At 47.5% G+C, this 142,313-nt stretch overlaps 6 protein-coding genes across 9 annotated transcripts; 2 read left to right on the top strand and 4 right to left on the bottom strand.

Annotated features, from left to right (window-relative positions):
* Positions 1-3,246: 3,246 nt before the first annotated feature.
* Positions 3,247-9,599, top strand: SYTL1 (synaptotagmin like 1). The gene is given in 15 exon segments (XM_004377062.3): positions 3,247-3,282; positions 3,285-3,442; positions 4,395-4,543; positions 4,788-4,860; positions 4,948-4,993; positions 5,454-5,526; positions 5,783-5,877; positions 6,032-6,145; positions 6,374-6,540; positions 6,828-6,924; positions 7,265-7,423; positions 7,751-7,829; positions 7,947-8,046; positions 8,850-9,055; positions 9,268-9,599. Coding segments are annotated over 15 exon segments (1,692 nt in total). The 3' UTR covers positions 9,408-9,599.
* Positions 9,600-9,821: 222 nt separating this feature from the next.
* On the bottom strand, positions 9,822-21,389 carry MAP3K6 (mitogen-activated protein kinase kinase kinase 6). 2 transcript variants are annotated; one of them, XM_004377246.2, is made up of 29 exons: positions 21,047-21,389; positions 19,325-19,464; positions 19,208-19,231; positions 18,743-18,933; positions 18,458-18,626; positions 17,961-18,067; positions 17,371-17,541; positions 17,151-17,263; positions 16,601-16,760; positions 16,228-16,390; positions 16,048-16,155; positions 15,871-15,920; positions 15,683-15,778; positions 15,439-15,526; positions 15,224-15,357; positions 14,790-14,917; positions 14,421-14,557; positions 13,865-13,970; positions 13,191-13,348; positions 12,907-13,099; positions 12,657-12,795; positions 12,191-12,350; positions 11,884-12,060; positions 11,324-11,429; positions 10,872-11,043; positions 10,679-10,791; positions 10,516-10,589; positions 10,162-10,238; positions 9,822-9,958 (listed from the first exon to the last, which is right to left on the bottom strand). In XM_004377246.2, the coding sequence occupies exons 1-29, from the start codon at positions 21,387-21,389 to the stop codon at positions 9,868-9,870; spliced, it is 3,888 nt and encodes a 1,295-aa protein (XP_004377303.1). In that variant the 3' UTR covers positions 9,822-9,867. The 2 variants fall into 2 exon arrangements, with proteins under 2 accessions (XP_004377303.1, XP_023587845.1); XM_023732077.1 differs by lacking the exon at positions 19,208-19,231.
* A 3,183-nt stretch (positions 21,390-24,572) lies between these two features.
* FCN3 (ficolin 3) lies at positions 24,573-28,807 on the bottom strand (the record flags this gene model as incomplete). Its single annotated transcript, XM_004377245.1, is given in 9 exon segments — positions 24,573-24,748; positions 24,751-24,813; positions 25,632-25,763; positions 25,865-25,994; positions 27,352-27,479; positions 27,703-27,734; positions 27,944-27,992; positions 28,341-28,436; positions 28,732-28,807. Coding segments are annotated over 9 exon segments (882 nt in total), but the record flags the coding sequence as incomplete, so codon positions are not given.
* A 5,835-nt stretch (positions 28,808-34,642) lies between these two features.
* CD164L2 (CD164 molecule like 2) lies at positions 34,643-37,828 on the bottom strand. The gene is made up of 5 exons (XM_004377061.1): positions 37,741-37,828; positions 37,056-37,223; positions 36,879-36,950; positions 36,277-36,325; positions 34,643-34,787 (listed from the first exon to the last, which is right to left on the bottom strand). The coding sequence occupies exons 1-5, from the start codon at positions 37,826-37,828 to the stop codon at positions 34,643-34,645; spliced, it is 522 nt and encodes a 173-aa protein (XP_004377118.1).
* Positions 37,829-49,608: 11,780 nt separating this feature from the next.
* On the top strand, positions 49,609-51,659 carry GPR3 (G protein-coupled receptor 3). The gene has a single exon (XM_004377060.1). It carries the CDS (start codon positions 49,669-49,671, stop codon positions 50,659-50,661), a length of 993 nt encoding a protein of 330 aa, XP_004377117.1. The 5' UTR covers positions 49,609-49,668; the 3' UTR covers positions 50,662-51,659.
* Positions 51,660-59,922: 8,263 nt separating this feature from the next.
* Positions 59,923-131,408, bottom strand: WASF2 (WASP family member 2). Of its 3 annotated transcripts, XM_023732076.1 has the most exons (10): positions 95,705-95,956; positions 92,993-93,495; positions 79,858-80,030; positions 73,240-73,374; positions 72,571-72,724; positions 70,069-70,186; positions 68,920-69,050; positions 66,087-66,245; positions 63,692-64,203; positions 59,924-62,666 (listed from the first exon to the last, which is right to left on the bottom strand). In XM_023732076.1, exons 3-10 carry the CDS (start codon positions 79,985-79,987, stop codon positions 62,509-62,511), a joined length of 1,497 nt encoding a protein of 498 aa, XP_023587844.1. In that variant the 5' UTR covers positions 79,988-80,030; positions 92,993-93,495; positions 95,705-95,956; the 3' UTR covers positions 59,924-62,508. The 3 variants fall into 3 exon arrangements, with proteins under 3 accessions (XP_004377115.1, XP_023587844.1, XP_023587843.1); XM_004377058.3 differs by lacking the exons at positions 92,993-93,495; positions 95,705-95,956 and adding an exon at positions 131,210-131,408 and having other exon boundaries at positions 59,923-62,666; XM_023732075.1 differs by lacking the exons at positions 92,993-93,495; positions 95,705-95,956 and having other exon boundaries at positions 79,858-84,521.
* Positions 131,409-142,313: the final 10,905 nt, after the last annotated feature.

Raw genomic sequence — 142,313 nt, 5'->3', positions numbered from 1 at the left:
GTCCACCCCTTGCCCACCTCCTTTCCCAGGAGTCTGTGAGGTACCGTCTATAATCCATACCTCAGGTGTCAGGCCCTGGGGCGGGGCAGGGCAGGGTAGGCAGCATATAATGAAATAGACTTGGGGAATGAGGAAGCTTTGGCGTGACCTCTGTTCTCAAGACCAGAATGAAGACAGCCCCCCAGTTCATGGTCCCGAAGCAAACGTATTCTAGAACCCAAACCTGCTTTTCTGAGGGTGGGGAGAATCTGGGAGCAGAATGGGGAGTTCAGGGAGTCTCCCTATGGACAGAGGAAGAGTGTGTGGGAGCTTCAGGTGGGGCGCCAGGAGCGTCCAGGCCTCCACAAACCAATGGGGCACAGGGCAGCAGAGGGACAGAGAATGCTGCTCTGCTGTTGCCAGTGCTTCCCGGGACAGGTGTGTGGACACGGAGGGGCAGTGATTGTTGAAATGGCCGTGGGCACTGGACTATGTTGGAGAGGGGTCACCTGGCACCTACTGTATGCCAGCTTGTGCCAGCACTTTCATTTCCCTGGTAGTAGGCTCTTCGGCACTCTGCTACCCCTGATTTGAATAGGAGGAAATTGCAGCTCAGAGAGGTTAAGAGACCTGCTCCAGGTCACACAGGGATGTTACTCAGGGTGGTCTGACTGCAAAGTCTGCAATGCTTCCATTACCCTGGCTCTTAGAAAGTGTTTCTGACTTTGCTTTAGAAACAAGTACCTATCAGCAACTCAGTGGGCAGGGAGGGCTGCTACCCATTCTACAGATGGGGCTGTCAAGACTCTGAGGGGTTGGGGCTACAGAGTGAGTCTACAGTGGAGCTAGGGCCAAAACCCAGGCCTCTACTGCCCATTGAATCCTCTGTGCATTCTCTGAAAGCCTGGGGTGGTGTGTGCCCCCAGGGAGCCATGAGTCCAGGCCTGGTTTTGCATCAGGCCCTGCTGAGAAGGTGTTTCCTCCTTGTTGGTGGGGCAGCTGCTCCACTCTGCTGGGCAGCCTGTTGAGTCAGCCTTAGTCCCTCCAGGTTCTTCTCCCAGTCCCTGAAACTCAGCTGCCAGGGGAGCCGGGGTCATCTACGAAGGTGTCCCCCCATACTGGACCCCTACAGGTAAAACACTTTGGGGCTGGGGTCCCCTGCCAGTGTCCCAAGGGGTGGGTACTGCTGCCTGGTGTCCTGAGCACCTCTGGGACCTTAGGACTTTGGGGTGGGGGAGGTGGGAGTGTCTGGGACTGGAACAGCCGGACAGATGGACAGACCTTAATATTGACCGATGGGTCTGTCCTGTAGGATTGATCCAGAGGAGAGAGGACCAGTCACTTGATTCTGCCCCTGGAGGGAGAGGGAACTGTGGGAAGGGGGTGCTGCTGGGGCCCCTGACCCCAGATGCCCACAGCCCAGCCCAAGCAGACCTGGGCAGAAGAAGAATACCCCCTCCCCCCTCACCTTCACACTCATACACACACACCTGATGGCCCCAGTGGGCCCAGGAACACCAGGGAACACAACACAACACACAGCGCAGTCTCATACAGCACAGGAAGAAATACACACCCACATGGTGCTGTCCCCTAGAGTGTCACAGACACACCACACAATGTAGTCACCCATGCAGCATCGCCCTGTAACATGACACACGGACACACACATACAATATTCATACAAAAAATATATAGGCTTATACAGCCCACAGTACACAGACATGCCTACGATACCCAGACTCACACAAAAGCACAACATAGCACAGATATGAACACGGACTCACACCACAGAAGGAGCCCCAAACTGTGTATTTGTAACACCAGCACTGTGCCTTGAATATAGTAGCTGTTCAGAAAATAGTGGGCATGTTGAACACAGGCAGAGACACACAATATAGACGTGCCTCAATGAGGGTGGGGTGGCCAGGCCAAGGGCTCGGCGGGACACTGACTCAGCCTGGGAGGGTACAGAACACAGGAGCGGTGGCAGCAGGCACAAGCCAGGACCTGCCTGCTGAGCCACTCTCGCCATCTCTGCCGTGCCTGGTGTCCTGGCATGGAGGGCGTGAGAGGAATGAGGAGCAGCAGAGAGACCACCCCATAGGCTCAGGCTACGGCTCTGCTCTGCTCTTGGCCAAGCCATGGGCCCCTTGCCACGTCCACACGCCCCTTGGGGCTGGGCAGATGTTTTCCTTCCGGAGTCACCGTGGTACCTGAGCAGCCGGAGCTGCTTTGCCAGCCCTGGGCCTCCGCTGCCGGGACCACAGCCAAGTCTTGAGCCGGGTGTGGGGGGACCCATTCGACCAGAGCAGAGGGGCCCAGGGGCTCCGGGCAGGAGGACAGGGCAGGCAATAGGGGAATCCCTGAGCTGGAGGACTCAGTGGAAGTGGGAGTGGGTGTAGCGGTTACCTCGGGGCGGGGGGTGGAGGGGGAGGAAGTTGGGGGTGTATGCTGGGGAGGAGGTTGCCTCAGACAGGAAGGCCAAATGGGCCAGGGCAGGGTGGCGGTGAAGGGTGGAGGGAGGGGACCCAGGTTGGGAGGTTCCCTGGGCAGAGGGGTGAGCAGATACATGTGTGTGCAAGTGTGTCTACATGGGTGTCGGTGTGTGTGCATTCCCTATCAGTGTACAAGATTCTCCAGGTGGATTTCTGCATTTAATTAATCAAACTTTTACCAACCACCTGTTATGTGCAAAGTACTGGCTTTGGGGGTGATACCCTGCCCCTACCTTCAAGGAGTTCACAGCCCAAGGTGGGAGTGTGTGCGTGCAGCATGTGCATGTAATAGTCTATGTGATTTGTGTACATCTGGGGACACATATTTGTCCCGGGACTTATTCTTGTGTATGAGAACATATCTTAGGTTCTTGTCTCCATGTGCACGTCCCTGTGTGCAGAGTTAAGAATATGTGCGTGCACATCTCTTGATCTGAGCCTGTGTCTGTGTCTGCATAGCTCTCTCCATGTGGAATGGGCCTGGGTGTGCGCATCCATCTCACAGTTGGTATTTGTGCCTCCAAGTATCAGTGTGTGTGTGGCTGAGTGCTCCACCTCTGTGTCCCACCTCAGGATATATGCATGCGTGTCTCTGTGTGTTCTGTGTTCATGGGCCAGTGGGTGCATGTGTCCATGGGTGCTTCTCCCTTCACCTGACCTCAGCCTTCCGGGGGCGGTGCCCTACTCACCATGTAGGCTCAGTATTGACCTTACTCCTGGTCTACCCCAGGGAGCCACGTGTGCCCAGCTGGGGCACAGCCCCCAGCTGATGCCCCAGAGAGGCCACCCATCTCAAGAGGGGCTCTGCTCTGGGCCGTGCCCTCCCTACCCATGGCGCATGGGCCAGAGCCTGACATCGACAGTCTGCTGGACCTCAGCTTCCTGACAGAGGAGGAGCAGGAGGCCATTGCCGAAGTCCTGAAGCGAGATGCCCACCTGTGCCAGCTGGAGGAGGGGCGGATCAGGTGAGGGAGGACAGACCCTAGCCAGGGGAGCCAGGCAGAAGGGGCTTCAGGCACTGGTAGGCTTGGGTGGCCCCATCCTGCTCCCTTCCACCATGCTGCCTGTCAAATGGCAGAGCAGTTCTCACCTTTGCCCCTTGGTCCCCTCTGCCCTTGGTCAGTTCAGAGCTCACTGTGTCCCCAGAGTGGCTGCAGCAGTTCCCTCACCTGCCTGTCTCCAGGCTTGTACCCTCCAGTCCACTTGCCACACTGCCCTTGACATCCCCTGCTGAAACCTCCTCACCTCCTCCAGCATCGAGGACAAGCTCCTCAGTGTGTCTACAGGGCTTCTCTAATTGGTCCCTGTCAGCCTCCCCCACCTCATCTTTCACCAGTAACCCCCACTCCCAGTATACAGGTACTTGTGTGTATATAAAGTACACATGACAGCCGCTCTGTGCTCCACAATCCCTGAACTTCCAAGCCTTTGCTGTTCCTCCTGGAAGAGCACGGTGGCTGAGGAGCATGGGAGTTGTAAGTAGGGTTTAGGGATTTTATCCAACCTCCACAAGCACAATCTCTTCATCTGTAAAATGTAGTTAAGAAGTCCTACCTCATAGAATTAAGAGGGATTATGCAAGTGTAGCCCATGAACAGTAATTATTATCCTTCTCTACCTGAAGAACTCCAATTTGTCCTTCAAGAAGCAATTAAAGCACTGCCTCTTCTGGGAAGCCCTCTGGATTCCCACAGGCAGAGCTGCCCCCTCTCACGTACATCACAGCACCTGCCACGCAATAGTTTACTTTTCTATTCTGGACTCAGTCTCCTCACAAGCCCGAGCACCTCCAAAGCAGGGATCAAGTCTAATTGCTATTGTGTCCCTGGTATAGGGACTGGCGCAGAGTGGGTGGCAGAAATGTTGGCGAGTGAATGGTGATAACCATGCCCTGCCTTCCCCCTACCCATCCTCCAGCAAGCTTCGGGCCTCACTGGCAGATCCTGGGCAGCTGAAGACCCTGACAGGTGACTGGTTCCAGGAAGCACGGTCCCAACGGCACCACCATGCCCACTTCGGCTCTGACCTTGTCCGAGCCTCTATCCGCTGGAAGAAGAGCTCCAGGGGTGAGAGGAGACCCCCAGGGCAGGGTAAGGCACAGCAGGCCTCCTGTTTCATGCATGTGGACAGGGAGAGGGTACCCCTGGGTTCTGGTTGTGGCATCCCCCTGGTACTGTGTGTCTTGGCGTGGGGGGGCATTGCCCCTCCGTGGGCTGCAGGAAGTGAGTGGGCACCTCCAAGGACCTCTCCCGAGAGTCACAGCCAGACTGCCTGAGAAAGGGGCTTCACAGATTTGTTACCTTGGCCCAGGTGAGCAGGCTCTGGGCAGTGATGGCAAAGCTGAGGTTTCTGGAAAAGAGAAAGAAGAGGAGCTGGAGCCCAGGTGAGGAGGCACTGTGGGGAGCGCATGGAAGGTGCCTACCAGTCATCTGGGTTCCTTCCCCTGACAACTACCTCCTCCCGCTTCTAGGCTCCCCATAGACGAGGTCCCTCAAGAGAGGCTGAGCGAGGCTGAGGTGAGTAATGAATGACTGCATGAGTTAATGAATGAATACAGTGCCACTGGAGTGGAGCTAAGATGTGCTGGGGAAATAGCTCCAGCCTAGGAATCAGGAGACTTTGGACACACACTTTCAGGGTTCTGGGTCTCAGCTTTTGTGAAATGGTGGTATGGACCTGGCCTCTAAGGGAAACTATGAATCTGGCTCTCAAGGGTGAGGTCAGAACAGAGCTGGACAAGGTCCAGGATCAGATACTACGGCCGCCTCAGTGGAACCCTGGGAGTTAGGCAAGACAGGCCCTAAAATGTGAAGGGGTGTGAGTACAGGCCCAGCTGGTCCCACAGCTGGCTTCCAGCCATGCCTAAAGGGCTGAGCTAAATCCAAAGATGGAGCCTCTGACCCCTGGCCTCATGGTGACCCTTGATCTCTTCCTCACTAGCCCCCACTGGTAACCTCTACCCCTTGCTTCCTACAGGGACCTGATTTCCCCCCACCATCTGCCCCCCTAAAGGCTTCTGATTATGAGGAGGAGCCTAAGGCCCAGGAAGGTGAGTGACAGGGTATGTGGTGGTGGGGGGGCGGGGGACATAAAGAGGTTGCCGGGGATCAGAGGCAGTTCTATGTGACCTCAACCGCATGTGTTCACCTTTCTTCTCCCGCGTCGGGGAAGCCCCGTGTGGTCTCGACCTCAGGGCAGCACTAGGGCCCGAATTTGCAGGTCACCAGGGTTGTAAACCAGTCCCTCCAAATGTGCTCAGGGCTGGCAGGTACGGTGCCCGCTCAGCAGCCTATGCTCCGCCCCAGCCCCCAGCTCAGGGGGCGTGCAGGTCTACGCAGAAGAGGCGGACCCGGAGCAGTCTTCGCCGGGAGAGAAGGAGCCGCGGCTGCCGCCAGCCCAGGTAGGCGGGAGCGGCCAGCGGCTGCTCTCAAGACCCGGAGCGGATATCTGGCCCGGGAGTGTCCCTGCCCAGGGCTCTGAGCCGTCCGGCCCGAGCGCGGTCCCGGGAGGGGCGGGAAAGAGGGGGCGCCCTGGTCACTTTCTCCCCTTTCCAGGCGGAGGCAGCGTCCGAGACCCTGGAGAACGGGGAGGAGGCCCTGGGGCCCGACCCCTCACTCGACCGCATGCTCAGCAGCAGCTCCTCGGTGTCCAGCCTCAACTCCTCCACGGTGAGGGTGTGAGGTGGCAGGCCTGGGGGGAAGTGGGCGCCTCCTCCCCACATCCCGACGCGTAGCCCCTGCCTGACTCTGCCCTCGCCCCTCGGACCTGACGCTCCCGCATCTAACACAAGTCACCTGGCGGTGCCCTTCACCTCGCTTTACACCACCACCCCCGCCCTGGTCTGAATCCTCCGCGCTCCCCTCGGGCCCGATGTGACCCCCACCCTCCGCCTGCAGCTGAGCGGCAGCCAGCTGAGCCTGTCCCGGGAGGCAGAGGCGGGAGCGGTGCAGGTGCGTGGCTCCGTGCACTTTGCGCTGCGCTATGAGCCGGGAACCTCGGAGCTGCGCGTGCACGTGATCCAGTGTCAGGGCCTGGCCACGGCCCGGCGCCGCCGCTCCGACCCGTGAGTCCCGGTCCGGGGAAGGGGGTCGAGGGAGCCGCATTCACAGCCAACCCCAGCCACTTACCCTTCCCTGGCTTCAGTTTTCCCATCTTCAAAATGGGAATAACAATGGTACCTACGTTGTTGGGAGGCGTAGGGATTAAGTGAGAACTCACGTAAAGCGTTTATCGCTTGGTCTGGCACACAGAAAGCTGTGTTCCGGTGGTGGCTGGGGAAGCCCCCAGGGCAGGGGAGTAGGAGCTGGAAGGGCCCCTTCTTATCTCCGGACCTCACGTCCCCCGCCCCAGCTACGTCAAAAGCTATCTCCTCCCGGATAAGCAAAGCAAGCGCAAGACGGCGGTGAAGAAACGGAATCTGAATCCAGTCTTCAATGAGACTCTCCGGGTGAGGCTGCGGCAACGGGCAGCCCTCCATTAATGAACAGGATAACTCTTCCTGAGTGGGGCTGGGTGGCAGGGATGGCCACATAATATCATTGCCCGTCGCTCCACTGCTCCCTTCTACCCCAGGAATGGCAAGGAGGCCCTCCCATTAGCGCGTGCTCCCAGTACGTTAGTCTTGTGGTGGGCGTGGTGATAGTCGCGACCCCCTATAACGCCCTTCGGGGCTCCTCAGGACTCCATCCTGCAAGGAGGATGGTAGGACAAACCCCAGTCAACACTCCCGCAGCACGGAAGCTGGGGTAGTCAGCTGTGCTCCATTAACGCGCACCTTCTGTTCCCAGTACTCCGTCCCGCAAGCCGAGCTCCGGGGCCGCGTACTGAGTCTGTCCGTGTGGCACCACGAAAGCCTAGGTCGCAACATCTTTCTGGGCGAAGTCGAAGTGCCCCTGGACACGTGGGACTGGGACTCTGAGCCCACCTGGCTCCCCCTGCAGCCCCGGGTGAGGCAGCCCGGCCCGGGTGAGGGGATCTGTGGCACAGGTCTTACCCTACTGGGCTTTCCCCCAGACCCTCTCAAACTCCGCCTTCGACAGAGCCTCCCCTTGGCCTCTCAACCTTATGGCCTATCCGAAGGCCTGATCCCAGATAGCCCCTTGCTTGGGGCGCTCAGATCCTTCCCGAACTGCAGACTACTCTCTAGCGGCTCTCTGGAGGCCCGGCCCTACTGGCTCCGCCCTCCCTGCTAACTACACCCGTTGGTTCTCTGGAGACTCCACCCTCTTTTATAGGCCTTGTCCCGCCCCCCCTGACGAGTCCACCTCCCGCAGGTTCCGCCCTCCCCCGACGAGCTTCCCAGCCGTGGGCTGCTCTCTCTGTCCCTCAAGTATGTCCCCGCGGGCTCCGAGGGTGAGTGACCGCCCCGCGAGACCCCAAGCTGGACGGACGCCAGGAGGCGCAGGGCTCCTATCACGCGGGGGAGAGGGGTCTGTCAGTGGGGCGGGGCTGAGCGGAGCATCTCCGCAGGCGCAGGACTGCCCCCGAGCGGGGAGCTACACTTTTGGGTGAAGAATGCTCAGGACCTCGTGCCACTGCGCTCAGGATCCCTGGATACTTACGTACAATGGTGAGGGGCACTGGGACCTCGCCGCTGCCTTTCCCTTCGCTTGCAATGGAGCTCCCAGCCTCCTACTAACCCCTTCAAATCATCCTATTCCCCAGTCTGGGCTTTAACCACCGAGCAGAGGTGAAGGGAACGGCTTGGGCAAGGGCCTGGAGTCAGGAAAGTTTAGGACACCTTTGGGGAGCTGTGTTCCGGTGTGACTGGCAGCTATATGACTGGTCACAAGGCTGAGATTGAGACTGGGGGAGGGTTGCAGGGGCACCTCCATGGAGAGCCTGGAAGGCTAGGCTGTGGGGCTTGGCCCTGAACTTATAGTTCAGTGGTTTTCAAAGTAAGCTCTGGAGAACTCTAAGGGTACCTCCAGGTGCTGCCCTACTCTCAGAAAGTGAAATCGAGTTAGGCTGATCAGGTTCTGGGTTCCCATTCCTAATTCAACCAGAAACACTCTGCTTATGAACAATATTTGATTTTACAGAAGCGGATCCAAGGCTTCAGAAAGTTCGGAAACTACTTCTGGGGGGCAACAGAGAGCCAGTGAAGGTCATTGAGCCAGGGAGTAGCTGATTTGCATTTCAGAAACATTACTCAGATATCCCGTGAATAAGAGTTGAGACTAAAGGCAAGACACCCAAAAGGAGTCTGGTGCAAAGTTCCTGGGTCAGTGACGGTTCAAGGCCAGATCTCAGACAGGAGCCAGGGGACATGGACATATGTGAGGGAGAATGGGTAGGACTCAGTGACTGGGTGGCTCTGGGGGGTGTGAGGGAGTGGCCACCTGATGCCAGTTCTCCCCCCCACCCCAACAGCTCCGTGCTGCCAGATGACAGCTGGGCCAGCCGCCAGCGGACAAGGGTGGTGCGCCGCAGCCTTAGCCCGGTGTTCAACCACACCATGGTTTATGATGGCTTCGGGCCCTCAGACCTGCGCCAGGCCTGTGCTGAGCTCTCCCTGTGGGACCATGGGGCCCTGGCCAGCCGCCAACTGGGAGGCACACGCCTCAGCCTAGGCACTGGTGAGTGAGGCAGGGCCTTGGAGGGAGCCAGTGCTGGAAAGCAGGGGCTCAATGTGTGGCCTTGGACACTTTCTGCCCTTTCTGGAGCTTTGGTGTCCACTGGGAACTGGGAGTGACTGGGCACAGCACATAATCTAAGACCAGGCAGGTGTTTCTTGGGACCTGGGGTATCTAATGTGATGTGCTTTCCACCCTGGCCTGCCCACATCCAGGCAGCAGCTACGGACTCCAGGTGCCCTGGATGGATTCCACACCTGAGGAGAAGCGGCTATGGCAGATACTTCTGGAGCGGCCATGTGAGTGGGTAGATGGCCTTCTGCCCCTCAGGACGAACCTGGCTCCCAGGACGTAGCTGCTCCAGAAGTCCCACCATACCCCTCTCTCTGTACCCCCATCTCAGGTTCTACCCTTGGCTAGAGTCAATAAAGTCTGTTCTACGGGCAACAAGGGGCTGATGTCTGCTGGAGGAGAGGGTGACAGCAGGAGACAGGGAAGTGAAGGGGGCTTGGGACAGATGAAGGAACTTCAGACTCAGACACAAACACCTCAGGGGGCTAGTCCCAGCATACCCATACCCATACACCTCAAACGTCACCAAGACAAGGGTACAAAAACGTTTTGTTTAATAGTCTGCCTGGCAGTGCTCAGTGTGCTTAGGGTGCCTCTGTAGTTGGTTCCCTCCATAGGAGATGGGCCTAGGCCCCACCAGGCCTCCTCCACTTGCCCCTAGGTCATGGTGTGGGTGTGTCAGAAGCTGCTTGTGTCTTCTGCATTCATCCATCCTTGCGTCTGGCCTTCCGCCTCTGATGGCCTCATTCAGTCTCCCGGAGGCCAGGGGTGCCTGGCGCAGCTCCTGCTCGCTGCTCCAAGATGGCTCTCCAGATGCGGCACACCATCCCTCCCCTGGGGGTAGCAGGCTCAATGCGGCTCCACCAGAAGAAAGCCCTGGGCTCTTTCTGGTACCCACTGTCTGCCTGATGCCCCTTCTGCCCCAAGGGACCCTGTGGTTCCCAGGGAGGAACCTGGGCAGACCTGCAGCTAGGGGCCAGGTTCTGGCCAGCATTAGGCCATATGCCTGAGTCAGCCCTGGAGGGCCCAGGACATACCTGATGCGGGTGTAGATGAGGTCGTCTCGAGTGACAGAGGTGAGCAGGGCACGGAGGGTGAAGGTATGGTTCAGCAGCTGGTTGTGGACAAAGAGCGGAAGAGAACAGGGTGAGATAAAACTAGAGAAAGATGTGTGCAGAGACACAGGTACTTGCTCCCTTCTACTGTTGGGGCAGAGGGGCAGAGCTCCCCTTTCTGGGCCTCAGGTGTCTCATCTGTACAATGAGAGGGTTAAATGCTCTTCTAGTATTGAGATCCTCTGCTTAAGAGGGAGGAAGTGAGAAGAAAGATGACACAGATAGGGGTCCTTGGTTGGTGGGGTTGTCAGAGATAGCCAGCATCCTGCCCCTCACCGTCTGGATGGTGCCAGAATCCACACTCAGTTCCTCCAGCCACTGCACCAGGCCCTGGTCCGCCGGGAAAGCAGCTGCCGAGAAGTCAGGTGGTGAGCCTATGGCTCGCCTGCCAGAAGCTGCCTCTCCCAACATTCCTGTTCTCCAGCCAGGCCCTACTCACCTAGGCGCTCAGAGGCCAGGGGCCGGGTCCTGGCCTCCCCATCCACCTGCTGTAGAGCCCGTTGCATCAGGGCCTGACACTCTCGTTCCTTCTCGGCCAGGACAGCTCGAAGCCTAGTGGAGGGCAGAAGGCGAGTAGAATGCAGTGGGGGTGAAGCCGGCACAGAGGCTAAGGGTGTTCCGAGGCGCTTTACCTATTAGTCTCTGCCCGCAAGAGGCCCAGCTGCACCATCAGAGGCGGGGGTCCCTGCTCAGGATCCTTCGGGAGTGGGTTACAATGAACAGGGGTCTCCTGTTGCTTCGTCTGGGACCCCTTTTCTTTACTTGGCTCCTCTGACAGCGGGGAGACTACGTCCTTCTCCATCTCTGCTAATCCGAGTACGATGAGCTCAGACAGGCGAGAACACCCATTTGGGGCCCCTAGACACTGGCGGGGGACTGCTGGTGCAGGGCTGCTCTGCGCGGTTCAGGACTCCGAGAAGCCCTTTGGCCACGCCCCCACCGGCTTCCGCTTGTTGGCCACGCCCCTTCTGTAGCCGGCCCCACCGACCACGCCCCCTACCAGCTCCACTCCATATTTGCCACGCCCCCAAGAGTCACGCCACGCCCTCGCCGGCAGGCAGGTAGGCGCTGCTCTCCCTCCTACCCGGGCCTAGCACTGCCAAGGCTGCCCGTACAGCGCGACTAAGCAGCGAGTCCAGCACGAACATCCAGTGTGGGCAGATCTGGCGCCTGCGGAGGATCTGCTTCACCTGGAGAGGGAGGAAGGGCGCTGCTGAGTGGGCTGGGCCTCAAATAGGAGTGGGGCTTGAGTTGAAAAGGCCTAGGAGGTCTCCTGAGAGAAATGGGGTGGGCAGGCTAAGGAAGGAGCTGGGAAGCTAGGAGTAGGTAGATGTTCCTTTCCATCTTCACGGAGGAGACACGGAGTCTTGGAACCTAAATCCTTGCACATTCCTAGGCACTGGGAGCTCACTACCTCTTATTGAACTGCCCTGTGTGAAAAACTGTCAGCGAAAAAGAGGAAGACCCTTAAGGAGACGGATTTACACAGAGACTGCAACAACGGGCTCAAACATGGCAACGACTGTGAGGATGGCCCAGGAGCCGGCGGTGTTTCCTTCTGTTGTACACAGGGTCGCTATGAGTCGGAACCACTTGGACGGCACTTAACAACAACCTGACAAACTGTGTGAAAGCTCTCCTCACCGCATCCGAGAAGGCAAAGAGTGGTCCTTGAAGAAGCACAGGCCCAAGGCCCTGGGCCCGCAGCTGCCTTTGTAGTGCCCGCAGGTCCTGGGCCAACTGCCGGCGGTTGGGAGTGTGGATATGTGCCCCGAGGCAGCGCAGTAGCTGTTCCACCTGACTCCTGCCAAGCTGAGGACCCTGAGAACGAAGAAAGGGGTCACAGGCGAGTTGTCCCCACCGAGAGCGAAAAGAGACGCTGTGGAGAAGGCTTCAGCGGGAGGCCTGCCCCTGCTCGACCACCAGGGGGCGCCGGGGCGGGCCGCCGCACCTGTTCCTGCTCCAGGCGCAAACTGTCAGCCAGCACAGACAGCTCCTGCTCCAGCACACTGGCCAGCATGGCCCGGCGCTTGCTCTCTTGGTGAAGCAGGCTCAGCCCCGAACTCTCCTCAGGGGATGGGGGCTCCTCGGCTCCGGACTCCTCGGGCACCCTGAGTGCATTGGGATGTAGCTGACGGAGGGCGGGGCAGCAACACCTTTCCGCCACCTCCGCCACAGGGTTTGAATCCTGGCTCTTTTACTTTAAGGCCTACCTCACAGGGATAAAAGAGATAAACCAGGCACTGAGGGGGCATAATAAATACAAGTTAGAGCATCTGATGGAAGGCACAGGTGGGCACCAAATGCCATCCTTGCAAGTGGTCAAGGTGCCCAGATCCCCAAGGAGAGATTTTTCTGGAGGGGATACAACGGCAAAACCAGGCTATAGGAACCCACCCAGGACCCTGTGCTCTCACCGGAGCTGGCTGGTGCCCCCGTAACTGAAGCAACGCTTTGGGGGGCTGGGCAGGTGCTGCGAGGGTGCCTGAGGGCACGGGAATGTCTGGGACTGGGTGGTTGAGTCAGCTGAGGGAGTGGGGCAGGCTGAAGGGATATCTGAGGGAGGACAAGGCTGTCAGCCTAGGCCACCCCCCCATCCCTGTCACCTCCATAGCTCCCCTGCCCTCGCTCCAGTGTGCTCACTCCCTCCACCCTTGTATGTAGCACCTGAGGGCCGTGGAGCATAGCGAGGGGAGCTGGGGCTGCGGCTCTTCTTCCCAGGCTGCAGGAAAGGGTCCCCCAACAGAGCTTGGGCACTGGCTCGGAGGAGGGGGTCTGGCTCAAAAGTTCGGAGGAGGAAGTCTTGGGCCTCAGCCGACAGAGAACTGGGCATTGGCGGATGCACCTTGTACATGCCCACCTGGGGGAGTCAGGGAGGGCAAAAAAGATAAAGCTAAGAGATATTCAGGGCCCACTCTGGCCCCACCCTACCTTTGAGGGCTAGGTCTCACCTGAAACATGGCAGCCTGTGGGCTCCCTAGCTCATAGAAGGGTGGGCGACCTGTGGCCATCTCAATTACAGTGCAGCCCAATGACCAGATGTCGGCTGCCTTCCCATACCCTCGTGGGCCTTGGTCAATGATTTCTGGGGCCATATACTGCAGGGTTCCTAGGACAGGACCAGGAGCAACAATGTCCATCTAAGCTTTATCACTGCAGGGGGCTCCAGGGCACCCACTCTGAACTCCATCATCCCAAATAGATTCCATCACCTACCCTGGTTGTCAAACATCTATCCTGAGTTTCATCACCCACCCTAGGCTCCATCACCTGCCAAAGCTTCCGTTACTCATCGTAGGTTCCATCACATTCATAGACTCTGTCACCCACAGTAGGGTCCCATCATATACCCTGAGATCTATCACCCATTTTGGCCTCCAACACCCACCTTGGCCTGTATCAACACCCCTGGGCTCCATTTCAGGCACTGAACTCAACTTCATCACCTATCCAAGCTCCAAGTCTAGATTCCATCACCCCACTCCTGATTCAATCATCTGCCCTGGGTTCCATCCCCCATGAGGACTCTAACTCAATGCCCAGGAAAAACCTCATTCCCTGGAAGACCCCAAGAGTTCTTTCGCCCCAGTCAGCATCCCCACTCACCACCCCCACACCTTGTTACCTGTAAAGGTCTCAGTGCAGGGTGTGATGCCTGCCAGCCTCTTGGAGGTGCCAAAGTCAGAAATCTTGAGCAGCCCACTGAAGGTGTTGATCAGCACATTGTCCCCCTGAGCAGAGATGTCCCTTCAGCCAGGCCCTCTCTCAGCTGACTAAACCACCCAGTCCCAGACATTCCCATGCCCTCAGGCACTCTCTCAGCACCTGCTCAGCCCCCCAAAGTGCTGCCTCAGTGAACAATAGGCTGGGCCCCTGACACCAGAACTGGACCCCACCCTAGGATACTATCTCCTGGGGATCCTAGCCTGGCCCTGCCTCTATCATCCTCCTCCTCCTGCCATCCCACCTACATGCCCCTCTGGGAGCTGATACCTGGCCTGGCTTCAAATATGAGCATGTCTTCTACTTCTCTAAGTAACCTCCCTGATGAATTACCCACGCTTTGCAAAGGGTCTGCCTGGTTACTCTCAACTGCCAGCATCTGTCTAGGGCTGTCTCTCCCCACCCCTACCCTAGTCCCCACCACCAGCAGGCCAGGGTGGGCCAGCCATAGGGTTTACCTTGATATCCCGGTGCACGATGCGGTTGTCATGCAGGTAGCTGAGTCCCTGCAGTATCTGGCGGGTATAGAAACTGATGGTGCTCTCGTTGTCCTTCAGGGGTCCCCACACTGACCGCAGCAAGGAGGAGAGACTGCCTGGGCAGATACAATCCAAGTTCATCACTGGCACCCACTTGCTCCAGCCCACAGCTCTATGCTCATGGTCCAGGCACATCCATGCCATGGCTCAGATTCCACCATCCAACCCCACTCCTTCAGTTAATTCTAGGCTGAGAGATTCATTTCCCCCTAGGTTTTCCACCCTTCCTGGCTCCACTCCCAGGCCCCACACTTAGGGTTCCATTCCTAGCCCACGCAGGGTAGGCACCTCCAGGCACTTCCTCCATGAAGATCTTGAGGTAGCCGCCCTGGCTGGCTGAGCCCAGATAGCGCACAATGTTCTTGTGTCGCAGGCGTTTGTGCAAAGCGATCTCTTTATGCAGGGGCTGAGAGAACCTGGAGGAGGCAGTGGAGGAAAAAATGGGACAGGTTTGGGCAGAGATGCTTACCCTGTTCCAGCACCAGCCAGGCCGCGCCCCCAGAGCCCGCCCCGCTCACAATCCCTTTCCTACCCATATCACCCCGCCCACAGGCCGCTTCATACGGTAACCCGCCCAATCGGCCTGGACCCCAGGCATCCCGGGTGCCCCCGCCTACAGCCCCGCCCACAGGACTCTCTAACTTCGTGGTCCCGCCCATTTGACCCGACCACGTGGATCCTCGCGTGCCCATAGCCCAGCCTGTAGGCCCAGTGTGCCGCACCTGCTGTCCCGCTCCGGGATCTCCTTGATGGCGATGCGCACTTTCGTGTGTCGTTCGCGGCCTGCGTACACCACCCCATACGTGCCCTTGCCCAGAACCAGCCGTTCACCAGTCTCTGAATACTCATAGTCAAACTGCGGGGGGCGGGGTGAGATGGTGGTTAGTATGGCCCTCCGCCCTTCTGCCTCCTAGAGCTCCCAGTCTCACTTCCTCACCTCCAGCACCTCCCCCACGCCCTCCGCCTCTTCCGCGGGCGCCGTGGAATCCGGATTGGTCACCGAGGTCTGGATCAGGCTGCAGAACCTGGGGGTGGGGGAGGTCAGGCAGGCAGGAGGGGTACTTTGGGCGGGAACCGTCCCCTCCCATGCCAGGAGCACCTAGGAGACATCGCCCTTCCTTTCCCTCACTCCCGAGCATCCCTGGCGCCCAAAGTACCCCGCGCCGAGAGGCTGCGCGCACCACTGGCAGTGCCCTACGCTGGGAAAGCACAGCTGGACGTCCTGAGCCGGGGGAAGCGCGTAGAGAAAGCAGCAGCGCTCGTCTCGCTTGGAGGTGCTGGGAAGGAACGAAGAACCTTAGTAAGCGCCAGCCAGCTGGCAGCTCCGGCCCCGTCCCGATCCAGACCGCCCACAGGCCCCACCTCTCACCTGACGCCGCAGATCGACGGGACTGGGAAAGTCCAGCTGGAGGGCGCGTCCTGCAGGAAGAAAGAGAGTCGGGGCGGGGGGGCAGTGCTGGGGTCCAGGAGAGGGGCCTGGGGATGGGAGAAAGGCTCCAGGGAAAGGTGCGTAGTGGCAAGTGAGGGTACCGAGCAGCAACTTCACCTGGGTCTCTGACTCCAGCAGGCTGAGAGTCACAGCGCTCACTGGGTCTGTACCCCGAACCTCGAGCCTCGCGGGCAGCAGCACCTTGTTCAGCTCCAGGACCAGCACCTGCGGGCAGTGAGGGAGAGGGGTGAGAATGTGCCGCCCCTCTCCCAGGTCCCCTACCCCAATGGAACTTACCAAGCACTGGTCCTCTTGCAGAGAAGCAGGCTTGAACGGCTTGCAGGACTGTAGCAAGAAGTGGAGCCAGAAGTGGGCGCGGCGCGGGGGCCCTCCGAGGGGCTCCGGGGTGGGTCTGAAGTGCTGATAGAGCAGGAATGTTTCCATCACCGACACCAGGTACCTGCAGGCACAGCCTTGTCCTCAGCTCAGCCCAGGCACCAGCTAGACTGCCAGGGAGAGGAGACTGGCTTGGATGTAGCCAGAATGTGGTAACTGGGTGCCCTGGGCACAGGCCTTAAAGGGACCAGGTCATTAGCTCAGGTCTCAGGCTAGAGTGCTAGTGGACATGGGTGCAGGACATGTCAACAGCCCAGCACAGGCCAAGACCTACCATATAGGGGCATTGAGCTTGTACAGCTGCTCTGCAGCCAGCACCACCTGGGTGGGTTCATTGGCGAGGATCTGGGCTCCCAGGTAGAAGCCTACATCCCAGTAATATTGCATCTTCTCCACACAGCCTTTGTGGGCCAGCAGGCAGCCCAGCTTCATGCCTGGGGGAGAGGGGCACAGACCCCAGTGAGTATAGGTGCAGGTGTGGGCAAGGCCAAGATATGGGACACACCAGTCATGTGGGCATGAACACAGATATGGGTAAAAACTTAGGAGGGGGCAAGATCTCAGGAAGAAGTCAGAGCTCAGGCACAGGTGAGGGTTTAGGGACAACTATATATGGAATTCGGTGTGTAATGAATACAGGTGTGACCTTGAGAACAGGTATGGGCTCAAGGGCATGTGAAAACACAGGACAGGTATGAGGACCCAGATGTGGGTACAGAAGGGGATGAGCTCAATCCCAACCATGTTCTCCCTCCTTGCCTTTTTCCCAGGCCTCTCTGAGCCCTGGCTGGCAGGGATACAGGGGAGCCAGGATCAGGACCCACCTATAAGCCGGAGCTCCTCAGAGTCCTCAAAGCGCTGCCCAGCAGCAATGAGGAGCACAGCTGCATTGATGCCCGAGTGGAGGCTCGGCTCCACATCAAAGGCTTTTCGATACCTGGCAGGAGGAGGGGAGGCAGGAAGGGACACAGGCTGGACTGATGCCCACAGGCCCATCCCTCCTCCCTCAGCTTAGCTCACTGCCCACTCGCTTGTGCCCCTTACCAGTGATAGGCCTGCTCCCGGTGCCCAGCATTCTGGAAGCCAGAGCTGAAGAACATGTCTTTATAGACACGGCCACACAGGCAGTACAGGTCAGGTGCCACAGAGCCCTCAGACTGTACCAGTGGCAGCAGCACAGCCAGTGCCTTTTCACGGTCCCCAGGCCTGTTCCTCCTGGCAGCAGAGGAAGATGGGCTGGGGAGCCCCCTGATGCTCCTGCCCCACCCTGTCCAGGGACCACCAGACCCTGGACACCAGGGACCCTTCCAGAGGCTTGTTAATAATGACCCCAGAATGGCAGTGACCCTGGGCAGCCCTGACCTCTCAAGAGGCAGTGACCCTAGATGGAAGTGATTCCTCACTGTAATGACTCTGAAGATCAATGACCTTGGACAACGGTGACCACTCCAGGGGCAATAATCCACCCCCCAGGGCATCAGTAACCCAGAACAACAGACCTTTTGACATCAGTGACCCAGGTCAGCAAATTCCCTGAACAGCAGTGATCCCAGACAGCAATGACCTCACACAGCAGAGACCCAGACCACAGAGACCCCCATGTGGCTATGATTGAGCTTTGCTCTGCCACTCACCGGTTGAGGGCAAACGTGTAGTGGAAGCAGACATTATGCTGCTCCGCCACATCACAGGTGGGCAAGGCCTGCAGTGTCTCCACCAGCTCAATGATAGCTGAGTAGTCCTGAATGAGGGGCAGCAAGCACTGGCATGATGGCCTGTGGGGACTCCTTTGGCCCCCAGCTCCAGAGAAAAACCTTGATCCTGGGCCTCTTCCCCTTACTTTTCCACCCACCTCTTGCACACCACAGGACAGCAGACACCACACATTGCATAGAGCACCCACTGTGTGCCCTAATCTCACAACTGCTGCGCGTGGCAGGGCCATGATCACCCCCTATTATAAATGAGGAAACTGAAGCTCAGAAAGGTTAGGTAATTTACTCAAAGCCCCCACTGAGTAAATGGCACAGCCAGGAGCTGAACTAGGGTTTGTCTGACATCAAATGCCTGCATAGCAGTGACCTGGGACAGCTGTGACCACTGCCCCGCTGCCTCTCTGTGCACCACACACCTGCACATCGCGGTAGGAAAGCAGCAGGTTCATGACGATGTCGGGGCTCAGCAGCTCCACGCTGTCCAGTCTCCGCTGCAGGCGATCCAGCTCCTGCCGGAGCTGCTGCCCACTGAACCGCTCCCGCGCCTGCCGGATGTCCTGCCGAATGGTTTCCCGGAAATAGCCACTGGTGCCAGGGCAGGGGAGGGAGAAGAGAGAATGGCTCCGCCTGCCTCTCAGCCCCAGCCCACTATACTCTCACCAGCCCCCTCCTGGTGCCCCGCCCTGTAGGTCCCCCATTACCAAGAGTCTGTGGGTGTGGCCTCCAACAGGCGGGCCAGACGGCCTACCAGCGGTGTAAGCAGGGCCTCAGTGCCCACCCCTGCCTGCACCAGCCCATCAGCCAGGCCCTTCAGGACACCTGCATCACCACACAGCACCCGACCGGTGGCCGTCACCACATAAGGGATCAGTGTGTAGCTGCCAACACAATCCTGGGGGGAGGGGGTCAGGGATTAGTGGAGGTCAGAGGTTAGCACAAGGTTAGGGAGGTGCAGTGAGGGGTCAGAGGTTAGCATCAGTAGGGATTGGAATAGCAGGGAAGGGGTATACTTCATGAAGGGAGGTAACAGGGAATAGAGGATCACATAGGAAATCGGGGGCATCAAGGAGGTTAGAGATGACTGAGGAGGACAGAAATGATAGTGGAGGTCATAGGTCACTGTGGAGGTCAAAGGGCACATTGGAGGGGGGGTGAGTTCTGCTCACCGAGTTCTTCTGGAAAACATCCTCCTGTAGGAGGCAGAGAGTCAGATAGTGGTGTTCTGGGTAGGCCCCACCCCAACCCTGTGACTACTTCCACCAGCCAGCCACCTGGCCACCTACCCGCAGCGCCTGTAGGTCAGGGAGGTCGGCCTGAGAGCAGAGGAGCACATTGTTGGTCATGCTGAAGCTCTCCCGCACACCGAGGTGATAGAAGAGGGAGGGCTGCACCAGGGAGCTGCTCACCTCCAGCACCACCACGTCTGTGGGCACAGAGGTGGAGGCCCTGGAGCTTGGTGGGAAAGAGCCTGGGATCCATGCTGGCTCACCCTGCCTTTCAGTGTGACTCTAGCAGGATGCAAAGCCTCTCTGGGCCTCTGTTTCCCCCTTTTATGGCCCCTCTCTCTGGCTCTTACACACAACTGATATCTGTGGTGTTGAAGGAGAGGAGTTGGGCTCACTGGCCCCTGGCCCCTTGAGGAGGGTGAGACCCAGGCGTGCCCCTTATCCCACTGTTCAAAGCCTGTAGGTGCCCACAGCTGGGGCAGTTATGCACCACCCCAGAGCTGTTCCGTGTCATTGGAGAGGCAGGAGCTGTGCAACCACAGAAGTCCCGTCCCCTGGGCCCTCAACCCAGCCTCTTGAAAGGGGTCAGCACCAGCACTGTGTAGACAACGGTGTGCCTGTGTCTGTGTATATAGCTGTGTCCGATCCTATCTCTGTGTGTGACAGTGTCTGTGAGACCTGGTGGGTGAATATATATATCTGCGATTCGTAAGTCTATGCAGGACTGTGGGTGCGTCTTTGTGTCCTCGGGATCGGGACAGCGTTCTTTTTTGGGCAACGACTTCATGGACATCTGCAAACACGGTTCTGGACTCTTGGATGAAAAAATAAGCATTGGAGGGCGGGGCGTCCTAGTTAGTGGGAGGGAGGGGTGACCGCGCGGGAAAAGCCGTCTGTCCGGCCCCGCCCACTCTCCTGGGGCTGCTGGGGCCTCACGACTTAAACTCCCTTGCCCACAGCCGGGGACTCATGACCTAATCTTCCTTGCCCAGACTCTGGTATCCTTGAGATTCTTCCCTTCCCTTTATGCCTCTCTAGCCGGATCCTTGGAAGTCACATGCTAAACCCATTGGTGTTGATTCCGACTCAGAGCGACGCTAGAACAGAACTGCCCCATAGGGTTTCCAAGGCTGTAAATCTTCACGGAAGCAGACTGCCAAATCTTTCTCCCGCAGAGCGGCTGGTAGGTTAGAACAGCCCACCTTTTGGTTCGCAGCGGAGCGCTTTAAGCACTGCGCCACCAGGGCTCCTCAGTCCTCTGCTTAAAAAAAAATTCGTTGCGGTCGAGTCGATTCCGACTCATAGCGACCCCCTAAACCCCAGCCTCCAGGCCGCCCCCTCTCCCTAGTCCAGTATCCTCTTCCCAGCATCCGCCCCAACAGCTCCGCGCGAGATCGTCCCGAGACTGATTTCTCCAGCCCCACCCTGAGGGACTGCAGCCCCGCCCTACTCTTGGCCCCGCCCAGAGTCTCTAAACCCCGACCCCATCCTAGTCCCACTTCCCAGGCACGGTCCTGACTCTTTTAGACCCCAATTCTGAATCCCGGAACCGGATCTGGGTCTGCTTAATCTCACCCCGAGCCTGGCTGCGCGCCAGACCCCCTAAACTCCACTTTTGTCACGATCCTGGCTCAGACTCCCCCAGCTTTAGCGCCCTTTAACCTCGTAAATCAGCGCTCATTTCGGTCCCGCCAGCCGCCGAGCCCAGTCCCCATTTGGCCCCGCCCAATCGCTCCGAAGCCCCGCCCCGGGCCGGCCCCGCTCCTGCCGTGCGCTCACCCGCGTTGTAGAAGGAGTCGAGGGCGGCTGTGTCGCCCAGCGCCAGCGTCTCGAAAGGAAGGCTGCGCAGCTGCGGCGATGGCCGTGGCCCCTGGAGCTGTGAGCAGGCGTCGCGCAGGCAGCGCAGGGGCAGCGGCTCGGCCTCTCCTTCAGCTCCGGTCTCCGCTGCGAGCCGCGGCTCCCGGGTCAGCACATAGACCACGCTGAGCGGCCGGCTCCGTGCGCAGCCCCGGCCCGGGGGCGCCGCGGGTGGCCGGCTCCGGCACAGCGCCTCGGCCAGTGGGTCCTGCCAGCAGCTGCCGGCACGCTGCAGGGCCCCAGACCGCGAGCACGGCCCCGCCATGCGGGGGCGCTCAGGCGCGGGGCGCCCGGCTCTGGAACCCACGGCGAGGCAGGAACCGGGACGGCGAATCCAGGGATCTCGGATCGGAAATCCGGTCGGGATAAGGGAATTTCCTGAGGGATCTGGGAATCCGCAGTCCAGTCGAAGTTCTCGTTCCGAGAGTCTGGAGTCCAGGGCGGAATACGGGCTCGGACTTGTAAGGTCCTGAGGGTCTAGAATCGAGAAGTGGGTCCCGGGAATCTGCGGTATCTGGTGATCTGTGGCTCAGGGTCACGAGGGGGATCCCGGGAATCGATCGGGCCGCATCTGCCACTCGGACTCAATAGGGGAGGGCCCGCCGACGCTCTCCCCTGCTCTCACATGTAGGCCCGGCCCAGCCCATCCCCTTCCCGGCCGGCCGACAGGGAAAGCTCCACCCTCACCCCTCTGGCAGAGCCGCTCCCTAGCCACCCGGGACTCGGCCTCTTCCCTCCCCCTTCTCCCGCCAGAACCGCTCAGACTGGCGGCTTCCGGAACAGCCTGTGCTAGTGTGCACGCCAGCCACTGTGGACTGATCACAGCAGGCGCTCATAGGATGTGTGCCCAGGCCAGCGTTCGGGAAGAGGTGTGCAGGGATCTGTTGAATGAATGGTGTCTCCACGGAGACACCAGCGTGTGCAGAACAGGGAACAGTGGGTGTCCTCCAGGACCCTGGTGTGCAGATACAGAGACTGGAATGCGGGAAGCCTGCTCCTTGGGCTGCCAGCAGACCCTCAACCCTGGTGTAGGACTTGGCATCTGAATCAGGGCCTTTGCCCTCTTGCCAGGGGAGATGCTTTCCCCAGAAGCCAACCTGCTGTGGAGCCCTGCTGACCTCTGACCTCTACCCAGAGCCTGACAATGGAACCTGAGAAGGCCTTCCCCACTGCAAAAATGATATGGCAGGGGTGTCTGACTTCTAACTTCACAAGGGGGAAGGAGAATCGAGATCAACAGCCCACAGCTGATTCCTATGAGGCGGAGATCAGACATGCCTCCTCTCTCCAACCCTTTTACCAATTCTGACACCAGCTGGCCCTCCCATGGCACTCTCTACTTCTTTGCTGGGTTCAATAATTCATTGCAATGGCCACATAGAACTCACAGACAATACTCATGATTATGGAGTTTATTAGGAAAGTAACAGGTTACAATTCAGGATCAGGAATGACTCAGGATACAGTTCTTCGATCAGGACAGCCTTTTCTTCAGCTGTGCTTGCAGGCAGGCTTCCCTCTGGACCTCTGCCTCACCTCTGCCTTGCTCAGGCAAGTGTTACAAATCTCTTTAGCTCTGCCAATAAGTGCCCAAAGGCACCCTACTCTGCCAGTAAGCCTCTGCCAGAAGGCACTCAGCTCTCTCACTCCGTGGGTTGGCACACCCACTGTAGCCACCTTGCTACGTGGGCTGGGAAGCCCACTGTGCCTTCTTGTGCTGGTCTCCTGGTTCTGCAGCCACTGCTTCTCGCCATCTCTCACCATCTCTGGTGTTACAGCTCTGTCTCCTGGGTCTAGGAGGTTCTCAGCACAGAGACCCTGTGCTCCACTCCTAGCTTTCCTGCTCTTGGATTGGCTCTCTTTTAAGCCTACCAGTATGGCAAAACTGACCAATTCCCTTGTTAGGGTTCCATACACCTTATTTGCATGGTCCCACCCCCACAGGGGTTCCATACACTTCATCTGCATTATTAACAAGCTATCCAAGCAGCTTATTTGCATAGTTCCACCCAATCATTTGGTGGGAGTTACAAGACCATGGCAAGAAAGGCCATATAAAAGTGATATATCACACTACACCTACTGCAAACATTTCTTTACCCACCTGAAGGAGAACCCAGAAATCCCAGCCCTTCCCAGCTTTAAATCCCCAAGAATCCCTAACCTTCCAGTATGAACTAGCCAGTGACTGAGGCAGCAACCTAGTGTAAATATCAGTAGACCCTGAAATCAGGAACTGGGGACTGGAAGAAGTTGAGTAACTTGTCCAAGAATGCTTAGCTACATGACAGAGCAAGATTCAAACTCAGGACTACCTGTGACTGCAGATATCTGCTCTTAACCATTTATTTTTCTGCCACTTACTACAATGTGGCTTTGAACAAACTGTTCCTAAGTGCTAGCTCAGTGGCTACTGTTTTACTGTCCTATTGCCCCATGGAAGAAAAATGTACCTTCTGTGGTTTGACCCTAGGTTCAAACCAGCCCCCAATGGGACAGGCAAGAAATAGCAGAGGGTCACCACCGACTACTCTGACAGTGATCACAACAGAGCATTCCAGACAGAACTGGAGAAAAATGTAGAACAAAATTCTAACTCACATAAATAAGACCAGACTTACTGGTCTGAGAGAGACTGGAGAAACCCCGAGAGTATGGCCCTGGACACCCTTTTAACTCAGTACTGAAGTCACTCCTGAGGTTCACCCTTCATCCAAAGATTAGACAGGCCCATAAAACAAAATGAGACTAAATGGGCACACCAGCCCAGGGGTAAGGACGAGAAGGCAGGAGGGGACAGGAAAGCTGGCAATGGGGAACCCAAGGTCCAGACGGGGAGAGTGTTGACATGGCATGGGGTTGGCAACTAGTGTCACAAAACTATATGTATATTAATTCTTTAATTAGAAACTAATTTGCTCTGTAAACCATCTAAAGCACAATAATAAAAAAAAAATAACAGAGGGTAAGAAATAAGCTTACAACAGAGGCTGGGATGAAGAGCAGACAATTTAGAAGGGAGAGGCACCTAGGCAACAGACAGGGTGAGAAAGCTGTGCAATTCCTGCCACAAAACCATCCAATTGCAGGACCTAGAGGACCCAGGGGAATTGTCAGTGGATGCTTGAATCTCCTCCGTGACCTCCACTGAGTGCCCCTCTGGCCTTGACTTGCACACCTCCAGAGATGGAAGCCTTACTTCCTTAAGAGGCAGTCCCTTCCACCTTCCTGACTGGAAGGCCTTCCTTGAGTGGAGCTGAAACGTATGTCCCTGCTCTGCCCTCTTAGATTTTTCCCAGTAACTGGAAGAGTCTTGCAAGCCAGGAAAGGGTTACGATGACTTTATTTTAAATGTGGGCAGGGGTCAGTGGCAGTTGGCAAGGGGGAGAAGTGGCTAAGGGTACGGAAGCTGTACAGCGCAGATAAGGGTGTTGGCTGCCAGGGTGCCCTAGCGAAGCATCATCCGAACCCTGCAGTAGGGGTAGCCCACGCCACGGCCTGAGTCCCAGTTGATGCCATACTTGTGAGCTGTGGCCTCAGATGCCTCGTAGCACCCATTGAGATTGGATGTATAGCAAGATTCATACCACCAGGCTCTGTGGACAGCCACCGCACAATTGCCCCGTTTGTATTGTGGTCAGCGTCATAGGTGGTGAAGGGCCTCCCACTGTGGAAACTCACGGAGGCCCCTGGGAGGGAGAAGATGGGAGGTGGCTTGGTGTCTGGCATCGTGCCTGGCACCCTTGGAGATATTACTTCACAGGAGCCTCAGAGCAACTGTGAGTTGGAGATTTTCAGGCCCTGTGAGAAAGCAGCAGCTCCAAGGGGCCAGGTTGTTTGCCCAAGGTCATCCATCTAGTCACAGGGACACAGACTCAAACTCAGGACTGTCTGGCTCCAAAACCACCAGCTTTTCCCTCTGCGTTGTCCCCACCCAGAATTCCCAGCTCTAGCTCCTTTGTTCCCTCCCGGCTCTCATCAGCCACCTGAGCAATGCTGCCAGGGAGAGTTGGGAGGAGACTTTTGGATGCCTGGGCAGGAAATGGGGCTCCCCTGGGGCACCTCCTCATAACCACTTCCCTCTTTCAAATCTCTCCTCAACAGTCACTGTTTCTCTGAAAAAGTCTTCCCTGGTTTCTCTTCTGAAGCAGAGAACGTGAACACTCAACAGAGCCTCAGATGGCATCCACGGCCTCCCTCCCTGCCTCCCTGCCCTTTTAGAGGGGAGGAAACGGAGACTCTGACGGGGAAGGGACTTGCCCAAGGTCACATAGTTGGTCAAGTGGCAGAGCTGGGTTCCAAATCAGGCCTCTTTTGCCACCAGAGCCCAGATTCTCCATTTCTGCACCATCCTGCCTCATGACCGCCATTCCTCAGAGGAGGAAACGGGCCCAAAGAGGGGAACGGCCTGGCTGGGTCATCAAGGAAGCAGTGGCAGCGCTGGGGGAGGAGCCAGCCCCCTTCCCCTTCTGCACCTCCTCCAGGGCCTCTCCTCAGGTCTACTTACCTGCTGTGCCCTCTGAGAACTGGCCCAGCACTAGCTGGTAGTGATCTGCCTCCCCAGGAAGGCGGAAGGTAATGTAGTGAGCAAAGGTACGGTTGCTAAAGTCCTCCAGCTCCACCCGCAGCTCCCAGGTACCTGGGTCGAGAGGAGAAAGAGTAATTCTCAGTTCCCAGGGTGGGGGTTCAGGATGACAGAGGAATACCCCTGAGGCCCCTTGGACCCTTCTGGGAACTTACCCTTGAGAGTAAGCTGATACAAATTCTCATTCTCCAGCCAGAATTCAGACTCCTGGCTCCCAAAACCTCCTTTGTAGGAGGCCCAAGAGCGAAAGAAATCCAGAGAGCTGTCCTGCCGCCTCTGGAACACCTAGGGAGGCAGGAGTGCAGGACATTGACTATTACTCCAGGCTGGTTTGGGATGGGGAGAAGCAGGGGTAGTGGCAGCTGTGGGTGGCTGAGCTGTGAGCGCTGGGTGGCATTTCCCCTCTATTTGGATTGGGGACTTGTTAAAACATGATTCCTTCATATGAGCTCTGCCTGTGAATATATTGATGAACTCTACATCCCCTTATGAACTTTCATGACACTCAACTCCATGCCAAATCAGGCCCTAGGGGAGACAAGGGATAGAGATACTGTCCTGACCCTTGGAAGACGGTCAGTCCTACTGGGAGTCAGAGTCAGCATAAAAACAAAAACAAAAAAAACCCCATTGCCATCGAGTCAATTCTAACTCATGGTGAACCCATGTGTTACAGAGTAGAACTGCTCCATAAGGTTTTCTTGGCTGTAATCCTTATGGAAGTAAATTGCCAGGCCTTTCTACTGCAGCACCACTGGGTGGGTTTGAACCACTAACCTTTAGGTTGGTATTTGATTTTGTGCCACCCAGGGACCTCAATTCCATATAACCTGCTTTAATTTACTCTAAGAATCAAGATGTTAGAGCAGAGAGGTCACTTTTCCTAATCCTTCTCCTAATCCCAGAGGACACTTGGGCCTTACCCCTATGCCCCACCTCCCTTCCTCCTCCAAGCCAAGCAGTCCCCAGGCCTTGTAGAGTTTCCCTCCTAATTATTGTTCAGTTTAAGTGTACCCATTTCCAGGGTTGCCACTGTCCACTGCCGTCTACTGCCCGGACCCTGCAGTCCTCCTAACTAGCGTCTTTGCCTCTCCTTTTGCCCCCACTACAGCACATCTCTCACAGTGTGGCTGGAGTCATCCTTCCAAAACACAAGTCTGACCTGGTCCCTCTCCAGCTTAAAACTCCTCTGTGGCTCCCCATTGCCCTCCATCCTCCTCAGTCAGTCATTCAGTGCCCTCTGTGAACTGGCCTTTGCAGAGCTCCTCAACCCACCTCTGGCCAACACCGGCAGACCTCAGCTGACTACCCATGCTCTCAACTCACTCACACGGTCCCCCCAAACCCTCTAATATCCTCCTGCCTCCTTTGTTTTTCCTTCTACCTGGAGTGCCTTCTGTGCCTCGTCTGTCTGGAGAATTTCTACACAGCCTTCAAGACCCTTTCAAATGTTACCTCCTCTGTGAAGACTTCCCAAACTTCTTCAGGTCCCCTGGGTGCTCAGTGAACATTTGTCAGTGACTGACTTTAAGGAAAAACCTGGCTCCAGTGGGCTCTGGCTCCCCCTAGGGCTGAGGGGAGAAATGCCCACTGGCCTTGGCCTGCTAGCTCCTTCTCCTCCATCCCTACCCCTCACACTCACCAGTCAGCCGCCCCCTGCTGAGTCCATGTCACAAAAGACTGGGAGGACCCTGCTCTCGGGTAGGCACAGATGGTACCAGCCAGTCAAAGTGTTCCCTTGGCTCAGCAGCTCCTGGCAGCTCCTGGGGTCTGGGGAAGGGGAAAGGGACTGAGGGGAGCTCCCAAATTATTCCCTGGACCCCATGCTCTGGGCAATGAAACAGTGTGGGACCAGGAACATGCTCGGCCCCCTCAGGCCCCTGAGGGGGGTTCTAGGGAGGGTTGTGGGGAGGGGCCTGGCCACATCTGGGGTCCACCAACATCCCAGCACCACCTAATTCCAAGTTCCCGGCTCCAGCAAAGGCTGCCTCACCCTCCTGGCACCAGAGCATGTCCACTGGATCTCTTGCCCCAGGAAAGGACTGAGTGTTGGCTCTGGGGTCAAAGCATTCCCAAGGGAATGTCCAGGACCACCAGTGGGGAGAGTGACAGGCCCTTCTCCTAATCCTGTCCCCCTAGCCTCCTGCCTCCCAGCAGTGGTCAAGTGGAGACACCCACCCCTCTCCAGCTGAGGGACAGATGCAAAGAAAGGAGGGGAGACTGCAGTCCCACACTCACCAGGCTCACCCTTGGGGCCCATCTTGCCTGGTGGTCCAGGTTGCCCTGAAATCCAAGAGGCAGAGATGCCCTAAGGCCTGCCCTGTGCCCAGGACCAAAAAGGAGCAAGGGGTTTGGAACCAGAGGGTTCAGATCCCAGTTTCACCCTGTACTGGCTCTGAGTGTGGGCAACGACTTACCCTCTCCGAGCCTCAGTTTCCTCCTTGGTAAAATGGGGATGATAACCCCTACCTCACAGAGTTGCTCTCAGGATGCAGAGTGCCCAGCCAGGAGCCTGGCACGGAGTAGGTTCCTTGCCCTCTTGCCGTGGCCCCTCAGCACGAATAGTAATTGCTGCATCCCTAGCCCCCCAGTTCACCCCAAAGCTCCTGCTGGCTCCCCAGCATCTCTCACCTGAAGGGCCTGGAGCCCCCTTCTCCCCAGGACTTTCTGGGGCTCCAGGACAACTGGGCAGGAGGACAATTTTGCTGACTTCTATTTCCCTGGGTTCTGCAGTGAGAAGCAGGGCCAGGTGGGCACAGGGTGGTCAGGGGGAGTGGGCCCTCCTCCCCCAAACCTCTCTGCAGTTCTGTCTCCATCTCCCATGGATTCTAGTGGTCAGGACGCAAACCTCCAGAGCAGGCAAGCATTTACATCATTTGCATCTATTTTCATACATTTACATGCAGAGCCCAAACTATCAAATTCCCACCCTGCTCTTTGGGTCTGGTGAGCCTGGGTGGGGGAAGGACACTCAGGGAGGAAACGAGGGGTGGGTTGGTGAGGAGGGCATCCTAGGCCCTACCTGGGCAGCTGGGGGACTCTTGGGTCCTCAGGCAGCTGGGTCTCCCAAGGAGCAGGAGCAGCAGGGAGAGTGGTGTTCACAGTTGGCCCATTTTTCTGGTGTCACAGAGGGAAGATGGCAGCTTATTTGAGGGCCAGACTGGTAAGGGGAAGTGAAACCAGACTCCCGCCATCCACTCCCCTAGGTCCACTCCATCCAGGCTGGAGCTAGCAGGGGGTGGGGGCATTTCCTTCCTCAGTCCCAGAGAGAATGGGCATTGTCCCTGCCCTGTTTACCCAGGATGGAGTCCAATTCCTGATCCTGGCCTCCAGGGCTCCCCAACCTTCTCTCCAGGACTCTGAATTCACACGGGGCTTTTCCGCATTTGAACCTTGGTTCTTGCTGTGCCTTCCATCTGGAAGTCTCTCCTCTTCATCATGGAGCTCCACCTGTTCACGAAGGCCCAGCCCTAATGCCATCTCCTCTAGGAAACTTTCCCTGACCCTTCTCAACAATATCAATAATGACCAAGCCACCACTTATTGGGCACCCAGTGCACCCCAGATGGCATGCTGGGTGCAGTTTGTCATCACCTCCGATCCTTACACAGCCTGCTCAAAGTCATTATGATTGGATCTGGGCTATAGGCCTGGTACAAAGCAGGCACTCAATAAATATTTGTTAAATGAATGAACAGAGAGGGGGACACTGAGTTCTAGAGACGGGACGTGACTTGTGCTCTCTGTGACAACTTTCATGCCCAGAGCCACAGATATTTCACCCGAGGTCCATGCTCCCCACCACAGGAGAAGCACCCTTAGGAAAGTGACTTCATGCCCAACCTCGAGTCCCTCAGGGATCCCCTAATAGGGCCTAAGAACAGCTGTTAATATAGGTCACCTGCGTGGGCAGCCCATGCAGGAGAGGCCAGGAGGCTGGGAGGCCAGTGAGGAGGAAGAAGTCAAGGTCCAGATGTGAGGGATAAGGCCTGAGCTGGAGGGGAGAGTGGTGACAGGGTGACAGGGGAGGCGACCGGGAAAGGGAGGGAGGGCTCATTCACTCACTCATTCATTCAGCAAACCCTCCGTAAGGGCCTCCTCTGTGCCAGACCCAGTGCTGGGGGAAGGAGAAGGGGCTGAGGTGCAGGGGGTGTCAGAGGAGGTGGAGTGGAGTTTGCCTGGCTGGGTGAATGTACGAGATGGATGCCCTGAGACCTGCAATTCCAGTTCTAGGAATCTGTCCTCCTGAGCTGCTCCCACAGGTGTGCCCAGAGCAGACCGGCCTGTTCATCTGCAGCCCAGAGCAGACCAGCCTGTTCATCATGGCAGTTCATAACCATCAGTGTGACCACTAGGATCCAGGCAAATAAATTATGACCTCTGGGCAATCATAAGGCAAATCTGATCACTGATGAAGGGGTGAAGTTGTAGAACAATGTGTAGAACATGATCCCATTTTGTATTTCAAAAGAGCTAAATGTGCGTATGTTATTGCTGTGTGCCGTCGAGTTGACTTTGACTTACAATGACCTCATGTGACAGAATAGGACTGCCTCATAGGGTTGTTTTTGGCTGTTACCTTTACAGAAGTAGATCGCCAGGTCTTCCTCCTGTGGAGCCAGTGAGCAGGTTTGAACTACCTACCTTTCGGTTAGCAGCTGAGCACTTAACCGTTTGTGCCACCAGGGCTCTTTAAATGTGTGTACAGTACAAAAGAAAACCCAAACCCACTGCCGTCAAGTCAATTCCGACTCATAGTGTGACCCTATAGGACAGAGTAGAACTGCCTCATAGGGTTTCCAAGGAGCGACTGGTGGATTCAAACTGCCAACCTTTTGGTTAGCAGCCAAGCTCTTAACCACTGCACCACCGGGTTCCGTGTACAGTATATATGTTGTAAATTCACAGAAAAAGGTCTGACACATACTGTTAAACCAATTACTGTCGATTCCAACTCATGGCAACCCCATGTGTGTCAGAATAGAACTATGCTCCATAGAGTTTTCAATCGCTGATTTCCTGGAAGTAGATAGCCAGGCCTTTCTTCGGAGGCACCTCTGGGTGTATTTGAATCTTCAACCTTTAGGTTAGCAGCCTAGTGTGTTAACCATTTGCACCACCCAGGGTTTCCCACACATACTGTTAACCATAGTTATTTCTGGTGAGTGGGACCAGGGAAGAAAAATTCTCTCTGTTGTGTTCCCTGTCAGGGTGGTCATTGGTGGTAGCCGGGCACTATCTAGTTCTTCTGGTCTCAGGCTAATACTTTCCTTGTGTCTTTGGTGTTCATTCTCCTTTACTCCAGGTGGTTGGGACCAATTGATGCATCTCAGATGGCCGCTTGCAAGCTTTTAAGAGCCCAGACGCTACTCACCAAAGTAGGATGCAGAACATTTTCTTAATGAGCTTTGTTATGCAAATTGCCCTCGATGTCCCCTGAAAGCATGGTCCCCAGACCCCTATCCCTGGTACTCTGTCCCTCAAAGTGTTTGATTGTATGCAGGAAACTTCTTAGCTTTGGTTTAGTCCAGTTGTGCTGACTTCCCCGGTAGTGTGTGCTGTCCTTCCCTTCACCTAAGATAATTCTTATCTACAATCTAGTTAGTAAATAACCCTCACCCTCTCTCCCCACCCTCATAACCATCAAAAAATGTTTTCTTATGTGTTTAAACCTTTTCTTGAGTTCTTATAATAGTGGTCTTATACAATATTTGTCCTTCTGTGACTGACTAAATTCACTCAGCATAATGATCTCCAGCTTCCTCCATGTTATGTTTCATGACTTCATCGTTGTGCTTTACCATTGCGTAGTAGTCCATTGTGTGGATATACCATAATTTGTTTAACCATTCGTCCATTGATGGGCACCTAGTTTGTTTCCATTTTTTTGCTGTTGTGAACAGTGCTGCAATGAACATGGGTGTCCATATATCTATTCGTGTGATGGCTCTTATTTCTCTAGGATATATTCCAAGGAGCAGGATAGCTGGATGGTATGGTACTTCTATTTCTAGCTTTTTAAGGAAGCGTCAAATCAATTTCCAAAGTGGTTGTATCATTTTACATTGCCACCAACAGTGTGTAAGTGTCCCCATCTCTCCACAACCTCTCCAGCATTTAGCGTTTTGTGTTTTTTGGATTAATGCTAGCCTTGTTGGGTGAGATGATATCTCATGGTAGTTTTGATCTGCATTTCTCTAACGGCTAATGATCATGAGCATTTCTTCATGTGTCTGTTGGCCGCCTGAATATCTTCTTTGGCCAAGTGTCAGTTCATATCCTTTGCCCATTTTTTAATTGGGTTATTTGTCTTTTTGTTGTTGAGGTTTTGCAGTATCTTGCAGATTTTAGAGATCAGATGCTGATCGGATTTGTTGTAGCCAAAAATTTTTTCCCAGTCTGTAGGTTGTCTTTTGACTCTTTTGGTGAAGTCTTTGGATGAGCATAAGTGTTTGATTTTTAGGAGCTCCCGGTTACCTGGTCTCTCTTCCGGTGCTTGTGCGTTTTCACTTATGGTTCGTATTGTGTTTATGCCACGTATTAGGGCTCCGAGCGTTGTCCCTATTTTTTCTTCCATGATCTTTATCGTTTTTTATTTTGTATTTGTCTTTGATCCTTTTTGAGTTAGTTTTTGTGCATGGTGTGCGGTATGGGTCTTGTTTCAGTTTTTTGCAGGTGGATATCCAGTTATGCCAGCACCATTTGTTAGAGAGACCGTCTTTTCCCCAATTAACGGACTTTGGGCCTTTGTCCAATATCAGCTGCTCATAGGTGGATGAATATATGTCTGGATTCTCAATTCTGTTCCATTGGTCTATGTATCTGTTGTTGTACCAGTACCAGGCTGTTCAATTCTCATTCTTTATGTGAACTTCTGTATCAGTCTTTATATAAACATTTTCTTATAGGAAGTTACTACTTTTGAAAATAACACATCTAATAAAGAAGGGGGTAAGGAAAAGGAATTTTGCTGGGGGAAGAAGCCAGGGGAGGGTGATCCAGACAGGAGGAACTGCATGGGCAAAGCCTTGGAGAAGAGACAGAGCAAGGCAGGCTGGGTAACAGAAGTAGATCCAAGTAGCTGGAGGAGAACTCCAAGGGGAGGCCGACATCTGAGAGGTTGAGGAGGCTTTGGTGGATTCAGTGTGGGAGGAGGGGGAGGAGTGGGGAGTCGGATTGGCTGTGTTTGGCATTGTAGATAAGCGTGTGATGTGAGGGCAGGTGAACCCTCTGTGGGGCCAGGGAGTAGCAGAGCTACCTGTGAACTCCAGGGTCCTTCAGAGCCCCTCCAGCTTCAGCTGAAGACCCCGTGGGGAGGCTGGGGTGGGGGAAGGAGGTGCAGAAGGCTTGACCAGAGGCTGCACAGCTGGAAGGGTGGACAGGGTGTCATGGAATGAAGCAGATAGGGCACATGCACCCACTCTGAACCTTCTCCACATCCCACTAGATGGATACTATTGTTATTCCCACTTTACAGATAAGGAAGCTGAGGCCCAGAGCTGTTAAATAATTTGCTTGAGTTCACACACAGCAGCGGCCTCAACAGGCTGAACTCCGAACCATTAGTCTCTATTGCCTTCCAACGTCCTAGGAGAAAGCTGTGACACTCTAGCCACAGGCTGGCTCCCAGCAAGTGCCCAATCAATGGGAGAGGTTGTTAGTCAGGAAAGAAGACATCTGAGCCCAGGGATGGGCAGGGGGGTCTCTACCTCCACACTAGGGGGTCAAAACATAACTTTAAGGGACTGAGAGAGCCTAGAGATGCCTCTGGAGGGGAGTTCTGATATTCCACTCACCTTGGAGTCAGAAAAAAACAGATTCAAATCCCAGCCCTGCCCCATGCAGCTGTGTGATCCTAAGCAAGTATACATACCTTTCTGAGTGTCTGTATCCTCATCTGTAAAGGGCTGGGGGGAGAACATGTGTAATAGACAACAGATAAAATATTTTAAGAGGTGACAGCAACTGTTCTAGGTGGAATTCTTGTTAAGGAGAGGACAGTGGCCATACTCCCACCCCACCCAATCCACACGCAGCCCAGGACACAGGACATGAAGCACAGTGCTGGAAAGAGTTCTTTTATTTGGGGGCAATGCCCACGCCAGGTCAGTGGGGAGAGGTGGGCACAGAAGCCAGGTGCTAGGCTGGGGGCCACCGCAGGGGTGAGGATGAGACAGAAGGTGGGTGGGGATGCTCTTAGCGGCAGAAGCCAGCTCAGGACAGGAAGGAATGTCCAGCATCAGGTGCTGAGCCTGCTCAGGATTGCAGGGGCCAGGAATTGCTGGCCCAAGTTTTTCCCACCCCCAGGGCTCATGGGGGAACCAGAGGGAAGGCTCCGTGTCCTTTTTTCCCCTCTGTGTGGAGTCCAGGCCTGAAGAGGGTCAGATTCTGCGGGGGCCAGACAGAGAGGGTTCTCAGGGAGGTGGCCCTGCCTCAGCTGGGCCGAGGACCCTACCCCCAGAGAGCAGACAGCGGATGGAAGATCATACACTTTAATGGGGGCTGTGGTGACCCACCCCACAGCACACACAGCACACAGGGGCTCAAGTGCAGTCCCCTTCTCAGAGGGAAATCAAACCGCACACATGGCCCCAACTCCACCCCTGGCCACAGGACTGCAGGGCCAAAGTCTTGCCTGGGTGTCACCTACTGGTTCTCCTCCCTGGCAGCATGAGGGGGCAAAGACACAGGTGGGCTCAGGTGGGCTCCCAGACACGTGGCCCAGGCTGAGCCCAGAGTCCTGGTCCCAGCTAACGTCTGGCAGAGAGAGCCCCACAACTGGAAGAAGGACAAGGGGTGTGGCTCATGGGGGGGCAGGAGTCATTGTCCTTGGAGCTACCCCATTGGGAAGACAGTTTCCTAGGTACTGAGGGGAATGAGGGGCAGAAGTGGGGTAGGGGAGTTAGCTGGGACTCCACTGGCTGGTCAGCTACTCACAGTGTCTGGTAGGTGCTGTCCTTGGTCTTGAGGAAGCGCAGCATAAAGAAAGCCACCGTCTGCAGGCTCAGCACCAGCACAACACCCCCAATGAAGCTGGCCCCATCAAAGCCAGGGCTAGGGGCTTCGGGGACCATTGGGCTTTCTGCAGGGGCAGGGCAGGGTGGAGGTCATAACGGGCCACCATGGACCAGGATTCCAGCCCCACCCCCACGATGGGGACCTTGAATACCAGGGTCAGAACTGCAGCCCAGATCCTACATGGGCAGTAGGGAAGTGCCTGGTGAGGAGGGACAGTGTTGTGGCAGGGGATGGTGGGGCCTTGGCTCCAGGCCTGGCACTGTTTATGAGTTGCTCTGTGGCTTATGCCTCCCACATCCTCTCTGGGCCTCCTGTTCACACAGGCCCAACAGGTGGGTTGGACTCCCCTCCAGCTTGCCTATCCCATACTGTCCCAACAGGGTGAGGATAGACCCACCAGCCCCAAGTCCCTTTCAGCCTTGGGTCTTGGTGTTCAGAGCCCAGACACAGATGACATGGTCTTCTTTCAGAACTCCTAAGCCTGCAGACCCCTGAGCCACGCGACGTCAGAGCCCTCAGAGAGGGAAGAAGCGAGGCCCTGAGTGGGCCAGGCTAACACCTGTGAGCAGGTAAACGGAGGCTAGATAGTAGATGTCAGAGGGAGAAACTAGGCTCTGAGGGCCAGCATGCCTAAAGTCACTCTACAGTCAGGACAGAGCTGGATTCATACTGGGTGCCCTGGCCCTTAGAGGGTAGAGTCAGGGCTCACAATTGCCAGGCTGTGTCTGGGTGGCTCCCAGCTGTGCCACGTCACCCATCAACTCCCACCAGGGATTTGATTTCAGGCCTTAGGCCCAGTGCCCAGGGCAGAGAAGGGCTGGCGGGTGGGAGATCATCCTGGGACAGTGACAGGGGCCTGGCTGTGAGATGGGTCCACCTTCCAGAGGATATGGGTGGTGTGAGGGGGTCTGACAATACGAAGGGCAAAGGGTGGTCCCAGAGAAGGGCACCAGGGAATAAGAAGGAAAAGATGAAGAAATGAGCCATACAAGGCCTATCTGGGGCTCAAGCCGGAGGGAGCACAGCCATCAATAATTCAGCCTCTGAGATCGTGTTTCCAGCTTTAATTAACCAAGAGCCTCTTCAACCACCACTGCCAAGCCCGGTGACCTCCAAGCCCTGAGGGGGCAGTGGGAATCAAGGGGCGGGGTTCTTGCCTCAGCGATGCTGGGAACCTGCTTTGTGACCCTGTCTGGGCCCGGAGGTTGCACTAGGTGGTCACTGAGGACCACCCGAACCACACACCCTCAGCACCAAGGACAGGTCCTGAGAGTTCACCCTGAGTTCCCAGAATTGATGGTGGTGGGAGAAGGGAGGGGAACTACGGTTTCTTGATTGCCTTCTACATGTCAGACACTGAACTAGGCACTATACACCCATCATCTCAAAATTTTCACAGCAACTCTGTGAAGTACGTATCATCCAACCCGTTGTTTGCTTAGATCTGGAAACGGAGGCCTGAGGTGACCGACCATGACAGTGCCTGAGTCCAGGTCTGTCTTTCCCTGCACCTCTGGTCTTTCCGCCACCCCATTTCCCCAGGTAGTACCTACCTGTTGTAATTGTCTGCGGTTTATAGGTGGGTTGGTGGTGGGCAGCTGAGGAGACAGAGAATCTATAATAAACCAGCCCTCCCAGCCCCTGACTGCTAGGGAAACCCCAGCTCAGGCCAACAGCCTAACTTTTGACTCAGATCAGCACCCCCTTCCCAGATTCAGATAAACCCAACAGACTTTCAAGCCTTAGTTCACACAGTTCCTTCTACCAGATGTGCCCTCTCTCCATCCCCACCTCCAAGGCTCATCTCTAATGCCACCTCCTCCAGGAAGCCCCCCATCCATTTTGAACTTCCGAAGCTCTCATTCTGCCTTAAATTAAAAGAAGAGCTACCCACATACACATACTTGGCCTAGACCCCACCCCCACACCCCCACCCCTCAGCCCAGCTCTACCCATTTACAGATGAGGAAACAGTGCAGAGAGGGGAAGGGACTTCTCAACTAGAGGCAGAATTGAGACTGGGCCCAGGTGTTCCAAGGGCATGAGCCACTCTCAGGAGAGGTTGGGTCTTTTCTGGAGGGCAGGCTATAGCTGGGGGACACTTCAGCCTCCTCCCTCCAACTTGGCTTAGGCCACTGGGAGCCCCCTTACCCGGACACGCCTCCGAGTGGTTGTAGACAGAGCAGCCTTCCTTGACTACCTCAGCTTGGGCCACACAGCGTCCTGGTGGGAGAAGGTGCAGGGGAGAGGTTTGAGGAGAGGGACTAAGGCCCTGAGGTTCAGAGCTGGGGGCGCTCAACATGGAGAGGGCCCACTCCCACCCCGTACCTGGCTCCTCGGGCCGGCATTGCTCCCACACGCAGCCTGACAGGTTGTGTGCTCTGTCCCCCTCCACACAATGCTCACAGAGCTCCAGCTCTCTGCAGCCCCCTTGGACAGCTGGCCAGATGTTCAGGCGCAGCAGGGCACCCCGCCCAAAGCCTCGAGCTCCTTTACCTGACGGGGAGGGGGCGGTGACAAGGGAACAACTCCTTGAACCAGAGCTGCAGGGGCCCCAGACTACTGTGACTCTCATCCCTCTGCACACATCTGGGTTCCCACATACAATCACCTGGAGCCCCCAAGCCCCTCTACACACCTGGAGCTGCCATAAACACATGGTTATACACACCTAGAACCTCTCCCACATCCACCCAGAGCCCCCTCCCTTTGCACACACCTGGGATTACCAGATACATTTGAAGCCACCTCTCCAGATATACCTGGGGTCCCTTCCCTGCGATACATCTGAAGCTCCCTAATCCTCCACACTCCAGAGCCTATAATACAATACAGGGCTCCAGTCCACACACAGCTAGAGGCCCCTTCTTCTGCCCACTCCTGGAGCCCTGACACTTCTGGAAGGTCCCCTCCCCACCTCCCAAACCCAGGCTGCTCCTGGGTGGCGGCTAGGTGAAGGGCTTGCTCCAAGTCTCCCTGCCCAGACTCCTAACCAGACCCGGTCCCGCGTTACCAGCCACAGCGAGCTGGGCGCACAGCAGGAGGCAGCAGCAGCCGCCACAGAGCACAGCCCTCAAGGCGCGGGGTCCCGGTGCAGCCATGGGCGCGGGGTGCGGGGGTGGGGGGGTCCGCTGAGAGCTGGCGCCGCGCGTCCCTTCGCTGCTCCGCTCGGCTGAGAGCGTGAAGAGGGAGACCCGGGCAACAAGGGCGGAGTCAGGAAGGGGCGTGGCCAGTCCAGGGGCGTGGCCAGTGGGCCCGGCCAGGTTGGGCTGGGCTGAGCTCAGCGGTCCCGGCGGTGCTCCGTGAAGGCTGTACTAAACAGGGGCGCGGCTAGTGCGCGAGGCCAGGTGTGGCTGGGTTCGTTGGTCTGGGGCGGGGGAGACTTGGAAGAAGCCGACGACTTGGGGACTGGGTTCCCCAAAAGGGTAGCTTCACGCCAACTCTGTTAAGTAGCAACTGTTATTATTCCTGCCTTACAGGTGGGGAAACTGAGGCTCCGAAAAGGTTAGTGACCTGTCCGAGGTCACAGAGCGAGTTAGCAGCCAAACTTGGATTTGAAGTGAGGTCTGCCTCCAGAGCTTGGTGCAGGCGAGCCTTTTCGGTTGTACCCTCCAGCCAAGCCTCATGGCTGCTGAGAAGAGCTTCAGTTAGCCCCTCACCTCTGGCTGGGCTGCTCAGGCCTCTCTGCCTTGCTTCACCCCTTACAGCCCCCTCCCTTCTGCCCCTTAGCTCTCCCTTCTGTCCTCTGTCCACCCACCACACCCTCTGGTCAAGCCACAGGTCGCACTATTGCCAGGTCAATTGGGCCTTCCCCAGGGCCACCACGCCTCTTCTGGTTCTCCTGCTGCAGTCACTTCGTCTGTTCCTTAGAGTGCGCTGCCGCCGCCGCCTCCTCTCCTTTCTCCCCTTCTCTCCTCTTCCCCCTCCTCTGCCTCCTCTTCTTCTTGCTCCTCCTTCCCTTCCTCCTTCTCCTCCTCCTCCCTCCTCTCCTTTCCCTCCTCCCCACTTCTCCTTTTCCACCTCCCTCCTCCTTCCGTCCTCTTCATCGCTGGTAGCCCAGAGCAGCCCTGAGTCCTATTCTACACTCTCCTGGGGCCATACTGGCCATTTATCTGTCATCACTTCCCATTTGAAAGCCACATCTCCATCTCCAGCCCAGCTAGCTCACCCCATGCCACACCTGTAACTAATGATAGTTAACAATTATTGACCCCTTACTATGCAATAGGTACATTCTTTTACTTGCTGTGTCTCATCTGATGTCCACAAGCACCCTCCAGGGTGCTTTTTTGTTGACCCCAATTTGCAGGAATGAAAACTGAAATCATCTGTCTAGGCACACAGTTACAATGTGGTGGGCCAGGATGTGAGTTCAGCATTGACTGAGGCCAGAGGCTACTCTCTGCTGTGCCTCCTGTGGGTCCATCTGCTTCCTGGACACCTCTGCCTGAGTGCCCGTCAGGCTTCTGAAACTCCTCCCCACACAGAGAAGCCCCATCATCCCCCAATCACCTGGGTCAACCAGGGCCTCATTCTCACTCCCTCGCTCTGTCTCAGTTCCCAGATTAAAATCCTTCAGCTTCTGCTTCTACATGTCTCCTGGGTCCTGCCCCCTCATCCTCCCTCTCCTGGCCTCACTGCCTCCAAGTCCCAGCCTCCAGTCCCCTCACCAAGCCCTCACAGTGCAGGGCTCTCCTGAAACCAAGGATTTGAACAGGTCTCTTCCAGTTAACAACTTTTCAACAGTGGCTTGGCCTCTATAACCCTTCAATTTCTGGCGCTAGAAGTCTTTCTAGTCTGTCTCAGACCCTCCCCAACACCTTCCTACCTACTAAAAAAATAGAATAGCCCCCCACTGTCTCTCTCTTTCATACCTCTTTGCCTTTATCCTAGCTCTTCTCTCTGCTGGGATCCTCCTGCACCCCCAAACTAATACTTCAAGACACCACTAAAAGGCCACCTCCAACAGGAAGTCCTCTGTGACTGTCTCAGTGAGGCTGAGCTGCTGTAGCACTTGTCTGAGCATTTGTCCCACCGTGGTAGATCTGAATCCATCTGCTTCTCCACTTCCCAGCCTCGCCTCTCACCATCTCTTACCTAATGACTGCAGTGGCCTCCTACTGGGGCTCCTGCTTCTGCCCACCCCTATATCTGTCCAGTCCTGTTGTCCACTCAGCAATCAGAGTGATCTTCTGAAAAATTAAGTCAGATCATGTAAAAAAAATTCTAGTTGCTTTAGAGTCAATGCCAAATCATGGTGACCCCATGTGTGTCAGAGTAGAACTGTGCTCCATTTGGTTTTCAATGGCTGATTGTTTGGAAGTAGAGTGCCAGGCCTTTCTTCTGAGGTGTCTCTGGGTGGATTCGAACTACTGTTTGTACCACCCAGGGATTCCTTAGATCATCACTCCTCTGCTTAAACCTTCAATGGCTACCATGTCACTTCTTTCCACAACCTACAAGCCCCTACATGATCTTTCCCTTGCCCACCTCTCTGACCTCAACTCCTATCTCTCCCTGTTGCTCATTAAGTTCCAGACACACTAGCCTCATCTCTATTCCTCAGACACTCAACCCTTCTTTCTGTCCTCAGGATCTTTGCACTTGCTGTGCTCCTCCTTGAAGCTCTTCTCTCCTCTCTTCAAGTGACTAGCTCCATGACTTCCCTACCTGTGATGGTTAAGATTGTGTGTCAACTTCGCTGGGCCATGGATTCTCAGTGGTTTGGCGGTTATGATGTCGTTTGGCAGCTTTTTAATGATGTAATCACCTCCATAATGAGATCTGATATAATGTGATCACCTCCATGATGAGATCTGTTATGAGCAGCCAGTCAGTTGAATGGGAGTTTCCTTGGTGGTGTGGCCTGCATCCAATATAGGTGGACCTTCTGGCAAAGTCTGCTGGCTTTTGCTCACTCTGGATCCTGCACCTGGCTCCTGCTCATCTGACCTCCTGTTCTTGGAACTTGAGCTAGCAGCTTACCTGCCAATCTTAGGATTCATCAGCTTCTGCAGCCTGTTAGCCAGATGCCTGCTGTCTGAACTGCTTATCTTGGGTTCACCAGCCCTTGCAGCTACGTGAGTCAGGAGAAGCCTCCAGCCTGACACATGGACTTGGGACTTTCCAGCCTCTACAACCACATGAGCCATTTCCTTGATATAAATTTCTCTCAATATATATTTATATGCTCCACTGGTTTTGCTTCTCTAGAGAACGGAGCCCAAGACACTACCTAAAAGAGGTCTTCTGGTTATTCTACATCACAATACCTGCTTTTCCCTTCAGAGAAGGTATCAAATGTGTAATTAATTATTCACTTGTCTCTCATCTTCTGTCTCCCCCACAAGGCTATAAGTTCCATGAAGGCAGAAGCCATGTTTATCTTCTTCACTAATTAACGCTCTGTACATGGTAATATAATGGTATTATATTATATATTATATTGTATAATATATGGTATTATAACGACACATGCAAAGAGCTGGAGATAGAAAACCAAAGGGGAAAAACATGCTCAGCATTTATCAAACTGAAAGAACTGAAGAAAAAAATTCAAGCTTCAAGTTGCAATAGTGAAGGATTCTACAGGGAAAATATTAAACAATGCAGGAAGCATCAAAAGAAGATGGAAGGAATACACAGAGACACTATACCAAAAAGAATTGGTCAACCGTTTCAGCAGGTAGCATATGATCAGGAACCGATGATACTGAAGGAAGAAATCTAAGCTGCACTGAAGGCATTGGCAAAAAACAAGGCTCCAGGAATTGACAGAATACCAACTGAGATGTTTCAACAAACGGATGCAGTGCTGGAAGTGCTCACTCATCTATGCCAATAAATTTGGAAGAGAGATACCTGGCCAACCAACCGGAAGAGATCTATATTTATGCCTATTCCCAAGAAAAATGATCCAACTCAATGCAGAAATTATCGAACAATATCATTAATATCACACACAAGTAAAATTTTGCTGAAGATCATTCAAAAGCGGCTGCAGCAGTATATCGACAGAACTGCCAGAAATTCAAGCTGGATTTAGAAGAGGACGTGGAACTAGGGATATCACTGCTGATGTCAGATGGATCCTGGCTAAAAGCAGAGAATACCAGAAAGATGTTTATCTGTGTTTTGTTGACTGTGTAAAGGCATTTGATTGTGTGGATCATAATTATGGATAACATTGCAAAGAATGGGAATTCCAGAACACTTAGTTGTGCTCATGAAAACCTGTACACAGATCAAGAGGCAGTCATTCGAACAGAACAAGGGGATACTGTGTGGTTTAAAGTCAGGAAAGGTAAGAGTCAGGGTTGCATCCTTTCACCATACCTATTCAATCTGTATGCTGAGCAAATAATCTGAGAAGCTGGACTCTGTGAAGAAGAACAGGGTATCAAGATTGGAGGAAAACTCATTAACAACCTGCTTTATGCAGATGACACAACCTTGCTTGCTGAAAGTGAAGAGGATTTGAAGTACTTACTGATGAAGATCAAAGGCCACAGTCTTCAGTATGGATTGCACCTCAAAATAAATAAAACAGAAATCCTCACAACTGGACCAATAAGCAACATCATGATAAACGGGGAAAATATTAAAGTTGTCAAGGATTTCATTTTACTTGAATCCACAATCAACATGGAAGCAGCAGTCAAGAAATCGAAAGACACATTGCATTGGGCAAGTCTGCTGCAAGAGACCTCCTTAAAGTGTTAAGAAGCAAAGATGTTAGCTTGAAGACTAAGGTGTATCTGACCCAAGCCATGGTGTTTTCAGTCACCTCATATGCATGCGAAAGCTGGACAAAGAATAAGGAAGACCAAAGAAGAATTGACACCTTTGAATTGTGGTGTTGGCAAAGAATATTGAAAATACCACGGACCGCTAAAGTAATGAAGAAATCTTTCTTGGAAGAAGTACAACCAGAATGCTTCTTAGAAGCAAGGACAGCGAGACTATGTCTCACATACTTTGGATGTGTTATCAGGAAGGATCAGTCCCTGGAGAAGGACATCATGCTTGGTAAATTAGAGGGTCAGCAAAAAAGAGGAAGATCCTCAACGAGCTGGATTGACACAGTGGCTGCAACAATGGGCTCAAGCATAACAATGATTGTGACGATGGCACAGGACCTGGCAGTGTTTTGTTGTGTTGTACATGGGGTTGCTATCAGTCAGAAGCAACTTGACGGCACCTAACAACCAAAACAACACATGGTAAGGGCTAAGTAGCAGTTTTTCAAGTAACCGTACTGTCCTATTATGGCTGTTGTGTACATGTTTGTTCACCCCCGTGGTCTGTAAGACCCTCAGGGACTTCCTACTTAACAGCATGTGAAGTGTCTATTTGTAGATTATCCATCTCTCCCTATTAGGATGGAAACTCCATAAAGAAGGCAGGCTAGTTTGTTCATTGCTGTATCTATCCCCTGTGCCTAGATCTTGCCTGGCAAATAGTAGGTGATCAATGAATATTTATTAAATGTTGAAAATGCAGGAATATGGCCAAATCATCTCTGTCCCTGTTGTTGTTGTTAGGTGCCATCGAATCAGTTCTGACTCATAGCAACACTATGTACAACAGAACAAAACACTGCTCAGTCCTGCGCCATCCTCACAATTGTTGTTACGACTGTGCCAATCCATCTCTTCGACAGTCTTTTTCTTTTTCGCTGACCCTCTACTTTACCAAGCATGATGTCCTTCTCCAGGGACTGATCCCTCCTGATAACATGTCCAAAGTATGTGAGACAAAGTCTCACCATCCTCGCTTCTAAGGAGCATTCTGGTTGTACTTCTTCCACGGCAGATTTGTTCGTTCTTTTGGCAGTCCAAGTTATATTCAATATTCTTCACCAACACCATAATTCAAAGATGTCAATTCTTCTTCGGTCTTCCTTATTCACTGTCCAGCTTTCGCATGCATATGAGGCAACTGAAAACACTATGGCTTTAGTCAGGCGCACCTTAGTCGTTACAGTGACATCACTGCTTTTTAACACTTTAAGGAGATCTCTTGCAGCAGATTTGCCCAATGCAACACGTCTTTTGATTTACTGACTGTTGCTTCCATGGGCTTTCACCATGGATCCAAGTAAAATGAAATCCCTGACAACTTCAATCTTTTCTCCATTTATCATGATGTTGCTTATTGGTCCGGTTGTGAGGATTTTTGTTTTCTTTATGTTGAAGTGTAATCCATACTGAAGGCTGAAGGCTGTAGTCTTTGATCTTCATCAGTAAGTACCTCAAGTCCTCTTCACCTTCAGCAAGCAAAGCTGTGTCATCTGCGTAATGCAGGTTGTTAATGAGTCTTCCTCCAATCTTGATGCCCCATTCTTCTTCATAGAGTCCAGCTTCTCAGAGTATCTGCTCAGCATACAGATTGAACAAGCATGGTGAAAGGATACAACCCTGACTCACACCTTTCCTGACTCTAAACCATGCAGTATCCCCTTGTTCTGTTCGAACAACTGCCTCTTGATCCATGCACGGGTTCCTCATGAGCACGATTAAGTGTAATGGAGTTGGAAGGCCGAAAGGGAAAAACACACTTGGCATTTCTCAAGCTGAAAGAACTGAAGAAAAAATTCAAGCCTCGAGTTGTAGTATTGAAGGATTCTGTGGGGAAAATATTAAATGACACAGGAAGCATCAAAAGAAGATGGAAGGAATACACAGAGTCACTTCCAAGACAAAAGGAGTTGGTCGACTTTCCACCATTTCAGGAGGCGGCATATGATCAGGAACTGATGATGCTGAAGGAAAAGGTCCAAGGTGCACTGAAGGCATTGGTGAGGAATAAGGCTCCAGGAATTGACAGAATATCAATTGAGATGTTTCAACAAGCAGATGCAGTGCTGCCAAGAAATTTGGAGGACAGCTACCTGGCCAACCAACTGGAAGAGATCCATATTTGTGCCCATTCCAAGGAAAGGGTGATCCAGCCAAATGCGGAGATTATCGAACGATATCATTAACATCACACGCGAGTAAAATTTTGCTGAAGATCATTCAAAAGCAGCTGCAGCAGTACATTGACAGAGAACTGCCAGAAATTCAAGCCAGGTTTAGAAGAAGACATGGAAGGAGGGATGTCACTGCTGATGTCAGATGAATCCTGGCTAACAGTGGAGAATACCAGAAAGATGTTTACTTGTGTTTTATTGACTATGCGAGGGCATTCAACTGTGTGGATCATAACAAATGATGCATGGCATTGTGAAGGATGGGAGTTCTCTGTCCCTAGCACCCACCCAAAACCAGGCCTAGAGGAACTGTTAATGAATACTGGCTGAATGAATGGTCTGTGATAAGAATGCATGCACTAATTCTTGGGGCTTGGACAAGGAAGGGGCTTAGGTGTGGAGATGATCTGTGCTACACACACACACATGCACACTCACACACACACACACACACACACACACACACCCTCTTTAGAGCTTAGGCCCAAGGTATTCCCCAGACTAGTGAAGAGAGGAGGTAAAAAGAAGGCTCACCTGGAAGTAGTGCTCACGGCCATCTGGTGGCAACTTTTGGAACTGCAGCTATTGTCAGTTGCTGTCAAACTTCACCCCCAGCCCCTTCAAGGAGAGGGTGACATCTGGGCTAGGATGGAAGGTACGCTGGGAGTGGTTACAGGCCGACCTGGATCCAGCTGTTCCATTTATTGTGTGACTTGTGTCAAGTCCCTTGGCTATGAAGTAGGGACCCTGTCCTTACCTTCTCAGGGTTGTTGTAAGCACTGGGCTCTGGTCTGGCACTTGGTTGTTGTTGTTAGGTGGCATCGAAATTAGTTCCAACTCATAGCGACCCTATGCACCACAGAATGAAACCCTGCCCGGTCCTGCGCCATCCTCACAATCATTATTATGCTTGTGCCCATTGTTGTAGCCACTGTGTCAATCCATCTCGTCAGGGGTCTTCCTCTTTTTCGCTGACCCTCTACTTTACCAAGCATGATTCTCCAGAGACTGGTCCCTCCTGATAACTTGTCCAAAGTAGGTGAGACGTAGTCTCTCCATCCTTGTTTCTAAGAAGCATTCTGGCTGTTCTTCCGAGACAGATTTGCTCGTTCTTTTGGCAGTCCATGATATATATTCAATATTCTTCACCAACACCGTAATTCAAAGGTGTCAATTCCCCTTCACTCTTCCTTATTTATTGCCCAGCTTTCACATGCATATGAGGCGATTGATAACACTATGACTTGGGTCAAGCACACCTTAGTCTTCAAGGTGACCTCTTTGCTTTTTAACACTTTAAAGAGATCTCTTGCAGCAGATTTGCCCAATTCAATGCATCTTTTGATTTCTTGACTGCTGCTTCCATGGGTGTTGATTGTGGAGCCAAGTAAAATGAAGTCCTTGACAACTTCAATATTTTCTCTTTTTATCATGATGTCGCTTATTGGTCCAGTTGTGAACATTTTGGTTTTCTTTTTCTTTATGTTGAGGCACTTGGTAGGTGGCAAGAATTGGAGGGAGTGTCAATGGTGGGGGAGAAAGCAACGCTGTAGGGGCAGAGGGCATGAGGAGGACAGGAGAGGAGGGACTTCCTTTTCCTCTAGAGAGCGGGTCTGTGGGGAGGAGAGACCTGGGTGGCAGTGATGGTCTCAGATCTGAATTAAGTGAAGGGGTTCTAGGCAGAAGAAACAGCCAGTGCAAAGGCCCAGGAGCAGGAACACCCTCATCCACAGCCCGGGCCTTCAATGGCAGAGTCCCCCCTGCACTGGATGCCTGGATCCCTAAGTCAGACACCTCCTCCTGCTCAGACACCTGGGTCTCTGCTCCAGATGCATGTGAAGCATTCCCCTTCCCTTCCCCATCCCCAGCCACTCACTCTGTTCCTCTCACTCCTCACCTTCTCCCTGGGTGATGCCATCTACCCCTAGAGTCACAGTTACCACCTGCACACCTATGCCTCCCAGGGTCCTCCTCTTGCCAGATATGCTATTGATAGCCAACACATAGCCAGTGCTGATAATGTGCATCCTCCCAACAATCCTATGAGATAATATCCCTATTTTATAGACCAGAAAACAGGCACAGAGAAGCTAGTCAAAGTCACACAGCTAGTAAATGGACAGGTTGGAATCTGAACCCAGTCTACACTCCTGACCACCTCCACCCCCTAAGCACCCAAAACTTGCCACCTCTAACTTGAAGTGCATCATCTGCCCCAGCCCTGACCCTCTCCTCTTCCCAAGATTCCTGCCTCCTGGCCTGTCACCTCCTACCGCTTGCCCCCTACCCAAGCCCCGAATCTGCACAACGGACCCTGACTGTGGGAGAGGCAGTTATGCTGTGATGTGGGAGAAGTGGGGCCGGAGGTTTGGGCGCCTCTGGTTTCCTTAAGCCCTAACCCGATCCTTACTTCCCACCCCCATCCCACAGGCCTGGATGACTCCAATGAGGATCAGAGCTGGAGATGGAGGGAGGAGGAGCAGCCAGCACTTCTTCTCCCAGGCCTGACCACATCTGTCACATCTGGAGAAGTCTGAGGGATTGTTCCCTGGGATTAAGGACAGGCAGGGTTGGGGAAGAAGGGGCTGTTTCTTCACTCCTCACCCAATCCTAAAACGGGAGGCTGAGAGGGGCCTGCCCTGGGGACTGAGCGGCCAGGTCTGCTGCTCCCAAGTTCTTCCCTGCTCCCAATCTCTCACTGCTTCAGGGAAGAATCCTCCCCCCCCCCCCCTTTCTACCCCCTTCCATTGTCTCATTATTCATTAGAGGTCTTATTTATACTTTTAGTTTGTCATATGTCCCCCCCCCCCCCCCCCCGTCCCACTGGCTTTTCAGATCTTTGAATAAATAATTCAGATGTTGAAATCTTGCCCGTCCCACCCTTCCCGTGCTGTGAGGGCGCTATTGGGCTGACATGAGTGACGTCATCAGCTCCTTATCCTAGGCCCAGAATCACGAGGATCTGTATGGCAGCAACTGTCATACCCGGTCACTGTCAGTCCGGACCCCTGACCTTGTTCTCCTCACCCTGGTGCCCACTTACCACAGTCACCTGTTATCGTTGCTCCAGAATGCCACCACCCTCATCACTTCCAGGAGCTTTGTCACCTCAGGACCTCAGCGCTTCTGACAGGGTCATGGTGACCTGAAGTCTCATCACCTGAACAATCCATCGTTCCCTGCCACTGCCACCTTGGGATTCCTGAACCCCATCATGCCAGAGTCACACTGACACCTCTGTGGTCTCCCTGGGGGCCTCCCTTTCCACCGTCAGCGTCCCACGGCCACCATCCCCCAAGATCCTGTCACCATGTTCATACCGTCACTGCCACCCACTTCCCTGCTCCCTCGTGCTCCTGTCATTGTTACCTCAGGGCCCCACCTTTTTGACAGCCCCGTCATCCTCACCTCCTCATTCAGCCCTGTCACTTGGTCCCCATCACCTGGTTCCGTCAGCCTGTCTCTGTCACTCAAGTGTCCCATCACCCCATAGCCTATCTGGGCCCTCTCTCCGTTCCCCGCACACATCCCCCGCAGCCTCTCTGAGACTTCTCCAAGGCTCTCCCACCGCCGCCCCCGGAACCCCCGGCCCACGGAGGGCGCCGCGTCAAGGACAGCGAGGGCCGACTCGGGAGGGGGCGGGGCCGCGGCCACGATGGCTTTTTATGAATGGGGGAGCGGGCGGTGCGAGGCCTCATTACTATGCCGCGCAACGCTCGTTGCGTCCCAGCGCTCCGCGCCCATTGGCCCGCCGGGTGGCTGTCGTCACCGAGCCGGTGCCGGGGGCGGGGCGGGGTGACTCACGCCACTTCTCCCGCGGCCGCGGGGGGCTTCTCCGGGTCCTCGCACACCCCGCGCCGCCTGGCCCCGAGTGGAGCTTCCTGGCGGTCCTGAGGGGTGAGTAGCGGACCCCGCGCGGGCACTAGGCGTCCGGGAGGGCACCAGGATGCTGAGGCGCTGGGCGGCGGGAGGCTCCCAGCGCCAGGCCAGGGTCAGAGGTCGGATCTGGAACCCAGGTTCTGGGTGAGCAGGCGGGGGCCCAAGTGTCTGGGTGCTGAGAGCTGTCGGTTGGGTGACCTGGAGGGAGGCGAGCACTCCTGCAGGGACCCGAGGCCTTGGAAGGACGGATGGTCATCTTAGGGTGGGCCGGCAGGAGGCGTCTGGAGCAGGGACCCAGGCGTCTGAGAAGGAGGAGATGTCTGATTTAGGGATGCAGGCATACAGGCAGGAGGCGGAGTAAGGCCCAAGATCCAGATGTCCGGGCAGAAGGAGGGTCTGATCTGGGAAACAGGCTTCCAGCAGGGGGTGTCTGTTCCGGGGACCTAGTGGTTTAGACAGGAAGAGGGTCTGACCGGGTACACAAGTCTGGGCCGGGGAGGTGGAGGCTGACTTCCCAGGTGTTGTTACTCCAGGAGTCCGGGGTGGGGGCTGGCTGTAGCTTCTCGCGCATTCCCTGGAGGCGGAGCCTGGAGCTGACAGTACCGACAATCGTGAGGGGTCTGGCGAGCCTCAGAAACAGAGCGTCATCCTCCCGGATGGGAAGGGACAAAGCTGCCCTCACTTTCAAGATGTGTTCCCCTCCCCCAGTTGTGGGCCTTTCCAGGTAGCTCCAGGATCCTATGGGTCCCTATCCACTCAAGGTAGCCCCTTATCTGGTTCTCTTTTCACACATGTGGGAGAGACAGCTGGCAAAAGAGGCCTGCAGAACCCAGGGATTCGGAAGGGAGGGTGAAGAGACCCAGGACAGGGACCCCTCCAGGAAAAGAGACCGCTGCTTAGAGGCCTAGGGGCATTGGAGAGGACAAAGATGTCCTGGAAGAAGCGCAGGGCATGAATGGGTCAAGGACACTGTCATGCTGAGGAGAGACTCCCACCAGGTACCCTGAGGCGCACCACACTCACTCCAGGCCCCTGCACCCAGCCCCCAACCCCACCGGTCTCTCACAGGGCCCTTCTCCTGCAGGTACCATGATGTGGGGTGCAGGAAGCCCCCTGGCCTGGCTCTCAGCTGGCCCAGGCAATGTGAATGGGAGCAGCATGGGCTCCGTGGAGGGGCCCACAGGCCCAGGTGCACCTCTGCCCTCGCCCAGCGCCTGGGACGTGGTACTGTGCATCTCAGGCACCCTGGTGTCCTGCGAGAATGCTCTGGTGGTGGCCATCATTGTGGGCACTCCCGCCTTCCGTGCCCCGATGTTCCTGCTGGTGGGCAGCCTCGCCGTGGCAGACCTCCTGGCAGGCCTGGGCCTCGTCCTACACTTCGCAGCTGTCTTCTGCATTGGCTCAGTGGAGATGAGCCTGGTGCTGGTTGGCATGTTGGCCATGGCCTTCACTGCCAGCATCGGCAGCCTACTGGCTATCACTGTCGACCGCTACCTGTCTCTGTACAATGCCCTCACCTACTACTCAGAGACAACAGTGACACGGACCTACGTGATGTTGGCCCTAGTGTGGGGGGGTGCAGTGGGCCTGGGGCTGCTACCGGTGCTGGCCTGGAACTGCTTGGATGCCCCAGCCACGTGTGGCGTGGTGCGTCCACTCTCCAAGAACCATCTGGTGGTCTTGGCTGTGGCCTTCTTCATGGTGTTTGGCATCATGCTGCAGCTCTATGCCCAGATCTGCCGTATCGTCTGCCGCCATGCCCAGCAGATTGCCCTCCAGCGGCACCTTCTGCCCGCTTCCCACTACGTGGCCACCCGGAAGGGCATTGCCACACTGGCCGTGGTGCTTGGCGCCTTTGCCGCCTGCTGGCTGCCCTTCACCGTCTACTGCCTGCTGGGGGATGCCCACTCACTGCCCCTCTACACCTATCTCACCTTGCTCCCCGCTACCTACAACTCCATGATCAACCCCATCATCTATGCCTTCCGCAACCAGGATGTGCAGAAGGTGCTGTGGGCTGTCTGCTGCTGCTGTTCCTCTTCCAAGATGCCCTTCCGATCTCGCTCCCCCAGTGACGTCTAATTGCATCCTGGTGACCCTTCAGCCTGGATCACTACAGAATTCCAGAATGTTATGTCCTCCAGGGCTTTGTTCCAAATCCCCAACTCCACACCCCCAAGACCCAGCTGGTTCTGGAGTTCTAGGACGTTGGGTGTTTCCAGATTTTGTTCAGATCCCTGTGGGGCCCAGCTGGTGCCGTGGTTCTTGAATGTTCAGGCTGTCAGGGTTCCACTCAGAAACGTCCCACAGCTCAGCTGGCTTGGAGATCCAGAATGCTGGGTGTTTTACAGTGCCATTCCAGGTTCCTGACCGCCCCCCCCAATCTTGACCTTGACCATGTCACTTTACTTTTGAGTTTCTGAGCTTGAGAGTCAGAGAGGTCAGTCACACAGTTGCCTAGATAAGAGAAAGAAAGATTTATATATATATGCACATACAAAGAGAGTATTTGTTATTTATTTATTTATTTATTTATGGGTGGGAAGGGGAAAAAAGAGACCACACCTTGAAATCCAGGCCACACCAGGGTACCCTCAGTCCCCACGCCCCCATTTCTGACCTCAGTTCCTAAAGGGGGAAAAGGGAGAAAGAGAAACCACGTATTTTGTCATTATTTTTGCTTATTTTTTATCAAAAGAGATCATAGAAACCAGAGCCTTCTCCCCCGGCCCGCCCCCTCGGGTTCGCAGGGGGAACACACCAGCCTCTGGTTTTTTATTTTTTTAAGAAGCCATCACCTGAGCAACCGAGAATCCCTCTGTGCTGGGGCCGGCTGCCCTCTGGTGGCCGTTTGGAGGAAACTGCAACCCGGCCAGGCAGCTGGGACCCTCAACTCCACTAGAGCCTGGCATCCAGCGCCACAGCCATGGCCTGGGGGCCAGGCCTCACCCTGTGGTGCCCTAGAGGAGGTGGGGTGCAAACCAACACCTGGCCCCTCTGCCAACCAGGGTATGGCCCCCAGTGCATTCCCCATTCCTGTCCCCAACCTAGCCCTCAATAAAAGATGATTTTGTGATAAATATGTTTCCGTATGTGTGTGTGGAGAGGTGGAATGGGGTCTGGTAGGGGAGAACCTGGAAGGGGAGGGTTAGGCCAGACCTGAGGGTTGGAGCCCCAGGATGGAGTGTGGCTGGCGGGTGACACATCCAGGATGCCAATTCCTGACATGTTGGAGGCATGCACTCTGAGGGTCTCATACCTGGGCACTGCCTGACAAAGGTCCCACTCCCTCTGGGGACAGGAACCAGGGTGCTGGACCCTTTTTGGATGAGGATGCCCACCTCTTGCCCACATTAGCTAGTCTGGGGCTTTGAAACTGATGAAACAAGAAAGCAAAGCTCCCGACACTCCATCCTGCTGTGAAGGCTGCACCAAGCCTTGGAGTCCCACAGAGCATGGCCCTGGTTACCTTGGCAACTTGGCAGGACACTGCACCTCTTGAGCCTCAGTTTCCTTATGTTAAACGGGGGTAATAGTTGTAGTTGTGGGTCCAAACGAGATGACGTATGTCAAAGTGCTTTCACATAGTATATGCCCAAAGCATGCCAGCATGTCAGTTCCCTTAAAAATAATTAAAACAAACCACAGTTGCTGTCAGTTCCAACTCATGACCTCATGACAACTCAATGTATTTCAAAGTAGAACTGTACTCCATAGGTTTTCAATGGCTGTGACCTTTTGGAAGTAGATCACCAGGACTTTCTTCCATGGTGCCACTGGGTGGGTTAGAACCACCAACCTTTAGGTTAATAGTCTAGTGCAAACCATTTGTGCCACCCAGGGACTTTTTAATAATAACAAACCAAAAAACCAAACCAGCTGGCAACTGCATGTGTGCAGAATAGAACTGCACTCCGTAGGGTTTTAAAGTCTGTGACCTTTTGGAAGCAGATCTCCAGGCCTTTCTTCCAAAACACCTCTGGGTGGGTTCAAACCACCAATCTTTCAGTTAGTAGCTGAGTGCTTAACTGTACCACCGAGGGACTTCTTAACAATGTTGTTAGGTGCTGTCAATTTCTGACTCATAGCGACCCCATGTGACTGAGAAGAACTGCTCATTGGGTTTTCTTGGCTGTAGGCAGATCGCCAGATCTTTCTTCCGTGGAGCTGCAGGGTGGGTTGCAACCACCAACCTTTTGGTTAGCAGCTGAATGCTTACACGTTGCACCACCAGGGCATGCACTCTGAACATTTATAGAGAAGTCTTGCCTCCCTCCTCAGAATGGTGGCCCCTGAAGGCAGTGCTGTGCGTCACCCCCTGCAACTGAGGGTCCCTGAGGAAAGGGACGTGTCGCTTTCCTCAAACTGAAGGCCCCTGAAAGAAGTCTGTTTCTCTTTCCTAAGAACTAGGGGCTCCTCAATACAAGCTGATGTCTCCCCTCTCAGACTGGGAACTCATGATAGCTGGGCTTTCTCTCCTCCCTCACGCTGAGGGACTTTGAGGGCAGGGTCATGTCTTTTGCCTCAGATTGAGGGTCCCTGAAGGCTGGATTGTGTCTCCCCCTCTCAGCCTGAAGCCTCCTATGTCTCTCTCAGCCTCAGAACCCTCTAGTGTTCAGCCTGGGGCTGCTCGGCACCCAGTGCCTGTGCGTGCGTGCGTGCGCGCGTGTGCGCCTGTGCGTGCGTTGTGTGTGCGCATGTGCATGTGTGCATGTGCATGGAGGGGCAGGGAATGGCAGTGAAGCCTCCCAGCCTCTCTGCCTCGACCAGTTTTCCAACCCCCATGCCTGATTCCATCCAGCTGTAGAGGCCCAGGAAGGCGAGCTGGGCAGTGGGGGCTCCCTGAGGTGGGTGGAGGCTGAGAGGCCTGCTTTCCCGCAGGGGTCAGCCTGCAATGGGGGTGGGGCCCTCCCTCTCTTTCCAGGTCCTGCGTGGGTGAGGGGGAGCAGCCCCGAATGCTGAGCCTCCACTCCCTCCCCCTCTGGGGCCATGACCGCCTTTCCCTGCAGTTAAGTGAGGAGACAGCAACTATTAATATGAGTTCACAGGCTCACAGCTTCCACAGGCTGGAAAACAGGCTCCTGGGGCCAGGGGCTGCGGCAAGGCTCGTCTGTCAGATTCTCTACTGGAGCCTGGAGACCACCAGCCTGCATCTCCCAGCTCCCTGCGTGCTAAGACCTGTGTGCATGTGGGCACGTGCACACGGACACACACATGCATATGCACGGGGGTCCAGGCCTCTGTTCAGAGACACACACATCCAGACATGCATGTACACCCAGGTTTATCTGTACACTGGTGCACACACACCTGTGCACATGTGTACGTAGAGTGTCAATTTCATGAGCACATTTGCATGCAGGAGCACATACTTAAATGTACATGCCCTTGCACACACATGTATACACAGAGACACAGACTAACCTTCTGTTATAGATTGAATTGTGTTCCCCCAAAATATGTACTGTAAATCCTAACCTCTATGCCTGTGGTTATAATCCCATTTGGGAATGGGTTGTCTTTGTTATGCTAATGAGACAGGATTAGTGTAGGGTGTTCTTGAGTCAATCTCTTTTGAGATATAAAAGAGATTTAAAAGCTGAGACAGGGGAAGAGAAATGCCAAGGCACATGAAGATCACCCAGGAGCAGAAGCTCAGAGACAAGGACCTTTCTCCACAGCCAACAGAGAGAAACCTTCCCATAGAGCCAGCACCCTGAATTCGGACTTCTAGCCTCCTATACTGTGAGAAAATAAACTTCCGTTTGTTAAAGTCTCCCATTTGTGGTATTTCTGTTATAGCAGCACTAATAACTAAGATACCCTTGTGTATGCATACGTGCACACAGATCCAGACACGCGTGCATAACCAGACCCATTTGCACACCACTGCACATGCACAGATACATGGCACAAAACGTCAAGTCTGTACAGACGGTGTCCATATTCATGTGCACACATTTGCATGCAGGAGCACATTCATCGATTGAATGCATGTACATCCCTTTCACACAGAGTGTACAGCACTCACACATGCTCCCCACTCCAGTCAGGGCTCAGCAACCATGAATTCACAGGTCGACCCTTGGCTTTCAGTACCAACGGGCTGGCTCAGCCTCCTCTGCCTGTCCTCCGCCCCCTCCCTGCCTCGTGACAGGCAGCTCATATTCCTGCCAACTCTAGCTTTTGCCTTTGGCTTCCCACCCCCTAGGGGTCCCCAGATCCCTGATTAACCCCCTCACTAATTGGCCACCAGCCCCTTGACTTTGCTGCGGGCCTTCTTGGGAGCTGGGAGCGAGAGGCTGCAAATTGGCCACACAGGATGGGTCTGGGGAATAGCGTGTGTGCAGCTGTGGGGATGGGGCTGCTGTGAGCCCAGTGTGGGTAGCACCGTGGCTGGAACCAGGCAGGGCACCCCTTACACCAGGGCTAGGGGACAATGACATCATATTCTCCTGGCAGGGCACTCTGACAATTCGTGTGTACAGTCACATGAAGCCATCTCTGCACACACATTTACACATACCAGTCATGTGTGGACATGTTCCACCCCACCTCTGCACACAAATAAATGCATGTGAACATCTGCACATTCCCAAGGACACTCATGAACACACCCCTCATGCATGCAAGCAAAATCTTAAATGTGTATAAATGCACCTGCCAGATGCGCAGACACCATTCATATACGTACATGCACATGTGCAAACTCTTCATCTAAACACACAAATGCAGTCACATACATGCAGATTTGCAAGCACACACACTTCATACTATACATGCCTACACTTGCGTACTATACATGCCTAGGAATATTCCTAAATGTACTTGCAGGGATGCATGAACATGTAACTACATGTGAGTGCATACACATGGATTCCAGACATGCATGCACACACCACTCACGTGTACGTGCCCTGCTGAACAAGCTACACAGGCTAGGGAGAACCCCCTTTAGCCTGCCTCTGGCTTTGCATAATGAAGCTTGAGGTACGCTTAGTCTACCGGTGGTGGTGGGGGACCCATCCAAGTTCCAAGTTGCCCTTTTCCAGCCACCATACCAATGCCTACCCCTAGGATCTCCTTTGACTCCCCGCAAGCCTTCAGGCAGCCATAGGGGCTCCCAGACAAAAGGGCAGAGCTTCTGACTTTACCCCTGCAGTTCCCGTCTCCTCAGCTCTGGACCCAAGCCCACAGGGCCCTTGCTTTCTGGTAGGCAGCCTGGGGCATCGGGAAGAACAGGTTTCTATCTCTATGTTTGTTGCCAACTTGCCGTGTGACTTTGAACGAGTTGCTATGCCTCTCTGTGCCTTCTTTCCTCATCTGTAAAATAGGACTGAAAAGTTCTGTCTTGGAAGTCCTCCCAGGACTGTCCTGAGGAGTCTACAGGGTCATGCTTATGGATGTGCTTTACTCAGGCACACACATCTGGAAAGAGGTGCTAGTTCTCAAGATGGTGGGATATCAGAGTGGAGGGGCTGCATACATTCTCACAGTTAAGTCCTTATTGTATAGATGAGAAAACTGAGGCCAGAGAGAGAGCAGCAAGGTGGTGGCTAGAAGACCTGCCCTCTGCCTTCTGAGCCAGTAAGTCTGCTCCTCTTTAAATATGTACGCAGAACGCGAGCCTCTGTGTACACACACACTGGTGGTGGACACACGGACCAGTTCCTTAGGTAAGGGCAACGGTGGCTGCCTGCTGAGGTGGGATGAGCGTCTGTGTATGAGCTCTTGCCCCAAGTATTACCTGCCCTCCTGTCATGGTATTAACAATTCTACCATGAGATTCCTTTGGGTGCTGTTTTTAACTTTCAAGCTTCTGAACTTCCTCTTAAAAAAAAAAAACAAAGCAGTTGCTGTTGATTCCAACTCATCATGATCCCGTGTGTGTCAGAGTACAACTGGGCTCCATAGGGCTATTGAATGGCTGTGGTAATTTGCAAACAGATCACCAGGCCTTTCTTTGAGGTGCATGTGGGTGGATTTGAACCACCAACCTTTCAGTTAGCAGCTGAGTACTTAACCACTTCGAAACCCCTCCACACACCCACATTTCCTGGGGTTGAGGGGCAGTCCATCGGGAGCACACGAGACTGCTCCCAGCCTCATGATCTAGGAGGGAAGTAGCTGACAATCACCCTAGAGCAGGACTTACAGGAAATAGTGCCAGGTGTTCTGGCCACTGCGCAGCCAGGAGGGGACAGTAAGGAACTGACACTGAGGACAGGAAGAGGGAGAGGTGGCTTCTGAGGACTTTGTGTGAGATGTTTACCTATGACTGTGTGTGTTCCTGTAACAGTGTGCTGGCTGGTGTCCTTGTCTGCATAGGACAGGGGTCTGTGTAATATATCTGTCCCAGGCCTGGTCATGTGTGCCCACTCATACATGCAGGCTTCTTTTGCACATATACATGTCTGTGTATGTGTGCGCACACAAGTTAGGTATGTGTATACTGGACAGTGTCTGTGTGAAGCCCCAGCCCATATCCAGGGAACCCACTTTGTTCCAGATGGCTGAGGTGTAGGCACACTTCCAGCTCTAAAGGTCTAGGATACTTGGATCCTCTGTCAAACTTGTCTGATTCAAGAGCAAAAATAACCATCACCAGTTACTGCACCTGTAAAACTGGGCAGCAGGGGGTGGGGTAGACAAGAATTGCAAACCTTTAACATACCCCCTATGGCACTAAAGACCAGGATTCTAGATGGAGGGACTCAAATCTGTTTAAATTGCATGGTGGAAATAGCACAGACTCTGGCTTGAGAAACCCCTTTGAATCATGGTTCTGCTTCTAGTCAGCTATGTGATCTTAGGAACTCAAGCAACCTCTCTGAACCTGCTTTCCTGTGTGTCAGATGGGGAACCAGGACCCTTGTCTCACATGATTAAGTATATACAGTCTTTGGCAGGTGGTGGGCGCTCAATAAATGCTCATTCTTCTTAGGATCAGCCCAAAGAGGTGAAGCGACTTGCACAGGGTCACAGCTCCCAAGTGGCAGAGCAGGAATTCAAGCTCAAGCCTTCTGCTTCCCAGAAACACATTCCTTCCCTCCAATTCCCCAGTAAGGGCGGCTCCTGACACCACCATTTTGTCTTCTTCCAGGGCGGGCGTCTGGCTGCCTGTCAGTCACTGGGAAGCCAAGTGCTGACTAAACACAGGAGGGTGGAGGGAAGGGGCTCCGCCAGGGCAAGCCGGCTCGGCACCCCCCTCCCCTGCATCCCCACCTCCAGCGATGAGCTCAGAGCGGCTGGCGCAGCAGTTGCTGACAATTCAAAACTTCTGCCCCCTCTCCTGGGACGCCAGTGGGTGACTCTCTCAAACAGCAGGCGTGACCGGCAGAGTCACCAACCCTGCTCCCGCCCCTCTCCCGGGGGCCGCCCCGAGGCGTCTGCTGGGCCCGGAACTGGGTGTCTGCTCATAAATTACCCCCAGGGACAGTTACCCGCAGCAGCTGTGCTTGGAACAACCGTTGCTTCCTGGGTAGGTCATTTTTTCGGGTCAGGATATAAACCCAGCCCCCTCGGTCTTCCCCAGGCAGGAGAGGGGGCGTGCAGCAGCCTAAATGTTTTATCGGATTCCATTGTAAGTCCTTCTATTTAAGGTAAGTTGCCTGAGTCTTAGAGGCAGACAAGATGCTGGCCAGATGTTGGGAGACAGCATCAGTATTCAGCCTGTGCTCCTTTCCCGCCTCTTGCAAGGAGTTGCCAGCAGCTTGTCTCCCACTCCCCCCCTCACCCTACCACACCCCCATCCTCAGCCAGCTGAGAGGGCCTGGGGATCTAGGCCTCTAGGTCTCCCACCTCTTCCTAAACCCAAATGGTTTCCACCTCCTGCACACATCGCACCATCCAGACCCACAGGCCCCCTGCCCTTAAGCCCAACCACACAGGACCTCCCTCCCAAGCCCTGCTCACCACCTGTGGCTACCAATATTGCCCGCTTCTAGTTTCTTCTCCCACTAAAAACAATACACCAGAGGTGGCTGAGCGGCTAAAAAGACTTTATCAAATTGTTTAAAATGTTGGCATTTAAGTATTCATGTGTATACATAAAATAGTTACATGGAACCTTAAGAACACTAGGGCACAAATGTGGTATACACACAAGCCTGGCAAGGAATTAGACCAGGCTTAGAGCCACAGGGCTTTAAAAAAAAGTTGGGTGTGCTTCTAAGGGCCTGAGAACAAAGGAAGAAGAAGAAAGGCAGCAACCTCAGGGTCACTTTAGGGGCTTGGCTTAACCCCACTGCTCAGACCCCCAACTGAAGCTCCTTTCCCATCCTTCATGGAAAGCGAGCTGTTTTCAGACTGTATCCCCACTACATACATGCCTACTCCCTAAAATATTGAGGTGGCAAACTCACCGAAGAACCCACTGGAATATGTCCTTATAAATATATTTATATCAGAGAAAACAAGGCACTTAGGGAGCATTACAGCTCACTCTCCTACATGTACATCATTCTAGACAGAAAGCAAAAATTGGTTAGTTTCTCAAGTAAACGAACTGAATAAAGTTAATACAATAAAAAAATTGTTCCCTAGCCCTCACGGAGGCACTGGTAAAGTGAACATGGCAGGAGACACAGAATGAGGCACAACTTTGTGTGACACCTGCTCTCAAGTCTGCAAGACCCCAGCAGAGCTCAAAGCCTGATGCCCCCTAAGAAACCTGACATCTCTCATGAGCAAAAGTCCTCCTGGCTTTGGGGTACCGTCCTTCTCCGCACCCTGAGGTCAGGTGAGGGGGGCTGCGGTGGGAGGCAGTACAAGAGCAGAGCTGGGACACAGTGGGAATGCTAAGCAGGGTCACCAAAGCCACAGAGACCTCAGTCTGTCCAAGCTGGCGCTGCAGAGCCAGAGATCAGCGCCACAGGAAGAGATTTCACATTAGCCCTGACAACACCACCTCAGCTCGGCAGTGACATTGGCCAGGGTCGTTTCTGAGGGCACTCGAGCTTCCGTCGGAGGTGAGCTGAGCTTAGGCCAGCTGCTCTCAGCCTCCAAGGGATCGCTAAGCCTGCCCCCTCCCCCTGGCTGCTCCTTTGGAATGTACTCATCTCATGACCAAGGCAAAGCCTTAAGTCGCTTCTGCCACTGCCGACTGGACAGTGGCCCCCTGGGCCACAGGAATGGGGGCAGGTCCCCTGGGCTGGGAAGACCAGGAAGGAAGGTAGCTTCTTGGCTTTAGCTCTTAAGGGTCCTTCTGGGCCACTGTTTCCTACTCTTACCAATATGGGCCCAGTTTAAATAATCACTAAACTTTGCATTCTACAATTACAGTATTCCAAAAACAAAATCAGCTGCATTGAATCCTTTCTCATCTTAAAGGATTTAAAGAGAATTTTTTTTTTTTTTTTTTAGGTGCACATATGCATAAGTAGAGCCCAGAGGGCCTCTCGGCTGACTGGGTCCCAGCCACCGAGCTGAGCTGAGAAGGCTTCGCAAGGCCGCCTGCTACAAAGCGCCGAGCTTGGCTGCATAGATTTTAATGAGACCGTCAGGCAGAGCTGTGCTGTTGCTCTCCGGGACTTGCAGATCATTACCAAACCAGCTGTAGGATGAGAACACAGCACATCGAAACCCTAGGAGGTCACTGAGCTAATGATCTAATCCTACCTTCCACAGGCAGTGCCCCTCCCCACCTCCTCCTGCCCCCAGCCCTTTCCACTGTGGACTCTGTCCATTCCAGAAGCCAGGCCAACACCGCCCCCTTCAAGGTCAGAGCAGAATGATAGAAAGTGGCGCTGGCTTCCCCTTTTCTGGAAAGGAGGGGAAGGGGTAATTTAGTCAAAGCCATTAGGCCAAAACCCTGGCCTGGCCAGGCCCCAGGACTCCTATTTGGGAGAACCGCTGCCCTCTGCCTGCCTCTCCCAGCCACTGCTGGGCTGCAGCCAGGGGCATCTTCAACAGCCATTTTAGGGTTCTGGTGAAAGCACCTTCAGCTTCCAAAGTGTAGGCTGGGAAGCAAGGTGGGGGCACACAGGGCTGATATGCTCAGCAGTGGAACCTGGTGCCAGCCGTGTGCCAGAGACACCTGATCTGGGGAGAGGGAGGGGGCATGCTCTGGAGAGCCACGGCAGGAGGGCAAGCTGGCATTTACAGGCTCAGTCCCCACACCCCAAGTTCAAGGAACGAAGGCAGAGGGGAAGCATTCAGCAGAGCACAGCAGCAGTACCCATGATTATACACACTCTCCTCAAGCCAGAGGGGTTTACAGGGCTTTGGCAATTACTACAACCATTTGCTGTGCTGGGTAGAGACAGACCCTGTTTCTCTTTGTTTCAGGGCTCTGAAAGCCAGAGAAGCCAGGAGAAGCCGATTTCAGCATAAGAGGCTACATAATAGTTAGGGCAGAAGAGAGGGAACCTCAATGTCAGCCAGAGCTCACCAGTTTTTTTGAATAATAGCACCTGTGTATTAGCTCTGGGAGAGAGGTGGAGGAGGGAGAAGGGACATCACCATGTGCAGGGGGGCCAGCAACAAAGCCCAGAGTCCTTCTGCCTTTCAGCCCTCCTCAAGGCTGCCAGGCCCCCCTAGGCAGATACCTGCAGTAGCTGCCAGCCTGAGGGACTGAAGTTTGTACAGTTGGCAGAACCTATGCTTAAATTGGGGAAATAAAAGAGGGAGGAGTTGCAGAGGAATTGAAAACAGCACCTGTCAAAGCTGCTACCCCTTTCCTTCTCTCACTACCTCTGGTCCCCAGAAAGGCAGCTCCCAAGGCCATGTGGTTGGCTGGTGATGGGGCAGGGGGAGAGGGACAGCAAAGAATTACAGGAGAGGTTCTTAGGGTCTGAGCAGCAATGACAGGGCTGGCACAGGCCCTGAGCCCTCCTGCTGGGACTCCCACCTATGGTGAGGTCTGGAGTAGCAGCGAGCCAAGACAGCTCTGCCCAGACTCCAGCAGGTGCCCACTATTTGGTCTCAGAAAGCACAGGTAACTTGGAATCAGGAACTCTGGGCTTTAGCTCTGTCATCATCCAACTGTGTGACCTTGAGCAAGTCACTTCCTATCTCTAGGCCTCAATATCCTTAAGAGGGAGGGACCCACGGAGTTCCACCGTCCTTCCAGTCCTGCAGTTGCAAGTCTCTAAGCTTTGCTCCTGACAGCCAACACAGGCCCAGATCCCTGTGTGTCAGGGCTTGTTTGGTCACGGGTATTAGAGGTTAGGACTGGGCTGCAGTACTTGAAGGCACCGGGGGGTGAGGAAGGAGCACTTAAGGGAAACCTGAACACCACATTCACCAACAGGGAAGCTGGAAGGGAGGCACTGAACAATCTGTCTTTAGAAAGGCATCATTTCTGGACTTAGGGGGGTGAGACATTCTTTAGGGACTGGATGCCTCCTGGAATAAAGGGCATCCCAGGCATAGAGATGGCTTAGTGAAAGGCAGCCCTGCCCAGCAGATCAGTGCAGAAGGGCGTGGTAGTCTGGTTGCTGGGGCATGCAGCCTGCTTTGCCCTCTCAGTGCACAGGAAAGGGGCCAGCTGTGTCATGCAGACCACTCTCACTGCTTTAGGACAGAAGATGGCTGGCATTATTCAAAGCAGCTGAGGGCAAGGACTGGAAGAAGACCAGTTTGGAAACGGCTCCTCGGAGAAGGCACCATCTCCAATCTCAACCCAATCAAAGGGATCTCCTTTGGGATTTTTCCTTCCCTTCAATACGCAACAGGCAGTTTAAGGGAGGAGGAAACATTTTTGCTACTGAATCCAAGGAGCCCTAAGGGGTCTGACTATGGGGGCAAGGGAAATACACGTTGATTTGGAGGAAGCCCTTGGATACATCTTTGGTTGCTTCGGGGAAGGCTTTGGCCTCTTGAAATTCTTTGTTCCTCCCTTTTTTCTTCCAAGGTATGGCTGGAGAAGACATCAAAGAAGGCAGGTAGGAAGGAAAGAAAAAAGAGGTGGGCAGCAGGCAGGAAGAGTTAATCTGACCAGTCGTCCTCATCAAACTCAGAGGAGTCATCCTCTGAGTCGCTGTACTCAACAGCAATGCGACGTGACAAGATGGTGGCCACATCGTTGCCCACGACATCCCGCTTCTCTTGCTCCCGCTGCTCCTCAACCCTGCGCAGCTGAAAGCCTGGTGGGAGAGAGAGAGAAAAGGGTTGAGAAGGTGTGTCCTCAGCCTCAAAATCCCTCCAGGACTAAGTAAGAGGGAATGGCAATTGATGGGAGGAGTATTGGAAAGGAGAGAGAAAAAGAAGGACCCTCTGGGAAAGCAAAGAGGGAAAGGAGGAAGCAGGAAAAGAAGGAAAGATGAAATTGTATGAAACTGGTGCCACAGGTATGTTGGAAAGGAAGCCTACCATTCTTCCTGGCTTATACCCTTAGGCTGGTGAGGATGATACTTTCTCACGAGGCTTTATGTGGGGAGTGGCCACCATACCCCATCTAGCAGGCACTCAGCCTGCCCAATCCCACTGATTATAAAGGAGTCCAGCTGCCCTAGATTGTCTCCTTTAGACTAGAAGTTCCCTGAGGATCACAAACAGAAACAACCACTATAACCCCTTGGGACCAGACCTGGTCCCCTGACAGAGAGAATAAATGCTCTGTGAAGGTGAGATGAGCAGGGAGGGAGGGAGGAAGGGAGGGCAGGAGACAAAAGAGGGAAAGGGGTAAGAGAAAATGGCAAGAAACAAGAGGGTGGGAAAGAGGGCAAGGGGGCAAGGGAGGAAGGATATGAAAGGCAGAAAAGTGGAGAAGGACAGGGAGTGACTGAGTCCAGCTAAAGAAGTACCCTCTAGGACAGTGATTCTTGATTTTTTTCTGGGGTACAGAACTCTCTTTGAGAATCTGATGAAAAATGAGGATCCTTCTCCAAGAAAAAAATTCACACACATACAAAGCATAAATTTCCAAGGGGTTCAAAGATTTCAGGTTAAGAATTCTTATTTTAAACCAAGATGGAAAGAAATCTAAATCTCTGTTTTTGTAGGGTAAAGACTTTCTTCATGGTGATCTGAGACCTGAGGTATAAATCTCTTCCCACCCAATCAAAGTTGTTCTCTGGGAAGGGCATAGAACCCCTTACCGACCCCCTAATCAGTCATCTCAGCTAGAAAGACAAGGCCCCATGGTCCCAGACCCACCACAGGGATTTACCTTGACGGATGGCTGAAAGCAGGTCGCTGCGGGCATCGCTCACAGGAGGCAAGGAGGACTTGGGTTTGGGGGCATCAGAAAGTGGTGGTGGCATGGCAGGCTGGCCATCTGCACCACTGAAAGGGGGAGGAGGGGGCCCCGGAGGAGGAGGAGGTGGCGGAGGGGGAGGTGCTCCTCCTGCTGGTTGGGACAAGGGAGGGGGTGGTAAAGTTGGGTAGTCAACTGCTGGAGGAGGGGGAGGAGGTGGAGGGGCAGCAAAATCGGGGTGAGGTGGGAATGATGGGGGTGAAGGTGGTGGTGGGGTCCCTGGAGTCCCAAATCCTGCAGGTGGCGGTGGGGGTGGGGCACCAATCATTGGAGGTGGAGGTGGAGGGGCAGGTGGTGGGGCAAACCCAGGTTTGGGGCCTGGTAGAGAGCCCATGGGAGGAGCTGGTGGTGGATGGCTCGGGCTGACCACACTGGATCTTTTGGGTCCAGCCAAGCCAGACCCTCTCTGGTTGTCTGCTGAGTAGCTGAAAGGACAAAGAAAAATGATCCTCTATCACTCACAATGCAAACATCCACCTATAGTTAAGCTTATCTACAAGCCTAGGTTCATTTTGGTTGACTATACCATTTCACTTTGGCTCAAATAGAAAGGAAAACCTGGGAACAGTCAGAACTGACCACAATGAAACAGGCAGCCTCGTAAGGTAATGAGCTTCCCATCGGCATAGGTGGTTAAGCAGAGGTTGAGAAAAACTGCCTGAAAGACGTGGATCTGGGATTCTTCTATCAGGTCAAGGCTAGCTAAGATCATCTCTTAGGTCCTCCTCTAACTTTCTAGCTATCCAAGGAAAGGCACTCTCCTGAACAGTTCAATGCACAGTTATCAGTTTAATCCTGAAGCAAGCACCAAGAAAGCACACTAGAGTCAAAATTCAAACACCACCCACCCACTGGGTTCTGGTCTTCAATCCATTAACATTCACCAGATCTTGCAAGGGCAGAAAGCCCAAGCCAAGCTGACTAAATCTGAGTGGGATATACATTTAGGTGCATGCATCTTCAGTGTTCATGTGGGAAAAACTTGAGAAGGAGTCTCAATCTGAGGATCTGCAGACACAGGAAATGAATGGGTCACCAGACTCTTGACCCAGTTTGAAAGAGAATTAAGACTACACCTTTCCTGGGATCAGATATGCCTGGCTGCAGCTGCAAGGTCTCAAGCCATGTGTGAGCCTGAGGGGTTTCTTTTTTTCTTTGTCTACCTTTGTACCTGCCCTGTACTAATAGCTACTCAGGAAAGTATCCATCTTGGAATTTTCACAGACCCTCAAGCCAGAGCCAAAAATTGCAGGGGAAGAAAGGGGAATGGGGACAGGATGGGACAACTGCTTTAGGTCTCCATCTGAGGGGTTCTCAACAGAGTCAACCTCTAATTAAACAGTGTCCAAAGAGAAAAGTCCACCTTTCAAAGCTCTCATTTGTCAGGCATCAGAAAGGGAAAGAATAACTGTGAGGAAAAACCGAGATCCGAACAATCTTCAGATCTCTTTTCAGCCACGACTGGCTAACCCTTCCTGTGAACCTCTGCCAAGGATACGGACAAATACAAAAAATGGACAGGGTCTAAGTTTCATCCTCCTTTTTTTTCCTCTTCTGTTCTTTCTGGAGATTCTATCCGGCAGTGAAATTAGCCGGGAGCAGTTAAGAATGAAAGGTGACTGTCTGCTAGGTTCCTAGATAACTGGACAAGGTTAAATATTTTATGGGCAGCAGGTTTTACTACTTCATTTCATGTTGGGTTAAAGCTAACTAAAAAACAAGAGGTAAGTGGGTGACTTCTATCTGTTCAGGTATGGGCAGAATAGCTAGTGGTTACCAACACAGACTCTGGAGTGAGACCGACCTGCTTTCCAGTCATGGTTCTGGCTCTTACTGGCTGTGTAACCTTAGGTAAATACTCTGACCTCTCTGTGCCTCACAGTTTACTCATCTATAAAATCAGGATAATAACTACCTATCTCAAGAGTGCTGCTGTGAGGATTAAGTAACATATACAGTGTTTAGCATAATGCCTAGTATCTCCCTAGTACTTGATATAAATATAATTTCTATTATCTAGACAAACTTGGAGCCCTTGTGGCACAGTGGTTAAGAGTTTGGCTGCTAACCAAAAAGATGGCAGTTCAAATCCACCAGCCACTTTTGGAAACCCTATGGGGCAGTTCTACTCTGTCCTATAGGGTTGCTATGAGTCAGAATCGACTTGAGGGCAGTGGGTTTTTTTTTTGTTTGTTTAGACAAGCTTACCTGAAGTTATTTTATTGGTCCTAGCCTAGATTTTGAATTCTTAGTTTGTTCTTGAATGTTTAACCACCCAGAGTGGGTAGAAGAGGTATCACTATTTTACCTGAATTCGGCTGGTGGGGGAGGCAAGTTGTCCTCAGAGAAGGAAGGAGAAGGTGGAGAAGTGGAGTCTGACTGCGGTGGTGGTGGTGGGTAGCCGCCTGCGTCCATGTTTTCAACAGAGCCAATGCTGCCATTCTGGTACACCAAGTTGGGTGGATACCTGACATTGAACCCAAAGTCATTTACAGAACCCAAATGGTACTCTTTCTCTCTCTCATTGTTTTTAAGATACCACAAAAAAAAATTTGATACAAAAGCTATTAGAAAGAAATAAAATACTGTAAGTATACTCCCCATCACCATGGAAGCAGCAGTCATGAAATCAAACGACATACTGCATTGGGCAAATCTGCTCTGAAAGACTTCTTTAAAGTGTTAAAAAGCAAGGATGTCACCTTGACGACTAAGGTGCGCCTAACTCAAGCCATAGTATTTTCAATCGCCTCATATGCATGGGAAAGCTGGGCAATGAATAAGGAAGACTGAAGAATTGATACATTTGAATTGTGATGTTGGTGAAGATACTGAATATACTGTGGACTGCCAGAAGAATGAACAAATCTCTCTTGGAAGAAGTACAACCAGAATGCTCCTCAGAAGTGAGGATGGCAAGACTTCGTCTCATCTACTTTGGACATGTTATCAGGAGGGACCAGTCCCCGGAGATGGACATCACACTTGGTAAAGCAGAGGATCAGCAAAAAAGAGAAAGACCCTCAATGAGATGAACTGACACAGTGGCTGCAACAATGGGCTCAAGCATAACAACGATTATGAGGATGGTGCAGCGTTTTGTTCTGCTGTACACAGGGTCGCTATGAGTCGGAACTGACTCGACGGCACCTAACAACAACACATATCAATATATTCTGTTATAATGAAATTTTATTTCAGGATTAAATACTCTATTGTTGTAGCAATGGGATTCAATCCAGATTATTAAAACCATGCTGTTCCTTTGCTAGTGTTGGCCTCGTCAAACCCAGAAGTTCTTTTAAATTCTCTCCCAAATGTTAGGTGCAGCCTATACCTAAATCCCGAAGTCTGTCTTGTGGCAAAGGGTGAAGCCAAGCTCCACAGGCTAGTGAGCTGCAAACACGTGACCGGCACACGGCCTCATTTTGAGGTCGGCAAAGCCTCCCAAGTGCTCGAAGGCCAAGGAGGCATTTGATTGCAAAACCACGCTGAGGACAAATGCAGGTTGCTATGTGGTAGTTAGACCTGGTCCCTCTGCCAGGTTTCACATCATACAAAATGAGCTGCTGATTAAAGCAGGGTGCTTGGGCTTGCCTCATGGAAACTTGTCCCTCAGAGCACCAGGCCTTGGGTGAATTTGCTCTGGGTGAACAGCAAACTTCCAAACAAGCAAAAATAAACCAAGCAACAAACCTCCAAACAAGCAAAAATATACCAAGCATCAGCTAGCAAAATCTGGCCTGCTGTACTCTACCTTACCCTTCTTTCTACCATTGTTTGATTGCTAAAGAACTCATCTAAAACAGACTCCAAGGAGAACACAGCTGGAGGGAACTAAACGAATCAAATGATGCTCTGATACGGAAAACCCCCAAGGCCTGTAGCCCTGTAGGCTTAGGACATTTCTTTATAGGTTCACCAACAAGCATGTCCAGATGTAGCCCAACCCCAAACCTCTTGGACAACAGGAAAATGGCAAGCAGAGTCCTCATCTTCCCCACCCCCATTCCACAAGAAAATTAACATGTAATAGTTGGCATCCTGAACATGTAAGCTTCTGGCCTTAGAGTCACTGAACCTATGACAAGTGCCTGTCTGAACAGAATGGGACCAAGGAACAAAATGGCCCCTTGTGCTGGGAGGTGAAGGTAATGAAGGTCCCCTCAGGGCTGATTCCCAGTAGAGAGAAAGGTTCATTTTCTCCTCTTGCCATCTTCATCACTCTTTAAAACAAATCTCTTAATCCAGGAAGACCAAGTGTCAGAACTGTCAAGATTTTTTAAAGTCAAGGTTTTCATGGTAGAGTTATCCCTAAAAGCAAGACTAACTCAACTCTTTTATCACCCCCAGACACCCGGAATGGGCTGGCATGGTTCTCTAACAGCCAAAATGCAATGTATTTAGGGGAAAACCCAGAGCGACTTTCACACCAAGCAGTCGCGGTGACTTGGCTTTGAATGTCACACGAGTCGGGCACCAGGATAAGCATCAAACCCAAGCTTTTAAGACCATTTTTTCCCTTTAAGCCTTTAGTGTAATTCGGTATTGGGAAATGGGGTCAGACTGACATCTACCATTTCTCCACGGAGATATATAGCCTTAATACTGGTCGAGCGACCCTTCCCACACTCTTTCTGAGGTCTGCACTCAGTCCCTTGGCTAGCCTCTCTCCTGAAACTGACAAAGGCTGACTGAAAAGTTGCTTTGGTGATATGCACAAATTCCCTGCCTGGTCCTTCCCATTCCCCTGAAATGCCTGGCTCTTAGGCACAGCCTTCAAATCAATGCTCTGGAGGCAAAGGGCTCCCAAGACCAATTTTCTTCCCTTTCTAGTCTTTCCTCTGAGGCCCTCAGACATACCAGTGTCTGGCAAAACAAAGGCACCAGAAGCCATGGGCTTTCTTTTCAAGATCACTCCAGTTACCTCATTTAAACTGCTGAATTTCTTGATTATTTAGCCAATTTTAAACACTAGATGGATGCACTTTACAAGTAGCTGATTAATAGTGGTAGTGATCTAAGCCACACAGCCAGACTGCAGGGGGTGTGGAAGGTGTCATGACAAAGACTCAGACTGTTGTCTCTAAGCCCCCAGCCCCTATAAAGAATGCTAGAAAGAGTGCAAAAGCATCACTTACCCAGAAGGCCCCAGCTTTTCTTTAGACTCCACAAATTCTTGTCCCATCTTCATTTTTTCCCATTCTTCTTTACGTGTCTTGATTTTACGTGGGTTCACATTCCCTCGATTTGGATTCTCTTTCTTCTCTTTCTATAACGGAAATGAACAGAAAAGCTTTTATAAAACATTTTCCAAAGTTCTTTATTAAAATTCCATCCACCTACATGGACACACAGCCAAGAGATGATTCTGCCTAAACAACATACAGTAGCACTACAAAATTTATAGAATTACTGGGTTTGGAGTGACCTAGAATGTCATCTGATCCAAGCCTAGGAGAAACCTCTGCTCAGTCTCATGCTTAAACACCTCTAGTGATGGGAAACCCACTACCTTTTTGGGTAACATCTTCATGTTTTTTAACAGCTCTGTCAAGAATTTAATAAACAGCTATTTGTTATTTTCTCTGCCACAAAGGTCAGTCGAGAGAGATGAGAAGTAATGACAGCTGCAGATATCTGGTGCAGATATAAGGAAATAGTTTTAAAAAACTTAAAAAAAAAAAAACAAAACAACGAATTCTTCAGCCTGTGCAGCTGCACTAACCACTGGTGCTCTCTTGGGCCTCCCGACAGCCATGTTAATGGGATTATGAGGTTGCACTGGTAGGCCACATACATATACACACCACTGGAGGTCTAAAGGGAGAGGAGCATCTTCAAAAATTAGGCATATCCTCTCTGCCCCACCCATCCAGCAGCGAAGGTGTTAAATTGCTCACTGCAAATCAAACACGGCAGAGCCTTGTGCTGATCTGAGAAATGAGCTGCAAAACTGGCAGGGAAGGGACTAGCCTAGCTTGAGTGTCCAGCAGAGTCATGTGCAAACTGCAGGAGAAATAAATGGTGAATAGAAAAGTCAATTTCTAAAACTCAGCCTGAATATACTCAATTGTTAATAGTGCTGGGGGGAACAAACATATTTTTGGTGTGATTTATACTTTCAGCTTGGTTGTGCTTGGTGTGGGCACAATTTTTTTAGAGTTTCACCTGGCATCCAAGCAAGCAGCCACTTGGAATGATTGCTTCACATAAGACTGGCTTCCTTTTTATTCCCCCTCCACAATCGTGCCTACTGATGTGTAGAACAGACGCCCCTTTCCCCTCACCCTATGCTTTCTCTTCTCTTTCATGATATCCTTGGTGTCCTGCAGCATCTTCTCCTTCCAAAGATCAAAGAAGTATGAAGGGTCTGTGTAGAATTTGAGTGCCTCTTTCCCATCGTCCCTGGGATAGAAATGAAGACAATAAGCTATCAGTAGACAGATGAGCTCCTAACCAAATCCAATATTCCAAACACCTACCAGTTTGCAGTTTTTACACTGAGGAATTAAGAAGTCATTCGGATCTATTGCATATTTCCTCTCTCATACCAGCGTCTCAATGCCCCTGAATGGCACCTTTTCACTTGCCTGGCTTTTTAAGAACTTTAGCGTTTACTTTCAATTCCAGGCAGAAGAATTTGCATGGTCAGGCCACGAACGTGCTTTTGCAGCAGGGATCTTGATTATTTCTAATGATCTACATGGCCACAAACATCTCCCTGAGGACATCCTGATATCCTGGCATATCAGAGGGGGTTTCTGCCACTGGTTCCCCTCCTGCCTACCAATTCCCCAGAACCCTCTAGGCAGCATCAGTAGCTTTCCACCCACCTGACATCTGTGCACATGTGTTCATATTTGTGCACATATGTACACATGTATACACATGAATGTGTATGTGTGTACAGCTGTTATTCCTCTGCAAATACAGATAACCATAGCATTCTACTTTCTAGCTCAGCATCCGCCCCCTCCTCCCCCGGCCACAAGGGGGCCCCAGTGAGAACAGACGGCCAGCTTTCTTATGACCCCAAGATTTAATCATATCTCAGTGGCTGCGACAGTAGTACACAGTCAGCTTCTGAGTATCAGAGTCAGGGTTATCTGTACCAGACTTGATGATCCAGGTTGGAATCCTGCACTCTGGCATGGCTAAGCCACTCTCACTTTCCAGAAAGTGTGCGCTTAGGGGTAGACGTTTATTTTAACTTATTCTGAACTAAAAAAAAAAAAAACAAAAAAAAAACTGGACAACAGCAACTCGAAAGATTAGATAGGAACTTAGAGGGCAATGAGTTAATGAGAGAGAAACAAGTAAGAAAAGGGGGGTGAGAATGGGTGCACAAGTCAAAGAACGTAATTAATGTCACTGAATTGTACATGTAGAAACTATTGAAACAGAGTATGTTTTGTTGTGTATATTCTCAGAAAAAAAGAAGAATCAAAAAGGCAACTCTATTCCCTGATCTCCAATCCTATCACAACATACAGAAAACATTTCTAAATCAAATACTAATGCTTTTTTATATTAAACCTTGTTCTGAGTTAGCTATACCACTGCTCGTTACTGTTAGGCCAAGTCCAGATAATTGAGAGGAGACACTAATTCTGATATTGTATGTTAAAAGGGAAAATACTATTAACTGAAAAATTAAGTTTTCTTATTATCCTACCACACAAACCCTGTATCATACTCTATCAATATTATCAGGTATGCGATCCCTTCTTTTCTGCAAGCCCCCTGCCCAAACCCAACTAGACTAAATGATGGAGGCTAGAGAGTCAAACCTCTGTCCTGCTCTGCAAGCTTGCCCTTTGAAAGCCAAGGGATAAACATAACTTCACACAGCAATATAGGATAGATGCAATGCACTTCCGCTATATCTGTGTGAGAGGCTACCATGCTCCTATTCTAGGCTCCCTAAATCAGGCAGATGTCCTTGAATTTCATAGGTGTACACACACACACACACACACACTCTCTCTCTACTTCGCAGTGTACCCAATGTCTCACAGAAGACATCTGCCCACAGCTATGTGTAATTACTTTTTACCTGTTCCAAAGATATTTATGGATGCAAGCAAGATAAATGGATGCAAGCAAGATAAATATTCCCTTTCTGCCGCTGCTCAGTGGTTTTTCAGTATGACCACACTACCAGACCACTAGAAGGGAGGGGCTTTAAGGTGTCTATAAGGCTACCCTCCTTTTCAAGTCTAGCCACAGCAGTATTGGTCCTTTCAGAAGGGAATGTTGAAAGGCTGTAAAAAACAAAGTGAACGGTACTCATTTGGAAGAATGTCAATTACTCCTTGAGCTTTGGAAGGACCGCTCAGGACCCAGAGTAGCCAGCCCATGAGGCTGGTCCCACTAACACGCTCAAACATCTGGTAATCTAGTGGTTTCCAAGCAAGTGGGAGCCTTGCTAGAATGTTGCCCCTGGGATCCATGCTATAGGACCACCTTGTAACAAAGTCCTTTTGGTTCTATAATAACTAATTCCTTGGATAGAGACCAAGATGGACCTGGCTTACACCAAATTAAAACTCTGCAGCATGTAATGCTATAGCAAACTTTCAATATATATTCACTATGAATTTCAGGAACCAAATAAGTGAGAACTGTTTATATGTTAAACTTCAGCTTCTGCTGCCACAAGCAACTTTGACATAGTCAGTGAGCTGTTTGATACAATCCTCTGATGTACACATCTTTAGGTAAAAAGACAATCTAGTGTTTTTTATCTTTAGGCAGGGGGAAAAAGGGAGGAGCTAGCCAGCTGTTACCTGTAAGGGGAAAGATTGTTGAGAGGTGGAGGAGTATCACAGGTGTTGTATGTTTCCAAGACAGGCACTGGGAGAGAGTTTCTGTCAAAAAGCTTCTGGTCTTGAATGGTAGAACTTCTGAAGGCCTTTCGGGTGTTGATTCCTTGTAGCGACACTGAGAGAAGATGGAAGGCGTTAGAAAATGGACGACAGGCCATTTGAGCAAACACTGAGTCACACCAGTCAGAGAGGCCTTGGCTGCTGCTGACTGCAGCCAGGTTTTTTTTTTCCTCCCCCTCTGGGGAAGCCCCACAAGGCTGTCAGCAGCCCAGCTATTTCATGACTGAACAAAATGAGGCAACACAAAGGTTTACTATGTGGCCAGATCTAGCAGGCCTCTCCTTAGGAGGAATGGATTTTCCAAGTACTTTTATGGTAGCAAAATATGATTGGGGGAGGGGAAGTTTGAGAAAGGGGGAACTGGGGGAATGGGAGAAAGGCAGTGTGTGTGTGTGGGTGTGGTAGAACGAAAAAGGTTTCTTCACATCACCGAGGCTCATGTCACCTCAAAGCAGAACTCCACAGGTCTCTGTGATTTCTCCTCTCACTTTTTTATAAATCAGGAAAAAAAAAAAAAATTCTAAGAAACTGCTCAGCAGAGCCTGCAAATGCTGAGCTCAGCTTCCTTACCTTCTTCTTCTTTGGGATCCAGCTGAGTGACTTTAACTTGTAGGCGGTCGACCCTCTCAGCAAGGGAGCTTACCCGAGAGGCAAAGGTATTTGCCTGAGTAAAGAGCTCTCCAAAAATGTCCTCTGCATATTTACCTGGAATGAGCAAAGAAACCAAGTCGCAAGTGCATAAAAGTGACATATATGGTCAAAAAAACTGGCTACTAAAGATTGTACTCCTCGTGCCCCAAATACACACACACACACACGTACCCCACGATGGTTTGGCTATATGCTGGTATCTCTTGGAGATAGAGACATACCCTCCATAACTTGGGCAATCTGCATATGTTCTATAACTAACTGAGCCTTCTTGACAAACGCTTGAAACAGTCATGCAACTCAAAGCAGGCTGAATAAAATCTAAAGGTGTAATGCAAAAAATTAAGCCTGGAAGAGTGGACAGTACGTCTACACATTTGCCTAACCCTTAGCCCCTTGCTGCTCTGTAAAAGCACCTTGTAAAATGGTTCTGGAAAACAGATTGGGCATTAAAAGAACCTTTTAGGTATCTACAATTAGCATGCAAAATAAGAAACTGCTTCCTCAACGGAGCCTCAAAAGCACATTGATGATGAGTTGTAGTATCTTTGAGGGGCCTTGAACTTATCAACAACCCACAACAGAGACATATAACTTCTTCTAAGGGGTGAAAAGGTTATTTTATGTTTTACAACTAACTACTTTCAAAGTCTTTACTCTAGGTTACAATCCTTCAAATCTGCATCTCAGGGAACGAGTAAAAAGCTGAAACTTTCAAGCCCTCCCTGAAAAACAACATGCCAGTGGTCTCTTTCCACAATGTCTTTTTATTTTTTTTAAATAAAAGAAAGAGTTCCTTACTTTTAACCCTGGAATGCAGGGAGACTTTGCTGCCAAAGAAACACAACAGCAATTTGAAACAACCTCCATATTGTCATTCCAAGCCACAAGGCACATTCTTACTAGGAATGAAAAATAGTGCATATGAATAAACATACTATCTGAGCTTCTTACTTGTAAGGTGAAGGCAGGCACAAGTGACAACGCTCAACCAAGAGATAATTTCTTTGAGAACTATTTAAAGTAGACTCTACTTAGCTCTTCCAAATTACATTTATGCTTAGTCCATATGTGAGAGAAAAATAGTCTGAGAGGCCAAAACTGCACCTTCAGGGTGAACTAAAGCTCACCTTCCCAGTATAACCTGGAGAGTAAGGATAATGCAAATTTTGAACTGCTGATAAATTTAGTCAACAAGGAGTTTCTAATCAAGGAAGGAGCAAGTCCACGCATACTGAATGGTTTTATGATCTAAACAACTATGGTAGGCCCCTAGGTCCAAAGGACTCAAACTGGCTAGAGGGCTACACTTCTACTCTGTAGGTGAGGAACCTGTCTGATCCCTGTCCATAAAATTGCTAAACCAAAAAAAACCCCACTACTGTAGAGTTGATTACGACTCATAGAGACCCTGTTGGACAGAGTAGAACTGCCCCATAGTTTCCAAGCCTGTGAATCTTTATGGGAGCAGACTGCCACATCTTTCTCCCACAGAGCGGCTCATGGGTTCGAACTGCCAACCTTTCAGTTAGCAGCCTAGCGTTTAACCACTGCTGCGCCACTGGGGCTCCTATAAAATCACTAAGTTCCCACAAAAACCATATTGTATCAAGCTCAACCAGGTAACAGAAATGGTGATTAGAAGGTTAAAGCAGAGCAACATGCAACATTATGTGTGGGAAATAAACCAGGCTCAAAAATACCTGTTAAGCATTCATCTGTTCTGGGAGGAAAGAAAACCCCAAATCAACTTACTCTTAGGTCATCAAGAGAGTACAAGGATTTCCTGTTCCTTAATGAAGGGGGTAGTACTCCCAGTGATAATGGGAGTAGTAGCTTAGTGTGGCACAGTGGTCGTCAAGATAAAATCTTATAAAGAACCCCAAAGTACAAAATTGGTAACGCTGAGAACTCAGTTTTAAGAGGGCTGAGGGGACACTGGCACAGTTATGTATACACTCTTAGAACTACACTATGATACATGGAAGGCACCAAAACCCAAAAACCAAACGTGTTGCTGATGAGTTGATTCCAACTCATAGCGGCCCTACAGGACAGAGCAGAACTGCCCCATAGGGTTTCCAAGGAGCAGCTGGTGGATTTGAACTGCCAACCTTTTGGTTAGCAGTCTAGCTCTTAACCACTGTGCCACCAAAGCTCCATGGAAGGCACAGCAGACTTCAAATCAGAAAACGTGAATTTAAGTCTCAGCTCTTTCTATTTATACCTGTGTTACTCTCCAGCAAGTCACAACCTCTCAGCCTCAGTTTCCTCATCTGTAAAACAGGGATAACTAAGTCTATCTCAGTAAGCTGTCATAAGGATTAAATGAGCTAAAGATGTAAGCTGTTACAATGAGATTCTTCTTTATATCAGATGACTTATGAGAGTGTGGAATATCTAAATACCTAAGTATTAAGCCTAGAGGAAATTTAAAATATAATTCCAGTCAGTAATTTGATACTCCCTACTCTTGAAGTGCTAAAAGTCACTCCAACCTCTGAAAACGGAAGTGTGATACTTAAACAGGAAAAAACCAAAATGCCTCATGCAGAGTTAAATTTCATTCATTCAGATTGCCAAGACAGACTCAATATCCACCAGTAACACTCATAACAGATACCACACTTTACAAAAGATTCTAGAAGTAGCCCTGACTTTTTTTTCCTTAGCAGTACAATTTTTCAAATGAAATCTTATGTGAAAGTGCAATAGGTAAAACTGATTTTAAAAAAATGTGAAGCTGCTCTTGTTGAAGTCTGAGTGGAGCCCCCCACCCATGGCATGCCCCACCCCTCTACTGTACTCAGTTAGAAAACCCAGTATCATAGCATCATTTTCTAATGGCCTACCTGGAGCTTCCATTCTCCTAGGTGACCAGGATACTGATCAAAAGTGCTGGCTGTACTTACATTTCCTAATACATGGCAACTTAATACGTGAAATGCCAACCTCACTGCACTGAGGAAAAATAAGAATTCTGGATGTGTTATTAGAGTAATCCATGGCTGTAGAATTTTTAGTTTTTTGCTTTATCTATTCCATAATCAGACCTTCCTTACTAGGCCAAGCAGTTCTGGTTAGAGTACAATGCACAGGAGGCCAAGGTCACAAGCTTGAAGCACACGTGAGCCTATCCCTGTGCCCCTCTCTGCTACGTGAAACCCTAGTCATCTTTCAAGGCCTAGTTCAAATGTAACCTCTTCTGTGAAGCCTCTTTGACCCTCCCTATCCCTACCTGTGCCCCTACTCCCCACTCCTTCCTCCTCTGTATTCTCTGCACCAAAAACGTGGAATGGTAGAGAGAATACAGGCATGAATCATTAAACATTTACTGAACTTCTGCTGGGTGCTAGGTATAAGACAGACACTGAGGTTCAAGAATAAACACACATGATTTCTATCTTCAAAGAACTTTCAATTTAGTATAAGAGACATAGATAATTCTAATATAATGTGGAAGAAAATAATATAGACATGTAATAATATAACCCTAACCCTTTTTCTTCTAGACCGCGGCAGGTTGAGGCTTAGCCCTATCTAGCGGAGGTGATGCCTAAGGTGGGCCTTGAAGGATCAGTTACAGGTGGCCAGGCAAATAAGGATGGCAAGGGCTCTCCAAGCAGGGAACATCACGAACACTGCATGGAGGTAGAAGAGAGTGTGGCCTGTCTCAAGAGAGCTACCAGTAGCTGATAATTCACTCTTCTTTTTCCTCTTTTCATTTAGAAGAATCTTTAAAAAAAAAATTATAAAATAGGAAAAGAGGGATTGCAGAACGTGAGACTGGAAAGGAAAGCAGGTCCTGTATTCTTGAAAGCCAAGTCAATGAGGAACAGGGGAGATAAATAGTTAAAGATTTGTACTTACTTAAAAAACACTTTGTAAGTTATAAAAGTTAACACAGACATAACTTTAAAAAATTCGAACAATTCAGAATTATAAAAGTAAAAAGTGAGATTTGCATTTTAGGCAGATCACTCTGGCAGTGGCGTAGGGGATAGATCTAAGGGGGCCGGATCAGAAAAAGGGAAGTCGGGGTAGGGCAATAGTTTAAGTGAGAACCAACAGAGGTATGAACCAGGGAAGCAGACAATGAATAAGAAAGACCAAAGAAGAATTGATGTCTTTGAATTATGGTGTTGGTGAAGAATACTGAATACACCATGGACTGCCAGAAGAACGAATAAATCCATCTTTGAAGAAGTACAGCCAGAATGCTCATTAGAAGCAAGAATGGTTGAGACTTCATGTCACATACTTTGGCCATGTTATCAGGAGGGACCAGTCCCTGGAGAAGGACATCATGCTTGGTGAAGTAGAGGGTCAGTGAAAGAGAGGAAGATCCTTGACGAGACAGACTGACACAGTGGCTCCAACAATGGGCTCAAGCACAGCAACAACTCGTGCAGTATGGAGCAGTGTTTTGCTCTGTTGTACACAGGTTAGCTATGAGTCAGAATCGACTCAACGGAACCTAACAAAACAACAACAAGGGATGGGATAGCAGAGACAGAGAGTAGGGGACACAGCTGAGAAATTCTTAGAAAGTCTGAGTTTAAGTACAGTACTGACTTTGCCTCTTACTGGTTTCATCTCTCTAGGCAAGTTACCTGACTTTTCTGAGCCTCCATTTCTCCATCTATAAAATAGGAATGCCACCACCTACCCTCACAGGGTTATTGAGTGGATTAAGTGAGATAATCCAGGTTGAGATCCTATCAAAATCTGGCATAAAGTAGGCAATCAACAAATATAAGTTCCCTTCCGACCCTCCTCCCATCTCCTCTTAAAAATTACTTATTTCTATCTTCCCTGGTAGATTATGAGCTCCTGGAAGACAGGAACCATTTCTTATTATTGCTGTATCTTCTCAGCCTCTGGCACATAAAATATGTTCCATACACGTTTAATGGATGAGCAAATGGTCAGTTAGCTCCACGATGTGAGGAAATCTTGTTTCCTTAGGCACAAGCCAACCCTGATCCCCAGATAGGCTTCCTGAAGATAGGAGTGGTCTGATCACAAGTGGGAGAGTGTGAGCAATGGCATCCATCAACAGTACCCTGGAAAAACACCTGAGAGAGAGCATAACTCCTGCTGAGTGAGAATAAGAAGCATCATTAGCTAGATGTCCTTTGTCCTTTGGAGAGGAATCACTGTGTGACTGACTTCCACCCATTTGGCCTTCTCGGGGTGACAGAAGCAGAAATGATGCTTTTAAGCAGCAGTGAGACTCTCTGCAGCCTTCATGTGCTTCCCTGTCAGCCTCACTGCTGCTGCACTGCTGTCAATGTTCCTTTGTGTAAGACAGGCACTGGCAGGGTTTCATTTCTTTGTGATACCCCATCCGGGCTTCTCTAAGCCCTGGATCAACTGAGATGGCCCCTAAGCTAGGTGAAAGCTTAGAAATCTCAGACCCCATACATCATCTGGTCACAGAGATCTGTCTCCTCAGGCTCCTATTTTAAAGACAGGCCCTATTACTATCTGGGGGAATACAGGCTTTCTTGATATTCCACTGCCTTCACTAAGGGCAGTGAGGTGATAGGAGGGGTGAGCGTCTGAAATGACTCACACCAAGATGCCTTTGCTAAAAAAGATCACTAAAATGCCATTCTGACGGAGGTTCCTCTGGGAGCTGGAGTGGCATTAGACAAATGCAGAGCCTACCCAAGCATCTGCCCTTCCCATACCTTGGCTTCAAGCAAACAAAGTCAGCTTGATTCAGAATGAAATCCAAACCACATGCATGTACCCCACCCAAGGCAGTCTCATTCATTCTTGCCAATTAAAAAAAAAACAGAATTACAGTTGAGCTGGCTTTCCCTCAACTCTGAAACAGACTGGGTTAACCCCCATCTTCCTCTTAGAGAAGAATGACTCCAGTTACAATTTGTGTCACTGTGTGTTCACGCAGCTTGCAAAACTCCCAATACCCCAGGGACTGCAGAAGGAATCTGTACCCTGAACTTGGACCTGGGGGCTTGCAGCACAATTAAATGTGTGCCAGGGTGGACAAGTCAGCTAGAGTCTGAGTGCGTGTTTGCTTTACTCCTCTTTGGGAAGAAAAGTGGGGGAGGAAGGTATTGGGTAGATAAAGACTATTGGCACATTGGAGGCTTTAACAAAGTCATGCCACATTGAGCAGTTCGTGCAATTAGAGGCACATTCCCCAATCCAGGATACACTGCTCTGTGAACCTCTCACTTTACACAGAGAATTCTGCTCTGTCATTCCATCTGCAGTTTCTGCTACAGCCCTTCCTGCCACCCTTCCCACGGATTTCTTTTGAAGCAGGTGGAGGGGGAGGTGGAGGTGGAGGGAACCTAGAGGGTGGTGGTAGATGAAGAAAGGGTTGAGGGGAAGAATCTGTACCAAAAAGGAGCCTCTCATTGGGGAGGGGAGTGGGATAGGTTTTCGCATTACCTAGGGAAGGCAGATGGGGGAGAAATAGGAACAAGGGAGGAAAAGGCAACTAAATAAAGAGCACCAACGACCCCTGAGGGCAAAGCACAGGCTCTCTGCGGCACTCACTCAGGCTGCCCAGCTGTCGGATGACATTTGCCAGGGTGATGTTGGTCATGCATTCCAGCTCACTTCTAACGCTAGGCAACGTCTGACGGCACAGGTGCCTTGGCTCGATGTTCCTCGTTACTAACGGCATGGTGGACCTGCTTCAGGCAATGTTCTGAATGATGAAAAACAACCTAAAAAAGAAATAACAGGAAAGTATTACTCAACCGCAAATTCCAGGCACACTAGGGCTGTGTGAGCCTTTTTTTTGTCTTGCTCTGATCTAAAACAGCTTTAAAAATCTTTTCTCCCCTTCTTTCCAACCCATCTTTTTTTTTTTTCCTTTGCTTTTAAGCCTTTTTCTTAAAGCTTTGCCATTAGAAGGCTTGCTGGATGAGTCTAGAAATTCAGAGCTGGTGACTGCTAGTTGAGGCACACAGGCAGCATAAAAACCTTAAAATGACACCTACTTCTCCAACCAACAAGTCTCCAGAGCCAAAAAGGCATGGTCAGAGAACAGCCCATCAGCAGGCACTAGATGGTACAGATCCTATCCTTGGGGTGTCCATAACCGGGACAGATCAGATTCTAGGCCATCAATGATAAGGATCAGAAAGAAGCTTCTGTCATCTGATAATCTCCACAATGAAATCAAGCTGCCAATAGTGATTCTACCGATATACATCAGGACATAACCTCTCCAGTTCTTCCTTGATGGATGACTGTTAATGTACAACTAAATACTTACCGCCAGTATCTATTAACAGTACTAAAGTTTAGTCGGTAAACTGACAGGATGAAAGAATATCAAGAAAAATTTTACATGTTCAGTATGTCAAATGTGATGGAGCAAACTGTGCTATAAGATTCCCTGATCCTTTCTCTTCTACTCAACAGTTCCCTTTCTCCCCCGCCATCCGGTTCAATACACCTGGGCCAAAAGGCTCTTAAGACAGCAGGAAGTGTCTGGAGCAGATCCGGAAACCTTCCAGTTACTGTTTCTTATCCTGTCGGCTGAGCCCCTTTCCCTAGGAAATCCCCCAGCACTTCAGGTTCATGCTGAGCTATTGTTTTAGATTCAGGTTACCAAATTCCTAGCTTTACGAGAACAGGAGAAGGTTTTAGTCTCAACAAAATGAATATAACCACAGCCAAGGCACACTGCACTAGTCCTGTTTTTATATCCTGTGAAACTAAAGAAATCTAAAACGGCCTAATGTTTTTGTGCTGGGGAAAGTGGCAAATTTGCTTCAAATAAAAAGGTAAAGCATAAAGGTAACATACCCAAGTCCCCAATACTGCAAGCTCCTCCAAAAAAGGCAAAACAGAGGTTTACTTACATTAAATCTTAAAACACCAGCTCATCATCAAAAAAGTTGACTGTGAATACAAAATGCTTAAATCAAGCTAAACATCACAGATTTTAAAAGCTAAACAACATATTGTCTGACCAAAAGGGGAAAAAAAAAAAAAAAAAACGCTTCAGGCTCAAAAGGGGAGCAGAACCCCTTGGAACAGACTGCTCCTTGTTATGGACATTCTGACCTGCTAAGAGTAAAAATAAAACAGGAAGCCAGCAGCTTCGGGAACAAGATTTCCTGTCACCAACAGCAACAGCCTAAGAACCAAGAGAATCAGCTGTTTGCTCATAACTTTGAACCTCCCTGTAAGTCACTGTGTGGCAGCTGTGCCTATCTTTGGGGGTGCAGAGGTGTTTCCTGAATATTTGTCTACTGTCTAAGGAAATAATTTCCATTCTGCTCCTCTGCTAAGTTCCCCTTTGACTCAACAGGTTTTCTAATCCAAATTCTGGACTTTCGCTTCCTGTTTAACTCTTTCCCTTCTTTACTTAATGTAAAGGCTATCAGGCACTAAGATGTAATACACGGTGAAAAGAGAGCTTTGAACAGGAAACAAGGCTATAAAACAAAAGAACCTCACAGGACTCCCTCTATAAATCATCTTCTGGATGCCCCTAGATTTCCAAGTATCAGGTTTTCTGGAAGAACCCGAAATTCAGGGATGGAGTCAGCTCAGACCAAAAATAGCTACTATAGGCTCCATTAGCAATCATTTGAGTAGTTGTTCTAGCTTCTCAGAGGAACTAAAGGAACCAGACCACCTAATTCTGGGCTGGACCTGGCCACTGCCAGAGCATTTCAGACTTTTTCTCTCGACATCTAACGGAAACTGGATACAAAATGGTTAGGTAAATTTCAGATGGGGTGGGCAGGGAGGTGACAATTTCTAACACCTTGGTACTTTAGCATTAATGCTTTCCCATGTGCCTTAGGTAAGCAGACACAAATGGAGTAAACTCTATGTCATCTGGATGGGGTTTACCTGGAAACCAAGTTTTCACAACCAAAATGGCTTCCTCTTGCCAAAAAAGCCAGCTCCTATAACCAGCTGGAAAGGACTCAAGAAATGACAATACGTCAACATACATCAATTTCTAAAACAATGACAAAAGTAAATCTGCTATAAAAAAAGCCATCTAATTTGTTTTAAAGGCACCAAAGAGAGACAAGATTCTGTTATATGTAAATACCTCCGTCAACATTAATTTTTCTTTTTAGATAATCAAGGGTGGGTTGCATCCTGCAGAAGTAGTCTGAATTATGCATGATCTGAACCACAATAGTAACTTGACCAAGAAAAAAAAAAAATCCTGTATTATATGGTGTTCTAGACAGGTGAAGATAAACGTAGAACTGGGTGAAGACTTTCAGGCTCTGGAATCTCTCAATTCAGCTTCAAGTTATAGAAAACACATGGACTTTGGAGTTGAAACATACTTGGGTTAGAATTCTGACTCTGACAACTAGCTGTGTGATCCTGGGCAAAGTTTCTAGAGACATTAAATAATATAAAATGCCCACCACAGGGCTTAAAAAATATATAAATAAACGCAGTTATTTGTAGATCTACCAGACTAGGCAAACTTTGCTGTAGAATAAATTTTAATCATTGATAAATACTTAAAACACTTTTAACCATGGACATATTAGTAGAATGCAATACTGATATAAAACATTTAAAGATGAAACCCTAGACTTCAATGAAATTTGGTTACTGGAATCTGCTCCCAACTATGCTCCTGGACCTCCTGAAGAGCATATACCATCTCTCTCCATTCTTTCACACCTGATTGCTCATCGGAACCATAGAACAAATGACGAGAGTGACTATTTTCTCAATTCTCTTCAAGACTGTACACAACTAGCACCATTCTAGATGCACAGGAGAAAAGTTAATCCATTACATACAATGGATGACTAAGGGCATTAGGGTTTAATTCTCTCATGGAATTCCAGTTGAGAAAGGCTCCTCTATAATCAGTAGCACTTTAGTGGAAAATGTGTGGAGCTCTGGGATTGGGGAACAACTGAATAAAGCAAGGAAGTGACATGGGTCAATCTGCATTTGGACAGATCATTTTAACAGAAGTTATATTTGGGCAGGAGCAGTTTTGTGGTAAGAAGACCAATTGGGAAGTTCTTCATGGGCTGAGAAAGACAGTAGAAATGGAGAGGCCCATCACAGCTAGCAAATGTGAAATGAGAAACCAGAGACTGAGGCTGCAGGCAAGTCCAGTCCTTTCAGCCCCATCTGCTGCTCTTTCCTTACAGTTTTACACAGTCATACTTACAAAATGATAAAATGTATGTTTCTTTATAAAAAGCAGCATGAAAAGAGATAAATGCTACTGGCAGTAACAGAAATGAAAAGAAAGTAGAGTAAACCAGAAAGTTGCAGTTCTTAGCTAGAAAAAGAAGTTTTGGATACATGAAAGCGTAGAATGCCCTGTCTTTATAGAATCAATAAAGGTATTTTTCAGTCATACTTCACTTTGGTTAGGGAAATTTTATTCTTTACTGGTATTTGCTAATTTGGGGATTTGAGAAAGTCTACCTTGCAGGATGTTACATAGGAGAGGAATTAATTAGAAAAACTGAGAAGATAAAAGTTACGAGGAAGTAGATTTCAACTTAGTTAATTCATTTTAATTAGAACTGTCCTACATTAGAATAGCTTTTCTTTAGATGTTATGAGTTCCCCAGCCCCATCCTCTGGATGACCAGCTATACAGCATGTTGAGGGAGAAATTCCTAGAGTGTAAGAAGGTATAATTCTTACTCTGGGCATCAGTTTCCTCATCTGCAAAATAGAGACTAAACTTGAAGATTTTTAAGAAGTTTCCCAGCTCTAAAATTCCTGGATTTCTTCTGGTGTAGTCATTAAGAGCTACATCTGCTAACCAAAAGGCTGGCAGTTCGAATTCACCAGGTGCTCCTTGGAAACTCTATGGGGCAGTTCTACTCTGTCCCACAGGGTCGCTATGAGTAGGAATTGACTCGATGGCAACAGGTTTGGCTTGTTTTTTTTTAAGCTGCCATAACCTCCTCACTTGGCCAACATCCATCTGCATTTGCAAACAGCAGGTCTAGGGACTGTAGAGAGGGGTGGGTGACAACTATGAATCAAGACCCTTCTCCAGGCCTACATTCACCTGATTCCCAGGAACTTATGGGATCCAGAATAGCCCAAAGGACATTCCAGATAGGGCCCTGAGGTTAAGTTATTTATACTCTGGGAGGTTCCCAGACCGATCTGCGAGTTGACTACTGTCATGGATTGAATTGTGTCCCCCAGAAATATCTGTCAACTTGGCTGGGTCATGATTCCCAGTACTGTATAATTGCGTACCATTTTGTAATCTGATGTAATTTCCTTATGTGTTGTAAATTCAATCACTATGATCTAATAAAATGGATTAGCGGCAGTTATACTGATGATGTATATAAGATTGGATAGTGTCTTAAGTCAATCTCTTTTGAGACACAAAAGAGAGAAGCGACCAGAGACACATGGGAACCTCATACCACCAAGCAAGCAGTGCCGGGAGCAGAGCATGTCCTTCGGACCTGAGGTTCCGGCACAGAGAAGCTCCCAGACCAAGGGAAGACTGATGACACAGGCCTTCCTCCAGAGCGGACAGAGAAAGCTTTCCCCTGAAGCTGAAGCCCTGAATTTGGACTTGTAGCCTACTAGACTGTGGAGAATAAACTTCTCTTTGTTAAATCCATCCACTTGTGGTATTTTTGTTATAGCAGCACTAGATGACTAAGACAGCTACCCAAAGAAGTCCAAAGGAAAAACTAGCTTTTGGGGCCTGCTTCAGACATTCAGGCCATAACAAACAATAATGCCCATCTTCATCCCTGGCTATTTTCCACATAAGGGCTTGAGGATGAGTCTGAGAACAAATACAGGATCTTAACATATCACTTCCTAGCCATGGCTTGGCAGTATACTGACTAGTCTGGACTGTCAGTGCCATGATGGGATCCATGCTTTGAACTGGGAACTAGATGAGGTGCTCTTTCACGTCCTCTCAAACACTGAGATTCTGATTCTACAAGTCTGTATATTTGAAGTTTATCATGGAATATTTATTTCACACCGTGCAATCACTGGGTGAATGACGCTACCAGAGCTCGAGGTCTTTGGTCAGTGTTAAGTCAAAAGGACACTTTGACATCCACTCCACACTCTGAACTCTCACAACTCTGATCCCAACAGCCTAGGGTGGGAGTAGGGCTGGGAGGTTATGGGGTAGGAGAAGATAATAAGAAAAGGCTGCTTGTGAGAGGGAGGAAGGAGGCACTCAGCTATCTGTACCCCATACTCTGAATTTCCATTACTATCAGACAGAAGAAGGATGAATGGTCATTCCTGCAATGACGTTATTAGCCGTTTACTAAAAATAAATAAATAATGCTTCACTTAGAGCCAAGGTCACTGATACTACTTGTGAATTCTATGGTCACATCCAAAAAGCAAGTATGTCTGAGCTATAGCAATAACCACAAGAGAAATGCTTCTCGAGGTAGTTCCTCTTTGAAACATACCCCCTAAATGCTGATCAGCAGTAGCAGGGTATGAGAACATGTGGGGATGTTGTGTGTGCGGCACTTAGGACTTCTGCTTTCACTTCAACATTTCCCACTGTTCTACTGTAACAGCACTTTAGATGGGTGCATATGAGAAGAGGTTTACTTGTAGACCAGTTTCTGATTTCAAGAGATAGTTTCTTCATGTTAAAGAATATGCATTCCACAGGTGTTCAAGAATTTCAATTGAAAAGTCAAATAATCATTTGACTTCAAAACAGTAGAAGACACGCAGGCTCTCTTCTTACTGTAGTAATCTGTCTACTACAATGTTAAAACAAGTATGAATTTACTGTTGCATATAGCAGTCTTCACTACCATACAGCAACCACAAGGAGCAATGCCTCATTATAGGCTTAAGCACCCACCCACTTCCTGTTGAAATACAGGGTGGGACTGAACCTACAAATATAACCAGACTTTCTCCAAACACAAGGAATTACTGACAAATCAGTTTAGGTCACCAAATGTCCAAAGGAGCTGGCAAGACAGAAAGGGAACTCTTGGGGTAGACAGAGAAAATATTTGACTGGGAAAACCAAGAAAAGAGCTTACTTTTGATCTAAAACCAGGAGAAATATCCAGTTCCACAAAGGAATGACACCAGTTCTGGATCTACATTCCATAAATTTAAGGCTCCTTTCTGTCTTGATTTGCTTTGGGACAGTAGCCCAGGAAACAAGACTTCTAAACTCTAGTATCTTATTCCTTGAGCACATTATACATCTATCAAGGACCATTCACAACTGGTAATTCCATAACTTTCTGTTGTCATTTTGGGGGCAAACCACCTTTTGTTCTCACCTTTATTACTTTTCAGTCTCTAATCATAGCTTTGCTCTCAAAGCTAAAATTGGGGAATCACTTTTACCTTCAAAAGTGGTTTCTTCTAGTATCAACTTTTCCATAGAAAACTGCCTTTTAACTGGCCAAAATTAGGCCTTCTTTTTAGTAGAATCCACCTGGTTGTCCAGAAGAAAATACATTTATACTGTGAGCCAGAAACCTGGATCCTAGTTTTTAATCTAATGATGACTGACAATCTGGGAAAAATTTTCAATTCATCCCTCTAGCGCACTAAAAAATGCTTGAGAGATGCTATATAAAACTGAGATTTTGTTTGCAAAGTATTCGAAGTATTCTGAGCTCCTAAGAAAAGATTTATTCACGTAGAATATTTCTTACATCTCTATCTTGGCCCAAGTTCCCTGTCATGGATTCACTTAAATTGCACAAGATCTACAATGTTGCCATTGATGACTTTCCGTCACAGACAGACGTTCTTTTTAACTTTCCCAGTCTAATGCCAACTTCTAGCGACACCCAAATCAAAATGCTATGGTTTGAAATACTCCAAACTATCCATCTAAATGGGCTTACTTTTACTCTGAGTGGATAAATATAAACATAGGAGCATTATTTTACCCATAAATGGAGAACTCTTACCCCTAACATTTGTGGGTACTCAAGTAAGTACCGGATTTCTTTCAGTGACAAACCATCAACTGAACGTTAAATTCACACAGGAGTTTAACATGACAACAAAAATCAAGCTGCTCTGAAAAACAAACACCCACATACAAAACAAAAAAATTATCAAACCTCAATAAATCACTCACAAAATTACTAGAAATATGTCAATAACTCACACATGCCCCAATAAAGTACTCTTCCTTTTCAAACATTTCCTCTTTTTATTTACGGTCAGTGATAGAAGAGAGTGATCTCCAGTTGGTGGTGACCAAAAATTTAAGAGATAAGAGGATAGATGTAAAATGCATCCTTCTCCAAGTACTTGGGTCTGATTCACAGTCCCTGGGAGGAAGTCAAACCAGGGCAATATGCCTCTAGACTCCCAGACAAATGGAGAGCCAGGAGTCCAATACCATATGGGAATACACAGCTTGTCTTTATGGAAGGGTATCTAATCCCACTTTACCCTACTCAGTGATGGAGAGGATAGGCCTAAGCTGTAACCTTTCTCTCCTGGCTCATACAAATAGCAGTGAGTCACTACACTAGAGTTAAGCTCCCTACAGACAAGACAATCCACTAGAACATCCGCTAGTGGATTCGGTACAGTGGCAGGTTCGAAAATGAGGGGAAGGAGATAATTAGACCCATATCACCCATCAGGCACTGAATAAGTCTCATTTTACCCAGGCAGCTGTCTGACCATTCATTTTAAACGCTATGATGCCTTCACTTCATATTTCAAGCTTCTCTCTGCAGTAGCTGGGATGGAAAGGTGAAAATGCTCTCTCGGATGGAAAGGCCAAAGAAGAAACCAACTTTACACAACTGAGAAAGGCCAGGAAAAAGAAGGCTGCAGAGCAACAAAAAAGGAAGTTCAGCAAAATGTTTTGCTGACAGTTCAGGGCAACATACAAACACACATGTGGTCATGAAGCAGGCAGAAGCAGCAGTCCTGAGATGTGACTGTTAATACATCGACTTAAGTGAGGAGAAAGATCTAGCAATCACAGCTACATCTAAGTAACAGGGAGTGAAATTATGGAGCAAACTGCCATGCAATTCCATATCAACTATTCTACTCTGCCAGTTGTAACAAGAATTCATTCCTGAAAAAGTGTCACACACTCATCTGTCACTAACAGCCAAGCTGCCAGAAACTGACTACAAGTCAGCAGCAAAGGGCAGCTGTACATCTACTTCCTCTCACAAGGTCTATTCACCACTCCAGACATGGGATTTTAAAAGAAAAGTGCTTGAGCAGAGGGGAAATTAAGTACCTATTCCTTTCTTTCTACCTTCAGTTTACTAGGCAGTTGTCAAAGCCTCCAAAATTTAACAGACAGTGGGGAAGAACAACAAGAATAGGGGCTTTAAGAGACAGAGATGTTTCAACCCAGCACTGCCACTTCATGACTTTGGGGACTCTGGCAAGCAGACTCATCTCCTACTCTGTTTCTTCCCCTGTCAAATTAGTATAATAATCCTAGTTCGTCAGGTTGTGAAGAAAAATAAATAGTGCATTATAAAATGCTTAGCACAGTGCCTAGCACTGAACAGATTATTAAAATACTAGTAGTGGTGGTGGCAGTGGCAGCGGCAGCAGCAGTAATAGCCAGCATCTATCTAGCACTTAACTATGTGCCAGGCAATATTATAAATGTTTTATATGTGGTTCTCTTAGCCATTACATGATAACTGTCTCTGAATAAGTTTCAGGTTGTATTAATGGTTAACTACTGATTATAATACACTTATCAATCATTCTATGAATATTAATCAAGTAGACACTGGAAGACGCAAGTATAAAATCCCTCTCTTGACTCCAAGAGCCTATAATTTAATTAAGGAGACAGATAAAACCACAGTTAAGCAACAATATAGCAAATACATATAAGTTCGATATAAAATACAAGAGATGCCACAAAATAGAACATGATTAATTATCAAATGAATAGTGCAGTCAACGATAACAATAAAAAGGGTGAAAAGATCACTGACAACTGAAGGGCCTAAACAGGCTTCCTGGAAGAGAGATCTAAACTGAGTAGAATTTGGATATAAAGCATAAAGAAGGGAAGGCTTTCTAAGTGGGGGGTAATATGAAAAGCAAAAGTCTTGAACTCTACCACTATTTATGGAAAAGTCACAATTCCAATGGGCTGCTACCATATTTCATCAAGTCTAATATGCCACTGATTGTAAGAATCAGAAAAAAGTATACATCCCAGAACCAATGAAATATAATATTCCTTTTTCTATAACATAAGAGGGTTGGACAAGATGATCTCTAAACATTCTCTTCAACCCTGAAATGTTATGCTTATATAACTCAGGCTTACAAAAGAATATTCAAATTTTACCAAACCATCTACACTAAGGGAAGAACAAATATAATAAAAATAAGAGACAGTGGAACCATACTCCACTATTTGCAAGGCTAAAATACCTACTTCCTCACTAGGATGTTCATGTTTTCCCTTATACACTTGAACATATTTATAACAGCTATTTTAATACCCTTGTCTTCTAGTTCCATTATCTCTGTCATTTGAGTCTGTTTCTAGTGCCTGATTTTTCTCTAAGTCATGGGTCACATTTTGCTGCTTCTCAGCATGTCTAGTAACTTTGGATTGGATGCTGGACCATCGTGAATTTTACACTGCTGAATGTCTGGCTACTGTCTGCCTTTCAAGAGTGCTAGGCTTGCTTTGGGGCCCTGGTGGTGTAATGGTTAAGAGTTACAGCTGCTAACCAAAAGGTCGGCAGTTCAAATCCACCAGCTGATCCTTGGAAACTCTATGGGGCAGTTCTACTCTGTCCTATAGGGTCGCTATGAGTCGGAATCGACTCAATGGCAACGGGTTTGGTTTTTTGGTTTTGGTAGCCAATTAAGCTACTTGGGGTTTAGTTTAGTGCTTCTGAGGCTTGTTTTTAAGCTTTGTTAGGGTGGGTCTAGAGTAGCCTTTACTCAAGGGATATTTCAGCCCCAATACTAAGGTGTGGCCCTTCTAGGATCTCTACTGAATGCCCACAGTGATCACCGTGGGCTCTCTGCTCGAAAACCTCTCTCCTCTGGGAACTGGTTTAGCTCATAGCTTCCATGACACTATTTCCTTAACCTCTTGTTGGGGTTTGACCCTAGGAGCGTGTGTATGTGTTCAGCAAAGACTCAAGGGAACCCTGTGCAGATTTCTAGAGCAATTTTTTGTATAGCTCCCTGCTCTCCAGAACTGTCTCATAGTTTCCAGGTGCCTCAGCTTCCCTTGAACTACAATCTCTGTCTCTTCAACTCAGCAAAACCACTATACTCTGCTTGGGATCCCCACCCTACTCCACAGTCCAGAATATGCATCTAGGCAGAAAGTCACCGCTTATCTCCTTTTTTCCCTTCTCCCAGGAATCACAGTCCTGTGCTACCTGTTTAAGTCAGGACTGATCTCTGTCTTAGTAATCTAGAGCTGTTATAACATAAATACCACAAATAGATGGCTTTAAGAGAAATTTCTTTTCTCACAGTTTAGAAGTCCAAATTCAGGATGCCAGCTTTAGGAGAAGGCTTTCTCTCTCTGATGGTTCTGGGGGAAAGTCCTTGTCATCAATCTTCCCTGGTCAAGGAGCTTCTCAGTGCAGGGACCCCAGGGCCAAAGGATGAGCTATTCTCCTGGCTCTTGTTTCTTGGTGGTATGAGGTTCCCCTGTCTCTCTGCTGGCTTCTCTCTTTTATATCTCAAAAGAGAATGACTTAAGAAAAAATCTAATCTTGTAGATTGAGTCCTGCTTCATCAACATAACTGCCTCTAATCCTGCCTCGTTAACATAACAGAAGCAGGATTTGCAACACATTAGGAAAATTACATCAGATGACAAAATGGTGGACAATCACACAATACTGGGAATCATGGCCTAGCCAAGTTGACACACGTTTTGGGGGGACACAATTCAATCCATAACGATCTCCCTTCTAGTTTTGCAAGGCTCCCAATCATAAAGATACATTGTAAAATTCTTTAAAAGTCCGATTAATTTTAATTTATACCATGGAGTATATACCATGGAGTACTTTTAGGAGGAGTAAGAGGAAAAAGGAGCCCTGGTGGCACAGTGGTTAAGAGCTCAGATTGCTAAACAAAAGGTCAGCAGTTCAAATCCACCAGCTGCTCCCTGGAAACCCTATGGGGCAGTTCTTCCCTGTCCTACAGGGTCGCTAAGAGTCGGAATCCACTTGACAGCAACGGGTTTAGTTTTTTTGGAAGAGGAAAAAGTAGATGCCCTGACAGTAAACAAACCAGAAGGCACTGCAACTGGCAAATAGGTAGGCTATCATCACCATGAGACTATAGCGTACTTGAATAACAAAGTTAATTTTTTTTTTGAATGATCACAACCGAGAACAATAACAAAAAATTTCACTTTTGCTTTTTTTAAGCTAACATTCCTTTGGATGCTTACCACATTCAAAAACCTATATAGCTTGACTTGGTGAACTAGAAGCATGTTCAGTCAAGGGGAAGCAAGAGTTCTCTGAACCACTAGCTATGTGACCTTGGGCTGGTTCATCTCTCTGAGCCTCATCTGTAAAATAGGGAAAAGAAAATCTACCTCATAGGATGGTTCTAAGGATAAAATGAGATAACATATGTAAGCCTCCTAGAGGGATGCCTAGCACCCAGTAGGTACTCAGTAACTGAGAGCTGTCATTATTACCAATTTAAAGGAATGCTCAGTTTGTTTGGACTCACCTCCTATTGCTAATGAAATAAGCTACGGGAGGGTCAAACTAAACAACACTGAGCACTACACAAAGGGCCCTCCTAATTGATCCTTCTTTCTTGGGTCACAGTGGAGGCCAAAGAGTAGGTGGGCCTCCTACCTTCTAAGACAAGCTGTTCCAGGAGTGTGGAGACACATGCTGAGAAAGAAGTGTACACAGGATGGCCTCCGCTTACATTATGCCAGTTTTTTAGGATTAAGACAGACGGTATCAGTCTTCCAAATCATAGTCAGTCAAAAGTCAATTCTGTATTTTCTCTTTATGTTTCTTGAAAGAAAAATAGTCTCAAAGGGACTATTATCTGGGTTGTGGCATTTCTTAAAAAAAAAAAACCTTTCATCTTTTCAAGGCCCAAGGCAAACGTCACCAAAAAGCCTCCCTTGACTCTTTAAAGTCATTCCTCCCTCCCCAAAAGTGCCAAAGAGGTATGCTGAACGTCTTTCGCGGCAGTCATTACATTCTATTTGTAGCACATATTTTTGGGGTACACAACTCTATGAAAAAAACTTAACAGAAGTATTAGTAGCAATAGCAGCTATCTGGAGCCAAGGGTGGGATTCTTAAAACTTCACTGTATCCTACAGTATCTTCTCAATAAATAGTTGTTAAATTCCTAAAATGTGCCAGGTATTTATTCACGTTTTCTCAAATGGCTCTGTTCCTCAAAATGATTCTGCAAGTAAGTAGTATTCTGATTTCAGAGATGAGAAAACTAAAATTCAGAGTGGTTCGTTAACTTTCTCAAGGTCACACAGATAATCAGCTTTCAAACCCATCTCTGTCCAAAGTTCATTCACTGACTCTACAAAACACTCAAACCAAGAAGCTAGACAAATATGCCCATGTTTCTCATCTTCATAAAAGTGTCACCAAACCCCAGACTACCTTCTCCCCCCACCCCCTGAAAAAAGACTGTGCGTGCTAACACAAGAAAGCCTTCCTGACATACTTACCCTAGAACTGAAGTGGTGTTAATGAGAGTAACACCCTGCTTTCTCCTCTCTATGTCCAATTTTAGCCAGCTGCTCAGGGGCTTCACATCTTTCATTTTAAACAACATAAACACTGGCTCATTTAAAGTGCCAGCCTCAGATAATATGTTCAGATGCTATTGCTTTTCCAACAAACTCCTGTTTTCAAACAGCTAGGCATTTGGGGTTCCATCACTTCTGACGGGCTACTTTTATCTTCAGGGTCCCTGAGAATCACTTTAAGCTTCATTCTCTGCACATTGTTCAGCTCACCAAATCTTGTCAAGATAAGTACCTAATCTTTCATCTTCTTTTACAATGAACCAAAATACATTCCTATGGGTAATTTCTAAACTGTATATTTTAAAATAATATCCTTCTGGCCTTTTTTCTAAAAAGCACAGTTGTTTTTCCTATTTAGCCCAAGTCAAGATAATTATATCAGTAGTGAGTTTTCCTCCATCTTCTTCTGCATATGGGGAATACTGAAAAAGATAAGTCTTTTTTAATTATTAAATGTAAATAGCTCATTAAATATAATCCAATTACTTTAATTGTAAAAAGGAAGTAATTACAATATGTACATGTATTCTTGCCTAGTAGATTTAATATCTTAAATTAATCTTTTCAGCATTAATATTTTAAATTAACCTCTGACACTAGAAAAATGTAAGAAACTGGTATCTCTTTTTTAAAAAGGTATATAAAGCTGTACTTTATGGACTTTTGTTGTGATTTCACCCACAAACAATTTTAGTGGAAACAACCCCATTGCCACAGAGAGGGGTAATTAAATACCACCTGCCCTAAGTGAACTGGTATTTCTTGTCTGCCATAAATCATGTTAAAGGGTCTGTTTTAAATTCTAATGTCTTACTGGGACAAAAAGCTAAGAGGGAATTCTGTGACATTTTAATCAGCATAAAAGCTTTACTAGGGAAGATAATTCCAAGACACAATTTGTTAGAAACATGCCTTTGGTATCGCTGTTGTGTGCCATCGAGTCAATTTTGACTCACAGAGACCCTATTGGACAGAGTAGAACTGCCCCACAGAGTTTCCAAGGAGTGGCTAGTAGCCTAAATTTTCCATTATCTGATTGCTATTTTGTTATTACAAATCCTAGCTCCCTGAAACCACCTCTAAACACTCCTCTTGCTCTCTGGTCTCTAGCCCCCTCAAGTTTGCTGCTATAACATTTTCCCTCAGCAGCCATCTGATTTTTGGTTTTTACTTTCTTGGTGACCAAGGGTAAATAAATTGCAAGGCTAAATCTCTATGAACTGCTTTGAAAATGGGCTCTGCCACGGTCTGTGCACTGAAGACCTTCTATTAAAATGGAGGAAAGAGGCTTACACAGATGAAGAACTAAGAAAATTGAGCTTTGTTTTTCCAAATCCTACCAAATTCCATCAGAGTTATTTTAGGACATGAATATTTATTTAGAAAAAGTAAAATTATATTTCTATTAGCACAGACTTTTTCCAAACTTTAGGAATAGCAAGAATTATATGAATATATGTGTGGCACAGGTAACAACTGAGGCCATGTTTGTACAATGCTTTCCCTCCAAATTAGAAAAGTTCTATCTAACTCTCAGGGATTTTACTGAAACAGATTTTCCTTTTCAGATCTTGTATTAATGAACCAAAGGTGCAGCTCTGTCTCGCTGATACCATTTCCCAAAACAAATTAGTGAAAGGGGTGAGGCTGGCTGTGACTGACTCCTTTGGTCATTCGGACTGGAGCCACATTGGAGCAGTTCCCGATTACATGAGGCTGGTTTCTGCTGTCATCCAGCCTAACTATGAAAAGCTATTTTGTGGCCAAGAGGATAGTGACACAGGTCGCTGTGGGGTCTCTCATCCCAAACACTGTAATGGATTCTTAACAGTTACCAAAAGTTAACAAAAGAAATAGAGCCTGATACCTGATGATGATCACAGTCCTCCAGAAGGACAGCACGATTAAATGAAAACAAGAAGTAATTTCACAGGTAAGAAATGCACCGGCAGCTGAAACTAAGTCCTTTTCAAAATTTAAATGATTCAAGTCTCATCTTGATAACACTGTTATTTTTGTACAAAATAGATCTTATTAGGCCAGCCCTTGAAAGTTAAAAAGGTGTCTTTAAATGCCTGCTGACCTAAAATTGCCATGTTCCATGTTTTAAAGGGATTGATTTTCTGGAAAAGGACAATAAGATGCCAAATTCTTTTCAATGGAGCTCAGAATACTATCTGGTGTACCTATTCTGCACCTGTGGAAGCAAAAGAATAAGACTGGCTCACACATCCCAGAAGGAGGACGTTATTTATGTGGGCTCTCTCTATGACCTCTGGGGCAGCAAATGTAAAAAAGTCCTTTTTTGAGGGTAAGAGGCGGGCTCAGGACTTTCAACTACCCATTCAAGCAGGGTTACGATTCCCCTCCTCCATAATTAAGTTTCCTTTCCCTCTCTCCATGCATGCATGAACTGTAGTGACATTGACATGGGGTCTGACATTAGCCTTTGGAGGTCATTTAAATTCTCCTTCCAAGCTGCCTGAAAAGCAGTGCATCATCCACTCCACAATGCCTGAGTGTGGGTTTGACTAGACAGCACTCAAAGTAGAGTCATCTAAAGCAAAAAGAAGAAAGAAGGCTCCAAATTCAGGTATCAGAAAAAGGACAAATCAAAGAGATAAAACTTACTCAAGAGACAATAGTAAGAAAAACACTAAACATCTAACATTGGATGAATGAAAACACTTCTATGGATAATCCGTTACCTAGGGAAGAAAAAAAGGTCACTCATGATATGGCCCATTTATATGGCCAGTCTCATCTCCCGTGGCATTCTTTCACACACATATTACTCCCCTCACCTCATCCCCCACAGTCCTACAGATCTTTACATGGTTCTTCATTATACCTTGTGCTCTTTTGCCTCCATACCTTTGCTCAAGTCAGACCCCCCACCACACCCCCCACCAACTTCTAAGGTCTTCCAAGATCGAGCTCAAGCGAAACATCTCTTGACTAGCCTTGCTCCAAAGGAGGTTGGTGTCCTTTCTCCCCGATGCCTCCCCACACATACCATATTGGTTGTCTAAACTTTTGTAATACCTTATGTATGCTTATACCATCATACATTAAAATGACTGATATTCTTACTTGCTCTCCCACTAGACAGTTCCTTGAGGCTGGTGTTATTAGCCATCTCTGATCCTAGTGCTTATCACTGTGCTAGGCACAGAAAGAATGCTCAATATTTATCAAATGAATGAAGCCATGGATGGTGGCTCTTGAGCTTTGGTCCACATTAAGGTGAGGATGGGGAGGGTGTCTGGGTCACCAGTTTTGTGGCAATGCTTCCTGAGGGAAAAGTACTTATTATGAATAGCCCAAGTTCAACCTCTACAGAACTGCTAGCAGCTTACAAGGTCACAAAACAGGACTTGCATACACTTCCCAAGCACAGGAAATTGATTAGGGGTCCAAACCAGGAGACAGCAGAGTAAGAAGCTAAAAATTAAAAACCAAGGCCACCCTGCCCAACGCGAGCTGTCTGCCATAGCCACTTCCCTTTAATTCATGCACCTCGAAGCTCTTACTCCCTAATGTAAAGAGAGAAAAGTGATAGAGTTTTCAGCCAAAGGAGGTAATTTTCCAAAAAGGCTAAGGAAGGTCAGAATAGGGTAAGTCATGAAAATTAGCACACGTCCAAAGCTTGAAACAAATCCAGGCTGCCATTAAAATCTCTAGGCACTTGGCCTAAAATGTTAATAACCCTCTGAACTTTTCCTTTTCCTCCCAAATCAGTTTCTTGCTTCCCTCCCCTTCAATACTTTTTCCCACACCCACCTACCCATCTACCCACCCACCAGCCTCTTTTTTTCCTCCAGAGAAAAGAAATCCCTTTGGAAGTTATGCCTACCCTTCTCTGACTCCAATAATGCCAAGTGGAATGGTATATGGATACAACTGGTGAGAATCTGGCAAACAAACAACTTCAAATATATGTGGGACTTATATAAAGTGATATCCAGTTATTTGTCTGTTCGTTCATTCATTCATTCGACAAATCTTATGTACTGAGGATACAATTCAACACTGCCCCTGTGGAGCTCACAAGCCACTGAAGGAGACTAATAAATAAAGAGGACAATAACATTCTGTGATAAGTATGGCCACAAATGTTAAGTCAAAGGTATGTTATTGAGGCATCCAGCTCAGACTGGAGCAGGGTGGTCAGTTAAGAAAGGTTTCCTGGAAGAGGTGACACCTGAGCTGTGTCTTAAAGGACAAGTAAGATTAAGTAGTTAAGAGGAGAAGCTCCAGGTGGAGGGAGCAGTGTGTGCAGAGGCAAATAGTGTCCCAGAAACAGCAAATGGCTTGGTGTGGCCGGAGTGCAGGAAATCATGAGTGATGAGGTTAATAAGGCGGACAGAAGCCGAGGCACCAAGAGCCTCGTATGCTGGGCTATAGCACGTGGAGTGTGCTGAAAGCTATAGGGAGCTATTTAAGATTGAGGGTGGGGAGTGACAAGACCAGATTTGCATTTAGAAAGCTCTCTCTAGCAGCAGTGTGGAGAATGGACTACATGAAGAGGTGAAAGGCTGAGGCAGTAGTCCAGGTGGAAGTACTCCTAATTGATGGACAGAATCTACATAATGGGAGAGTTGCAATATAAGCTATAGAAAGTGCTTTAAACTGGGTTTGAGACAAGGCTCAATTACTGATAAGCTTTCTCCCTAGAACAATTAAATTACTTAATCTCTCCAGGCCTCAGTTTTTACATTCTGAAAAACATGTTTATGTATGAAAGCAGAAGTAGGGGGAAGACTAGACTAGATCAGGTATCCCCAAATTTTCTTAATGCTTTAAGATTATTTATATGCAAAATAAAACCCACTGCTGTTGAGTCAATTCTAACTCATAATGGCCCTACAGAACAGGGTAGAACTGCCCCATAGGGTTTCCAAGGCTGTAAATCTTTACGGAAGCAGGCTGCCACATCTTTCTCCTGAGGAGCGGTTGGAGTTTGAAGCGCCAGTCTTTTGGTTAGCAGTCAAGTGCTTAACCACTGCGCCACCAGGGCTCTTAAGATTTATAGATACAAAAAAAATTTAATATATGTAAGGTATCAAGAATCATAAGGGAGCCCTGGTGGCACAGTGGTTAAGCGCTCAGCTGTGAACCAAAAAAGATTGGTGGTTTGAACCCACCAGCCACTCCTTAGGAGAAAGATGTGGCAGCCTGCTTCCGTAAAGATTTACAGCCTTGGAAACCCTATGGGGCAGTTCTACCTGGCCCGATAGGGTCGCTATGAGTCAGAATCAACTCAATAGCAATGTGTTTGGTTTCCTGGTATCAAGAATCACGACATAGCAAATTTCAGTGTATCTACCACCAAGTTTAAGAAGACTATTACTATTGGCTTTCAAGTCCCCTGCCTACCACTCCCCAAACTCATGTCCTTCCTTCCTCACTCTGAGATTACTATTCCTGTTTCCTTAATTTTTCTTTATAATTTTATCACATTTGTATCTCTAAATATTATATTAGTTTCACATATTTCTGAACTTCAATGAATCTAATCATAATGTACATATTCTTCTGTGACTTTTTCATTCTACAACTTATTACTGAGATTCATTCCTGTTGCTACAGACGCAATTTACTCATTTTTACGGTTATATAGTATTCCACTGTATGAACATAACCATCATCTATTTATCCAATCTGAAGTTGACAGTCATTGGTATTTCTTCCAGTTTGGATTTTTATTTGTTTTTGCTACTCCAACAGTGTTGCTATGCACATTTATGTACATGTCTCCTGGTGCACATGTGCAAGAGTTCTTTAGAGTATATAAAAATGGTGTGGTGGCATCAGATCTCATCTAACCTCAAGGGGAGGAGACAGAATCACCATCAACATAAGCTCAAAGCTGATTCCTATGAGGTGAAGGACACACATACCTCCTTCTCTCCAACTTTTTTTTTTTTTTTTTTTTACCAATTCTGACACCAGCTGTCCCTCCCACAGCACTCTCTATTTTTCTGCTGGGTTCAATGATTCGTTGCAATGGCCACATAGAACTCACAGAACATATTCACAGTTATGGGATTTATTAGGGAAGTAACAGGTTACAACTTGGGATCAGGATCAGGAAGCATGTAAGCAAAGTCTCTCTTCTTCAGTGCAGGTCAGCTCTCAGCTCCTCTCAACCTCCTGAGGACAGGCTCCTCTAGGCTCCCTGAGGACAGTCCTCGGTCCTTGGCCTGGCCTCTGCCCTGCTTGGCCAAGTATTACAAAAGCTCTTTTAGCTCCGTTGATAAGTGCTGGGAAGCACCCAACTCCACCAGCAAGCTTCCTGCCTGAAGGCGATTGGCTCTCTCACTCCACGGGTCAGCATGCCCACTGTAGCCACCTCACTCTGTGGGCCAGGAAGCCACCACCATTACATGCTAGTTGCCTGGTTCTGCTGCTGCCATCATTCACTGCTACTTCTCACTATCTCTGGTGCTATCTCTCTGACCCCTGGGTCTAGGAGGTTCTTAGTGCAGGGACCCTGGGTCCAAAGGACACGTTCTGCTCCTGGCTCTTCTTCTTGCTGGTAGTGAAGCCCCCTCTCCTGCCTTTGGGATGGCTCATTTTAAACCTAGCGGGATGGCAAAACTGACTAGTCTCCTTATTAGGGTTCCATACACCTTATTTACATGATCCCACCCCTGCAAGGGTTCCATGCACCTTATTTGCATTGTTAGCAAGCTGTCCAATACCCTTGGTGGGCCATGAGCACCTTATCTGCATAATCCCCCAATCATTTTGTGGGGGTCAAAAGACCATAAATGGCTACAAGGGCCATATTAAGTAATCCACTGCATCACAGGGTAGATACCTACAAGTAGAATAACTGGGTCATAGGGTATGCACATCTTTAATCATGAAATAATGCCAAATTGTCTTGCAAAATGGTTGTACCCATTACACTCCTGGTTGTAATATTCCAGCTGCTTCATATCCTTGCCAACATTTTTTTGTCAGACGTTATTTATTTTTGCCAATCTGATGCATAGAAAATAATGTATCACTGTAGTTTTAATTTACATTACTAATGAGCATCCCCATCTCTTTTTGTAGGAAAGAGCTCTTTTTTTTTTTCCCAAAACACTGAGATCAAGCCCCTCTCTAAAATCCTAGAATGGGCTGAAGGATGTGGCAGCAGCTGCTCCTCATTAATTAACCAAATGAAGTCAGGTCTCCTTCAGCACTAAGGTAAAACTTTATGACCAATCTCAGTCAACACCCGACACAGAGATGACTTGAAAATTTTTCATCTGAGGATTGGGGTTGAGTTAGGGATGTTATAATGACTTAGACTGAGAAGAAATGATTGCGGCAAACACTATCTTACACCAATGACTTCTTTAGCCTCCTCTCCATGTTCTACACTCTGGTCACTGCTCACCAAAGAGGACCTTCACGTTCCTGCCTCTGCTTTCACTCAAGATATTTCCCACTTCTTGAAATACCCACTTTTTTCTTTTTTTCTTCTTGAATTTTATCAATCCTTCCCTGCCCAGTTCAAATGTCACTGCCTCCACCCTGACTCTGCTCCCCAGAAAGAAGTAATCAAGCCCTCCTCTGATCCAACTGCTGTTCTTGTTGTTGGCTGCCACTGAGTCAGCCCCCAACTGACTCACAGTGACCCGGTGCAGCACTGAACAAATCCCTGACTGGTCCTGCACCATCCTCATAACGGGTTACAGATCGGACTATTGTGATCCATAGGGTTTTTATTGGCAGATTTTTGGAAGATCAACAGACCCTTCTTTCTTGTCTCAGTCTGGAAGCTTCATTAAAATCTGCTCAGCATCCTAACAACTCACAAGCCTCCAGTGACAGATGAGTGGTCAGACGGTGTGCATGAGGTACGTTAGATGAGAACTGAACTGTGGTCTCCTGCATGGGAGGAGAGAATTCTACCACTGAACCACTGCACCTCTGCTCCAACACCAAAAATCAAATGCACTGCCATCAAGTTGATTCCAACTCATAGCAACTCTACAGGACAGAGGAGAATTATCCCATAGTTTCCAAGACCAAATCTTTTTGGTTTTTTTGGGGAACACTTTATTGTTGTTTGGGTGAAAGTTTGCAGAGCAAATTTATTTTCCCATTCAACTATTCATACAAATTTTGTTTCATGACATTAGTTGCAATCTCCTTAATGTGACAACACTCTACCCACTTCCTCCCTGAGTTCCCTGTTTCCACTCGCCCATCTTTTTCCTACCCCTTCCTGCCTTCTGAACTTTGTTTTATGGCAGCTGCCCTTTGGGTCTTGTGTGATTGATTGTTCTGAGCAGCATGTTCCTCACGGATGTTATTATTCACTTTACAGGCCTGTCTATTGTTTGGCTGAAAGGTGATCTCCGGGAGTGGGTTCAGTTCCAGGTCTGAGGGGTGTCTAAGGGCCTTACTCTTCGAGGTTCCACCAGTCTCTATCAAGTCTGGTCTTTTTAATGAATTTGAATTTTGTTCTACATTTTTCTCCCACTCTACCCAGGACCTTCTATGTGACTCCACTCAGAGCAGTCGGTAGTGGTAGCCAGGCACCATTTAGTTCTTCTGGTCTCAGGGTAGTGGAGGCTGTGGTTTATGTCATCTATTAGTCCTCTGGACTAGTTGCTTCCTTGAGACTTTTTCTTCACTCTTCTTTGCTCCGGGTGGGAAGAGACCAATTGCTGTATCTTAGATGGCCGTTCACAAGCTTTTAAGACCCCAGTCGCTAGTCAACAAAGTAGGATGTAGAACATTGTCTTTATGGACCAATTGACCTAGATGCCCCCCGAGACTATGGTCCTAAGCCCTCAAGCCCAGTGACTCAGTCGCTCGAGGTGTGTGTTTATGGCTAAGAAGTTTTCGTAACCGTGCCCTCTGCATGCTCTACTATATACGTGGATATATTTGCTGCACATACAAATGCATATGTAGAAATATCCTTTGCCAAACCTATATATGTTTGTGGGTGTACTCCCATACATCATCCCACACCTGTTCAGTTTACATATCTACCTACATATCCACCTGTAAATTATTACTGTTACTGCAGGATTGTGTATGTTATAGTATTTACCATTGTTGCCTTTTACTCTTGCGTACCTCAGTGTCTTCGCCTTGGTCATGTTGTGCTGACTTCCCTTATATTGTGTATTGTCTTTCCCTTCACCCAAGTTAATATGTGTCTACTATCTAGTTAGTGATTTTCCCTCCCCTCCCCCTCCCATCCTTGGTAACCATCAAAGAATGTTTCTTTCTGTGTGTAAACCTTTTCTTGACTTTTGTAAGAGTGGTCTCATACAATATTTGTCCTTTTGTTATTGACTTCTTTCACTCACCAATGCCATAAATCTTTACAGAAGCAGACTGCCACATCTTTCTCCCAAGGAGCAACTGGTGGGTTCAAACCGCTGAACTTTAGTTTAGCGGTGAGCGCTTCAACCACTGTGCCACTAAGGCTCCTGTCTGCTCCAATAGTACCCTATTATTCTCTTTTATAGTATCCATCCTACATTACAGTTGTAACAGAGATAGATTGTGAGCTCTTTGAGGAAAGGTACTATCTATTAAATCTTGAGGTCTGAGCAGCACTTCTGACATCCACTGACCCTTCATAAAACACTGGGTAAGTGGATAGAAAGATGAACAGAATTCACAATGGAAAGGTTCTTTTTGACTCTTGCTGACCATGAAGAAAAAAATCAGAGAAAAATCCAAGAAGGAGAAAGAGAGTGGGAGCTAATGAAGAAAAAAAGGTGACAATTAGCTCTCCTTAGTAGAGACCCATGTCAGGAAGGCAGGAAGTGAAAATGTAAATCATATGGTCACCTTCTTAATGGGGGGCAATGGCATGGAAAAGTGGAACTTATAACTGATTCTATAACCTTAGGCTGTATCTTGAAAGTTCGATGGAATTCATCTGGAAAATTATTTGGGCATGGTGTTTTCTTTGGGAGAAGTTATTTAACTACAGCTTCAATTTATTTGTTGTTGTGGTGTGCAGTCAAGTCAGTTCTGATGACTGACAGTGACCCTACAGGACAGAGCAGAACTGTCCCAATAGGGCTTCCTAGGCTGTAATCTTTATGGGAGGAGATCGCCAGGTCTATTCCCCCTCAGAGATGCTGGTAGGTTCGAACCGCTGACCTTTCAGTTAGCAGCCAAGTGTTTAACCACTGTGCCAGGTTTTCTACTTCTTCTGAAGTCATCTTGGTAAGTTATCTTTTGCGTTTTCATCTAAATTTTCAAATAAACTGATACAGTATTCATAGTATTTCCTAAACTCATTAGCAAAAATTATTAAGGCAAAATAGCTAGATGAATAAAGTAATGGTAGAGATAAAGATTCAGAAATATTTGAAATTCAACAATACTGCAACATTTTCGTGTGTATCTGTATTCCTAGAATACAGGCTATTTTTGGACAGGGTAGTATTTATCTTAGTCTTTTGCACATAATGTGTTCTCAAAAGTATTTGTTGATTTTCTGAATCAAATAAAAAATAGAAAATTGATAATTCAAGCCAATCAGGTATTTTATTATTTTCATAATTGATTTTGATTAATGCATGATTGTCCTCAGTGACATTTGCAGTTGTCTTTAAAACAAAGATTTTTTTTAAATTAAGTAAAAATTGGTCATTTCAGAGACCAGTCTCATTCATGAAATTAGATGTTAAAAAATCCTATACTTTTAAATATAGCAATCACTAAATTTAAGAGAAAATCAGCAAGAATAAAAAAATTAACAGCTCTGAACTATAAAATATGATTTTTAAAAATAAAAATGTAATTATTATTAAGACTACTGTTACGATAAAAGCACATTTCATGATTTAAGGAAAAAAAGTCATTTTAATGGTTTAAAAAAAACAAAACAAAACCAAAACTTATGCTAGTCATTTGTTTTAATCCACTCCTCCAAAACTGGCATCACATTTGCTAAGTGGAAGGAAAACTACCTAATTTAAATTTCAGCTTCCTTGCCCTGTCCCACCCCCCTCCTGCCCTAGTAGATGTGTAATTGATTAAATATATACTGTATGAGGAAGCAAAGATGTAATTTAATTAAAAAGAAATCCAGAGCAAACTGTACTGGAATAATTTTTAAACCTTGTTTAGAGATTAGGAGCCCTGGTGGTATAGTGGTTAAGAGTTTGGCTGCTAACCAAAAGGTCGTTAGTTCAAATTCACCAACTGCTCCTTGGAAACCCTATGGGACAGTCCTACTCTGTCCTATAGGGTCACTATGAGTCGGAATCGACTCAATGGCAATGGGTTCGGTTTTGGTTTTTAGAAACTAATCAAAAAATACTAGTCCTCTGCCAGTGAAGGTTGAGGTTTTCAATTGGATGCCGCTCTAGGAGAGTGTTATTGCAAATAAGTACTATTAGAAGAATGGCAATGGATACTACCGGTCCAACAGATCAATGAGACAGCAAATAACACCTTTTGATTCTAGATTGGTATAATCATTTGGTATAATCATCGACACAGCTCCAGTACCATACAATAAGGCTATATCCCAAAAATCTATGGGAAGCTGACGATAGTAATAGTTCTCTGCCAATCTAGTAATTCAGATGCATTTACCAGCTCCTCTTCTCGTAGAAATCATGTTAATAAAGATGTTTTGTTATTTACTGTTTTATATGCCAGTATTTTTTTAAAAACTGGACATGTTTTTCAGAAATTCATGCTGGTATTTTTCAGATTTGGAGGAAATGGAGTTTGACAGATTATTTCCCAAGTGATCTGGAAGGAAACAAAAGAATCAGCGAAATCAAGATATGAAAATGCATCAGGTGCAGCCTGGAGTCTGTTGGCAGGAGGAAAAAAGTTTCTGTATTATGTAAACAAGAATCCATGGTAAACAAAATTCAGTTATAATGAAGCAATTATCATGTCCTGTCACATCAGTTTTCCCATCTGTAAGATGGACATCAATAACAGTATAAATCTCACAGGATTATTGAGAGAAATAAAAGAGTAAATATATATAAAAATTTAGAACAGTAGCTGGCATTAGTGCAGGTGTTAGCTTCTTTTAGGGAATGACACATTCTACATAAAGGAGAATTGTCAGATAATGGAAATAACTCTTTAGACACTGTATTTTTATGAAAATGTCTGTAAATATGTTGTATATATTCATTACTTCTTAAACAGAACATACTAAATATAATTTAACATTTCTTGGTAACCAAGGGTCCTAAGATCAGTAGTGGTACTGTGCTATAAAGACTGTGTTGCTGTCAGAGGCTCCTGAGATGTGAGAACCCTATGCCCCTGCAGTAAAATGGCCACAAAGTTTTTGAATCTCCTTCTGCTGTCATGCCTCTGATCATCAGTGTGTATTAGTCCATCCAATCTATATTATTCTAATAATACTTACTATCATACAAAGCTTCTAGTTTAAAAACCACTTTTATCATTTCTCATTAATTCAGTAAGTATATCATTTGATTAATTAGCTGATCTGAATCTCACAAGAAGTCTGTGAGATTAAAAGAACATGTGTTTTATTCCCATTTTTTTTTAATTGTGGTAAAACTATATACACAACAAAACATTTGCCAATTCAACATTTTTTACATGTACAATTCAGTGACACTGGTTAAGTTCATCCATTGTACAATCATCACCACTGTTTCCAAATTATTCCATCACCAGTAACAAATACTCAGTGCCCCTGAGCAAAGGCTCTCTCCCTTCTCTCCACCCCCACCTTCCATCCCTAGTAACCACTAATAAACTTGGTCTCTATACATTTGCCTATTTCATGTAAGTAAGATCTTACAATATTTGTCCTTTCATGATTGACTTATTTCACTTAACATAATGTTTTCAAGGTTCATCCATGTTGTGGCGTGCACTGGGACTTCATTTCTCTTTATGGTTGAGTAATATTCCATTGTACGTATATACGTTTTGTTTAGCCATTTATCTATGGATGGACATTTAGGTTGTTTCCACCTTTTGGCTACTGTGAACAGTGCTGCGATGAACATTGGTATACAAATTTCTGCTTTCAATTCTTTTGGGTGTATATCTAGGATTGAGATTTCTGGGTCATATGGTAGTTCTATGTTTAACTTTTTGAGGAACTGCAAAAGTTTTCCACAGTGGCGGCACTATTTTATGTTCCCACCAGTAATAGACAAGGGTTCCGATTTGCAGTGCAATGAGTTTCTCTTTATATATGGCCTTTCTGGCCCTGGGTTTATAGTTCTGCCAAAATGATTTGTTAGGCCATAATCTTGCAAAGGGATTGGACAGTTTACCATGCAAATAACATATGTAAAATCCTTGCAGGGACTGGACAGTTTACTATACAAATAAGGTGCCTGTGGCCTACCAAGGGGATTAGTCAATTTATGGTCTTGGTGGGAGGAGTAAGCTTATAAAAGGGCTAATCCCACAGAGGTTGAGGGGCACCTCATTATCACCAGGAAGTGGAGCACGTCCTTTGGACCTGGGGTGCCTGCACTGAGAACCTCCTAGATTCAGGAGCTAGAGAGAGGTGTAACACTGGAGACAGTGTGAGATGGTACAAGCAGTGAGAACCATGAGACCAGTATGAGACAGCTGCAGTGGGCTTCCCAACCTACAGACCAAGAGAGCTGAGCGCCTTTGGGCAGGAGGTTTGCTGGTGCAGTGGGGTGCCTCCAGGCACTTGATGGTGGAGCCAAAAGAGCTGTAACACTTGCCCAAGCGGGGTCCCATGGCAGAGGCCAGGCCCAGGTGGGGGCCAACCTGCGGGCACAGCCAAGTGCAGCCTACCTGCAGGCATGCCGAGAAGGAGCTGAAAGCTGTCTTGGTTGGAAGCCGTACTGATTGACAAACTGTATCCTGTCTCCGGAGTTACTCCTGTTACTTGCAAGTTGATCCTGATCCTGAGTTACACCCAGTTATTTCTTTATTTCTAAGTTGATTCTGATCCCAAGTTGTAACCTGTTACTTCCCCAATAAACCACTTAACTGTAAGTACGGTTCATGAGTTCCGTGAAGTGTTGCAGTGAATTATCTAACTCAAAGACAGGAGGAAGAGCACTGAGGGAAGGCAGAATAGCTGATGTTACATAATGGAGTGGTATAACAGCTTGGAGAAGTTGGACATTTGGGATATCTTTAACCCCCACCTCATAGGAACCAGCTTTGTGTAGATTCTTATTAAAGAAATTATTCATTTACAATTTCTCCACATCCTGACCCACACCTGTTATTTTCCTTTTTTCTTTTAATCATAGCCTTTCTAGTGGGAGTGAAGTAGTACCTTATAATGGTTTTGATTTGTATCTCCCTAATGACTAATGAGAGAGCCCTGGTGGTGCAGTGGTTAAGAGCTCAGCTGCTAACCAAAAGGTCAGCAGTTTGAATCCACCAGCTGCTCCTTGGAAACCCTAGGGGCAGTTCTACCCAGTCCTATAGGGTCGCTATGAGTTGGAATTGACTCGACAGCACGCTGCAGCAACAACACAACAACAATGAATAATGAGCCCTGGTGGCGCAGTGGTTAAAGCACTCAGCTGCTAATCGAAAGGTCAGCAGTTTGAACCAATCAGCTGCTCCGTGGGAGAAAGATGTGGCAGTTCTGCTTTTGTAAAGATTTACAGCCTTGGAAAGCCTATGGGACAGTTCTACTCTGTCCTATAGGGTCGCTATGAGTCGGAATCTTGACAGTAGTGGGTTTGGTTTTTGGTTTAGTAACTAATGACTTCAAGCATCTTTTCATGTGCTTATTGGCCATTTGCATATCCTCTTTGGTGAAACACCTATTCATCTGTCCATACTTGAACTGGATTGTTTGTCTTGTTGTTAAGTTTTAGGAGTTCTTATATATTCTAGATATTAAACCCTTATCATATATGCTTCCCTAAAATTTTCTCCCAATCTGTAGGTTGTCTCTTCACTTTGTTGATGTTTACAATTTTAATTACCTCACTAAAGATGAGAAAACTAAGGTCAGAAAGGGTCAAGAGACTTACTTTGGGCCACAGAGCCAGCAGGCAACATAGTCAGCCCTCACACACCTAGGTCCTCTGTCCCTCAATGTACACAATTATCTGACTGAGGTCCAAAAGTAACACTACTTTTGAGGTAAGTGAATGAGCTTTCTGGAAGCTCTTTGCCACTCAAAAGCGCTTTTAGTTTAGTTTTAGATGCAAAGAGCTGTGTTCATTGGCTAAAACTGCCAGATTTCTGACGTTTTGATGTTCCTCCTCTGCTCTCAAATATTCTTCCTAAAATTCTCTGAATTTTATGGAAACACTTTATTAATGTGAACTTTACACATTTGAAACTTGAAATAAACTCAGATCTGAGCTAAAGTTTACTTCTGCACTCTAATAAAAAGTCTAGCTAAAGAAACAATGCAAATAAGATTGCAGGGAGAAACGTTTAATAAGCTGTTTTTAAGCATTTCAGGAGTCTAATTTACATACAATTAAAGTTAAATTGCACATCATTCTCAGCTACTCATTAAACTAGGTACAAGGACCTCTACCTGGCAAAATAACCTGGTAACACTATTAGCCTAGTTTCAGCTACTGTATGAACTCAGAAGTAACAGATGCTCCCACAGAAAAACAACCTACAGCACTCTCACTAGGATTTCCCCCAATTAGCCCAAATTAATGAGGTTTGATTGCACCTCCAATGATCACCCACAAAACCCATTTTCCCCTGATGGCTAGAGTAGCAGTTAAACCACCTGCCCTAGAAATGAGGTAGACGAAGCAAGACAGAATGGCAATAGCATAGAGGTTAAGAGCCAGGGAGCCAGGGTTCTAGGCCAGATTCTGCTCCTAAAACTGTGTGACCTTGGTTAAATCAGTGTACTTCTCTAGGCTTCGGTTTTCTCATCTACAAAACAAGGAAGCCAAGAATGTGATCTCTAAATACAACATCCCACTAAAAAGACCCAGAGCTCCTTGAAGAAAAGAGCAGGAAATGTACAAGACAAGTCTGGAACATGTTATCATAGGAGAAAGCAAAGAACATTATCAATGACTAATATAGTTATGTCAAAAGGAATCAGGAGTCAACCTGAAGAGACTGGCTCCCACTGGTCCGAGACAAAACAACTTGAACATCAGTAAGAATGACTGCAATGGATCAAAACACATCAAATATGTTAAAATCCCTAAGTTCATAATGATCCTTAAAAAAAAGAAAAGAAACAAAACTCACTGGTGCCCTTTGGAGGATGCCAGGGAAACCAACTCATCATTTTGAAAACTAGTAAATAAAGGAATAAACAGAAAGGATCAAGTATTTATCCTGCCTTTCCTGTATAAATCAAACTTCAGGGTAAGCAAAGCATTGATGAGGGAAAGTTTTTCTTTACTGAAGTATTCAGCTAACAAATGAAGAAAGAATGATGGAATTACAATATCATCGTTTTGCAAACATCTAATGAAATAATAGATCTAGGTCATGATTATCTATGACCACTTACAACACAAAAAGAGACACCATGGAAGTATACACCACCACTTATGACGTACTCTTAACAAAATACGGAACCTGATTCAGGTCAAGCCTCTAGATCTGTGCTGTCCAACAGGTAGCCACTAGATACATGTGGTTACTGAGGACTTAAAATGTGGCTAGTCAGCTAGCTGGCTGGATGGACACAGGAAATCAGGGGTGGAAAGGAGGAGTGTGCTGTCACAGTACAGGGACAGCAAGTAGGGTCACATAACAATGTATGTATAAATTTTTGTATGAGAAACTAACCTGAATCGTAAACTTTCACTTAAAGTACAACAATAAAATAAAACAAAATGTGGCTAGTCAAAACTGTTATGTGCTGTTAAGTGTAAAATACACACTGGATTTCAAAGACTTAGTATGAAAAAAAGAACATAAAATATCTCATTAATAATTTTTTATATTGATTACATGTTGAAATGGTAAGAGTCTGGATCTATTTAGTTAAATAAAATATATATTATTAAAATAAATTTCACCTATTTCTTATCTTTTTAATGTGCCTACTAAAAAATTTAAATTTCATCTGCAACTTGCATATTTTTATCAAACCATGCTGCTCTAGACCTAAAACTAGTTTATAGGGAATACAAGGATAAAGGAATATAAATGAATCATAGGAATTCAATTAGCAAAACTGAGAATGGGAAAACTACAGAACAAGCTGGTTTCTTAAACAACAGCAGCAACAACAAAAAAGAATAAAAAACAGAAAAAAAAGAGAAAAAATTTTAGTAATAGAGATAACTTATAGATTAAAAGAGACCTGTGTGCCATCGAGTCAATTCTGACTCCTTGTGACCTATAGGACAGAGAACTGTCCCATAAGGTTTCCTAGGCTGAAATCTTTACAGAAGCACATCTCCAGGTCTTTTCTCCCACAGAGAGGCTGATGGGTTTGAACTGCTGACCTTTCAGTTAGTAGCCAAGTGCTTAACCATTGTGCCACCAGGGCTCTAAAAGCAACTTAGGATCCATACCAACCAAATCAATGTATGGACCTTATCGGGACCCTAATTCAAATTAACCAAATGTTTACAAAGAAAGGAGGGCGAGATGAAGGGCAAGAAGGAGAGAGAAAGAAACAGCAATTGTGGAAATCTGAACATTAACTTGACGTTTGATGATGTCTTGAATCTACAAAAATCTATGAAAATAAATCAGGGGGTTGGTTAATACCTGAAGAGGTCATTCAATTTAGTTTTTTGCCTCTAGGACACACTGAAAGATTACCTCACCAACAAATATTTATGAGTAAACACCAAGTGTAAAGGCCCTAGCATTATAGAAGATGCAGAGATTCAAGAAACAGTTTCTGCTTAAGGAGATTAGTCATAAAGAAGAGATGAGTAAAGTACATAAATATAAAACAAAGTAAAAACTAATGAAGCTATGATTTAAGTATTGTAAGTAACGTACTTCTGGTTAAGAACTCACAGAAGGCAGCGTAGAGGAGTGCCCTATAACTGGGCATTAAAAATGGGCAGGATTTGGACATGCAGAGACAAGGGGTATTATATCAGTGGCAGACAGACAGTGTGAGCAGAGGCACAGAGGCAGAAAATAATGAGACACATCTGGGGAATGAAGATGAGTTATCTTATTGCAAAAGTAGTGGGAAGCAAGGCTGGAAGGACAAGTTGGGGCCAGATCACAGAATCCTGAATATCAGGCCGAGTTTGTACTTTAGTCAGTAAGCAATGGGAGTCACACAATTGACTTTAGATTATAAAATATTTAGGAAGATGTTATACTCTCATCTGAGGAGAACAGAATGGAGCTAGCAAGGGAGACTGGAAGTAGGAACAATAGTCAAGGCAGAAGATAACAAAGATCTGAACTAGAATAGTGGGAGAAAGTGACAGGGAGGGACCTGAGAGGGTCTTGGCAAGGAAAGAAATATGAAGTTCGGGTACAGTCAATAGTAGCTGAGATTTTACACCTGGATGAACTGGGAGAATAGTGGAGCCAATGTCCAGCATGTTGGCAGACCTATACCAAAAAACCCAAAGCCACTGCCATCGAGAACAGAACTGCCCCATAGGGTTTTCAAGGCTGTAATCTTTATGGAAGCAGACTGCCACATCTTTCTTCCACAGAGCAGCTGGTGGGTTTGAACTACAGACCTTTTGGTTAGCAGCCAAGCGCTTTAACCACTGCAACACCAGGACTCCTTCTGGCAGACATATACCAGTCCTGAAATGTGCTGAGTAAGTGACTGCTGAGTGAATGCAGAGAAATACGTGAGTCAAGATGAAGAGCAGGAAGCTGGTGGGTAGGAATGGGGGGAGGAGCAAAAGATAAGCTTAATCTCATTTCTGTCCTATGAGGAAGTTGAGGTCCTGAAGGACAAAATGCTGCCCAGGTGTGCTAAGTATTTTACTCAGAAACGCACTTCTCTAAAGCAAAGGTTCCATAATTAAGGTATGAAATCCACCCTTAAAGCCTGTAAACATGTCTCCCAAGCAAGGAGGAAACAAGCTGTAAAAATCTGATTACTGGTTCTAAAAAGCAGGTAGTCCATGAAAAGTGAGAGGTGCAGACAGGATATCTAGGTGAACAGTCCAAGAGAAATTCTGGGACTGGGGCTCAGTGGTGGAAATAAAGACTCTGGAGTTATTATTACATGAAGTTAAATACATGAGAGTAGATGACTTCCCAATACAAAAGCATTTAAAAAGAGAAACAAGGTAAGAGGACAACCTAGAGACTAACAAAGAAGGAGGTATCAGGAAGACAGGAGAAGGAGAACTTCTCTTAGCTGTGTCATCAAAGCTAAGAGAAGAGTTTCCAGAAGGAAGGCATGCTCAATCCTTGTCTTCTTCTTTGATTCACATATCTAACCCATCGACAAGTCTTATTAGCTATACCTCCAAAATATGTCCTAAATACCCACTTCTCTTCATTTCTTTTGCTACCAATCTAATTCAAGCCTCCATCAATACCTGGACTTCTGCAATAGCCTTCTGTTACCCACCTCGATCAATTCCTCTCAGACAATCTATTCTCCTTGAAGTAACCGGACTAATCTTTTAAAAACTGAAATCAGATCATATACTCCCCTGTTTGAAATTCTTTAAGTAACTGGGTATTTGAAGACACTGGGGTATGAAAATGCTAATATAGTTATGTTTCAACAGGGAATATTTGTCTTTTAAAGATATATGCTGAAATATTTACAGATGAAATGAAATTTAGAATCTGCTTCAAAAATAATAAGGACAAATACTTCACAACTCATTCACTGAGGCCAGCACTATCCCGCTATCCAAACCAGGCAAAGAATAAATTGGGTTTCATCAAAATTAAAAACTTTTGTATATCAAAGGACATTATCAATACAGTAAAAAGACAGCCTACAGAATGGGAGAAAATATTTGGAAATCATATATCTGATAAGGGTTTGGAGCCCTACTAGCATAGTGGTTAAGAGCCTGGCTGCTAATCAAAAGGTCTGCAGTTCGACTCCACCAGCCGTTCCTTGGAAACCCTATGGAGCAGTTCTACTCTGCCCTATAGAGTCGCTATGAGTCGGAATCGACTTGATGGCAACGAGTTTGTTTTTTTTTGGTTGATAATGGTTTAATATCCCGAATATGAAAGAACTCCTACAACTAAACAACAAAAAGTCAACCCAATTAAAAAATGGGCAAAGGACTTGAATAGACATTTCTCCAAAGAAGATTTATAAATGGCCAAGTAAGCACAAGAAAAGATACTCAACATCATTTGTCATTAGAGAAATGCAAATCAAAACCACAATGAGATACCACTTCACACGCATTAGGATGGCAATTATTAAAAAAGAAAATAACAAGTGTTGGGAAGATGTAGAAAAACTGGAACCCTCATACATTGCTGGTGGGAATGTAAAATGGTGTAGACACTGTAAAAAACAGTTTGGCAGTTCCTCAAAAAGTTAAACATAGATTACCATAGTTGTTATTAGTTGTCGTCAAGTCAGTTCCATCTCATGGCAACCTTTATGTACAATATAACCAAACAAAATGTTGCCTGGTCCTATGCCATCTTTATGGTCATTGTTACGTTTGAGTCCTTCCAACCCAAGGGGCTTCTCTTCCAGCACTATATCAGACAATGTTCTGTTGTTATCCATAAAGTTTTCATTGACTGATTTTCAGAAGTAGATTGCCAGGCCTCTCTTCCTAGTTTGTCTTAGTCTGGAAGCTCTACTGAAACCTGTCCACCATGGGTGATGTAACTCTACTAGTACTTGAAATACCGGCAGTATGGCTTCTAGCATCATAGCAACATGCAAGCCACCACAGTACAACAAACTGACAAATGGGTAGAATTACCATATTACCCAGCAATTTCATACCCAAAAGAATTGAAAACAGAGACTCAAACAGATCACTGTACACCAATATTCATAGCAGAATTACTCACAAAAGCCAAAAGGTGGAAACAACCCAAGTACTTACCAACAGATGAATGGATAAACAAAATGTGGTATATACATACAAGGGAATGTTACTCAGCCATAAAAGGAATGAAGTACTGATACATGCTATAGCATGGATGAACCTTGAAAACATTATGATAAGTGAAAAAAGCCAAGACACAAAACAACACATATTGTTGTTTTCATTTATAGGAAATATCCAGAATAGGCAAATCCATAGACAGAAAGTAGATTAGTGGTTTGCCTAGGGCTGGGAGAAGGGGGAGATGGGGAGTGACTGCTAATGGTTATGGGGTTTCCTTCTCTGATGATGAAAATGTTCTGCAATTAGATACTGGTGATGGCTGTACAACCTTGTGAATATACTAAAAACCACTGAATCATACATTTCAAAAAGGTGAACTTTATGGGAAAAAAAAGGAGAAAGAAAAATGAAAGCATATGTCCATACTAAGACTTGTAAACAAATGTTCATAGCAGCTTTATTTGTAATAACCCAAAACTGGAAACAACCCAAATGTCCATTAATAGATGAATGAATAAACAAATTGTGGTACATTCATATAAAGAATTATTACTCAGCAATAAAAAGGAGCTCTGGTGGTGAGGTGGTTAAGAGCTACGGCTGCTAACCAAAAGGCTGCAGTTCAAATCCACCAGGCACTCCTTGGAAACCCTACAGGGCAATTCTACTCTGTCCTATAGGGTCACTATAAGTTGGAATCAACTCGATGGCAAAGGGTTTAATAAAAAGGAATGAACTACTGATACATGCAACAACACAGAGGAATCTCAAAATAATTATCCTGAGTGAAAGAAGCCAGACAAAAAAACAAAACAAAAACAAAAAAAGAGTATATACTGTATGATTATTACATACAGTGGAGATGCTCATTATCTTAACTGTGGTGGTGGGTTCACTGGTATATATTCATATAAAATTCTAGAAGATGAAAACTAATCTATCGTGATAGAAAGCAGATCAGTGGTTGCCTGGAGTGGGGGGGGCAGAAGGACAGGAAGGAGTGATTACAAGGGGCCAGGATGAAACATTAGGGGTGACGGAGATGTTCATTATCTTAACCGTGATGGTGGGTTCACTGGTGCATATATGTGAAAACAACAAACTTGACACTGTTGAAGTTAGGTGATAGACACATAAGAATTCATTATACCATTCTCTTTACTTTTATATACGCTTGAAATTTTCCATTAAAAAGTTTGTTTTTTTTTTAACACTAAATAGACAATAGATAAGTGGTAACTTTGGTGAACGGTAAGAGAGTACACAATACTGGGGAAGCCAGCACAACTTGTACAAGGCAAGGTCATGGAAGCTCCATAGACACATCCAAACTCCCTGAGGGACCAAATTATTGGGCTGAGGGCTGTGGGGACCATAGTCTTGGGGAACATCCAGCTCAACTGGCATAACATAGTTTATAGAGAAAATGTTCTACATTCTACTTTGGTGAGTAGTGTCTGGGGTCTTAAAAGCTTGCAAGCAGCCATCTAAGATACTCCACTCGTCTCACCTCGTCTGGAGCAAGCGAGAATGAAGAAAACTAAAGACACAAGGGGAAGATTAGTCCAAAGACTAATGGACCACAACTACCACAGCCTCCACCAGACTGAGTCCAGCACAACTAGATGGTGCCCAGCTAGAACCACCAACTGCTCTGACAGGGATCACAAAATGTAGAAGAAAATTCTAACTCACTAAAAAAGACCAGACTTACTGGCCTGACAGAGACTGGAGAAACCCTGAGAGTATGGCCCCCAGACACCCTTACAGCTCAGTACTGAAGTCACTCCTGAGGTTCACCCTTCAGCCAAAGATCAGACAGGCCCATAAAACAAAACAAAACTAAACTAAACGGGCACACCAGCCCAGGGGCAAGAATGAGAAGGCAGGAGGAGACAGGAAAGCTGGTAATGGGGAACCCAAAGCCGAGAAGGGGAGAGTGCTGACATGTTGTAGGGTTGGCAACCAATGTCACAAAACAATCTGTGTATTAATTGTTTAATGAGAAACTAGTCTGCTTTGTAAACCTTCATCTAAAGTACAATAAAAAAATAAAAATAAAGTTTGTTTTTTTTAAGCTCTTCAAGGCTTCCCATTTTACTTAAAAATAAAACTCCTAATCAGTCCTACAAAGCTGTGAAATATCCGGCTCTTACCTATCTTTCCTTCCAATCATATATCATGCCACCCTTGCTCACTAATCTACAGTTACATTGTGCTTCCATCAGTTCTTAGAATACACCAAGGATTTTCCTTATTCAGGGCCTTTTCCCTTACTGTTCCTTCACCTCTTCATTTGGCTGGTTCATTTTCATTCTTCAGCTTCAGTCTGTCACTTTCTCCCAGAAGCCTTTCCTGACCATCCTTTACATAAGTTCCTCCATTACTTTCTATTATGTTTGCTGTTGTTAGCTGCCGTCGGGTTGGCCCTCAACTCATGGCGACCCCATGTGTTAATGAGTAGAACTGCTCCATAGGGTTTTTTTGGTTGTAATCTTTATGGAAGCAAATCGCCAGGTCTTTCTTCCACACAGCCGCTGGGTGGGTTCGAGCTACCAATCTTTATGTTAGCAGCCAATCACAAACCACTTGCTCTACCCCGGCTCTTTATGTTATTCTCTTCCTAAGACATCACAATCTTCAACATTTTGTTTACCCAAGCCTCCCTAAACTGCATAAGGGCAGGGACCTTGCCTCTTATGGTCACTGACTTGTATCCTCAGCACTTGGCACATGTTGTTGTTATTAACTGCCGTCTAGTTGTTCCAACTCATGGCAACCCCATGTGTGCAGAGTAGAACTGCTCCATAAGGTTTTCAAGGCTGTAACCTTTCAGAAGCAGATTGTCAGGCCTGTCTCCGGAGGTGCCTCTAGGTGGGTTTGAACCGCCAACCTTTCGGCTAGCAGTCAAGTGCTTAACCATCTGTACCACCAAGTAGGCACTCAATAAATGTGCTGAATGTTAAACTAATTACCTGATACTGGGCATCACCCTATTGTAGAATATTTAATATAACAAAGACTACAGAGAACCTGTTTGCAAGGCTTCAGGTAACACATATACAAACCTGAAATAAGAGGATACATGTACGGAGAATGAGAATTAAATGAACAGAGTTTAACAAAAAACAAAAACAAAAAAACACTCTTCCAAAAGATACTGAAAACAGTAAATTATTTAAAAACAGAAAGAAGAGATTCTGATAAATAGTCCCTTCTCTAGATAAAGATGTATAAACAAAGGGGTTCCTTAGGGATCGATGTTAAACTAATCACAATTAACATTTTTAGACATTTTCCAGAAAAAAAGCTATCTAATGATATCTTCCCAGTTAGCAGATGACTCTATGGCAATAGAAGTACGATAGTGCAAGGCTGTGTGTGTCCAGAAATGTGGAAAATAGCTTCCATGTCGACAAAAATAAGGTAATGCAGTAATGGAAAAATAGTCCAAACTATAATTATCAGATGATGAGCTCTAAGCTACCTGTTAACAAGACAGGAAAGGGGTTTCAGAGTCCCTGGACTGTATCCCGAATACAGCAACAAAAAGGCAACAAAATGCTGGCTGTTATTATGAAAGCCCTGGAAACACAGAACACATTATCCTACCATTGAACAAACCAAAGTGTATCTGCACCTAGAATAGAATGTGCAGTTGTGGTCATCATAGCACAAGAAAGGTAAAACAGAGAAGGCCCAGAAAGGTACTCAAAAAGACCAAAGGACAGAGGGGCTTCTGTATGAGTAGAGGTTTAAAAAAAAATAGAGAAATATAGATATATAAAGAGCACTTTAATATGAAACAAATAAGATGTGAAATGGTACATAGAGAATTCTGCATCAAATCTTAAATGTTACAAAGTAGTTGGAAGTCTAAAGAATAAAGTATATATATATTTTTCTTTTTAAAGTCCACGTTTAAGAGTTAGAAAGACATAGGCTTTGAATTCTAGTCCCCGTAATTTAGCTGTGTGACCTTGGGCAAGTTACTTAACTTCTCTGAGACTCGCTTTTCTCATCTGTAAATAACAAACTGGAAGATTTGCTGTGAGGATGGAGATACGCACATTGCCTGGCACACAGTATATACTTACTATACAGAAGCTACTGCTTTTATTAGGACCAATAAAAAGTACTAGTCTACTGCCTGATGCAGTATTTAAAGGAAGAAAAACTCATTACTCAGGTGGGAAGTACAAAATGTAATAAAAAAATCCAAAAATAGTCCAGATAAGTTCAGAGATGGCATTTCCATAAGAAATTCCTAAGAGAAATTAGGAATTTTGGGAAACATAGCCCTAAATTTTGAAGTTGACATTTTCATGACTTCACACCCACAAGCAGCCCTTCGGAAAGCAGTAAAAAAGTAGAACTCTGGGCCAGATAGAGGATGTGGCCAATCTCCTCTGACATTTCTTAAGTTATGATAACAATGATTATTAAGATTGATTGAGTACTTCACTAAGTAATGATGTCATTTAATCCTTCCAATACTCCTCTGAGATAGGCTCTATTACTTTACAGTAAAATGAGATCAGTTTCTGTTTTACAGATAAGAAAACTGAGGCTACAAGAGGTTATGTCACTTACCCAGGGCTACAGAGCTAGGAACTGGAGCAGCCTAGATGTGAACCCAGGTGGAGGGACTTAAGAATCTATACTCTTAACCACTGTGGTATACTGCCTCCTACTCTGCTATATGAGAGAGAACTTAGGTATTGGGTATGCAAGAATGAGGTGGGAGATGAAGGAGTATGGTACACAATAAACATTCAAAAATGCTGCCTGATGAGGCCAACCCAGTCGAGGTCACTGCCAGCTACATAGTCAGATTTACGGTAGCCACAAGCACGAACACTGACATAATACGAACTGATTAGAGGGTGTGACAAATACAACATAGAAGGAAAGCCTAAAAATCTCTAAGCTATGATCGTAGTACTATGGTAAACAAAATGTAGAGAAAGAGGAAAATACATCAAAATGCTACCTGGTGGGATTATAGGTGATTCTTATTCTCTACTTCATATCTTCTTAATTGGTTGATTTTTTTTTTTTTTTAACAAGGAGCATTCATTTTCATAACTAAAAAAACATAAAAATAAATCTGAGGAAACTTTCACTCCTTATTTTTGATTGTATAATTTGTTGATATATTACTTTTGTAATTTCAAAGAGATTTTTAAAATAAATAGACCTAGGATATTAGAAAAGGTAAGTAAATTACATGTAAATACCAAAGCAACAACATGGATGTGATGCAAGAATAAGCAAACTAGGAGCCGCAGTTCGTTGGAAAGAACTCTAGATATGCATCAAAAGACTTGGCTTCATACTGATACGCACATCGACGTGGATGAATCTCAAAAACTTTATGTTGAATACAAAAAGTAAGACACAAGAGTGCATACTGTATGATTTGATAACTGGCAAAATTAATATTTGGGGGTAGATTTCAAAACAGTGGTTGTCTACAAAGGGTGGGGATTGAATGGAAGGAGGCACTACACGAGGGACTCTGGAGGGTTATGGAAATGTTCTAACTCTTGATTGGTGTGAAGGTTACACAAGTGTTTATATTTGTCAAAACTCATCTAATTATACACTTAAGATCTATGCATTTTTCACTGCATGTAAATTTTAGCTTTAAAAGAGCTTATAAAAAAAGATACAGGTTTCAAATCTCAAATCTTCCATTTATTAGCTGAGTGACTTTGAGGAAGTTATGTCATCCTCTCTCAACATGTTTACTTCAGTGGTAGAAATTCTCACCTTCCATGTGGGAGACTGGGGTTCTATTCTAGACCAATGTACCTCAAGCCCAGTTTGAGGCTGTTGATGGAGGCTTGCCATGTTGCTGTGATGCTGAACAGGTTTCAGCCGAGCTTCCAATCTAAGACAGACTAAGAAGGGCCTGGCAATATACTTCTGAAAATCAGCCAATAAAAACCCTATAGATCCCAACGGTCCAATCCCAAATGGGATCATCACAAGACAGGGGCCAATTCGATGCCAACTAACAATAACAAGAAACCATAATATAATTTATCTCAAGTGCTGGGGACTGAATGTAATAATATATATAGATCAAAGTGGGAGCACTGTGCTTTGTAAATAATCGTCCAACAAATGCTGAAGGAAAAAAGTAAAAAGGGGAGCAAGGCTGGTTTCCACAGATGCCTTTGGTATCAGGAATACTATTCTTTAAAGACTATCAATATTCTACAGAGGCCCATAAACAAAATGTGGTACATACATACAATGGTTCAGCTAGTAGCAGAAATGGAAGTCTTGATACATGCTACAGTATGGATGAAGCTTGAAGACATTATGCTGACTGAAAAAAGCCAATCACAAAAGGGCAAATACTGTATGACCTCACTTATATAAAAAAACAAGAAAAGGCAAATGTACAGAGACCAATGATTATTAATGGTTACCAGGGGTGCCAGAGAGAGGGGAAAAACGGAGGTTAATGGTGAGGGAAAAATCTCATTGATTAAGGGTAGGGTTGCACAGCTGATTATTGTAACTGCTGTCAATAAGCTGTACACCTGAAAAGGTTGAATTGGCAAAAGTTGTGTGATAGATATATTTAGAACAATGACAAAAAAAAAGAGTAGCTGCTGAAGGTGCTTATATACAACCTCAAGGAATTTGGTTCCTTGGTTTGGAGGTTTAGGGTCATGGTTTCATGGGACATCCCAGTTAATTGGCTGATAACGTGTTTAGTGCTTCAGTTCTACCTCCTAGTTTGTTGCCTAATGCCTGGGGTCTTAACAGCTTGCAAGCAGCCATCCAAGACACAACAATAGGTCTCTATTCACCTGGAGCAACAGAGGAAGAAAGAGAGTTAGGAATAGGAGGAGGAAATGGAATGTGTATCTAATTACCTCCATGAACAACTGCCTCCTTTGCCATGAGACCAGAACTGGATGGTGCCCAGCTACTATTACTGAATATTTTGATCAAAGATTCCATAGAAAAATGCTGATCAAAACGGGGGAGAAATGCAGAACAGATTTTCAAATTCTCACTGGACACCAGACTTTCTGGCTACGCAGGGTGGATGGACCCCTGAAACTACTGCCTTGAGATAATCTTTAAACCTTAAACCAAAAATATCACCTTAAGTCAGCTCAAAACCCAACAATAGTTTAGCTAGTAAAAAAGGTCTGCCTTGAGCATTATACTCTTAAGAACTATCTATATGGGATCAAACTGACAACAGCATTTGAAAGATTAGATAGGAATCTTAGGGGCCAGTGAGTTTGTTAATGAGGGAGGAACAACTCAGAAAAGGAGGGTGAGAATGGTTGTGGTTGCACAACTTGAAGAATGCAATCAATGTCACTAAATTGTACATGTAGAAACTGTTGAACTGGTGTATGTTTTGTTGTGTATATTCTCAACAACAAAATAAATGAAATTCAGAAAGAAAAAAATATTCTACAGAGGGAAATTTATTTACAGTTCCCTATCACGAATGGGAAGGAACATCAATGGGCATGATTCAATAATTTCAAGACCTCCTTCTACACAGTTAAGCATAATTTCTCAAGACCTGCTTTGACAGAAAGCTTTTAGACTGAGTACTTGCTGGAACCATCAGGAGGGAAAAAAGTTTCAATTCTAATCACTTGAAAGAAGAAGAATTGCTCTTGCTACTTTACTATGTCCATTACAAGGTTTAAATTTCATCATGAGCCAGTAACATACACGTGTTAAAGGTATTCATGTGTGTATATATACACACACATATTCACTCAAACTGGAACTAAGTTGAATATTTCAACCCCCGCTCCTTCCCAAAATGGCTACTATATTCTAAAAATAAGAAACTTAATTTTGTTCAAGTGGAATTAATCTTACAACTAAAAGAGTATGTCTCAGTTGTTTCTATATTTTACCAGAAAAGGAAAATAAGAGTTTGAAAGGTAATAGCACCAGCACAGCTTAACAGCCTCTCTCATCAGTCTCCGACTGTTTATTAGTCTGTAGAAATCATGATGAAAGCAATTTTTTTCTGAGATGCTTCTATATCTGAACATTATTTCCCCTGCAAGCATTCAACAATTCTTGTTTCTATTCTTCTCTTTTCTAATTCAATTCTGTTTGATTTCTAAGTTAAGAAGTGTGTTTCATTTGCATAAATGGTAACTATTCTGAGATACCATTCATAACTATACATTTGAATTCTCTAGAGTACCATTCATAATTTCAAATGGAACACGAAAAGAAAAAAAAATTCATTCAACTTTAATAGTGACTAAGACATGAATGACTGTAACTACAATGTTATATTGTGGAGGACTGGCCAAAGGAGAGTAAAAAACCCATTGCCGTTGAGTCAATTCCGACTCATAGTGACCCTACAGGAGAGACTAGAGCAGCCCCATAGGGTTTTTCCAAGGAGTGGCTCGTGGATTCGTTTGGTTAGCAGCCAAACGCTTAATCACCACGCCACCAGGGCCCCAAAGGAGAATAGAAGTCCCCAAATGTTACTACTAACTTGTCATTACTTTATTAATGCCCAAAGGGACCCAAGGACCACTACCATGAAAAATCACAAAAAAAATACTGAGCTTATAAAGCAAGTCCATTAGCTAAACATGTTTTTTGGAGTATAAACTATCTATGCAGGAACATCAAAAGGGATATCACAGCTATGAAGCTTAAAAACTAGCAAGGAAGAATGCTGACAAGTTCTCTATAAAAGTAATGCTAGCCATTTTTTAGGTATTAAACTTCAGCTATGAGCTTTTTCCAGAAAAAGTCTTTTATGCAAGGTAGTGATATTCTAGAAGTTCTTTACTCCGTCTCATCGTAATCAGTGGTGGAAACTGAATTTACATAGATCTCCTTAAATAATCCAGCTGTCTGTATTACTCTAATATATCTAAACCAAATAAAATAAAATTTGAACAGAATAAAAATAAAGGGGCTATTTGAAAGTTGTTACCTCCTGATTTCCCTTTTTCCTTTCTTAGACAGGAGACTGTACAACCAGGAAGAAGAACAAAAAGGAGAGAGTCCATCTGAGGATATCTATACTCACTTGCCTCTATTACCCCACCACCCTACCCTTGATACCCTGGTTCCCAAGAGGGGGTCATTTTGCCCCCTAGGGGACATTGGACAAAAGTCTGGAAACATTTTTTATTGTCACAACAAAAGAGGCAGGGGATACTACTGGTATCTAGTGGGTAGAGACCAGGAATGCTGCTAAACAACCTGCAATGCACAGAACACTCCCAACAACAGAGAATTATCTGAACCAAAGCATCAATAGTGCCAAGGTTGAAAAACCCTACCTGAAGGTCCAAGAAAGACCTATCTATCTCTCAGAAGACACTAAATAAATGTTTGCTGGTCTGAACTGAAAAGACCATAAGTTGGAAGAAAGAAAAGCTCAAAAGAATGAAACAAAAGAATACAGAAGTCCTAATTTAAGCAGTATTAGCAGTTGTGTGTGCCGGGCACTGGTCATAAAAAAATGAACAATACAGGCCTGCCCTTAAGGAGCTCACAATTAGGTAGGACAAAGGGTTTTGTAGATTTGTCTGTAAATGTTTTAACAAAGGAGAAAACACACAAGAGTCACTCAACTTTTCTCAGGGAAGGCTTCACAGAATAGATGACATCTTAGCCCAATTCTGAAGGATGAGTAGGTAGGAAGCATCTTATTTCACAGTCTATACTCCTCTCCCCAAAGAGCCAGTCATTTCTTCAGTCAACAAAAAGCTACAGAGTGTCAATTATGTTCCACACACTGTGCTGGAAGGTCCCTGGGTTGCACAAAATTAAGCACTTGACTACTACTAGCCGAAAGGTCGGCAGTTTGAACCTACCCAGAGTTGCCTCAGAAGACAGACCTGGTGATCTGCTTCTCAAAGGTCACAGCGTTGAAAATTCTACAGTTCTACTCTGAACACATGGGGTCGCCATGAGTCAGAAACGACTCCACGGCAACCAACAACAACATGTGTTGGAGCCCTTGTGAAATTATGACTTCTATTTTTTCTGTTGGCATCACTATTGCCCACTAGCCTACCCAAATCCCCAAGAATCCTTGCATTTCTACCTACTGCCAATTTAGCAACTACCATCCTCATCAACCTTAATCAGTAAGGCCACAGGCTGCATCCAAACTCCAGCCTAAGTCATAAAGTGAGGGTCCTGATGCTGGCTGTTCTAGCCAGCAATGAAATGACTATGGGTCCAGATCTGCCAACTGCTAAATGTGTGTTACTATCTTAGAAAGCTGTTTTCTATTGGTCCTATCCCACTCAGAACAAAGGAGAATGAAGAAAACCAAAGCCACAAGCTAAATACTAGCCCAAAGGACTAAAGGACCAAATGAACCAGAGACTCCATCAGCCTGAGGCCAGAAGAACTAGATGGTGCCTGGCTATCATCGCCCTGACAGGGAACACAACAGAGAGTCCTGGACAGAGCAGGAGAAAAATGTAGAACAGAATTCAAATTCATGGCAAAAGACTAGATTTAATGGTCTGAGACCGGAGGAACCCCGGAAACTATGGCCCCCCGATGCTCTGTTAACCCAGAACTGAAACCATTCCTGAAGCCCACTCTTCAGGCAAAGATTAGATAGGCCTATAAAACAAAAAAAAATACAGGCAAGGAACTTGCTTCTTAGTTCAACCAAATATACGAGTCCAAATGGGCAGCTCCTGTCCAAAAGCAGGATGAGAAGGCAGGAAGGGACAGGAACTGGACTAATGGACAAAGGGAGCCTGGAGTGGAAAGAGGGAGCATGCTATCACATTGTGGGGATTGAACCAATGTCACAAAAAAAAAAAAAAAAAGAAAGAAAGCTATTTTACTTTATGAAAAATCTAGGTCCTCTCCCACCCAATTCAACCCATGCAAGAACCAATAATAAATTAATCAACAAATATTTACTGAGCATCTACAATACACTTGTGCCAACAGTTCTTAACACTGGTTATATACTGACATCATAGCTCCTGGGTCAGATGTGCGTATTATTTAAAAGATCCATAAGTAATTCTGATGCAAGACAAGTTTGATGCCCAGGCCTTTAAACATTTCAGAATACAAAAGAAGTATAAGATAGCTTCTGTCCTCAAGAGCTTACCCACAGTCACGACGGGTAACTTGGAATAAGATTCTGGTCCACTAATTTATAATCTTTTTGAAACATTATCAGTGTTTATGAAGTAGAAGAGAAGAAATTGGAGTAGTCTGGATAAGAAGTGTCCCTCTTCCCTAGTCCAATCATACACTGACCTCACTGGTAACTCCTGAAACACTGTTCCACACCCCTTCTATCTCCCCTTCTATCATTCTCTGGAATGATGGAGCCACTCCAAATGGGAAGAGGAATTGAGGGTCTCAAACCACGTGGCTACATGGTATCCCTCAAATTTATGCTGTCACGGGACTTCCTCTAAAGAGAGGAAATAATTCTTCATCCTTCAAAAATACTAGTCTACCAGGCCCTAATATGCAGCAAAATAACATACAAACCATAATTAATAATACATAAATGTCAGAAGATAAGCTTGATAATTGGGATTTCCTAAAAATTAAACACTTACGCTCATCAAAACACTTCACCAAAAGAATAAATAGAGAACCTACAGACTGGGAAAAAAATTTTGGCTAGGACATAGGTCTAATCTCTAAAATCTATAGGAAAATTCAACACCTCTACAATAAAAAGACAAATAATCCAATTAACAAATGGGCAAAGAATATGAACTGACACTTCACCAAAGGCACTCAGGCGGCTAACAGACACATGAGGAAGTGCTTGTGATCACTAGCCGTTAGAGAAATGCAAATCAAAACTACAATGAGATACCATCTCACCCCAACGAGGCTAGCATTAATCCAAAAAACACAAAATAATAAATGCTGGACAGGTTGTGGAGAGACTAGAACACTTATACACTGCTGGTGGGAATGCAGAATGGTAGAACCACTTTGGAAATTGATTTGGCGCTTCCTTAAAAAGCAAGAAATAGAAGTACCATATGATCCAGAAATCCCACTCCTTGGAACATATCCTAGAGAAATAAGAGCCGTCACACGAATAGATATATGCACACCCATGTTCACTGCAGCACTGTTCACAACAGCAAAAAGATGGAAACAACCTAGGTGTCCATCAATGGACAAATGAATAAACAAATTATGGTATATTCACACAATGGACTACTACCCAACGGTACAACCATTTTGGAAAACGATATAGCGCTTCCTTAAAAAGCTACAAATAGAAATACCATACAATCCAGCAATTCCACTCCTAGGACTATATCCTAGAGAAGTAAGAGCCATCACACAAATAGACATATGTATACCCATGTTCACTGCAGCATTATTCACAGTAGCAAAATGATGGAAACAACTTGAATGCCTATCAACAGACGAATGGATAAACAAACTATGGTACATACACACAATGGAATACTAGGCAATGATAAAGAACAATGACGAATCTGAGAAACATCTGACAACACGGATGAATGTAGAGGGCATTATGTTGAATGAAATAAGTCAATCACAAAAGGACAAATACTGTATGAGACCATTATTAGAAAAACACATGAAAATGTTTCCACGCAGAAAGAAACAATCTTTGATGGTTACCAGGGAGGGGAGAGATGGAAGGAAAAACACTAAATAGACAATAGAGGAAGTGGTAACTTTGGTGAAGGGTAAAACAGTACACAATACTGGAGAAGTCAACACAACTTGACCAAGGCAAAGTCATAGAAGCTTCACAGACATATCCAAACGTCCTGAAAGACCAAGCTACTGGGCTGAGGGCTGGGGACCATGGTCTCGGGGAACATCTAGCTCAACTGGTATAACATAGTCTATAAAGAAAATGTTCTACAATTCAGACTGTGGCGAGTAGAGCAACTGGGGTCTACTGGTCCTATCCAGGCTGGAGGAAAGGAGAATGAAGAAGATCAAAGACACAAGGGAAAGATGAGTCCAAAGGACTAACAGACCACAACTACTACAACCTCCACCAGACTGAGCCTAGAATAACTAGATGGTGCCCAGTTACCACCAACAACTGCTCTGGCAGGGATCACAGTAGACGGTCCCGAACAGAGGTGGAGAAAAATAGAGAACAAAATTTAAATTCACCAAAAAAAAAAAAAAAAAAGACCAGGCTTGCTGGTTTGACAGAGACTGGAGAAACCCCAAGAGTATAGGTCCTGGACACCCTTTTAACTCAGTACTGAAGGCACTCCTGAGGTTCACCCTTCAGCCAAACATCAGACAGGTCTATACAGCCAACAATAACACACGTGAGGGTCGTGCTTTATAGTTCAATCATGTATACGACACAAGCCCAAAAGCAAAGATGAGAAGGCAGGAAGGGAAGAGAAGGCAAGAAGGGAGAGGAAAACTGGAGGAATGGAAAGAGGGAACCTGGGGTGGAGAAGGGGAGAGTGTTGACACATGGCGGGGTTGGCAACCAATGTCACAAAACCATTTGTGTATTAACTGGGTTGGCAACCAATGTCACAAAACAGTTTGTGTATTAACTGTTTAATGAGAAGCCAATTTGCTCTGTAAACACTGACCTAAATCACAATCAAAAAAAAAAAAAAAAAAACCAGTCTACCTCACTCTATAGTAGAGGAGTCCAAGAAAAGAAAAGAATGGCCTGAGTTTTTGTAAAACTGTTCCTAGAGGCCCGATGCCATTTAAAGAAACCACAAAAATTCGTATGGCCAATAAACTCAGGTTTCTCATATAGCATGCACTTAAAAACACCCTAAATTAAATATATTTTAGTAAACTCCTTACCAAGCTGAGCAAATTGTAGAGGCTTCATAAGTTAAAAATAAACAAGATTTTTACTGAAATCCACCTACTAAAGATGACCCTGAAAATCCACTTTAAAATTCTGCAAACATGAATCTACAGATTCTCACCTAATTAGTCTTTCTGTGAATTACATGGAAGACACAAAAATGATGGGCAAAAGACCCTATAAATTACATTTTAAAAAAGGATACGTGTGTCATTCTAACATCTAAAACTGGGACCAGTGAGGGTATTAAATGGTAAATTTTGGTAGTTAAGGGAAAATGCTTATCTGGCACATTTTGATTAGAGCAAGATTGTTAATGACACAAACAAACAAAATGTCTTCTACGTAATACCATTTTTAAAACCCATGACTTTGAAATTAGCTTGGTTATACAATATTTTTCCCTGTAATTATTCTTGTGATCATATAAGTTTTTCCCATAGAGGTCCACAATCCCTTAACTTCAATTCCAAAATCCAAAAGGCTGTGAAAAACAAGTTTTTTATTTTTCATTTGTTGACAAAAACTGACATGAAATGACATGAGGTTTTTATAGCATTTATTTATCCCAGTCTGTGTGAACATTCAGACATTTTACTACAGAAACAGTAATGTGTTTGATTATGAGGTGCTGCCCCAGACCTCTCTGGGAGTGTTCCATAACATGCACTATATGTACTATATTTCTTTTCCAAAATCCAAAAATTCTAAATTCAGAATCACATCTGGCCCCAAGAATTATTTTTTCCCCAAGGATTTTGAATAAGCCACTGTGGACCGGTATACTAATTAAGACTATGTCTTCTTATACAGAAAATATAATACTAAAAATGTAGCTCTTCAATGTCTTAACTATCACACACACACACAATCCTAGAAAATAAAGCATTAAAAGGACTTTTAACAAATGTCAAAAACCCAAACAGACCAATTATGTTGTATTTCAAGTGACAGTGACATTTGCATCATCCAGTATTTAGATCGATTCCTCTTAGGTTGAAATCCACTTAAATCACAGTTAAAATATAGGCAAAGACTGAACTGGTAATTATACTGGGAAAAAGAATCAACCACTGATAAATAGCTTACTTAGTAAAATGTTCTGGTTTTTAAAATATTATCTCAGAGGATTTAAGATTTAAAGTTAGTTCATTCTAGAGCACAATTTCTGAAAGCTGAATATACTACAACTGACTTTTTCTGAGAAAGGAGAGCCTCTGACAAGGACAGCTCTTAAGGATATTTGAACGGGAAGAAGAGTTTCACAGTTCCTTCCTTCCTTCCTCCTTTAGTTGCTGCTTTTCTGGTTTTAGAATTTCAAACAAAGAAATACATATTAGTTTCACTGCTAAGAAACGCCCTCTTTCTCAGCAACTTCCTCTTCCAATTTTCTTCCCTACCATGAACACAAAAGAACAATACCAAGGTCAGTTCTACCATTTTGATTAACCAAAAGCTCCAAGGTTGGAAAAATTAAGGATTGTAATTTATAGTACCCAACTACCTCCTACCTCAGGTCCACAATCTTTGCTCATCTAGAAGTCAGATAACAAAGAGCACAAAGAAAGAAATATTATACTCAATCAGAGGGCAAGCTGTTGAAACCTTTGCCCCTAGAATGCAAAGAAATCTAAACTAACAAATAGGAAATTTCTCCCATCCCAAGAGAACGTGGCCTTCTTAGGGAGGAGAGCAAGTTACTGTGCTGGCACCACCTTGAACCAAGGGTCAAGTCAATAGCTGGTGAACTTTCTTCTACAGGCCACCTGGCCAGGATTCAAGTTGAGCCCTCTAAAGTTCTGACACACTTCAAAGGGACTTTTACAACTTAGAAATGGTCCTTTCCAACTGAGAGATAGAACAAAGGGGTCTGACTTGAATTAACCATCCAGGGATCACCGCCCAGCCTGTCTCCATGGAAGAAATCAAATCAAGTATCTGGGGCCAGCACTCTCCCCCAACTGCTATCTTCTAAATAAGATATAATAAATAGGTGCCCTGGTGGCACAGTGGTTAAAGTACTCGGCTGCTACCAAAAGGTCGGCGGTTCGAACTCACCAGCCACTCTGAGGGAATAAGATGTGGAACTGGCAGTCGGCTTCTGTAAAGATTCACAGCCTTGGAAACACTTTGGACAGTTCTACTCTGTCCTATTGGGTTGCTATGAGAAGAAATCAACTTGATGGCAATGGTTTGGTTTTGCTTTGGTTTATCTTTTAAATGGACAGTGACTGCCTCTTGCCCAGTAATTATCAGAGGAAACACCTTAATGTTGGTAAGCACTGCACCTTACTGTGTAACCCTGGGCAAAAAAACTTCGTTTTCTCGTGTGTAACTTCTCAAGGTTTGCTGTAAAAATTAAGTTAAGTAGCACAAAGTAAACCACCAAAAACCAAACCTGTTGCCATCGAGTTGATTCCGACTCACAGCAACCCTACAGGACAGAGTAGAACTGCCCCATAGAGTTTCCAAGGAGCGCCTGGTGGATTCGAACTGCCAACCTTGGTTAAAAGCCGAGCTCTTAACCACTAGCCATCAGGGTTTCCAGCACAAAGTAGCAGCACCATAAATGTTCTTCTCCCTCCTCCTCCTAACCCTCCTGACTACAGGCCCTAAATTCCAGTCACAGCCCTAAGAGGCTACAAGGATTCCTTCCTCTTCTCTGATTCTATGGACAATTGTATAAAACTTCCCCATCTCCAAGGCTCTAGGATTCCCAGAGTACCAAGACAACTTGACCCCACCCCATCATGGTCTAGGAAATACCCAGCACCTTTAGCCAACTCTTCTTCTCCTTACTCTACAGACCATCCTGAAAACACACACACACACACACACACACACACACACACACACAGCCCTCCACAATTTAGCAGGCCAAGAACATAAAAAGCACCTCAATTCCTGCATTGTCCAGAAAATGGAAACTGGCTCAGCTCAGAAAGAACTTGCCCCAAATCTCAGACAACAGCTGAGATCCAATTCATGTATATCTGCCCACTAAGCCTTCCCTTTATAAATGGAAAAAGTGAGGCCCAGAGAAGGAAGTGACTTGCCCAAGGTCACAGAGCGAGCTGGTGGCACAGCCAGGTCAAGTTAGGGCACTTTCGCAGCCTCACAGAACTACGGGCCCCTCCAAGTCTCCGGGGGGGGGGGGATCTCCGAGTTACCTACTCCCTGAGGGGGTAAGAAACATGTGGCGTAGGACGCCACCTCGCGCTGAGGGCTCGCCGGGCCTCTGCCGGTCCGTGATAGGAGACGCTGCACCCACTCCCCGGGGACCCTGCGCGACCCGGGAGGGGCGGCCCGGCCGGGCCTGGCGCCTCACGGCGGGACGGCAGGGCCCGCCCGAGAGGACTTGTTGCTCACCTGGCCTTGCGCGGGCGCCCTCAGCGACAGAAGGGCCGGCCGGCCACCTTGTCCCCGCAAGAGGTCTGCTCCCGCGGGCCGCCTCGCGGCCTGCCACACAGCCGGATCCCCCTCAGCACACTACGCCCCCAGCCGCGCTCACCCGGCCCGCATCCGCCATTACGCGATTCCCCACCCTGGGACGCAGCCACACCCCGCCGACGGTCCTGATTGGCTCTCTGCCCCACCCGCCCGGGGCTTCTGTGTATTCCATTGGCCTGAGCGGAATGCCAGTTAAATGACTACGCAAAAGACGTATTCAAGGGTACTGTCCCGGGAGCTCCACCCGAACGACTTCCGCAAACAGAGTAAACAGCAGGGGGCAAACCAAGTGAAGTGGGGGTGGAAATTAAGGTAAATCAACTCCTAAATTTAAGGTAGGAAAATTCCACCTAAGAAGGTGTAAAAACCATACAAATGTATTAAAAGACAAATTCTTTTTTGTTAAAGTTCAAATAATCGTATTTTTGGTGGAAGGAAGCGGCCAATCCCATAAACTTTGTGTGGACACCCCTCAAGTAGCAGATAGTTTTGTCCCATCCCTCTCGATCTCAGACCCGGTTGAAAGTAGGTGGGAAACAGAAGAGTGAGTCACAGGCCTTCAGCCTTGCCGTGAAGGGTCCGTTCGGGGCGAGATCCGGGGTCCTGGGACGGGGAGCAGGTTCTGAAAGGCCCTTCATGTTGCATCAGGTGAGCTGGACCCTGGTTCAGCCGCCACTTCACTCTGCGACCTCAGACAACTCCCTGAACCTATCTCAGTTATACCTCCTTACCCTGCTTCACGTCCTGGGGTGGTTGAGAATGCGTGCATGAGTGAATCTTGTTGATTATAAAAGACTGCAACTGGACAACTATGTGAAAAATTCCCAAGTTAGCAAAGCTATCTCATTTTGGTTTTCCAGAACAACCCTGTAAGGCAGAAGAGAAAACTGAGGCTCCGCGATGTTGCGCGACTTGCCGAGGGTCACTCAGGGAATCTGAAACAGCTCTGGGACACAAACCTGTGTCTTTTGGCTTCCGTTTCTGTACTTCTCCTGTTCAGGCCAGGTGTCACCCGAGAAAGACTGCCCCTCCATCCCCTTAGCATTCTTGAGAAGGTCTTGAGGTGCTAGGATAGTCCCCCATATCTCTGGTCATTATAGATCTGGGTACAGGCCAACCTTCAGCTACTTGTCAGTCACCAAGGTTCCTCGCGAAAGTGACCTGAGGGTGTGCCTGAGCTATTTCTGGGGCCCTAGGAATCAGGAGGTGAGGAAGGGATAATAGGCCGGTCACCAGCCCAGGCAGAATCCCAAATGAGGACACAGAAGCTCCTAGAGGGACAGGGATGCCATTCCAGGCCCTCAGCGGGGCAGCCTCCATGCCAAGACTTAAATCCAGGTCTCGCAGCAGGGCTCTTTTCACCACAGGGCTGTTTTTCCCAGAAGGGCTGCCTTGGCTGGAATTCTTAGCCTTTTTCCTTCTCTAGAAAGAAAAGAGGCCAAAAAGGGAGTAGGAGGGGGAGCAGCCTAAAATTTTAGAAAGGCAGAGCCTGCCAACCGGGTGTGGTACCAACAAGGGCCTCAGTGCCGGCTGAGTTGCTGACCTCTTGGCTCAAATTGGGACTTGTGAGGTGACAGCCAGTGACTATTTCAATCCTGACTGTGGCCTTTGGGTGCTGAGAGGCAGCAGGTGCTGTGCAGAATGTAGTGGCTTGCTTTGGGGTCAGACTGATTTGTGATTGAATCCAAGCTCTGCCACTTTCTAGCTCTTTAACCCTCACCTAGGAGCCCTGGTGACACAGTGGTTTTGGCTCCTAACGGAAAGGTCTTCAGTTCAAACCCACCAGCTGCTCCTCGGAAGAAAGATGTGGCAGTCTGCTTCCATAAAGATTTCAGCCTTGGAAACACTATAGGGTCACTATGAGTCGGAATCGACTTGACAGCAATGGTTTTGATTTTTTTGGGTCAACTCTCACCTACCTCTTCTCTAAAATGGGACAACAGGACTAAATGAGTTAATTATGGAATTAATGAGCCATGTGTGTAAAGTACCTGGTAGCTATTTATTCATTCATTCCATAACATATTTTTAAGCACCCACAACATGCAGGGCAGCCTGCCAGTACTGCAGCTACAATGGTGAGCAAAACAGACTCGGACCCTCATGGAGCTTAAAGTCTGGTGAGGAAGAAAGTCATTAAACAAATGATTGCAGAAATCAAAATAATAGTTAGAAATTGTGATAAAGAACAAGAAGGCAAAGTACAATGTGTTTAGGAGCATGAATATCAGGGGATAGGGTGGGGTCAAAGGAGGCTTCTCTAAAGAGGTGATATCTGGGGTGAGTTGAATGAATAAGGCTGAATCAGGCAGCAGGGAGGTGGGGAGAAGTGTTACAAGCCAAGAGAAAAGGTATCTAGGCCAATATGGTTGCTGGCACTGGGGAGGGAGGGCACAGGCCTTATGGGCCACCATGGGAGTATTGTGGTTATTGCTGAAGGAATGAGAATGTTACAGGGGAAGGAACCTGGCTTTGAAAGTGAGACTGTTCTCCAAGGGTCTCTGTACCTGTAGTCCCCGGAAAAACGCAAGCTGTGAGTCAGGGTTTGAATCTTGGCTCTGCCACCTCTGAGTGTGTGAGGCACCTCTCTGTGCCTCAGCTGCATTTCTGAGAAATGGGGATAATGATAGAGGGCCATAAGGCAGGGGTGAAGATTCAATGCAGGAATGTGTATAAGGTGTCCTGGCCCGTGGAAGGTCCTTCGTAAATGCCGCTCAGTCTTCCCAGCATGGAGAGAGGTGAGCCTGAGGCAGCAGATCCAGCAGATGCATTGGGAGACAGCTGATGCAGGCAGCTAGGCACTTGGTGAGTTGTCACATGACCTTAACTGTCACAGGAGACTTTGGAGCCAAGCATGTCTTCCTAGCTGTGTGACCTTGGGCAGGTGACTTAGCCTCTCTGAACCTCAGTTTTTTTATCCATAAAATAAGGATTATAATTGTTTCTATTTCCAGAGCTATGAAGATTAAAAAGGATAATAAATGTGAAACTCTTAGCATGTGCACATAGTAAGCATTTAGTGAATGTTGACTCTAATAATAATTATTAATAGTAGCAGTTACTGCTTGCACTGGAAATTAAGACTCTGGAGCTTTGCTTGAAGGTTATCTGACAACAGGAGTCTTGGTTTCTCCTTTTAGGCAATGAAGATACACAAGTTGTTTTCACATGGGGTGATGTTATGTATACGAATGGTAATATTACTAAGCATTCTCGTTTATTGAGTATTTACTATGTGCCAGGCATATGCTAAGTTTAACTAGGTCCTGTTATTATCATCCCCATTTTACAAATGAGGTAAAGGAGGCACAGAGAAGTTAAGTGACTTGCCTGAAGCTGCCCAATCAGGAAGCAGCACAGCTGGGATTCAAACCAAATCAAGGAACTTGAGAAGGATTGCTGCTCCTGAAGGGCAAGCCCTTGCTCTTCCATCCAAGGAGTTAGCGGTGTCACCTGGAGTACTGAAATCACTCCCTACCGGTAACAAGTCCCCAGGTTCCAAAGATCAAGCCCTGTTCCTTTCCTATCAAGTCTAAAAAGTGACCCCTGCCTGTTCCCTGTCCCCTGAGGCTGGTGAGAGCAGGGGTCAGACCTCTTCCTCTGCAAAAGGAAGCAAGAAAGGCCTTTATTTAGAGTCACCAGAACTGGGTCTGAATCCCAACTTCGTCACTTAACGGCTCCGTAATCTTGGCCAAGTCACACAGCCTCTCTGAGCCTTGTCTATGAAATAGGGATGATAACAGCTCTGCCTACAGGGCTGCTGTGAGGAACAGAAGAAATAGGGCCTGCATAAAATATAAAGTGCAGTCTGCACAAGACTGCCTTTCAGCGTTGCTATGGGAATGGCAATCACTTCCGGGAAAGCAGCCTGAGGCAGTATAGCAAGCAAGATTGCCCATCTCTGGAAACAGACCTGGGTTCTAGTCCCAGCTCTGCCTTTTATGCCCAGTGTGACCGTGGGCAAGTTATATAACCTGCTGAGCCTCAGTCACCTCATCTATAAAATGGAATGAGTGATATTGATCTCGTACAGCTGGAGAGAAAACACAATGAGAGGACACATAGAAAGCCATGAGCCAGTGCCTGGTACAGAGATGGCAGAGTGCAGTTGGCTAAGGGATTCCAGGAGAAGAAACAAAGGAGGGACCAAGAAGAATCACCCTGACACCCACCCCCCCACCTGAGGGGGAGAGGGTGGAAAGCACATCTCCAGGTCCCACTACCCTCCCTCTGGCATCCTCAGCTCTTGCTGGGGCCACTGCTTCTCTTTCTCTCCTCTCTCGTCAAACAAGTTCTTCTCCACTGAGCAATCCCAGGAGGCCCTGAACCTCAGTTCCAGCCAAGCTCACAGGCTTTCCCCGCCTCCACATCCTTAATCCACAGCCTTTGCATTTGCCATTCCTTCCACCTGGAATGCTCTCTCCTCCCGGAGCGGAGTGCCTTTGATGGGAAAGGGGGTTGCTGGAGGGGAAGGATCTGGAATGATGCTCCCCCACCTCCTCATTCCCCTCCCCTGCAGCCCCCACACTGCATGCCTGACCTCCCCCCTCCCAGCGTGGGGGCCAAGGCAGTGCTGGGAGGGGGAGGAGGGGGGGAGGACTAAGAGAAGGGCCCTCTGTGGGGTTTTCACCTGCTCAGAGGAGGCAGACAGAAATGAAAGCTCTGGAAAAACGCCTGCCGCTCTGCTCCCGCGGCCCCAGCTTGATGAAGCCTCCCTGCCTTCCCACGGAGCCATCTTCTCTCCTCCCCCTTCTCCTGCAGGCAGGTGCCACAGTGAAGGATCATGGGCAGTGGGGCCAGAGAGGCCTGGGTTCAAATCCCACTCTTGCCACTTACCCGGGCTTTACCTGCCTAGCCTCATTTCTTTGTAAAAGGGGACAACAATCCCTGCCTTTCAGGCTGCTCTGAGGACTAAATGAGATGCCAGATGAAAGGGCCTGGCATGACTGAAGTGCTAAGCAGTGGAGATAACACCAATGATAGCAAACATGGACAGTGCCCGTGTATGCCTGGCACAGATCTCAGCACCTTGCATGTATTAGCCCATTTAATTCCTAGTGAATTAGGTACTATCCCCCTTTCACAGATGAGAAAACTGAGGCACAGACAGATTATATTACTTGGCCAACGTCGCACAGTCAGTAAAGGTAAAACTTAATCTGGGCTCTTATGTAGCACACTATGGAGTGCTCAGTGATAGTTGCCATAATTATTGTTATTATGATTTGTTTTTATCTGTACTGCGACTCTATGTCCTCAGTAAGTACATGTTATTCTCTATCCTCCCACTTTCAAAATCCTGCCTGAACTGTACTCCTCTGTGACATCTTCCAACGTATTTACTTGACAACCATATATTGTTGCCTGCTCTGGCCAGGCCTGTGCGGGGCACTGGGGACCCAGGGAGCAATCTACCCAGTCCCTGCCTTCCAGCAGCTCCCAATCTGAGAGAGAAGACACATAAACAAAAATCACAATAAAAGAGGAAGGCACCATTGCAGCAGGAGCTGTGAGCTGAGAGAAGCAGGGAGGGGTCACTTGGGTAGGGTCTTGAAGGGTGAGTATGAGTCCTCAAACCGAGTTATGAAGTGTGGACATGGAATATGTTGTGTAGGGCAGACTCTGCAAAGGGGACTAAATGAACAAAGGCTGGAGAGCAATATGTCCGGGGTCAGTTCTATTAGGTGCTGTACTGGGCACTTTGGGTATAGAAATGGATAAATATTACCTAGGCCTTCAGCGAGTATACAGACTTGGGGTGAGGGGAGGGGAACCAACAAATAAAGCTAAAATGTAGATTTTAAAGGAAAAATCCTGAGGGGCTTTGGGAACACCAAGGAGAAATCAAAACCTGCCTGGAGGGGTCAGTGAAGTTTTCCTGGAGGAGCTCATGTCTACACTGAGAATTATAAAGATCAGAACCAGATTATGTCACCTACTGTCACCCCAGCCCATGTGTAAATTCAACATAAAAATAATACTAACCCATAAAAAAGTAAGGACCTCCAATAAACTTCTGGTTTTTTCCCATGAACACTACTTCAATGTTTCTGTTAAATTATTGAATGACAAATTATTTGCAAAAATATGTTTTTAGTGCTTCTGCTTTCTGGTGTCCCAAATACCTGCTTGCTTGGCTCATTGAGTAATCTGATAGGTCAGAGGGAGTCAGTCAGGTGAGAGGTGGGGAAGGGTGTGGCAGGCAGTAAACCACCAGATGCCTTTGAGTCCAACTCATGGGCGACCCCATGTGTGTCAGAGAAGAACTGTGCTCCAGAGGGTTTTCAATGGCTGATTTTTTTCTGGAAGTAGATCGCCAGGCCTTTCTTCCGAGCTGCTTCTGGGTGAACTTGAACCACCAACCTTTAAGTTAGCAGCAAGCACGTCAATTGTTTGGGCCACTCAGAGACTCTGTGGCAGGCAGAGGAGGTTTCATTTGCAAAGGCCCAGAGGCAAGAGAAAAGATGGCACATTGAGGGAGAAGCAAATCCTTTAATGAAGGCTAGTGAGTAGGGGGGAGTCCCGGTGGTGTAGTGGTTAAGAGCTATGGCTGCTAAACATAAAGGTTGGCAGTTCAAATCCACCAGCTGCTCCTTGGAAATCCTACGGGGCAGTTCTACTCTGTCCTATAGGTCACTTTGAGCCAGAATGGACTCAACAACAACAGGTTTGGTTTTTCAGGTTTAGTGAGTAGGGAGAGGTGGGGATGGAGGGGTTTGGACTGGATTATGAGGGTGATTGGCAGGCAAAGAAGGATTTTAACAGGGGTGTATCATAATGAAATGTCCCTTTTGCAAGATCACTCTGAGTGTTTCTGAAGACCTATTTATAGCTTGAATTCATTCATTCATTCACTCATGCACACATACATACATGCAAAAAAACATCTTCCATGTGCCTGCTATATGCCAGGCACTGATCCAGGAGCTGGGTGTCTCAGAGCAATGGGGGTGGGTGGGTGGGGGAGAGACGTGGAGTGCCACATCTACTTGGAGTATTAAAATGTATGATATATACGAAGGGCTGTGCTGGGCAATGGGGTACAGAGATGGGAGATGGCCCTCAGGGAACTTGTAGGGAACTGGCTTCAGGGAGAGCAATGATTCATAAGACAGAAGAATGAAGGAATGAAAGTAGGAATACAGAGGATGGGTTAGAAGTGAAACATCCTAATCTTGTAACCTCCTTAGAAGGTGGCCAAGTGGGCAGAGGGGCAGAGTCTCCAACCACCCCCTCAGCACTGCCCCCCACCCCCACCCCATGCTGTCTCAGCCCTGCTGGGCCTTGCAGCCTGTCTTTTCCTGGCTCCAGAAGCCAGACCAAACCCTGAAGGAGAGCAGAGGCGGGTGAAGAGGGGGGCAGGGGGAGGGGGGCAAGCCAGGCCTCTCACCCTAGTAAAGCCTTCCTTCCCAGCAGCTGGAGCCAACCCGGCTGAGAAGCCAGAGGTTACAGGGAGGGATTAAGGAGTTGGTTGCTTTTGCACCCAAACTATGGCTGCATTTCTCTTTCTCTCTCTTTTTTTTTTTTTTAAAGAAAAATGTTCCTGTACACGCACCCGGAGGCTTTTGCAGAAGGCGGCTGTTGGAGAACCGGGAAAACAAGCCAAGAAACGAGAGGAAAAAGACCACGCCTCGCCTGGCAGATTCCTAATAGCCCAGGAGACCTGAGGCTTTACAGTGGGAGGTGGGAGGGGGCTGGCTCTGGTGGGAGGGAAGGGCAGGCCGAAGGACAGCCACTTGCTGGCCAGTGACCTTGGGCGGGTTGCTGTCTGCTTCCCTCTGGCGAGAATGGGGAAGAGGGAGGCAGGGGCAGGGCTGGCCGGCTGAGGTCACAGGAAGGCCCCTTCCAACATGAAACGTGATCTCGGGATGTGGGGCCTGCCAACCTGCAGTGACCCTGGGCCAGCAGAGATGAAAGGCTGCCTGTCCCCAGCTTCCGGACCCCCAAGGTCCCAGAGCCTCAAAGTCAGAGGACAGCAAAGCTGCTGCAGCCGGCTGGAGCCAGTTGCTGGGCCCCCCATTCCACTTTAGGTCATCACACCCTCCCTCCCCTGTTTTACAGAGGACACTCGGGCCCAGAGAGGGCTGGTATCTGCCTGAAGTCACACAGCAAATTGGAGGCTGAGCCAAGACTCACCACTAAGTCTTTGGACTCCAGGTCTAAGCGTCATTGCCTTTCCCAGAAACTTGGCTGCCTGGGGGCTTACCCTGGGGCGTCAGAAAGACCCAGGGCTGGGGAGGCCAGTTGGCAGCTATGTCTGTTTGAAGTCACAGCTTACTGTTGACTAAAATGCACTTTTTTTTTTTTTAAAGACAGAAATTTCCCAGCCCCTGCCGTGATCCTCGCCTTGCTCTGCTGGCAGGGGAAAGAATGCAGCTCTGGCCACCACAGCTGCCGGTGGCCAGCCGCAGCCTCAGCTCCCACTGCTCCCACCCCAGCAGGCAAAGGGACAAAGGCCTCTTCTCAGCCTTGTCTCCTCCAGACCCTAGATCAGTGAGTAGAACCTTGACAGGGAGGCTCCATTATTGACCAGTGAAGTCACTGTTTCTCTCTGGACCTTATGGTCCTTTCTGTAGAATGGGGACAGAGTATCTGCCTGACCTACTTTCTCGCAGTGCTGTTTTGAGACCCCAAAGAGGTAAAGTTACAGAAACATTGACCTCTCAGCACCTCCTTCCACCTAAGGGTTTGCCTACTCACAACCCCTCTGCCTTGAGTATCTTCCCTCCCTCCTGCTTCAGCTGGCCAACCCCAGCTCACTCGGCTCAGCTCAGTGGCACCATCCCTGGCTTTGGCAAGCTTTACCTCACCCTCCAGACTGTACTGCTCCTTCAAGGTGTTTATCATTGTTATAATTAAATAATTAATTTTTTAATTGGATCTGTCTCCCCACTAAAATGTGAACTATGTAATAATAACAGCTAACCCCGAATACTTACCTGGTGCCAGGGGCTTTACATGTATTAACCCATTTAACTCATGTGGTAGGTACTGTTATTATCCCCATTTTACAGATGAGGAAACTGACACAATGAGAGGTCCAATAACTTGCTGGAAGTTATAGCAAGCCAGGAGGCTGAGCCAGGACTTACTACAAATAAGTTGCAGAACCAGGAGTCAAATCCAGATCCCAGCTCTCACCATTATATCGCTAATGAGGTAGGCTCAGCTTGTTCCCTGATATAGCTACAGCTGCCAGCACATCATCTGGCACACAGTAGGTGCTCCATACATGTAGAATAGGTGATGTATGTACATGAATGTTTGGAGAAGAATAAAGACGCTTCCAGGAGTGAGTTTTGTAGGTGCCATGTGTGGGGCTGAGCCATGGGAAAGGGGTCCCCAGTGACCATTATTGGGCTTCCTTCAGGAGCATATAGGCCAAAAATCTGGGACATGGTCTTTGACTCCTCTCTCCACTTCATCTGCCAGAACCAATCAGCCCCTGGGTTCTACTCAATATTTCCTCAGCGTACCCCCTCCTCTCCATCCCTCTACCCCCATCATTCTCTTGGATTTTTATAGCAATTCCTGCAGGTTTCTGTCTCTGATTTCTCCTCCTTCAAGGTGGGCCTGTGAAAACAAAGCTAATCATGGATGTCACCCCTCTTCACTCTGCCCCTCACTAATGAACCTTCCATGGCACCCCATTGCTCTCTGGACAAAGCCCTCACCAAGGCTTCCTCCACCCAACTCCTACCTACCCACCTCTCCAGCCTCAGCCTCGCCTCCTGCCCCTCTCCACATGCCCTTTGCCTGAGCCACTCTATGTGATAGAAGTTAACAGCATGGAAGTAGACAGACCTAAGTTCAAGTCCTGGCTCTGCCACTTGCCCCCTGTGGGAGTTTGAAACAAATCAGTTCCCCATCTGGAAAATACTTCATAGAGTCATTGTAAGGATTAAATGAATACATAAAGTCCTTGACACTCTCAAAAGTCACTATAAGTCTTATACTTTCCTCTACCATAAATAGCTTTCCTTACTATCAGTCTTACCTATTTCTTATGGCCCAGCTCAAATGTCACCTCATATAGGAAATTCTCCTTGCTATCCATACTTCCTTCCTCAAGTGAAATCAGTCTCACTTTCTATACCCGATTGCACTTTGCACCTCTATAAAACACTTATAATATCTTATAATATTGCTGATTGTGTACAGTTTCCTTCCCCCACTACCCCAAGAGTTCCCGGGGAGCAGGGACAACATCCTCAACTCTAGCACAGTGCATGGCACACAGCAGGTGCCCAGTAAATGTTGGTTGGATTGAACAGAGTCACCATTTACAGTGTCTTTCCCTGAGTGCCATGCAGGGAGGGGGTCTGACTGAGCAATGAGACAGCTGGGGTCTGCTGAGACCTGGTTGTCCATGTCCCACCGCAGCTCTGGTGCGGGTATATTGGTACATGTGTGGGAGTGTGAGTGGGTGGAGAAAACTCCTGACCTCTGGGCTGTTTCTTCCCTGTGGGACTCCTGAGCTCTCCAGGGAAGGGAGAGAGAGAAGAGGAGGTGAGGAGGCTCAGGTGCTGAGAAGAGGTGAGGTGTGGCTTTAGCAGGAGCGGGGCATGGCAGGGAGCTGGCAGACTCCAGCTCCTCTAAGACCAGGGCTGGGCCAGGCAGGACAGGGCCTCACCGCCCCGAGTCCCCGCCTGCAATGCCCCGCCTCACTCTGGCACCTGGATTAAGTGACTTTTCAAGTTGTAAAACTACATCTTGATTTGCAAGGAAGCAGAATCTAAGCCTGGCCTTGTCTTGTTGCTGAGCAGAGAGGGTGGGGGGTGTTTCCTTTCATTCTCCTTTCTGTGTAGGCAAAACCTTGCAATCCTGAGTACATCAAAGAAGGTAACACTCAATTTTGCAAACCCTGGTTAAGGTAACATTAGCCCCAACTGTTGCTTCAATCACTGCTCCTGCCACTTCCCCTACTTAAAACCCTTCTCTGGCTGCCTAGTACCCTCAGGATAAAGTTCTAACTCCTAACCCAACCCACAAAGCCCTAGATGGTCTCACCCCTGCCTGCCTC

Source organism: Trichechus manatus, unplaced genomic scaffold (assembly GCF_000243295.1).
Source record: "Trichechus manatus latirostris isolate Lorelei unplaced genomic scaffold, TriManLat1.0 scaffold00048, whole genome shotgun sequence".
NCBI classification, from domain to species: Eukaryota; Metazoa; Chordata; class Mammalia; order Sirenia; family Trichechidae; genus Trichechus; species Trichechus manatus.
Note: the sequence above shows the minus strand (reverse complement) of the source record. Positions and strands in the feature narration are given on the sequence as shown.

Coding starts and splice junctions, on each gene's coding strand:
- MAP3K6 (XM_004377246.2), bottom strand. CDS start 21,389: ATGGCGGGGCCGTGCTCGCGGTCTGGGGCCCTGCAGCGTGCCGGCAGC. Junction 15,527..15,682: donor AGCGTAGGGCACTGCCAGTG/GTGCGCGCAGCC, acceptor CCCCACCCCCAG/GTTCTGCAGCCTGATCCAGA. Junction 12,796..12,906: donor CTATGCTCCACGGCCCTCAG/GTGCTACATACA, acceptor GTCCTCCCTCAG/ATATCCCTTCAGCCTGCCCC.
- CD164L2 (XM_004377061.1), bottom strand. CDS start 37,828: ATGGCTGCACCGGGACCCCGCGCCTTGAGGGCTGTGCTCTGTGGCGGC. Junction 37,224..37,740: donor CGCCCAGCTCGCTGTGGCTG/GTAACGCGGGAC, acceptor CCTCCCCGTCAG/GTAAAGGAGCTCGAGGCTTT. Junction 36,326..36,878: donor CCACTCGGAGGCGTGTCCGG/GTAAGGGGGCTC, acceptor CTGTCTCCTCAG/CTGCCCACCACCAACCCACC.
- GPR3 (XM_004377060.1), top strand. CDS start 49,669: ATGATGTGGGGTGCAGGAAGCCCCCTGGCCTGGCTCTCAGCTGGCCCA.
- WASF2 (XM_004377058.3), bottom strand. CDS start 79,987: ATGCCGTTAGTAACGAGGAACATCGAGCCAAGGCACCTGTGCCGTCAG. Junction 72,725..73,239: donor GGATCCCAAAGAAGAAGAAG/GTAAGGAAGCTG, acceptor ATCTTCTCTCAG/TGTCGCTACAAGGAATCAAC. Junction 62,667..63,691: donor GCTTTCAGCCATCCGTCAAG/GTAAATCCCTGT, acceptor CTCTCCCACCAG/GCTTTCAGCTGCGCAGGGTT.